At 39.0% G+C, this 144,179-nt stretch overlaps 2 protein-coding genes, 1 non-coding gene and 2 pseudogenes across 5 annotated transcripts in view; 2 read left to right on the top strand and 3 right to left on the bottom strand.

Moving 5' to 3' along the window:
* LOC112625771 (TIR domain-containing adapter molecule 2) overlaps positions 1-3,369 on the top strand; it is a 36,343-nt gene extending 32,974 nt beyond the window's left edge. For both annotated transcript variants that reach the window (XM_025387072.1, XM_025387071.1), the window contains exon 2: positions 709-3,369. In XM_025387072.1, the coding sequence (XP_025242857.1) occupies positions 768-1,475 (708 nt within the window). In that variant the 5' untranslated portion in view covers positions 709-767 and the 3' untranslated portion in view covers positions 1,476-3,369. The remainder of the gene's footprint in view (positions 1-708) is intronic.
* Positions 3,370-25,686: 22,317 nt separating this feature from the next.
* LOC112627334 lies at positions 25,687-25,793 on the bottom strand. The gene has a single exon (XR_003120159.1). It is a non-coding gene; the product is annotated as a U6 spliceosomal RNA (small nuclear RNA).
* Positions 25,794-38,109: 12,316 nt separating this feature from the next.
* FEM1C (fem-1 homolog C) lies at positions 38,110-62,396 on the top strand. 2 transcript variants are annotated; one of them, XM_025389169.1, is made up of 3 exons: positions 38,110-38,513; positions 39,362-40,095; positions 57,649-62,396. In XM_025389169.1, exons 2-3 carry the CDS (start codon positions 39,552-39,554, stop codon positions 58,956-58,958), a joined length of 1,854 nt encoding a protein of 617 aa, XP_025244954.1. In that variant the 5' UTR covers positions 38,110-38,513; positions 39,362-39,551; the 3' UTR covers positions 58,959-62,396. The 2 variants fall into 2 exon arrangements, with proteins under 2 accessions (XP_025244954.1, XP_025244955.1); XM_025389170.1 differs by having other exon boundaries at positions 38,159-38,509.
* Positions 62,397-68,107: 5,711 nt separating this feature from the next.
* LOC112626572 lies at positions 68,108-69,624 on the bottom strand (annotated as a pseudogene).
* A 22,120-nt stretch (positions 69,625-91,744) lies between these two features.
* LOC112626894 lies at positions 91,745-92,026 on the bottom strand (annotated as a pseudogene).
* Between the last annotated feature and the right edge of the window lie 52,153 nt (positions 92,027-144,179).

Below are 144,179 nucleotides of genomic sequence, written 5' to 3'. Positions count from 1 at the left end.
TTCCCTAGGTGAATAAATATATTTTCTTCAGTAGCTACAGAATTTATTGGAAAAAGATATTTCTTACTTTTCACACACTCTTATTATAATTTATTCTCCATTAGGTTCACCATCACCATAATGCCTGACTCCTGACAAACAAAAAAAAGCTCTGAACCAGTGAATCCTGGACATCATTTCACTTGACATTTCGGATTTTCCATTTATGTTAAGTCAGTAGAGATGCTGCCAGTCATTGTTAGGATATTTGTGTTCTATTTTGTTGGTGCTTGATACGAAATATATTTATGCTTAATATTTGAATATTCAGTTTATTTAGATTTTCCTGTTTCTAGTCTGCATGGTAATTTGATAATGGAGAAATTAGATTTAAACTGCATAAAAAGATAGAGTGGTACCTCTCACGAAAATACCAGCGTAATTTATTTCAATCTGGAGGTTTGTAGTGCTAATGTAACGCCATTTACATTTTCCAAATATCTCCTATTAAATTGGACCCTTTATTTAACATACCCTTCAGCTGCCTCTGAGAGCCCTTGTGAAGCTTACAAAAGGCTAGTAGTTTAGCTTCCCAATTATCTGTTTGTCATTTATGTAGTTGGATCTGTCTATTATAATCTTTTTGAGCTTTTCAGGTTGAATGAAACTTTCCATTTTAAATGTTTTGATTAAATTTATAATATTCTTCTGTTTTGTTACTTCTTTTAGATTGAAAAGAAATGCTGAGAAATACATAAAGTTTTCCTCTTCTGCCTTGGATATTTATAATGGGTATCGGGAAGTCTAAAATAGATTCTTGCCCTCTTTCTCTCTCTTGGGGTAAAAGGCACAGTGTGGATACAAGTCCAGGATATCATGAGTCAGATTCCAAGAAGTCTGAAGACCTATCCTTGCGTAATGTTGCTGAGCACAGCAATATAACAGAGGGGTCAACAAGAAAGCAGGAGGGAGCTCAAAGCGTGGAAGAGATGCTTGAAGAAGAAGCTGAAGAAGAGGTGTTCCTCAAATTTGTGATATTGCATGCAGAAGATGACACGGATGAAGCCCTCAGAGTCCAGAATCTGCTACAAGATGACTTTGGTATCAAACCCGGAATAATCTTTGCTGAGATGCCATGTGGCAGACAGCATTTACAGAATTTAGATGATGCCGTAAATGGGTCTGCATGGACAATCTTATTACTGACTGAAAACTTTTTAAGAGATACCTGGTGTAATTTCCAGTTCTATACGTCCCTAATGAACTCTGTTAACAGGCAGCATAAATACAACTCTGTTATACCCATGCGGCCCCTGAACAACCCCCTTCCCCGAGAGAGGACTCCCTTTGCCCTCCAAACCATCAATGCCTTAGAGGAAGAAAGTCGTGGCTTTCCTACACAAGTAGAAAGAATTTTTCAGGAGTCTGTGTATAAGACACAACAAACTATATGGAAAGAGACAAGAAATATGGTACAAAGACAATTTATTGCCTGAGACGAAACATATAACATGTGGCTGGCTCCTGTTTTGTAAACCAAATGATTAATCTTCACTTGAGAAAGCAGTTTCTAGGAAATGTTTAAATAGAAGAGAGTCTTAGTCTTAAAGAAACCTATGGAGCACAAGAAAGATAAATTTCTGCAGGACAATCTATAAAATTTTGATGTTTCAGTAAACTTGACATTGTCAGTTTCAAGGACTTTTCTTTCACAATTTTCCTAGTTCATGGATATGAAAAAGGAATTCTCAATCCATATTCCTCGTACTGAACCTTGAACAAGAACTTGTATGACAGACATTTTTTAAAATGTGACAACACTTTTATTCTCTGAATTTTGATCTCAAAGGACACAGAAAAAAAATGGCCCCAGGAGATTTCATCACATTTCCTCCTGAGACGCATCTCAAGGATGTTGCAATAAGCTTTCGGGTACTGTCACCTAGAAATATGAATTGCCAGAATAGAACATTTAGCATATTGAGTGTTGATGCATATAAAATCAGAAATAGATGTGAGAATGGTGGAACTTTCTAAAAGAACCCAGTCAAATGTATTTTCTGCTGAAATCTGCATATTCAGAGGCATTTCCCACCACCGATTCACAGCCCATTTGATAGTGTGGCAGTCAGGGACTTCATGGAGTGGTGTTCAGACATCCCCTGGGGCTTAAAGCTCTTCATATTAGTCATCATCTGTAACTACGGCTTTATTTGCAGAGCTTCTAAAAGGCGTATAACTGTGTGAGTGGCCAGATACTCACTTTTAAAATCAATAACCTCTCTTATGGAAGCTTTAAAGAAGTTTCCCTCACACACAATCCTTTTCTCAGGAAGTATTTCTCATTTAGGTCTTCAAAGTAGCCTGACTGTGTGCATGTGTGTGTGTAATGGGTTATTTGTAAAGACTTTGGATAGAAGGAGATGTATTTTATTACCTCCTGTTCTAGAGCCCCATGCTTCTAACAAGCCAGAGAGGCCCCAAACAGGATTGTTTCTTTTCACCACAGCCCTTCTGCCCATCTGAGACTGAGGGAGTATCGTCCACTTGCGATCAGGGATGGGGTGGAGAATGAGTCATGTCATGTAATGAGAAAAGCACTCTTCAGGATCATGAGACCTGGTTCTAGTCCAATCTCTGCCACTGAGGATGAATGTAACTGTGGGCAAACTATTTACCCTCCTTTATATGTGAAATGAAAGGGTTGAATTGATGGATCTCTAAAGGCCTTTGTCCTCTATGAGGATGTGAAAAACTAGGAACCACAAAAGGGAACAAGCAAAAAAGTTCGGATTTGATAAAGTGATATATAATAGTTGCAGAAGGCTTTATATATGCTTAAAATGAAAATATCTTTTTTGTATATTGACAGCATAATTGATTTTTAGTGCTGTCATTACACTTTTAAAGTCACAGAAAAAAATATACGTGCTTACTCAGGTTTTCTTAAAAATAAATGTTTATAGAGATCCTTGAGTAAAGACATTTTGCTTAATTTCTTTCTTCTTATCCCCACTTGTATATCCCCTACCAGTACTGGGATCTGCGCACATCTTTCTGCAGTTACCTCTTCATAGCCAGGAACCAAAGCGTTCTATGGGGAGCATGCAAGTAAGTCAAGCCTCCTATTCTATTAGCACTTACTAGAGGAGGAGATTGTTTTCATTGCATGGCAACATTTTCTTAGCCTTAGTGTTCTGATAGTAGCTGACTACTCACTTCTCTTTTTCAGTTTTCATAATAAGTATTCATTTTTTTGCCATAATGCTTCCTGTAAAGCCAATTTTATATACTAATAAAACATGAACTGCCCACTCTTCATGTCTGCCAAACTTGGGGCAATTGATGCTAAATGGTATTTTTAAAATAAATGTTTTTATTTACTCTTGACTAAACTTGTTTATTTTCAACTCCAATGAAGATTGTGGAAGAGTGTTTTGAAATGAAGCATCGATTTGTACTTCATAGAGCACCAGACACAATGTCTCACCCAATTTGGAGTTCCATATTTTTTTATGATGAAGAAAAATGTTAAGTGCTGAATTATTATATATGTTGAAATTATCAATTGTAACAAAATAGCTAAACTGAGGATGAAAACAGGTAAAGGTGTGGGCTTAGTCATGTGTTTGTGTGTTGTGTACATATGTGCATGTGCACACACACATATCTAAGTGCATACACATATCAGGAAATCTGGGAAATTTTGCACCATGCTGAAGAGCTTTCATTTTGAGTACTCTTTGGGCCTTATTGCCCACCCTGGAGCTTTACAGAGAAGAACCCGAGTTGAGTCTTATGTATCAGTTAGGAAAACCCCATGCCACATGGCCTAAACCGTAAGAAAAACCTCTTGTTAACAAGAGGTTCACCAAGGTACAGGGGCTCAAAGATGTCATTAAAAACCCAGTCATATACTGAAATATTACTGAGTTCTAAAAAGGAATGAAATTCTGATACATGTTATAACATGGGTGAACCTTGAAAACATTATGCTAAGTAAAATAAGCCAGATACAAAAGGACAAATATTATATGATTCCACTTATATGAGGTAGATTCACAGAGACAGAAAGAATAGAGGTTACTAGGGGCTGGGAGGAGGGAGGAATAGGGAGCAGTTGTTTAATGGGTACAAGAGTTTCTGTTGGGGGTGGTGATGGGTAATGGTGATGATACACAACATTGCGAAACGTACTTAATACCACTGAATTGTACACTTAAATATGGCTAAAATGATAGATTTTATGTTTATATATATATATATATATATATATATTTATTTTATTTTTTTTTTTGAGACAGAGTCTTGCTCTGTCGCCCAGGCTGGAGTGCAGTGGCCGGATCTCAGCTCACTGCAAGCTCCGCCTCCCGGGTTCACGCTATTCTCCTGCCTCAGCCTCCCGAGTAGCTGGGACTACAGGCGCCCGCCACCTCGCCCGGCTAGGTTTTTTTTTTTTGTATTTTTTAGTAGAGACTGGGTTTCACCGGATTAGCCAGCATGGTCTCGATCTCCTGACTTCGTGATCCGCCCGCCTCGGCCTCCCAAAGTGCTGGGATTACAGGCTTGAGCCACCGCGCCCGGCCGTTATATATATTTTACCATGTACAAATTGAGTATCCCTTATCCAAAATGCTTAAGACCAGAAGTGTTTTGGATTTTGGATTTTCTGATTAGAGATGCTCAACTTGTAATTAAAAAAAAAGAAAAGGTGAAAAAACAATCCCAGGTTCTTTCCATCTTTTTGCTCTGCCATTCTCAGTGTTTCAGTTGAGCTCCCTTCCAAGGTGTAGCCTGACTGCTCCAGCGTCCGACACCGTATACAGACACTACAGGGTCCAGCCTAATAAGATGATAGGAGTGGTCCAACCATGTGGAAAAAAAATTCACTGCATTATTGAAAATTGTTGATACCCAATAATAATAAAGAGCCATCTGACTCCCAGCTGGTTCCATTATTTCAAAATTCTCCCTACCTCTACCCTAAGTGGATACCTCCTAGCCTCCCTGCCTCCCAACATCTTCCAACACCAATTCTGAGTCAGACTACCTGGATTTGAATTCCACCTCTTTCCTCTATAAATGATGTTCTTAAGCAAGACATCTAACTTTTTTGAGTCTTAATGTCCTCATCTAAAAAATAAAGATCATAAATACCTCCCTGAAAGGTTATTTTGAGGATTTAATGAGCTAGTGCCTCACATATAGCTACCATATCTATGCTACTAGAACTATTTTTTATCGCCTACACACATTCAATCTGCAGCACGGGTTGGCGGGGAGGAGACATATGCATTTTTACATACCCACAATCCTATCCTTGGAAACCTCGCAACTTTTAGGGAACAGATTTTAGACAAAGACAAAGGAAGATACCAGGCCTTGTTCCCATGTGCAGTACAGCCCCTAGTTGGCCACTGAAAAGCAGAGGAGCCCCCTTGATCAGCAAGAGATGTGTGAACTGTTAATGATGAGAATGAGTGCAGAGGAAGCTGAGGGCATGAAGGATGCAAGAGCACAGTGCCATGATTCTAACAAGTAAATAAAGTTGGGCCATAAACTAGAAAAGTAGGAAAATGGAGTCTAGGAGTGCTAGCTTTGAAGCCAGTTAGAAGGAAGAATGGCTCAGACCTGGATGCCTTCAGTGGAGTTTTGTGGCTCCTTACACTCAAAAATGCTGGATCAGCTTTGTATTCATTTAATTTTGGAGGGCAGGGGGTGTAATCCATTTAATGTAGCTCTTTTCTGGGGCTTAGCAACTCCCAGATAATTTTGCCTTATTTGGGAATAGGCTGTATGAGTTTAGTTACACTGTTCCCCTTGGGTTCAGTGGAGAAGGGAGTAAGAGTATCACTAGTCTGCTCTGCTCCTTTCTTTCTTAAGTTCCGCCTTGAATTCAACAGGCTGTTTGCTGGGGTTAACCCTTTCCAGCACAAGTCAGTGATATTTTCCACTTCAGTCCCTCATGCTTCAATTTTGCAGATCCTAATGCATTGGTTGGCAAAACCACCTCACAGCATAGAAGATAACATCACTAGTCACAGAAATAACTTCCCTGGGCCCTCTCATTTGCAACAGCTCATTCCTAAGGCTCAATCCCAGTTCCTGATGATGAATGTTGTTCCAGCCTGAAAAGCTTAATCACTTCCTCTCCAGGAACAAATACATAGACTAGATTTCACTGAGTTATCTGTCTGCCCAGCAAAGGACCCTACAAGAAAGAGATCAAAGTGGTTTTCACAGTCTTGTTGCAAAGGAAATCTGAGTTGAGGCCCAAGTGTCCAAAGGGTGTAGAGTGGCTCAATATTAGTATCTAATTCAGGAGAATCATTTCAGTGCAGGCAAAGGATCTTGGGTCCTTTATCTGTACATTTTGCAGGTAGCAAACCTCAGTGCAGGCAAAGAAACCACATGTCATGCTGTGGAGTCAGGCTATTCCCAACTGTAGAGAAAGTCCATTGATACGTGAGTGTGCTGGGGCTGGTCCCAGGGCTAGTGAGAAGCTGTTGCCATGCTTACATTGCTGGTAAGGTGGGATTTTGTGTGTTTGCCCTGAGCAATCTGCGCTGCCTCTGTGACTTTCCTCCTCTTCTCAGTCTTACACCGCCTGGTCTTAGGTCACCTGCTGAGCTGTCACAGAAAGCGACTGTACCCTCCATACCTGTGGATGGTCTGAAGACCAAGGAGGAAATTTCAGAAAGCTGTCAGGCACTTGATGAAATGAAATCACAGCATCTGGAAGCTGATGTGCTTAAGCCAATGACTAGGAAGAATGAACAAGAGAACTGGTGGTGGTGTCCATGGACCTGATGTTTCTTATGAGATTCCAAGTAGAAAAATTTATTAGATTTTGAACACTTAACAGCTGGATAAGGACAACTTTCATATATATGTATATATGTGTCATATGTGGCAATCCTCTTGTCAATTAACATATTAAGTTTGGATTGAGGTAAGTAGTACTTGAAAGTGCCATTAATTAATAACTCAGAGCATGAAAATTATTTGATTACAAGCTCAATGAGGCCGGGTGCAGTGGCTCATGCCTGTAATCCCAGCCCTTTGGGAGGCCGAGGTGGGTGAATCACGAGGTCAGTAGTTCAAGACCAGCCTGGCCAAGATGGTGAAACCCCATCTCTACTAAAAATACAAAAATTAGGCGCGGTGGCAGGTGCTTGTAATCCCAGCTACTCAGGAGGCTAAGGCAGGAGAATTGCTTGAACCCGGGTGGCAGAGGTTGCAGTGAGCCGAGATCAGGCCACTGCATTGTACTCCAGCATGGGCAATACAGTGAGACTCTGTCTCACAAAAAAAAAAAAAAAAAAGCTCAATGAATTACCTTGTGGAAAAAAAGAATGACAGTTGCTCTCTCTTCTCCTTTGCCAATGAACCTCCTCTCACAACTGTTTACTCCAACATCTATACTCCTTCACAGCTCCCTTCCTTTCTGGCGTGAGCAAGAACTGTTCTGGGGAAATCACTTCTTTAGTTGGTTTAACCCACTTCTATTTCTCTTCAGATAGAGTGAATTCTGAGTCATTTTACTCTGAGGTGAATAATTAGAAATGCTTTTATTAGCAAATAACAGGAACCTGCCTTTAAGCAGTTTCCAAATCTAATTAGAAATGTTCCTTCCAGCTACCTACTCAAACTACAGGTTTAAAACAAGAACATTGTTTTTCTCTATTATTTGTGGGGACCTCTACAAACTAGCTCCTTCCAGAGGTTTTTCATGTATATACTGGACAGGACACATAACAAGCTTCACAGATTTCTGTATGTTTTATGTCTATTTATAAATAACGCTATCACATTAAAATGTTCTAAAATTAGATTGTAATGCTGGTTGCACAACTCTGCACATATACTAAAAACTATTGAGTTGTATACTTGAAATGGGTAAATTTTACGGTATGTAACATATATCTCAATAAAGAACCTAAAAAAATACTCTAAAGCAAAGGTGGCAACAAAATGCTACAGTGATTTGGAAACACGATTTAGCAATGACTAGTAATGTTGAATATGGGCATATCTTATAAATCTAGGAATTCTACCTCTGGATTTGTATCCCAAAGAAACTCCCTCACCCATACCCAAAGGAGCATGAGTGAGAAGGATGCCTATGCAGCATTCTTTGTAATAGGTGAATAACGGGAAACAATCTAAATGTCCATCAGTAGAAGGACGCAGCAATACGTTATGGCAAGTTCATGACATCAATACTATAGGGCATTGAAAATAACTAAGAAAGCTGCATGTAAGAATATGAGTAAATTTCTAAGATGTAATGCTGGGGAGAAGTGAATTATAGAATAATATGGACAATTTGATAACATTTGTATAAAGTTTTAAAATATACAAGACAGCTCCATATCTTTAATGGATACTTACTTTGGTGATGGTATATTATTTTCCATGCTCTCTTATATGTTTGAAAAAGTTCATAATTATTTTTTAAATTAGCATACACTTGTAGTCATGCTAAGTGCTGTAGGCATTTCCTGCACATGCAATGATTTGAGGAATTAAAAAAAGATGAAGACTGTCAATGGGTAGAGAAATATATGCTTGTAATAATATGTTTCATTTTTTATCATCTACTGTATTTGGCACTTAACTTACATTATCTCCAGTGTTCCCAAGATTCCTACAAGGTTAGTCGTACAGTGTCCAATATTGGGCCAAGAAACAGATGCTGGAAATGTAATACACCCAAGATACAGGCTGGTAGATGATGGAGTCATTGAAATATCCAGTGGCCTGGCTCCAAAGCCTGGTGGGTCTTAGGCTTCATAATGGTGCTTCTCAATGTACCTGTCTGCTTTTCTCATGGTGGAGAAATTAGGAGAGGTCAGTAGTACAAAGAGAAAACCATAGCCATTTCTAAGTGAGAAAGAAGCAACATGGTGAGGTTGCCATAATTCTAGTCTTCTTTGCCTAGTATGCACAACTCATGACAGAGAGTCTCAGGAACTATGTGTCCTAATTCCACTGTGCTGCTGTGGAACTAACTTTTCTAATCTTCACTTTCCTCCAGAAGATTCAAAGTATTGCGGTAGCTGATTTCTAACATTTTTCTAGCTCTATGATTTTTTTTCTGAGCTCTAAGAACTAAGGTCTCTGCCAGTTCTAAAATGCTTCCCTCCTTTTGTTGTACTTTCTTCACTTCAGCTTTTGAACAAGCATCACTAAGCACTATTCTTTCACAAACTCCATGACCTTTGGAAATGGAAATGATGCTCTCTTAGTACACCCTGTCTATGTCTAGGGTGAGAGGAGGATGTCAGTGTCATTTAGCTCTGAACAAGAAGTCCACTATGTTTAGCATGATAATTTAGAGGGTCGCCAAGTACTCTTGTTTTGTTTTGCGTTATGTACTTTATTTGCTCATACTAGATGATGCATATGTTAAATGAAACACTGCTCTGATTTAGAGGGAGGAAGAAAAGTAGGGGACATAATAAGTGGGACTAGTGTTTATTTCAGGAAAAATGTGTTGCTTAGCTCCTGGATGCATAAAATCATGTGCATCTTTTCTGTGTTTCAGAACAAAGATGTTGTTCAGCAATATAGGAAACATTAACAAAAGGAAATGAATGCAGACATTTACATACACTGTGATTTGTGAGTTTCAGAGTGGAATAGATCTAGCAAAAATTATGTTTCATGCTTAGATTTTATGTAAAACTACTGTGATATTGAATGCTATATGTTTTGATGAGAGTACAGCCTGTGCAGCACCATTGTATGGGTTGAATTTTAGTTGTACCATTTATTTGTTGGGTAACTTTGGTCAAATTTAGTTAATCTTTCTATGCTTTCGATTTGTAAAGTGGAAATCATAGAAATGACTACCTCAGAGTTGTTCTGGAAAGTAAGTGAGTTAATAGAGATAAAGTACTTAGGACAGAAGGAGTAAGGCATTCTTAGAAGTTGCTTTCATCTTGACCTTGCCTATTATTCAAGGCTGACTGCTAAGAGACTAGTTAAGCAATTAGATCCAGATCTTGATAGTTGCCCTATTTTTCCCCTTCAAGACCATATGTGTTACTTTCCTCTAATACATTTGCCTAAAGCCAAAGAACAATCCATCTACCCCTTAAGAATACATTTATTGCTTTTAACTTAAAAAATACATAAAGAAAAGATCTCTGTAAGGATGAGCTCCATCTTATAGTGGGCTTCATCTAATTGCCTCCTTCTCGTCGCAGTGGCTGATGCAGTCAGGCATCCAGTCACTGGTACACAGCTGAGAGAAAACTCAGGGCTGGTGTTCTAAAGGGGATGACATAAGGATCTGTAATCACTGACCCAGCGACTCCAATACTTTCTTTGTTTCCCTGAGTTTTATGTTTGCCCAGAACTGGAAGGCTCCCAGCCATTCATTCACTGGTCAGTTCTATGTGTGTGCTGTAGTAGCTACTCTGTTGCTAGCAACAAGAAGAGGGAGGTGAGGACAGCTCTAGGCCTGATTTTCACTGCCAAGGAAATTCTGGCAGTGGTTAGTGCCCTGCTACATGGTTGGCATGGAAAGTAGAGAATTCAGACTACCTAACAACTGAGGACTTAGGGGAACAATAGGTCCTGGTTATTTTATTAACCTTTTGTTGAGATATTTCTTTTATTCTTCTTTGGACTGCCCCATTAGGACCCAAGCTATTTCTTGTGGTTGTAAGGGTCTATTCAACTTAAAACATTTAATTTAATTCTATTTAATTTTTAAAAATAGTTAATATATTCAAATGCCTCAAAATTCAAAGAGTACAATGCAGCAACCCTGTTTCCATTCTCAAAACCATTTACTATTACCAGCTCCTTTTGAGTTCTGCCAAGATGCCTTATGCATATACAATCAATAACATGTACATATATACAAATCTACCCATCCCCATCTATCTCAGAGGTCATCCCATACCAATGCATGAAGAGCTTCCTCATTTCGTTCTTCTTATTGACTGCCTGGTACTCAGTTGTTTCAATGTATCATAACTTATTTTAACCAGTATCCATTGATGGATGGCTCTTTATATTGTTTCCAGTCTTTTGATACTACAGTGCCTCTGTAACAAGTAACCTTGTATGTGTGAAATTTTGCACATGTGTAAATGAATATATCAGTAAGATAAAAGCCTAGAAGTAAATATGCTGGGTTAAGAGCATGTGTATATGAAATTTTTATAGATACTCCACAAAAGTTGCATCAGTTTACATTCCCAGCAGCATTATATGAAAGTGCCTGTTTTCCCAGAGCCTTAGAAGAGTGTGTCACCAAACTTTGCCAATCTAAAGGTAAAAAACAGTGTCTCACCAGGGTTTTAAACAGCATTTTTTAAGATGCAAAGTTGAACATCTTTTCATATGTTCAAGAGCCACTGGTATTCCCTTTTCTGTGAAATATCTGTATATACCCTTTGCCTAAGTTTCTTTTTATTGGTCTTTATATAACTATTATATGAATAGGTGCTCCTAAGAATAGGATCTCTTTATATGTTGGATAAATTAGCCCTTGTCTATGATTTGCAGATATTTTTTATAGTGCAGGTTTAAATGTTGCTTATGTTAGTTTTTTTCCCCATGGAGATATTTTTTATTTGTAAGTAGCAGAATTTATCAGTTTTTCTTGTATCTGAGTTTTTCCCTAAGCTTTATAAAATGCTTTAGTATCTGAGAAAGCTTATTTACCCTTATTGTTCTTCAGTTTCAAAATTTTCTACTTCTATGCTTGCTTACTATTGCATATGAATGTGAAATATTAATTTTAATATATTAATATAAATATGCTTATATCATGATAAAAATCCTTTTATTAGGGCTGCATTCCATTTATAGCTTAGCTTAAAGAGATTTTATATCTTTATGTTGCTGTGTCTTTCTATCTAGGGACCTCTTATGCCAAAGGGCAACACAGATGTGCCATCTCTGGGTGCTTTTAACAAAAATGCCAAGCTTTTGTATATGTTATGTGTGCCAAGTGTTTAAAGCAGGCCTTGCACTAGTGCACCAATAGTTTTTACTTTATGACTTCAGCAAAACATTTTGACACTGTATTGTGGCTACGTCTCTAAAGTTAATAGTAAACATTTTTAATTTAAAAATATTAAGAACCTTAAAAATATATATTTGAATAATTCCCTTCCAAAGCCAGAAAATTAGAGATATGAAGAAAGCATTGTATACACGTGCTTATATTATTTTTAACATAATAACAAAAATTAGAAATGATGTAAATGCCCACAGGTGAAGATTTGGTTAAATTACAGTAATCTTTATCTTGAAATGCCTTTCAGTGATTCAAAAGTTTTTTTATAAATATTTATTGACAAAAAAATTCCAACTATAATGTTAAGTAAAAGTACAAGAGACCAAAAATATATTTAATATGACTTGACTTCATTTTAAAAAGTTGAATGTGTATATTACATATGCTTTGAAAAAAGACAAGAGGGTAGTAAACTAAAATGTTAATATTAGCCATTTGCAAGGGTTGGATTGTGGGCAATTATTTTTTTTCCTTCTGTTTTGTTGTACTTTCCAACCTTTCTACAAGAAACAGTATTATTTTATATCTAAATAATGAAATTCTAAAAAGTTAGCTGCATAACAAGGTTGTGTTTGAATGACAGGCATAAGAGGTATATTGGTAGTTTAAAAATACAGTATTTTCCCAAATCAGAGCAACCTACAAATGCTGGATGTTTTCTTCACTTTATTTATGATACAGCTACTCTTCCTAAAGAAACTCTTATTGAAATTATAGATTCATTAATGAATGACTGATATGTAAATATATAACTTTAAAAATAGTGACTTGTAGAATTTTTTTAAAGAAGCACGATAGTAAAATTAAGTGTGCATAGTTGGAAAGAAATTATTGGACAGTTTTATTATTTGCCAGTAGCATGACTATACACTTGTTGTAAAACAAAGTAACAGAAAAGAGAAATCATCCATTGTACTTTTACCGTCAAAGAAATATTTAACCACCTATAAATTAGCAAAAAGAAAAGTTAATTCTATGATTGTGATATGGATGATGAGCAGATGAGGACATCAATATGTCTGCCCTGTTTTAACTGCCACTGAACTATCTGTTTCAGCGAGAGCAGCATCTGCTTCCCACAGTGCACGTATTTGCTCTCAGGGTGAGTATTATGAGCCAGCTGCTATTAATCCTGTGCTGAGGAGTTATGTTTCCTACCCTCAGACACAAGGAAACTTGAGAAATTGAAATCAAATTTAAGAAATGCACATTTCCTTTAAGTTTGGTTTTATTTGAAAGTTTTCTAGAAGACATTTTCCTCTTATTCCAAGAAGTATTTTATTGCTGAATTTTAAAATGTTATTCCCGAATTTTTAAACTATTTCGGTTTTTAATACACATGGATTTTTCTGGAGACTTGGACAATGAACTACTTTGAACTGAAAATTCAAGTTGACACCTTACTTTAAAAAAAAATTTTTTTTTTTAAATATATAGCTGTTGGCCAGGTGCGGTGGCTCATGCCTGTAATCCCAGCACTTTGGGAGGCCGAGGCAGGAGGATCATATGAGGTCGGGAGTTCGAGACCAGCCTGAGCAACATGGAGTAACCTTGTCTCTACTGAAAATAAAAATTAGCTGGGCGTGCTGGTGTATGCCTATAATCCCAGCTACTCAGGAGGCTGAGGCAGGAGAATTGCTTGAACCCAGGAGGCGGAGATTGCGGTGAGCCAAGATCGTGCCATTGCCCTCCAGCCTGGGTGACAAGAGGGAAACTCTGTCTAAAAAAAAAAAAAAAAGAAAATACATAGCTGTTTAAATACTAAGTCTGTCATTATAGACCTTCCTGTGTAATATATTTGTAATCAAATGTTTTTCTGGAATGTGATGATTTCTCTAATATTGAGAATAGAATGTATAGCTCCCAGTTGTTGCACTATATTGCTATTCCTACCCTCACCTACAGCTTCATGCAAAATATTTTATTGAGCACATACTATGCATCATTCATTGTATAAGAGGCTGAAGATATAAAAATAAATAAGACATCGTTCCTGCCTTCAAGGAGCTGTATGAGTGAAAAAATCCAAGTAAGAGTATGGCCATAGTAACAAAGTAAATTCCATATACCGCGTGTTATGAAAGATGGGAAAAAACAACTGGACTCTGAACGATGACCTAGAAATTTCATCCAGTGGAGTGGGGTAATAATGTTGCTCCTGCTGATTGATGATGATGACAGCAGTAATATCAGGGCCAGGACTTTATATCTACATATACATTATGAATTTAATCATCACCATATTCCAATGAAACAGATAATACAATAATTTATTTTTACAAATAAAAAATCAGGGTCATCAATGAAAAGAGGCATAGTCGAGATATAAACCTGGGTCCATCTGACTTGGAGTCTAAGTCCTTAAAGAGTTTGGGCATTGGAATTCTACAGAGCTAAATTTGGATTCTAATACCACAAGTTCTAGCTGAGTAATTGTTGGTAAATTACATAACCTCTCTAAGCTTCAGTTTTCTCTTTTGTAAAATGAGGACAATGGTAGCACCTATGCATGATGCTGTTGGCTTCCTACTTAAGAGTTACCCCTCCTGCCCTCCTTACTCCTTGCCAATGGAGCTCACCTCCAATTACTGTGGCTGAAAATTCCAGATTCTCATGATCCCAGTTGCTCTTGCAGTTAGGGCCTGAATACAACATTTCATAGTCCTGGTCAATGGGGTCTGAAGGGAGAAATCATCAGGAGAAACATTTGCTCTCTAATAAAAAAAGGTGCTAGAAATCTACTTTCATTACATATGGTCATGTGAAACCTGACACTACTCTAGCCAACTTGCAATCTAAAATGAGATGTCACAAACACACTGAGGATAAGCTGCAGAAAAATGTAAGTAAAGGAAACCTTTTTGACATCACTGAGCCAGTAATATCATGGAATTATGTGATACAGCAAATTTTCTTCAGTATTTAAACCACTTTTAATTGAACGTTCTGTTACTCATAGGTAAATAAAATGTACTGAGTTTTAGATGAGCTAAATTACGTAAAGCACTAAGTATAATACTGGCATATAGTAACTGCTTAATAATAGAGGCTATTGTAATATTCTTGGTCAAAGTCTTCTAAGCATGGTGTTTATTTTGTAGCTTTTGATCATTACTAGTAAGGCATTCTTGTATTGCAATAAAGAATACCTGAGACTGGGTAATTTGTAAAGAAAAGAGGTTTAATTTGCTAATAGTTTTGTAGGTTGTACAAGCATGGCTCCAGCATCTGCTCAGCTTCTGGGGAAGCCTCAGGGAGCTTTTACTCATGGCAGAAGGTAAAGCAGGAGCAGGAGCAGTCAGGAAGGTGTCACTTACTTACCTAGATCTCGTGAATATTTACTAATAATTGCAAGGATAGCACCAAGCTAAAAGGGATCTGCCCCCATGACCCAAATACCTCCCATTTGGCTCCACCTTCGACATTAGGGATTACAATTCAGCATGAGATTTGGCAGGAACATATATTCAAACTATATCATTCCACCCCTGGCCCCCAAAATAACATGTCCTTCTCACATTGCAAAATATAATCATGCCTTCCCAGTCGTCCCCCAAAGACTTAACTCATTCCAGCATTAACTCAAAAGTCCAAAGCCAAAATCTCATCTGAGACAAGGCAAGTTCCTTCTACCTATGAGCCTGTAAAATCAAAACCAAGTTATTTATTTCCAAGATAGAATGAGAGTACAGGCATTGAGTAAACATCCCCATTCCAAAAGGGAGAAATAGGCCAAAAGAAAGGGGCTTCAGTTTCCATGAAGTCTGAAACCCAGCAAGGCCGTCATTAAATCTTAAAGCTCCAAAATAATCTCCTTTGATATCATGTCCCACATACAAGGCACACTGGTGGAAGAAATGGGCTCCCAATGCCTTAGGCAGCCCTGCCCCCGTGGCTTTTCAGGATTCAGACCCCACAGCCGGTCTCACAGGTTGTTGAGTGCCTACTTTTCTAGGTGCAGGGTGCAAGCTGCCAGTGTCTCTATCATTCTGGGATCTAGGGAATAGTGGCTCCCTTCCCATGGCTCCACTAGGCAGTGCACCAGTGAGGACTTTGTATGGGGGCTCCAACCCCACCTTTCACCTCTGCACTGTCCTATTAGAGGTTCTCCATGAGGGCTTTGCCCCACAGCAGGCTTCTGCCTAGACACCCAGGCTTTTCCATACATCCTCTGAAATCTAGGGAGAGGCTGCCAAGCCTTCACTCTTGCATTCTGTGTACACACAGGCTTAACACATGGAAGCTGCCAAGGCTTATATCGGGCACCCTCTGAAGCAGCAGCATGAACTATATCTGGAGTCCTTTGAACCAAGGCTGGACCCAGAGTGGCAAGGATGTGGGAAGCAGTGTTCCAAGGCTGTACAGTATACCAGGGCCCTGGCCCTGGCCCTGGCCCTCGTCCAGGAAACTATTCAGTCCTTCTAGACCTCAGGGCCTGAGATGGGAGGAGCTGCCTCTGCAATCTCTGAAGTGCCTTCAAGGCCTTTTCACCATTATCTCAGTTATTAGCATTTGGCTCCTTTTTAATCATGCAAATCTCTCTAACAAGTGGTTGCTCCATAGTGTGTTTGAATTCCTCTCCTGAAAAAGCTTTTTCTTTCTCTGCCACATGACTAGGCTGCAAATTTTCCAGACTTTTATACTCTGCTTTTCCTTTAAATATAACTTTCAACTTAAAGTTATTTCTTTCCTTCTGCATGTGAGCATATGTTGTTAGAAGCAGCCATGAACATCTTAAATACTTTGCTTCTTAGAAATTTCTTCTGCCAGATACCCTAGGTTATTGCTCTCAAGTTCAAACTTCCACAGATCCCTAGGACATGGACACAATATAGCCAAGTTCTTTGCTAAGATGTAAGAGTAACCTTTGCTCCAGTTCCCAATAAGTTCCTCATTTCTATCTGAGACCTCATTAGCCTAGATTTCACTGTCCATATCACTATCACCATTTTCGTCACAACCATTTAACCAGTCTCTAAGAAGTTCCAAACTTCCTTATCTTCCTGTCTTCTTCTAAGCCCTCCAAACTCTTCCAACCTCTGCCTGTTACCCAGAAAAGTCGCTTCCACATTTTCAGGTATTTTTATAGTAATGCCCCTCTTCTGGTACCAACTTCCTATGTTATGCCGTTCTTGCATTGCTATAAAGAAATACCTGAGACTGAGTAATTTATAAAGAAAAGAGATTTAACTGGCTCATGGTTCTGCAGGCTGTACAAGCATGGTGCCAGCATCTGCTTGGCTTCTAAGGAGGCATCAGGGCATCAGGGAGCTTTTTGTTTGTTTGTTTGTTTTTGTTTTTGTTTTTGAGATGGAGTCTCACTTTGTCGCCAGGCTGGAGTGCAGTGGTGTGATCTCAGCTCACTGCAACCTCTGCCTCCTGGGTTCAAGTGATTCTCCTGCCTTAGCTTCCTAAGTAGCTGGGACTACAGGCACACACCACCATGCCTGGCTAATTTTTGTATTTTTAGCAGATACAGGGTTCCACCATGTTGGTCAGGCTGGTCTCAAACTCCTGACCTCATGATCCGCCTGCCTTGGCCTCGCAAAGTGCTGTGATTACAGGCATGAGCTACTGTGCCTGGCCAGGGAGCTTTTACTCATGGCAGACGATGAAGCAGGAGTAGACACATCACATGATGAAAGCAATAGCTAGGGGCTGGGGGAAGGTGCCACACACTTAAAAAAGCAGACCTTACAAGTACTCACTCACTATTGCAAGGATAGCACCAAGCCATGAGGGATTTGCCCCCGTGACTCACACACCTCCCATTAGGTCCCACCTCCAACACTGGGGATTACAGTTCAACATGAGATTTCACAGGGACAAATACTCAAACTATACCAATCACCATTTCTAAATTTACCAAATCTAAGCATATAAGTAATATATAAATCAAATAGTTGATGCTGTTTGACTTCTCAAGAGATTAAACATAATGCCAAGTAATAGCTAGGTGAGTTAGCACAGAACATTGGACTACTAGATGAGCTGCTGGATCAATCATTAATTAGCTTTGCAGATCCACTCAAGTTATTCAAGTTTTATAACGTATATTAAAGGATTATAGGCATCTACATGAAATAAACTTTCATTAAAAAAAAATTAAAATAGCTTACAATTCACCACTGAAAGCACATCTGTAACTGAACAAGGTGGGTTTATTACCTGTTGCAGAGAGGGAGAACATACACCATGGGAGACCATGGAGCACCTCAGTAAAAGAGTATGAGAAGGAACCCATTATAGGGTTGGACTTTGGCAGGGTAATTTGGGGAATGGTCAGAAGTGGTGAGGGTTTGTTCTAGATTAGAGTGTAAGAAAGCAGGGTCAATAGTATGTTGGGTATATCAATAAATCTTATTTATAGGGAGAGGAGGTTAGAATGATCATAAAGTTGCAATTGGCTAATAAGTAGTAGTCAATTATTCTGGCCAAGAGAGGAGACAGTTTATATTTTGTGGGTTGCATGCTGACTTTGTATTTTTTTCTGTGCATAGACAAAATTATGAAGAGTCCTTATTTTGTCTTGTTTTATCAGGGTCTTAGAGTAATCTTGTCTGCAGTTAGTATTCTATGTGATGGTTTATGCCTAATAGGAGAATAATATGGCCTAGTGTAAGGTGAGATTCTGAATGTCAAAGACTGTAATTTTTGTTTTCCTTTCATTGAAAAGTACAACAATATAAAATGCACATCTTCTTTTCTATATGTATTACCTTAGTTCGAAATTCAGATTTAAAGTCAATAAGGTGATGGTACTTTAATATAAAGGAAATAAAATTTTTTTGTTCCTATTAATGGTCCTCAATGGGGAAGTTCTATAGTTCTCTTTGGATGATTCAAGGAAGTTAGACTGAGAATACCACAAAAGAGCAGAAACATGTTTCCTCAAAAGGTATAGTCTTAGACTGGTTATATTCTTCATCGTGGTACAAATAAAAGATAATTTCTACCTATGTTTTAGTCATTCTACAATTAACTTTTGGCAATCAAATCCCAGTTATATTTACTTTTTTAAAAAGTCATTTTTTTGCAATATGACTGTTCATGAAGAAAAAAATGTAAATTAAATGAAAACAATATTTTGACTGTCCTGGGTTTCTCTTAGTATCTATTCATATTTATATATTTTTAAAAGATTTTAAAAGATCCTGGTAATAGCATCTTAATGTACAGATAATAAGTCATAAATGAACTTCAGTTGTGTTTCAGTTCTAGAAATATTTGAATGCCATGTGGCCAGTTGAAAACTGATAATAAACCATGTAGACATAAGTGTAGGGATAAAAAGAGCTGCAATAAGTTTCTGGATTACTAGCTGAAAAATAAAACTACATAGGAAAAAGTCAAGGAGACACAATAAAAGTATTTTAGTAAATGACATTTCTGAAAAAGAAATTAAGATAATACTTAGATTATAAAGGGAACCACTGACCCAAGACAGGCACAAAACTCTCTCTGCTTTATGATATACCCAGGATGAAAAGCAAGATGAGCAACATTTGGAGGCTGTTGCTCCCCTCCACATGTCCTGATAAACAGGCTCTCGTGTGAAAACAGAAGGAGCTGTATCTAGACTAATTTACTTGTTTCTGTGGATCTCAAGATGCTTATCAGTAGAAGATAAAGGTGAAAATGCTTGCTGTGGTTCTCAAACTTTATTGCATATCAAAATGACCCAGAGAATGTGCTAAGACACAACTTGCTGAGCCCCACCCCTAAGGGTTTCTGATTCCTTAAGTCTCAGTTAGGCTAGAGAATTTACATTTCCTAGTTCATAGGTAATGCTGATATGGCTGATACAGGGACCACACTTTAGAAAACATTACTCTATTGGAAAAGGAATTATTTAAAGCACCACCTGTTGAACTCCTTGGAAAAGGAATTATTTAAAATACTACCTGTCGAACTCCCTGCAAGGTGGGTTATATGTTCCTCCTTTCAGCACTAATCTTTCAATATGCTGAGATCAGTTTGAGATGGCCTGCTAATAGGATTTGACTGTGTCTCCACCCAAATCTCATCTTGAACTGTAGCTACCATAACATCCCATGTGTTGTGGGAGGGACCCAGTTAGAGATAATTGAATCATGGGGGTGGTTTCCCCCATATTATTCTCATGCTAGTGAATAAATCTCAAGAGATCTGATGATTTTATAACAGGAAATACCTTTCACTTGGTTCTCCTTCTCTCTTGTCTGCCTCCATGTAAGATGTGCCTTTTGTCTTCTGCCATGATTGTGAGACCTCCCCAGCCACATGGAACTGTGAGTCCATTAAACTTCATTTTCTTTATAAATTACCCAGTCTTGGCTATATCTTTATCAGCAGCATGAAAACAGACTAATACACCTGGCTTCAAGTCCCTTCTTGTTGCTGGTGCCCTAAGTCTGTTTCCTGGACCTCTTATCTAGAGCCTGAGTCCTGGATGCTAGTCTTCTTAGGCTGCATCTTTTCTTGGGCTTATCTACAGCCTGCCTGCCCTACCCACATGACTCGCAGTGCCTGCCAACCCATCTTCTATCTGCACCAACCGTTCTTGTCCTGTCTTGTTCTGTTATCATCTAAGTTCCTCATGAAATTTATTGCCTATAAAACTCTAATTTGTTTCAGTTGCATTGCTGTGATTAATATAATGAAGTAGAATCTCTGTTGAGGGTTCAAGGAAAATATCAGTGTTTGATTTGATTGAGTTTTAAAGCTGAGATATGTGAATTGTTAGTGGTTGATTCATCATAACTAATAAGATAATGAGCAACTGATGAATAGTAACTGAGTTCCACTTATATGGGACATACTCACATTGAAATAGTCCACAAATATTTATGAATTGTATTTGTTTTCTCTTGCTTTATAATAAATTATTAGAAACTTAGTGGCTTAAAATGATAGCCATTTATTAGCTCACAGTTCTGTCAACATCTGGCATAGCAGAACTGGGCTCCCTGCTCAGAGTCTCGAAGTCAAAGTGTTAGTGGGTTACATTCTCCACTGTTGGCTCAACTAAGGAGCAATCAGTCTGCTTCAAAGCTCATTCAAGTTGTTGGCAGAATTCACTTTCTTGTGATTGTAGGACTGAGGTCCCTGTTTCCTTGCCATCCACCTGGAGGCCATTGCTTCTCATAGGCACTCTTGCAACATGACAGTAACAAAAGACTCTGAGTCCAGTAGGAGAATTTCCCTTGAGTTTAAATCCCTCTAACTTTATTTATCCCTCTGCTGCCATGGGCCAGGGAAAACTCTTTGTTTTTTAAAGGCTCATCCAATTAAAGTTTGTGAGCCTTTAACAATCCTAGTTGGATTATTCCCCTTTTGATATATAACATAACATACTCATTGGGCTGATATTTCATACTTACAGGATCCTGTCACACTCAAAAACAAGACAATTGTACAAGACTGAGAGTCACTGGGGCAGAATTCTAGCTGCTACTGTCTACCCCATGCCCCCAATGATCCACATCTGTCACACATGCAAAACACATGCCCCTCAAAGGTTCTTAAGGGTCTTTTCTCTATATACCATCAGTTCAAAGTCCAAAAATCTCATCTAAACATGATCAGCTCAAAAGTCCAAAATATCATTATCTAAACCAGGTGTTGATGAAGCTCCTGGGTATAATTAATTCTGGGCACAATTCTTCATTATTCATGGACCTGTGAAACTAAAGAGACAAGTTACGTGTCCTACACTGTCAACACACAATAGTTGGACAGGCATAAGATGACAGTTATAGACATTTGAGTTAAAAAAAGAAGGTACAAATAACGTATCAGTCCAAAGAAGTTTTGGCATCTAGCTGTACCAACTCCATTGGATTTTAAAGCTTTGGAATAATTATCCCTGACTGTTTGCTTCATTCTCTAGGCTTTTGGCTTTCCCCACCCAGGCCCTTGGTTCTGCCTTCTGGATGAGGGTCACTGGGGTCATTCTTAGAATTTTGCCTACCATAGCAATGATTCTATTTTTTGTGTAGCCCACGTTTCATATATTTATGGCAGATACATAGGAACACATGATATAGTGACAAGTATGATATAACTCAAATGTTTATAAAGCTAATGAAATGACTTGCAACTTTTAAGCATGACAGTATTAACCACCATATGCCAGATTATGAATAAGTCCCTTGGTTATTCTCTAGCAGTGATCTCATAAGTGATGACTTCTAAAACTATGGCATCTCCATTGGTAATGGTGATCTCATAGATGATTATCTCAATAATTAAGCATGAGGAAATCAAATAATTGAGAAAAAAGTTCACAATAAACTTTTTTAAACAAAGTCTATTGGCATTTTTTTCAAGCTAAGTTTTCTCTAAGAATAGTTAAGTGTCATAAGTGTCATCAATAAGAAAAAGCCACCAGATATCACTTTGGTAGTCAATTTCTTAATATAAAATGGATCTTAATATGAAAGAGATCCCTAAGACTTAATCTAGGTAAAATGTCCAGCACATGGAAGACTCTTTGGGGGAATTTTGGGAGTGGCATTTAAATCATGCACCCTTGGATACAACTGCTATGTAAAGCTATCTTGGACAAAGTCATAAGAAGGCTGACATGACGAAAGAGAGAGAGAAAAGACTGCAGTTAACAACAATTTATTGCATATATCAAAATAGCTAGAAGAAAAGAACTATAATGTTCTCAATACAAATAAATGATAAGTGTTTGTGGCGATGAATATCCCAATTACCCTGATTTAACCATTACACATTTTATAGATATATCAAAATATCATGTGTACCCCAAATTATGTACAACTATTTATATATCAATTAAAAGAGAGAGAGAGAAAATCTTTAATGAATTATGGCAGACGGGGGGCAAAGGTAAAAACCACTTAGTACTTAAAGCCTAGGACATAATTATGTGTCTGATTTTGATTCAGAGGGAATCTTTGATTTCTGAATGGAGGGGTTAATATTGTGGGAACAGTCAGCCAACCATAAGGTTAGCAATAGGATAAAAAATGGACTAGTGAACAGAAGTGAGAAGAAGATGATAGAAGAAGTTACAGTGATAATGTGGACATTTTGTTCTTTGTATATTATAACAATGGCCCTGGCATGCTGTCAGCACAGAATGTTCTCTGAAGCATTATACGAGTAGTACTCATGGATTTGTGCTAACATAGTCATCATTTCTTGTCCAGTCTCTCCTGTGAACAAGGGCAAGGATCATCGTGGGTTGTTGTTACAATTACTACAGTGCATAGGGTTATGTGAAAATTCAGTTTGCGGTGGAGAATCACACAAATTGAGGCAGCACAAATAGAATAAGTACTCCAGATTCTGACCTTATTAGATAATCTAATGGATACCATTTATCAAGTGCCTCCTGTGTGTAAAACACTGTGTTATTTGTTTTACAAATGTTATCTCAGTTCACACACAAAAAAATCCTTTGGCAGTGGAACTTTTGGCCCTATTTGAAAGTTGAGGAAACTGGGGCTCTGAGAGAGGTAATTATTTGCCCAAGGACACACAATTAGGAAGTGGTGGTTGCCCCTGTAGCACTCTGCATACTTTTTTCATTGTTTACCCAGTAAATAGAAATTGCCTATTTATGTGTCTGTTGTCCACACCAGACTGTGAGGTCATGAGGGATGGGACTCTGTCTTATTCTGAACCTGCTGCAGGCCATACTTGTGTGTTGAACTGAATTATCTGCTTCTAAAGCCTGTGCTCTTATCACGTGGCATGATGTGTTAACTACATAAACTCAGTGACCTTAAGAACATGATAGAAACATGGCAAGGGCACAGTTAGAGTGTGGAGGCAAGAAAAATACAGCGTTAACATTGAAAGGTCCCGAAATGACCTATGTCCTTCTCTTCAGAAGAATTCATTCTCAAAATTCTTTGTTCATGCAAATACTTCCTGATGATTAAAAAAACAAAACAAAACAAAAAAACAGTCTCCATGAACAGTACATAGAAACTGTTGTAAATCTTCCTTTAACTTCCTCTCACCGCTTCCCCAACCCCCATCTCCCAGAGCACACGGAATAACAAAAGAAATGTGACAGTTATTGCTAGGTTCCTACATTCCTGGCATTACTACTCCCTGGCCCTGAGAGAGGAAAGGACCCACAGAACTCACAGATTCACAGATAGTGAATGAGAACAAACTAGTACCCAACTTAGTCCTCAGGGTTAGGGTAAGTATGAGGGGCATTTAAGTGGAGGCCTAGTGGCAGCGTGGCAAGGTAGGCCTCGGCCAGGAAAAGAGTGTGTGTGGGGCCTGAAGCCAAGGAACCAGCAAGAGTCTGACATGCAGGCAGAAAGCAATACCAATAAGGCAGCAAGGAGCTATTGGGGAGGAGAGAGGTATAAATCAACGATGTGGGGCAGTTGCAGACCAGAGCCTGGAGGGCTTTGGAAACCACATGAATATTTGTAAATTTTTCCCTAAGAGCAGGGAGAAGTTGCTGAATCTAAAGGAGCCTCGTGATATATGGGCCTTTCTCTCTGGGTAGCTGGGGGCAAGAACAGTTGTAGGAAGGCCTGTTAGGAGGCTAATGCCTAGCCTGGAAGGGTTGATGGGACAGTCTGAAAAACCCCACAGTTTGGCACCACCATTCCTACATTCACCAAGTTATTTCTCTGCCAAGTGAAAAACACTTTGCATTCATCACTAGTCTGGATACTCCATCATTTCATTACAGAGTTCTGTGGACTGCATGGTCTGGTTCCTACCTGCCTCTAGCTTGGGGGCACCACATCTCCCTCTTATTTGCAATACTCCACACATGTTGGCTTTCTTTTTGCTTTCACTGAGTGCACTGAGTTTTTTTCTCACTTCAAGACACGTCCTTATTAAACAGTGTTTACTTCTACCTGGACTCCTCCTCCCTGCTCTACTCACTTCCTAGTCAACTGCTCCTCCTCTAGCTTTCACATCAAGTGACTTTCTCAAAGCAGCCCATGTTGACCCCTTAGAATAGGTCAGGGCTTCTATTGCACACCCTCAAAAGCATCTGTGTTTCTTCTTCGTAGTGCTGATCTCACTTTGTATATATTATGTTTGTTTACTGTTTGTCAGAAATCTTTTGATAGCAATGAATGAAATCCAGCTCAAATTGGCCTAAACAAAAAACAAAAAGTGTTGGAAGAGGGACGTGTTTGCTCATCCCCGAAAGGCTAGGACAGGATTAGCATGTTGCCTAACTCCAGGGAGCACCATTCAGTGATTCTGGAGGCAAGCACCACAGCAGCACTAGCCAGGGAATATTTGACCTCTGACATGGCGGGGATCTAGGGGCTCAGACCATGCCATGGTTCCATCTCTCCTTCGATTATATTGATTTTGGCATGGACATCCTCGTGGAGCCTATCATAGCGGGCAGGGTTCAGAGGATGGGATTTCCCAGATAAAGTGTTTACTCAAAGAAGCTTGAAACAGCAAAACAAAAGGGGTAAGTGCAAACCATAATCAACATGAGCCATCCACAAATGATCCAGTGGAATCTGGTCACATGTCAGATCTGAAGGGCAAATAAGTCTACAAATGGGCAATGAATCTAGGAATTAGGATTCCAGGAGTCAGGAATGGGAGAAGAAAGTAGGTTGGAAGCAAGTTAGAGGAAACTTCTCAGGATAGAAAACAAGACCAAGGTGGAGGGGCCCATTCTTTTTTTTTTTTTTTTTTTTTTTAAAAATATGGAACGCTTCACGAATTTGCGTGTCATCCTTGCGCAGGGGCCATGCTAATCTTCTCTGTATCGTTCCAATTTTAGTATATGTGCTGCCGAAGCGAGCACGAGGGGCCCATTCTTGGTGGTGTTTCCCCAGTGATGGGGATGTCATCCTGCAAGCTATAAGCTGCAGGCCAGGTCCCAAATAGGTGGGAGTCCTTCGAGGAGACAACTATACATAGCAACTCAGCCCCAGGACCTAGGGACTAAGAGGGCACGGAGGATGGCAAATTGGAGACAGAAGACCCATTACTGAGAAAATATATTGGGGAGGCAATGTAGCACCTACGTTCTGGCCCAGACTGTCTAAAGTCAGACAGATTCCACCCTGCCACTTACTAGCCATGTGAATTTGTTTCAGTTACTCAACTTCTCTAACCCTCGGTTTCTCTATCTGTATAGAAGTACTTACAATATCTGTTATAAAAAATAATGTGGCAATACTAAAGCTTTTTTGCACAGCCTCTTTCACACAGAAACACTAAATAAATGCTCACTGCTATTATTAGCAGCAAACTATAATACTAACTAGCAACAAAGGAAACTGAGAAACAATTTGGAAATCCATAGTCAGCACGAACGTTGCCATTGCTAGCTCTGAATTTCCATGTCCCTTTCTTCTTTAGGTCTTTGCACAAGGTATTCCACATTCAGATCTCAGCTCATACATTCCTTCCTCAAGGTTGGAAGTCCTGCTGTTCTAGAGGTGCTGGCCTGATGAGTGCACTAAAGACATTTGAATCTGTTTCCCTGTATCTAGTTTGGCCTTGAAACTAGGGGAAAGGCTGAATCTTCCTATTCAAAGTCCAGCTTGTACCTGACACAGAGATGGACTGAGTCTCCACATCCACCCATTCATTTTCACTATGCACTATTTCACTGGGGACAACCTGTGTGCCACACACTCTGCTGAATTATGGTGACTCAGAATTGAGCATCCAAATATGGTCCCTGCCCTCCTGGGCCTTCCAGTTGTATAAAGGAAATAGATAACTGCATCACACGGATCCTGAAAGAGGAAGTAAAGGGCACAATGGCAGCTATGGGGAGTGGAGGAAGTAGGCAGGGCAATATGTGGCATCCAGTTATAACAAGGGAGATACAGAGGCTGGGAAATTGGCAGGGCCCACCCCCACCTTGAGTCCACATGTAGACTTTTTTCTTTGAAACGGGACAACAGAAACCTTGCATGTATATCCTAACAGTTTTCCTCTACAAACAAAGTTTAAAAATACATATTTCTTAGAGTAGCTAGAAATGGAAAATAAGGTATAGGACCTGGAAAAAATGAGTTCTTAAAAATAATGTCAATATTGGTGGTTGTTTAGCATCATTATCATCACTGTCAGTGTCCTGCTGATGATAAGTACAAGGTTGAGTGTGAGATTGATATCAGCCTGTGGAAGATGTAAAAAGCACAGTTTTCACCATTTTGCCTCCCAAGACATAAATAGAGATGAACAGGTTGTCGACAGAGCAAAGGATCAACTGGGAAGACTGTAGCTCTCAGCCTAATATTCTCACGTGATTCTCACATAATTTTTCACCGAAGCAAGGCCTTTGACTTCTCCCCTAAATCCTTCAAACCTTATAAACTACTCCAAGAACAACAATAACAATGATAACAAAACCAAAACTGACTTAAGAGCCAACAATAGTTTAGGTGAATCACTTCCATTAATCTAGTTCTCCAGAAAAGGTTTCTGGAAATTACATTCCTCTTTCTCCTCTCCCTAGCCACGGAACAAGGGTACTGCTCAAAACATTTTCTTTACCAACACAACGGATATTTTCTTTTCTTTTCTTTTCTTCCTCTTTTTTTTTTTTTTCTTTTGAGACAGGGTCTGGCTGTTTCACACAGGCTGGAGTGCAGTGGTGTGATCACGGGCCACTGCAGCCTGCACCTTCTAGGCCTAGACTCCCACCTCAGCCCCTCAAGTTGCTGGGACTACAGGTGCACACCACCACGCCCAGCTTATTTTGTAATTTTTGTAGAGATAGGGTCTTGTCATGTTGTCCAAGCTGGTCTTGAACTCCTGAGCTCAAGCAATCTGCCCACCTTGGGCTCTCATTCAGGGCATAGCAACTTTATGTTTCCCCAGGAACCATGAGTAGGGCCTGTATGTGATTGTAACTGAGGGGCCCAAGCCGGTGATTTGATCAAAACAAACAACTGTAGGCATTATTGTTTATTCTGAGGTTGGATAAAGCAGAGCCCTAATAGGCAGGACTCTTCTGGGCAGGGAAAATAAGGGATTCTAGCCCCAGAACCTACTGAATAGATGCACTGAATTAGAATTAAGGAGCGTTCTGTTTTTTTGTTTTTTTGCTTTGTTTTTTTTTGTTTTGTTTTGTTTTTGTTTTTAAGGTGGAGGTGGAACATGAGCAAATTACTTCTTTTACTCAGTGATCCAGAAGGCAGACCATGAGATCCAGGTAAGAGATCCAGGTAAGGGCCCCAGTGAGATTCTGGGGTCCCTTTGCCTGAGGAGCGAGGGACTTAGCTGGACAGTTTTCCACGTCATGTCCAGCTTGTTCTCAGGACAACCAGATGCTGACTTTGACGTGGTCCCCTCCAGGTTAGCAGAAGCTGGGCCCGGCCTTGCCCCATGTGCCCAGGTTTGGGTTCCACCTGAGGAAAGTTTTATGGCCATAGCATCAAGTTCAAATTATTTCACATGACTTCCTAAGATTCTCCCTGATTTGCCTCCTTCAAAACTCTTCATTTTTCACTGATCCCCTGTTGTGGGTTATTTTAAAGCCATGTGAGATTTCTTTCAGTTCTTCAGCAGCCAAGCCTTCTCTTCTTATCCAGAATGAATGCTTCTGAGCATTTCTCTCTGCCTGCAACTTTCACCTGTGAAAACACCTACCTATTCTTCAGGCATTTGCTCAGTCATTACTGCCTCTAGAAAGCCTTCCTCTCCACCACGCTCTAGCCCAGAGGATGTTCTTTGGATTTTCTAGGAGGGCATAGGTGACACAATCTTGCTCCAGCATGCTATATTTTCAGGCTCACTCAGCACTGGGCATTGCTACACAGTCAGGAATAAATATGTGTTGAAATAATAAGTGACTGACTTAGATGAAAGAAATATGCCTGCCCTCCACAAATGGCTAATCAGAGGGTTACTTTCAATAAGGACTTGGAAGGTAAGGGCTGTTTTATGTATCCTTGGACTGGGTGCCTCTGATTAAGGAATTGAAGCTTGTCTGAAGCACATGGGAAAACACTTACTTATTAGTTAAAATAAATAACAGTAAACTAACTTAGCCAAAATAAAATAAATCATGGGGCCGGGCGCGGTGGCTCAAGCCTGTAATCCCAGCACTTTGGGAGGCCGAGGCGGGCGGATCACAAGGTCAGGAGATCGAGACCACGGTGAAACCCCGTCTCTACTAAAAATACAAAAAATTAGCCGGGCGCGGTTGTGGGCGCCTGTAGTCCCAGCTACTTGGGAGGCTGAGGCAGGAGAATGGCGTGAACCCGGGAGGCGGAGCTTGCAGTGAGCCGAGATCACGCCACTGCACTCCAGCCTGGGCGACAGAGCGAGACTCTGTCTCAAAAAAAAAAAAATAAAATAAATCATGGAAAACTGATTGACTGTACTGAGCTTAAAGAGGATAAATGTAAAGCAGCACTCAGTGTCAAGGACACATCTGCCAGCCTGCTTCTGAGGATCTGATCTATGCTTCTCACGGGGAGAACCTTAGGTAGCACAGACCTACCATTAATGAAAGTCTTCAGATGGGTCCTCAGGCATGCTCCACAATAGCACTGAACTCACAGAACATACACCAAGGGGCTTACACCCTCTGACTAGCACTTGTAACTCAAGATCTGATTGTACGTATAGCCACATGTGGCAGGAAGAGAGGCCAAGACTTGGCATGAGACCTACCCACTACAATGGGACAGGCTTTGAAGAACTAATCTAGGTGCAGAGAATAATGCCAGTGGAAGAGCCAAACGGGAGTTATTATTAAGAAATACGGTAGCCCCAGTTATAATTCAGGCAACAACTGGCCAGGGGGTTTCCAATCATAAGTATTGGAAGTTTGAAGATGGGTTCATGGCTGGCTCCAACAAGAAAGAGTCAAGGTGAAGGTCCCTACCATCAGGACTGAGTTCAGGGCTGGGGTATGGACCAGACATACTGGAACTGCCAATTGGTAGCAGGAGAAAGAAGCCAAAAATAGGTGGGAATGGGGCTGGGGAAAGTGACCTTGCTGAGGCACTGGCCTCTTCAGAGAATGGCAGCAGTGGAACACCCTGTGCCTGTGTAGGAAGGACCTAAAGATGGAGTGGGAGGCACAGAGTCAGTGGACACAGTCACTAGATGCCCAGAAAGTCAGGGGGATGGGAAATGAGGTGGAACTGATCCTCACAGAATTCCACACTAGAACACAGTAAATTCCACTGGGACGATGAATGGCATGAGGTTCCTAGACCAGAGAGCACCTGGGGAGTGTTGAAGCAGCTCTGGAGTTTGGGGTAATCACCTTGGCAGAGAGAGAATCATCCATGGTGATTTGTTCCTATTCAAATAGGGGGAAGAGGGCCTTCAAGCTAAGCATCTGAAGAGGTGGCTGGGAGCTCCTGTGTGGGGATGGTGTTGGTGTGTCTGTGAGAAGGCAGCTTTGATATAGTTGGGAACTGGTGCCAGGATGTGAAGACACCTAGAGAGTGAGGCTGTAAAATCAAAGTTTGTTTTATGAGTTCTGAAAGATGAAAGCAACAGAAGATCATTCGAGTGTCTAGTCCTTGCCAACAGGGGCATTGCAATGGAGTCTGAGGCATTCTTCAGGCCTGGGATAGGAGGTGGGAGTGCCCTTGACCTAGGTATGGGAGACTATAGGGAGTCCTTGTTCTGTGTGGAGACCTAGATAGACCACTGGGTTAGAAGAGCTCTGACTCCTCCCTCTCTAATAAAGCATGGATCCAGTGACTTTGGGTGGGGTCACATGTGTTGAAAACTGAGAAGAACCTGGCCCCATCTGACATCAGTTTGGGTGGTGATGGAGAACTCAGGACCAGAGTTCCTCACCTAGGGTGTGGCTAGAGAGCTAGAGTTAGGGCACCTGACAACTTTAGGAAATAAGATAACAAAGGAAATAAATGGATACTTTTATAATGACATAAGATTTCTAGCTTGTGATAATGTGATAAGTGAAATGATAACCCCATACTATAGAGGGAGACTGGGCCAAGAGAAAATTAACAGAATTTGGTGACTGAGTTGCTGCCTCCTTATCTTGCTTCATTCAGAGAAGTAAAGATGAGACCAAATTACACAAAGGGAACCTGGAAATCTTCCTGCTAAAAGAATTCTTGCCTGCATATTTCTACAATTTTAAAATTAATTTGGGTTCACAAGTTTCCTTTTTAAAATGCTAGTACCCCAAGAAGTATTCTTGCTTTAAGTAAATAACCTTAAGTGGGGTCTCACTCCTCCTAAAACCTTCAAGAGAGAAGCTGCATGAAGAAAATAAGAAAGCTGGTTGAGCTGCAGAAATAGGAAATGGTGTGTTAATATTAGGATACACTTTGAGCGAGGGGAGTAGGGATTTTTGTGCATTCAGAGGGTAGCTTAGGGCACCACTCTCTGCCTGGCATGGGGGAAGTGGGAAGAAAGAAGGGAACATCTCACGTGTTCTCTCAGCTCCAGCATTCTGGATAGGGCCTCCCTCAACCCCCTCCTGCTGACTTTTGGCTAGGCCTCCTCCTACTAATCCTTTAAAATTCCATTTAACCTTCACCTCCTTCCCAGATTTGCTCAAGCAGAGTTAGCAGCTCTGTTCTTTGGGCTCTCACTGTTGTTTACACATACATTTTGTTTTCATCTGTTTATAGCTACATCTCTCCTACAGACCATCAATTCCTCAAAAGTAGAGATTATATCATATTCATCCAGCATCTAACATAGTACATAATAGGATTCCATAACTTTGTTTTGTTTGTTTGTTTATTTATTTATTTATTTATTTATTTTAGATGGGGTCTGGCTCTGTCACTCAGGTTGGAGTGCAGTGGCACAATTTCAGCTCACTGCAACCTCCGCTTCCCAGACTCAAGCCATCCCTCTCACCTCACCCTCCTGAGTAGCTGGGACTACAGGTGTGCACCACCATGCCTGGCTAATTTTTGTATTTCTCGTAGAAATGGAGTTTTGCTATGTTGCCCAGACTGGTCTTGAACTCCTAAGCTCAAGCAATCTGCCAGCCTAGACCTCCCAAAGTGCTGGGATTCCAGGATTCAATAATTTTTGAGGTGGTGAATGAATTTATGACAATTAAAATATCTCACCTTGGCTAAGCAAATTATCAGTGTTAATAAAGTGGACTTATATGAGAAAGACATTTCTAAATAGCATAAGGAGCATATACCTTGCTATGCTATTTTTGTGTAACTTTTAAATTCATTAAAATAGATTCTTTCCATACTTTTCTAAATAGAACTATTGCCCAGTAAGTTACCAAAAACTAGAGATTTAAAAAAAATTCATCCTGGCCGTTTCCCAAATTAGAACAAGTTAACAAAGTATACCAAAATCATGCAAGTAGACTGTTTCACTGAGGTTTCTGGTTTAAATATAGACTGGCAGGAATTAAGTGTTTGACAATCCCCAGAAGCAATACTATAGAAGAAATATTCTACTAATTCAAGGATATCGCACAGACTAAAAAATCACGAGGGTAGCCAGGTAAATTTGGGAAACTTGGCAGTACCGTTTTATACATACAAAGCTAGCAAGAATTTTCAAAAAATATAATATCAAGTTTGGGTTCAATGTTTGGTGAAGTCAATAGTGCCACGCTGGTGGTGACAGACTGGTCTTTCTTCTAGGAAGTAGTATAACAATGTGTATGAAAAGCCAAAAAGACATTCTGTAATTCACCTCCTGGAAATTTATCCCAAGGCAGTATGTGAGAAGAAGAAAACAACTTAAAGGCCTGAAAATATTCATTGTTCTATAATTAGGGTGTCCCCTTTTTGCTGATCCAATTCCTCCTCCCCATCACCCTTTCAGGTAAGGAGTAATGTTTCCTCTGGGCTTACATTATAAAGTCTTGGGCCTATGCAAATACTCTGGATGCAAGTAACATCTTGCTCCCTGTTGGGGTAGCCTGAGTATTCACCTTGGTTCCTGGAAGCGGTTCCCCTTTTTGTCTGTCATCTCTGGATACTTACGTGAATGGGTAATTCAGAGGCTATCTCTGGTCCCTTTCCCCTTTTCCAGTCTTTGGCTCCCTCCTACAGACCCCTTAATAATTAATCTTCTTGTTATGCCCCAATAGCATTCTGTGGCTTTCAGGAAGACAATAATTGCTGATTTAACCAGAGATCAAAGTCTTAATAACCAAACTAATCCCAAGCAAGCCAACCAAACCAAACAAAAAAGTTGTCCTTCTCATTGATGGAAGGTAGAAAAGATGTGGGCATTTAGAAACATAATATAAAGTCTATATAAAAGGACATTTAGTTGATTTTTCTATTTAAGAAAAAAATTTTTAAAGATTGGAAGAACAAATGTTCTTTAGAAATGGAAATGATCTCCAATAGAGGGTTGTGAATAAGTCTCCAAACATTTCAATTAAATCTTCAAACATTTTTACTCATGCACATGAGATGCTATCTACCCTCCTACGTATTTTTCAATTGTCACTTAAAAATTTTCATCATAAGTTTAAGTATTTGCAAAGGATGCAATTTTCCACATAATGTAAAAATTTACATTTTCAAATAAAACAGTCATGCTTTTAAATGAATCCAATGAAATCTAAATATCATGGCAGTTATGCTTACCATCAACCATTTAAAAAATATATGAACAAATTATTCTTTACCTATAGGATATTTTACTTTTACATAATTTATTTTGTGTTCGCATTTATAATTCCATTCCACATCCCATCCCTCAGGAATATATCCTAATTAATGTACTTTTATGTTTGAAATGTTTTTTGTTTTTGTTTTTGAGACAGTATCTCTCTCTGTTACCCAGGCAGGAGTGCAATGGTGTGATCACAGCTCACTGAAGCCTCAACCTCCCAGGCTCAAGTGATCCTCCCACCTCAGCCTCTGGAGTAGCTGGGACTGCAAGCATGTACTTCCATGCTTGGCTAATTTTTAAGTTTTTTGTAGAGACAGGGTCTCACTCTGTTGCCCAGCCTGGTCTTGAACTTCTGGGCTCAAGAAATCCTCCTGCCTGGGCCTCCCAAAATGCTGGGATTACAGGCGTGAGCCACTATGCCTAGCTGAATGTGTTTTATGAATCCCTCTATTATATTCTCTGCAATTAAAATACATATAAAGGCCAGGCACAGTGGCTTACGCCTGTTAACCCAGCATTTTGGGAGACCAAGGTGGGCGGATCACTTGACGTCGGGCGTTCAAGACCAGCCTTGCCAACATGGCGAAACCCCGTCTCTACTAAAAAATACAAAAATTAACTGGGCATGGTGGCAGGCACCTGTAATCCCAGCTACTCAGGAGGCTGAGGCAGGGAGAATTGCTTGAATCCGGGAGGCAGAGGTTGTAGTGAGCTGTGATCATGCCATTGCACTCCAGCCTGGGTGACAACAGGGAAAACTCCACCTCAAAAAAAAAAAAAACTATATATATACATACACACACACACACACAAAAATATATACATATATACACATATATATACATATATAAAGAAAATACATATAAGTTGAAATTTTAAGTTTCTTATGACTAAAGACTGTAAGTGCTCATTTTCTTCTAGATTGAGGCATCATTGTATTTATTAGTAATTCTCAAGTGTTCAAAACAATACAAATTTTTTGATTGTTAAATGTGATGTTTTACAATTAAGTGCACGCATTTATTGTTAAATACTGCTTCTTACTAGAATGAGACAGAGTTCAGATTCAATGTTTCTCAATTTTTCATTTTTATAAATTCTGAGAAAATGTTTTCACATTAATAAGTAGATGGAGACTGGGTGTAGTGGCACACACGTGTAGTCCCAGCACTTTGGGAGTGGGAGGCAGGTGGATTGCTTGAGTTCAGGAGTTCGACACCTGCCTGGGCAACATGGTGAAATGCTGTCTTTACAAAAAAAAGATAAAGATTGCCAGGTGTGGTAGCACATGCCTATTGTCCCAGCTACTTGGGAGGCTGAGGCTGAGATGGGAGGATCACTTGAGCCCAGGAGGTTGAGGCTACAGCGAGTTGAGATTGTGCCACTGTACTCCAGCCTGGGCAACAGATAGAGACCCTGTCTAAAAAAAAAAAACAAAAAACAAAACGTAGTTGGGTCTATAAGGAGTTTTGTCATTATATCAATGTCACTTAATTCTTTGAACTCCTTCTAATTGATATCAGTGATCTTTAGGTAATACTTAGTTCAAAGCAATTATTTGGAAATCATCTGACTTGCAAAAGAATTTGTTACCCAGTCATTAAAAGTATACACTTTCTAATATAGCCCAGTGTTTTAAATATATAAAGAATTGGCAAAGATTGCTGAAGCTTTTACAACCCAGAGCAATGCCTGTACAATTCTCAAATGTCTTTCCTTTTACAAATTGGGAAATATACAGCTATTGTGAAAGAGTTGGGAAATGAGACACCTTGACAACATTCTTTTACCAGCAGATCAACTTTAGCAAAGAACATAGGTGTAAATCGAAGATTCAGAAACTGGTAGCCTTTTTTTTTTTTTTTTTTTTTTTAATTGTCAGAGTTTCTTTCTGTGGCCCAGGCTGCAGTGCAGTGGTGTGATCATGGCTCACTACAGCCTTGATCTCTCCAGCTCATCTCAGGTGATCCTGCCACCTCAGCCTCTTGCATGCCATGCCCCACTAATTTCATGTGTGTGTGTGTGCGTGCCCGTGCACGTGTGTGTGGAGTTGGGATTTCACCATGTTGTCCAGGCTGGTCTCTAACTCTTGGGTTCAAGCAATCTGCCTGTCTCAGCCTCCCAAAGTTCTGGGATTACAGGAGTGAGCCACAGCAGAAACTGGTAGCCTTTAAACTAAGTGTCCATCAATCCCTTAACAATCCCATGGGGGATACAGAGCTCAGTTTGAAGATGGCTGATGTGAATGTTTACATCTTATTGAATTAGATGAGAGAGACAGGTCAGCTCAGATTAGGACTTGGTTGGGACACTGTACACTGGTATCTGTACCCTGGGGGAGAGTATAGAACTGTGACATATGGGCCGGGTGCGGTGGCTCAAGCCTGTAATCCCAGCACTTTGGGAGGCCGAGATGGGCGGATCACGAGGTCAGGAGATCGAGACCATCCTGGCTAACACGGTGAAACCCCGTCTCTACTAAGAAATACAAAAAAATAGCCGGGTGAGGTGGCGGGCGCCTGTAGTCCCAGCTACTCGGGAGGCTGAGGCAGGAGAATGGCGTGAACCCGGGAGGCGGAGCTTGCAGTGAGCTGAGATCCGGCCACTGCACTCCAGCCTGGGCTACAGAGCGAGACTCCGTCTCAAAAAAAAAAAAAAAAAAAAAAAAGAAAGAACTGTGACATATGCTGGGGATAAAACAGCCAGTCCTCTTGGTTGGTTAATTTTTATGGATGGTCGATCTTATCCTTTATACTCTGTTCTTTTATATTTTCTTCTCAGTGGCAATTACCTTAACTTTGGTTTTGGGAATCTGATGTTGAGTGTAGTCTGATATTGACTACCTAAGGGAAACACTATGCTAGACTTAAAAATTAAGACTGTAAAAACATAAGAAATGTTTAGAGTATAGAAAGGAAAAGCAAAACATATAGTTGTATGAAAATTATTTCAATTATGCAAAACTACATAAACTTCTGAACACTACAATATACAAAAATAAAGTTGTGATTTTTTAATAAATGTTTTTCATTATGACTTCTAACATAATGTTATTGATTACATATGCTGAGGGTCAGACTGCCTACTGTAATATTCTATTTCTCCTAGTGGTACTAAAGAATTATGCGAGCTTAATTAAGTTCCCTCAAACAAAGTGATTGAAGGTCCACTTCACTCTTGAAGGTCCATTTTCAAAAATTCTGTTTTCTCATCAGGATTCATTATGGGCGTTATTCCCCAAACACATTTAAACTTTTTAATCCTAGTTTAATGCAACCTAGGACTTAGCATCACAAATTCCAGAGATTTATCAACTACTGTATGAAGAAGTAATTCTTTTCATTCATATATATAACCTTTTTAGCTTTATTTCCCGGTTTTATTATTCAGAGCTCAAGAACTTGATCTCATTGACTTTACATTGCTCTTAAGGTTTACCATTTCTCATGGCCTTTATATTTTTTAGAGGCTACTTTAAAAAGAGAGTCACGTTTGGCAGCCTCCAAAACTAATCTCATTTCTGAAACTTTGGTTTCCTCTGTGTGTGTTCCGAGGTGTAATTACGAGCTTGGTAATTTCCAGGGCCCACTGTAGGGGTCCGCGTGTTTCCTAAACAAAGGAATGAACACACAAGACAACACAAGACAAGACAAACATGGCGGCCGCCTCGAATGGCACGCTCGGCTTTATTTTATACAGTTGTTTGTAATGTTACCAAGTCACAAGACACATTGTTGTTTTCCTGACCTTTCCCTGACTTCGTTTGCAAGAGCAGGACTTATGGGGAACACCCTGCTTCCTTTGCAAGAGCAGGACTTATGGGGAATGCCCTGCTTCCTTTGCAAGAGCAGGACTTATGGGGAACGCCCTGCTTCCTTTGCAAGAGCAGGACTTATCGGTCAGGAACACCCTGTTTGGGAGCAGGTAGTCCTCTACAGCCCACCAAAATAAGGACAGAAGACTAGTCGAAGAGCCTTCATGTGTGTGAGGGTAATACTGGTCCCCGCCCAAATCTGAATTTTAGCTCCCATGATTCCCATGTGTTGTGGGAAGGACCTGGTGGGAGATAATTGAGTCAAGAAGGCTGTTTCCCCCATGCCGCTCTGGTGGTAGTGAGTCTCATGAGAGCTGATTGTCTTGTAAGAGGTTTCCCTTTTTGCTTGGCTCTGATTTTCTCTCTTGCCTGCTGCCATGTAAGACGTGCTTTTCCCCTTCTGGCTTGATTGTGAGGCCTCCCCAGCCGCACAGAACTCTGAGTCCATTAAAGCTTTTTTTCTTTATAAATTACCCAATCTCGGGTATGTCTTTACCAGCAGCGTGAAAACGGACTAATACACTTCCCTTCTGGGGGCTCTGAGATGGGATCGAAAGATTCCCTAAGGGAGCACCCCGAAAATCCGAGTGGAGAGGAGCCAGCGAGATCTCAGAACTCCAGCGGCCTCAGGCCGCTTTGATGGGCGCAGATCCGCCCCCTCGCAGCGCCCCGCCCCCCGGCACGTTGCACGCAGGCACGTCCTTCCAGCAGCTCACGGCCCCGCCCCCGCCCCGTCGCCCCGCCCCGGCCGCGACGACCCGCCCCGCCCCTAGGCGGTTGCTGGCAGCGGCCGCCGCCCTCCCCCGGCCCAATGGCGTGGCTGCACAGTCAGTGATGTGAAGCTCTGCTCAGGCTTGTCCGGCCCCCGGCTCGCAGCCCATTACACCATCCGTCGCAGCAGTAGCTGCAGCCGCTGCAGCCCGAGCTGACTGAGAGGGCGGGAGGCAGCTCGGGTGGCGGGGCGGGGCGAACAGCGCGGCCGGATTCATTCCTGTGGGGCGCGGGGCATGGAGGAGCTGTGCGGCCGCAGGCGGAGCAGGGCGGCCCGGGCGGCGGCGGGGACAACGGTTTCCCTTTGAAGGGGACGGCCAGAGCCCGAGTGACCAGCGGCGGCGGGGAGGACTAGTCTCCGGGCAGGTAGTGGCGGCGGCGGCGGCCTGCCAGGGCTCGGGCCGGGGCCTGAGATGCCCGCGGAAGGCCTGGGCGGGAAGGAGGGCGCCGGGGGAGCCGAAGGCGGGCAGCGGGCTGGAGGCCACAGGCTTGGCCCATCGGGAGGGGGTTGTGGTCAACGGAGGAGATTGGGGAGGGGGCTGCCGTTGTCTAGAATAGGGAGAGGAGAAGGTTGTGTTGGGGCGACTGTGGTTTGAGGAACCTGCGGATCATCCCTTGGCGGGGGGTGGGGGGTGATCAAAACGGGGCGGGCGAAGTTAATGACTAAAAGGCAGGCGGATTTCCTGAGAGCCGTGAGTAGTTTTAAAGGAAAGAGAATCTTTCGGGGCAGAGTTTTGGCGTTAGCCGAGGTTTGGTGTATCCGACCTTTTTGTTCCTTCTCGAAACCCGGCCTCAGTGAGGCCTTCCAGCCTGGCGCCCTTGGCCAGCTCGCCTGCAGTTGCAAGAAAGAGAAACATTTCTGAACCCGAGTCTCCTGCCTCTTTCGGTTGTACGCTCCCTGGGCGTGTGCAAAGCAAAACTAGAACAAAGCTTGGCTGGTTAGAGCTGGAGGCGAAAAAACGGGCTGCCTGTAGTGTTTAAATTTTCCGCACATAGAGGAGGCTGCCTGCGACCAGAACATTTGGGTCTCGGTGTGCCCTTCTGTATTTTTCTTTACCACCTTTTCTTTGGGGGTGGGAGGTGGGGTGTGGTACGGAGTAGTGCCTGAAGTATAGGTTTTATTCCTTTCTTCCTACAGAAATGGAAATTAAGAAGTGTTTTGCCTTCTTCTATAGAAAATTAAATGCTGCTACTTTTTTTTTTTCTTTCTCTAGTTTGGTGCCCTGGTTGTCAGATGTTGGAAAGCAGTAGGACGGAACATACTGTGTGTGGTTGTGTATCCGTTCTGGGGTGCAGCAATTAACATTGAACTTTGGTTCCTGTGCCTCTTGCCTGTGTCGATAGAGTTAAACTGGAGCTCTACTTCGAAAGATAAATAAAGCACAGCCTCTCAACTGGACATAAATGGATCTAAAGACAGCAGTATTTAACGCAGCTCGGGATGGCAAACTCCGGCTTCTCACCAAATTGTTGGCAAGCAAATCCAAAGAGGAGGTTTCCTCCTTGATCTCTGAAAAAACAAATGGGGCCACACCACTCTTGATGGCCGCCAGGTATGGGCACCTTGACATGGTAGAATTCCTCCTAGAGCAGTGCAGTGCCTCCATAGAAGTTGGAGGCTCCGTCAATTTTGATGGCGAAACCATTGAGGGGGCTCCCCCTTTATGGGCCGCTTCTGCAGCAGGACATCTGAAGGTGGTCCAGTCCTTGTTAAATCATGGAGCATCTGTCAACAACACGACTTTAACCAATTCAACTCCTCTTCGAGCTGCGTGTTTTGATGGCCATTTGGAAATAGTGAAGTACCTCGTAGAACACAAAGCTGATTTGGAAGTGTCAAACCGACATGGGCATACGTGCTTGATGATTTCATGTTACAAAGGACATAAAGAGATTGCTCAGTATTTACTTGAAAAGGGGGCAGATGTTAATAGAAAAAGTGTTAAAGGTGAGTTCAGCTTCTTTGTTTTTCTCAGCGTCTACCACTTATTTTCAGGAAGTTTGATACATAATTATAAGCACTGGTGTTGAGTAAACCCACATTGACAGACCTGTTTTGATTAGGTAAGTCTTCCAGTATGACTTTGTTGAGTGTTTCTCTGATGTTTGGTAATACATTGAAAAAATGTGATCAAAGACTTCTGTTACTCTGTTAAGCAGTATTTTCTCTCTTATTTGGAGTAATTTAAAATTCTTGGGAAATGGGTTTCCCCGAAGTTACAGATCATGTTAGTAGTAGCCGTTCTGAGCCTTTAGGCTTATACTTAATCTACTTGGGAATATGGTTAAGTGTAATACGTTTTTCCTAGCTTTTTGTTGTCTTGTTTTTTTGTTTTTTAGAACAACCTTGGAGTAGAAACTACTGTAGTTATTGAGTCATGGTCTTGTTTGTTCTAGGTAGTCATTTCACTTCTGACAGAGAAGGCTAGGCCAAACTGACCTGGAAGGATTAATATCAGTGGAAAGGAGAAAATCTGTTCCCTTATTCTATATTTGTTTGTAGTCAATAGATAATCCTTTTATAAGAACATGCATTAAATATAGCAAGACAGAAAACACATTTTTAAAACTGCTTCAATACTGAGTGTGAAAAACAAGGACTAGATTAAACAGATGTGGATTTGTTGGCTAGCAACAGTGTAAACACCTTTGTCCAGAAGAAGGGCTCCGGTTTATGACTGTATAATTTTTGTTGATTGTAATAAACTAAAAGCAGGGAAAAGTACTTCAGAATTTTTCTTAACCCTTAAAAGCAACTGTCTTGATAGCATAATTTTGATACATGAAAACCTTAACTTTCCTTACACCAATCTATTTATACGACAGCAAAATAATTCACTACCTAATTTTTAAAAGCTATTAAAATTTAAAAGTAGCATATAGACATGTTAAAAAAATCAGACAGTGTAAATTGGTTTACATTGTTGGTTTACATTTGAATAAAAAGTCTTATTCCTGATTTCTAGATGTCTAAGGCGCTGACAACCACTATTTACAGTTTTTTATGTGTCCTTTTAGAGCTGGTCTATGCAAATACAAGCATACTTGTCTACGTACAATCATACTTGTTTGTGTAGCCTTCCGTCTAGTGGTTGATTACATACTTTTCTATCTTTATTTATTTTTCTAACCTTGGATGTCATTCAACTCGAACACACATACCTACCTCATTCTGTTTCATGGCTATACAGTATTTCATTGTATGAATGTACATAATTTATCTAGTCTATTGGTTGATATTTAGGTAACATCCAGTACTTTACTAATATAAACAGTGCTGCTGTGAACATTCTTGAACAAAAATGTGTCTTAGGTTCTTTTCACACTTGTGTGAGAATAAACTGTAGTATAAATACCTGTGTTTAGAATTGCTAAATCAAATGTAAATGTATGTACATTTGCAATTGTGATAGTGTCTGCCTTTCAGAAAGGTTAAACCACACAATTACGGGGCACTGTATAGTTACTGAGCATATTTACTGTAGATAGTGTGATCTTTTATAAAAATGATACAAGATCATTGTGATTTTTCTGAATTTTTTTCCCAGAGGAAGTGTAAAAATCCCACAAAATCCCAGTACTCAGGGATAATACTTCCAAAGATACTTCTGAATTTTGTGTACCGATGTATGTATGCAGTTTTATATGCTGTTCTATAACCTGTTTTTAGCTTAATAAATGTTTAACATTACCAATTATAGCTCTTTAATTTCAATAGCTGCACACTCTTCTACTAATGGAGTTTTATGTTGCTTCCAGTTTTTCAGTATGATAAAAAATGTTTCTGTAAACATTCTTTCTAATAAGTGTTTTCATTTGTTCCTGATTATCTTTAGAGATGGCTTGGTAGATCAAATGACAGCATGGGTTTTTTTTTTTTTTTCTCCAAACAATTATTCTTTTGAAGAATGCTTGTTTTAAGACAACAAATTACTGCTGAACTAACCACATTTGAAATCATGGCTGCTTGTTTAGGTTTGTTGAATTTTTTGTTTCTTTGTTTTGGGCTTTTTATTCATCAACTTGATGTAGAGATTATTGATAAACTCATATTTAAATCAAATTGGGATATGTTTTAAACTCCTATGCTGTTGGAGAGATGAGAACTGGTATTACTTCCCTTATATTTTTCAAAGCTTTATATACTTATGGAGATATAGTATATGAGATAACTAATATAAATAGCTCATATTTTTTCAGCATTTTCTCCTGAGAAGCTGCGAACAGTATTTAACTTGATTACCTTTGAGCTCTTTCAAAAGAATGTTCCTTTTATCACCACTGTCATCTTTTAGCCTTATATGTGAGGATATGTATGTTCTCTCTTTTGACCAAACTAATTCTAAGTCATTTTTTCCCCCAGTGTTAATATCTAATATGTATGTCTTTTAAAAAACTACATATAACATGAGAAAACAATTTCATCCCAAAAATTGTTTTCTAGTAACCTCAACTTTTTACACATACACATGCATATAGATATTGTCACTTTATGTGCAGAATTTTTACCTTTTCATGGTATCTTTTAATTTACATAGTGATTCTTCATGAATGTTGGGGGCAGATTAAAGTACATGTGCATCCTCCTCCACTCTGATCCTGAAGCTTCACTACTCATTCTCTCATTGGTTCTGGATTTTTTCCTATGGGTTAATGGTAACAAAAACAGGAACCAATTGGAACTAAGGCAGGGACACTGGAGAAGGATGTGATATAGTGGCAAGAGAGGATTTTCCCCCACTTTTTTAGCCCCATTCAAAAAGTAGAAAAGATTAATAAAACTAGAGTTAAAATAGAATAATTCCTTAGGACACTTTGTGTGTCATTCACTGGAAATGGTTCTGAGGAAAGAAAATGTCAATACATTGTGCTTGGTCTGCTTAAAGATAAAACGCATGTGACTTCTACATTCCATTACTTTTAAACAGGCGTTGATATTTGAATATATTATTTAACCTCTTTTCATTACTTTTTAACAGGCTGTTGGCATTTTGAACATGTTTTAACCTAAGGTGGAATTCACTAATTGAGAGAGCAGTAGTTGAGTCCCTCAGTGTGCCAGGCTGTTAGACTTAGGATATACAAAGAGGAATAAGACAAGATATCCAGTCCTTGATTCCCTGCTCTTGAGGAGCTCATGGTTTGATTGGAGAGACAGGTTCATAAGCAGATACTTAAACCACAGTATGGTAAGTGCAACAGTAGTGCTTTCTTCTATTAGATATTTGGAAATACCTTATCCCCAGCAACTTATAACCTGAGGGGACAATGGGTTTCTTTTCCCATGGCATTCCAAAAGGGGAGAAAATCTTTGATATATTTAGGAATACCTCTTCAGTTTAACAGTCATAGCAATTGAGTTTTGAGACAGGAGTTGTTCCTATAAGAATCTAGACTAAATCTGAAGTGATTAGGTGAGTCCTCGGAGCTATCACAGTGATCTCAGCGCTTCATGGTTATAGTCATCTTTGGCTGCTTTTGGTTCTTTTGTTTGTTTGTGTTTTGGGGTTGTTTTTGTTTTTGTTTGGACTTAGAACTTTGCAGATCCAAAGTGAAGTCCTCTTCAGTGCCACTTTAAACCCTAATTCTAACAGAAATTGAGCAGCTAAAAGTTCTTGATTCACTACTACAGACCAATAGAAAACTGTAGGCTCAGATTTGGAGACTGGCTCCGGAAGACACTCTGTCCTCATTCATCAGTCAGTTTAGATACCCAAAATAATTAAGTAAATTGGTAATAAGGTAATTAACATGAACTTTCTGTAGGCAAGGCATTCTGTGGGACATTTTGGAGGTGATGACAAGACACGAAGTGTCACATTTTTAACTTCTGAAGGAATAGTATAAGCAATCCATGCTGTAGGATTTTAGAGCGAGTGTACTGACTAGGAATGCTTCATGGAGAAAGTAGTAGTTAAACAGGGCCTTGAATTTTGGGGTTTAGATCTACAGACAGTTTGCAGTTTAGATCTGCAGAAAGTTTGTTGGGATGTAGATCGGTAGAAGGGTTTTGGCAGTTTTGCAGGTTTAGAAAATGGCATAAGGAAAGGCACATTGAATAATATGCTTGGAGGGTCTAGGAATTGGAAAGTAGGCATATTTGAACTAAAAGGCACTAAGGGCTGGATTTTAAAGGACATTTAATCGAGGTACAGGCGTTGGATTTTATTTTTCATGCCAGTGAAAGTTTTTCAGGAGAGGACTAACTGGAGTGGTTTGTTTGCTTGCTTGTTTTTAGAGAAAACTTATCTAACTACATTCTACTACAACATTGTGACGTCTAACTGCATTCTACTACCTAGTCTTTGAGGCTAAAGACCTGGTGTTTTTATCCCATGCAATAGGAAGAGTATCTGGCCCTAAATGAGCTTGTTGAATGGAAATGTTGGATTTAAGAGAGGAAAGATTATAAGCTCCTTGATGGCAAGCACTATGTTTTATAGGCCTTTCTGTAGGGAAATAAATACATGCATGAAGACTTGAAGTAACAAAGGAAGACAGTAGTTGGACAAAAATGAGTAGCACAGGTAGAATATAGGGGTTCAGAAAAGGGAGAAATCCATGTAGGCATGTGGCAAGGATAGCTAGCATTAAAAGGGTTTGAGAGAGCTAGTTCAGACAGATTATTTGCCTTTTCATTATGGAAATTTTCTAACTTACACAGAAGACATTGAACCACTATGTATTCATCATCTTACTTCAACGATTATCCATTTGCTAAAGTTAAAAAAAAAAGTTTCTACTTTCCTTTTGTTTTCTATAGTAATTTAAAGCAAATCCAAGGCTTTATGTTATTTCTCTCTCATAGAATAGGCATTTAGAGTATAGATGTATTTTAGTCAAGGAAATGCTAAAGAAAAATCTTATTTAATTCCCCACTGTAAATGCACAAGAATCTCAAATGAGAAAATCTCCCTTGTAAACTAAAAGCTGTTGGTATTCAGATGACTAAGATAATGATTGCTGTCATTTTAGGTTATTTTAGTACACTTTAGTACTATATGAGTGTTGGAAGCGTAAGTTCTCTTTTCCTTCTTGACTTTGAAAACTCTTCTCAGCTGTTGGTTACCTCAGCACACCTACTTACAGAGAAAAATAAAAGGGGGAAGGGAGGGACTTAAAATTATACTCCATAATATATCTATATTTATTTTGATTAAGCAATAATGTTTAAATAACTTATTAGTTGAATTCATGAACATTTTAATCCCAAATTATGAAGTTACTCCTGCAAGTTGTTCCATGTTCATTCTTTTACCTCTTGTATCCCCTGGCACACTTTTCTGTGTCCTTGGGAAGAATTGGTATCCTAGTTGGATAAACTAAGCTGTAGATGGTGTGCAAATTGTGTTCAATAGGGAAATATCCATGTGGTCCTTTGTCCCTGGAGATTGGATTTTGAACTGTGAATCCTCACAGAATTGAACAGTTTGGTGAGAATGAGTAGATCCTGAGCACTACTGCTGTTGATATTGTTGGTGGTAGTAACATGAACTTAAGATAGAAGTTATGTTTCACTTCCTGGCCTTCGGATACAATGTGGTTCCTTCACTGGTTCATTTTTTATCAGATTTTCATTGATTGATTGATAAAATATGTTTGTTTTAAATAAAATTCAGGAAACCCTGGGCATCACATAGATTTATGCTGTTGAGGCATCAGGAATATATGTGATGGACGACAGAAATGGAAGAGATAGGGAGAGACCCAGATGAAAAAGTCACATGGATGCAAATCTGATCAAAACATGTCTTCCTTCTTTTTTCCCTCCATTTGGGAAGAGCTGTGATTGAATAGGGAGTCTGTGAACTAGAGGACAGGGAATTATAGTGTTGAAGTTTTCTGTCATTAGATGAGTTTTGTACACATAATTAGTTGTTTTTAGTCCTCATCCCTTAGCTCCAGTGCTCTTAGCCTTGAAAATTCTACTTAACATCAAGACTCTTTTCAAATGCAATTCCTCATCTCCCTCAGGTTATAAGAATGCATCTTACCTCTTTGGATGCAGATATTTTTTAGCATTTAACTTTGTCGTAAGCTCAAGGACCTTTATTGTGAAATTTCTGTTTGTTCTTTGCTCAGTGCCTTATACAAAGAATTAGTGAAAGAAGGGCACATAGTAGCCTTGGCACAATTTATCTTCTTTTTTTTAATTTCCTTTTTTTTTTTTTGAACTTCTGTTCTTGAGTATCTCTCATGATAGACTACACATGGGGAAGAGAAACTTCTAAGCAGAGAATCCTTCTAGTGCTCCTTTGATACCCTAAGTTGTTTTTTTCCTTCTATCCCTTATCTCCTCCATCAACACACACCTATTAGTTATTTGGGGAATAAAATACTTGGAATCAGCATTATTGTGCAATTGAACCACACACCCTGTCCTCATCTTACAAGTGGACCACCTCTGTACTCAGCCCAACCCCAACTACAAAGTTGAGGAAGGAATGGGTTGGTGCCAAGCATAGTAGGCTGAAGAAAGAAAGATGAGGATTTTTTATGTCTTTCCAAATAAATCTATTATAAGACCCTCTAATTGTGGCTTCTATCAGTCAAAACTTATACTTTCACCAAAAATACAATATTTTTATTTTAATTGGATTTTTAAAACAGCTTTATTGAGATAAAATTCACAAAATCACTTAAAGTGTATACAATTCAGTGACTTTTTAGTATGTTCAAGGGGTTATACAACCATGACAACTATCAGCTTTTCATCACCCCTGAAAAAATATCATATCTATTAACAGTCACTCCCTCCTATCCCACCTCATTCCCTTGAAACTGCACAAGTCTTAGGCAACTGGTAATCTCCTTTCTGTCTCTGTAAGTTTGCCTATTCTGGACATTTAATTTAAATGGAATCACATAATATGTAGTCTTTTGTGAGTTGTCTTGTTTGCTTAGTGTAATGTTTTCAAGATTCATCCATTTTGTAGCATGTATCAGTGCTTTTCTTTTTATTGCAGAATAACATTCCATTGAAATAAATATATCACTTTTATTCAGCAGTTGGTGGGCATTTGTGTTGTTTATACTTTTTAGCCATTCATGGAGAAGTTCTTCTGTGGATATATGTTTTCATTTCTCTCAGGCATATACCTAGGAGTGGCATTGTTGGGTTGTATGGTAACTCTTTTTTTTTAACAGGAACCGTTAAATTGTTTTCCAAAGCAGTGGTACCAGTTTACATTCCTGTCAGCAATGTAAGAAGAGTTCCAGTTTCTCCAAACCCTCTGCAACACTTGTTCTTACTCTTCTTTTTTAATATAGCCATTTTAGGAAGTGTGAAGTGATATCTCATTGTGATTTTGATTTATATTTCTCCAATGGCTAATGACGTTGAGCATTTTTTCATGTACTTAATTCATGTGGTTATTGGCTCTCTCTCTATTTTGTTTGGAGGAGTTTCTTCATTAACCTTTGCATGTTGTATAATTGGCTTATCTTTGTATTACTGAACTGTAAGAGTTGTTTATATATTCTTATGTATGTCTTTTATCAGATATATCATTTGCAAATATTTTCTCCCATTCTGTGTGTGTTTTTTTTAATGTTTTTGATGGTGGTGTTTAGACCAATTTGGATTTTTATTTTACAAACTGATTTTTAAATAAATTTTTGTGTCACTTATATGATGTCTTTTTTTTTTTTTTTTTTTTGAGACGGAGTTTCGCTCTGTCACCCAGGCTGGAGTGCAGTGGCCGGATCTCAGCTCACTGCAAGCTCCGCCTCCCGGGTTCACGCCATTCTCCTGCCTCAGCCTCCCGAGTAGCTGGGACTACAGGCGCCCGCCGCCACGCCCGGCTAAGTTTTTGTATTTTTAGTAGAGACGGGGTTTCACCGTGTTAGCCAGGATGGTCTCGATCTCCTGACCTCGTGATCCGCCCGTCTCGGCCTCCCAAAGTGCTGGGATTACAGGCTTGAGCCACCGCGCCCGGCCTGATGTCTTGCTTAAACAAGAAAATTGTTAGGAATAGACTGCAGGATTTACTGGTGCTGTGCCTTTTACTATGAGGGAACTTTTCCATGGATGAAACTTTGTATTCTAATTGTAAAACACACCCATTCCTGCTTTGTCATATGGTTAAATTTAGAATAAAGAGGAATGATACAATTTTATTTCTGTATGGTGTAAAACAGGGCTGTGACTTAGCCCTCCATTTAAATTTATGTTCATATGACTTGATATTGCTATTAGATATATTAGCTATGTGGCAGGTATCCATTTAGCAAACAAGAAAATAAGATTCTTTCTCTATTTTCTTGCTACTCTAGGACCAGCAGCATAGGTATCACTTGGATCCAGCCCAGATGATCTGAATCAAAATCTGCATTTTATTATGATTCTCTGGTGATTTTATACATGAAAGTTTGAGAAGCACAGCTTTATTTGACTTATTCTAAACACACACACAAAGCTTGAAATACATGAGGAATTTACAAACAGCAGAATCTACCAAGTTGTGATTGCTAGAAAAAGCAATTTAAGTTAAAGACATTTTGTGTTTGTTAAATATGTTGCAGTCCTTAGGAGGACATTTTTGTTTTTTAAAAAAGAGCAGTAAATTCTGTCTACTCCATGAGGGTGGTTTAGCAACTGACTTCATCCTGGTGAATCTTGGTAATTTTATCCAAATTGAGATATTTATATGTTATGTTGAAGCTCTTTTATGATTTAGGTGGTTGGTTGGTAACAATCACTGGCCCTTGTCAAACTCAAAACATTTGGTTTGGACCCAGATAATTCTTAGACCTCTAACTAGTTCTTTCTCAAAATACAGCTATGTTTTTGGGTTACCTAATTTGAAAAAAATATTGATTCTATTCCTAGGCACCTAAGCTTCACAGTTGAACATGAATTTTTAATGTCTTACTCACCTCCTATTAAAAGATTACAGGTGTCTTTAAAATTAACAGCAGTGAAGATTGGCACTTCAGATGCTTCTTGAGGAATACTACCATCCTTTAATGCATGAGCACTTACCATAGTTTCCTGACCTTAATATTCATCCCAGAAGCATCCCAGTGAAAATGGCACTTTTCATTCTTCCAGATTTTCTTAGCATTGTTTTTGTGTTAAATTATGAATTTGAAAATTAATATATTTGTATCATACTATTTTAGCTTTCTAGAGAAATGCTTTAACAGAATTAATACTTAATGTTGTGCCATTAACCTGATTTCTAAGAAATGCCTATTTAACAAACGTGTCTTTTGAGAAATCATGAAATTTTTTTTTTTTTATGAATTCAGTGCCAGAATATTTTTTTTCTCCAAATGAACTTTTTCTTAGGCATTGAGAATTGTTTAATATAATGTGTTTTTCTTTTTCTGTTCTTTTTTTTTTTTTCTTTAGCCAAAGGTAAATTCATTAAATTTCATTGGTGCATATCCTTAATTTCATCTCAGATGCCTGGTAATATTTACTTTTGAACTTTGTGTTGTTTTAGTTTTCATTGTCTTTCTCATTCTGAGAATTCAAAAAGAAGACAAGATGTGGAGATGGAAAATCTTTGGGAAGTACGATCACTGTATTATGGGAATGTTTTTCAAGGGCCTATGTAATCCAGGGAAAATTCTTGAGCTGAATCTATAGTACTTGGCATGTATTGTTATGCACCAACACTTTAAATCAATTATGTTACCTAGCAAAAAAGAAAATATGATTTTAATGATCTTTGGCATGTTAGCACGTACTAGTTACAAGACCCTGGTAACTCACTTTTTAAATTTGGCTTGTTATACTTTTTCACAAAAAATTACATTTAATAATTATAGCATATCTAATACTTGAAACAACTGACATAGCAAAATATTTACAGTCAGTTTTACAAACAACTGGTTATTTTGTATAGTGCTTATACATAGAAAGCCAGATTAATCTCAGAAACTGAAACATAGATATGTCATGAAAGAAAATAAAGTTTATAAACAGATATGAGAAAATATTCTGTTTACCAAGGAGTAGAGGTAATATAAATTAAAAAGTTAATTTCAGTTGTAGAAAGAATACTATAAAGTGGAACTTTAAACAGTTGTTATAATCCCGTTGGTAGTGAATTGAAAATGTGTATTAAGCCATCACACATTTTTGATTCTATTTTAGCTAAGCATTAATTTTTTTTGTCATTTGTTTATTGACTTATTTACATGCAATAAAATTCATACTTTTTTGTGTACAATACTGTAATTTTTGACAAACATATACTACTCATTTATTAAAGGTAAGAACAAAAATGTCCTTCATGCTACTTTGCATTAAACCCCTCTCCCAGCCCCTAGCCCTTGCCAATCACTGCTTTGTTATCTGTCCTTATAGTTTTTTAGGCATTAATTTTAATAGTAAAAATTCTGAAGCAGTGCAGATGTCCATCAACAGGGAAATGTTGATGTAAAGTATGACATGTTCCCTTGCTTGAACTTTCACCATAAAACCATTAAGAAGGATTATGTAGAATCTGTGTAGTTACAGAAACTATGCAGATGATGTAATAACACATGATGGAATGCCCAAGATGTAGGTGAAAAGCAGGAAACAGTTATATATATACTGATTATAACTTTGTCAAAACATACTATATAAAAAGATTTGGAGAAATGACACAAAAGTTATAATTGATTTAAGATCATGCTTTTTTTTTTCTTTTGCCTCTGTTTTCTAAGCTGTAAGTAATGCTCTAGGCTATAATTAAAAAACTTACCTTTAGGGCCTTCCAGGGCAGAACAGTGTAGTGATTATACACTTAACCTGTTAGAGTAATTAAAAAGATCTCCTTCTAGGATATAACTTTTTGAACTTATTTTGTCTGCAAAAGCTAAGATTGAATTACTTTTTATGATATCAAATATTAAAAATTTAGAATCTACCTTATCTTTAACAGTGTGCTAATTGCTTCTGGGATATAAAAGAAATATAATACAAGATCCGTGTACTTTAAGAATAGACTGTTTAGGTAAGGACTTATTTGTGAAGCAGTAGCATTATACTATTATAAGGTATTATAATAGTAGCTATGTGAATAATTATTAGGATGACTCGTATATTTATTCACCAGGTATTTTCACAATGATAAAATCGATATGATACAACCAAGAAAACTTCTTTAAGCAGTTGAAATTTCTAGTGAAATTTGAAGTACAAGAAGTTAAAATGGTAAAGAAGGAAGTGCATTATAGAAAAATCAAGAACAGAGGCATAGAGGTAGAAGTGAACAGGGCTGTTTGTTCCCGGTGCTGGGAGAAGTACTTAGGATCGAATAATGTGAAGCATAAGCAGAATTTCTGCCTTGTGTGTGGGAGATGCAGACAGTGTCTTCTGGGGTTAGAGCAGGTTTGGCAAACTATGACCCAGGGTTGAAATCCAGCCCACCCCATTTCAGTACTGCCTGAAAGCTAAGAAAGGTTTTTACTTTTTTGTAATGGTTGAGAAAGACATCAAATGAAAAATATTTTATGACACATGAAAATTACATGAAAATCAAATTTTGGAGTACATAAGTAAAAGTTTTGTTGGAAAAGAGACATGTCCATTAATTTAACATACTACCATAGCATATTTCACGGTACTTGGCAGAGTTTAGTGGTTATAACAGAGACCTTATGGCCTGGAAACCTAAAATGCTATCTGGCCTTTTACTGGAAAAGTTTGCCAGTCTCTTAGTTAGATGCACAGTGAATCATTCATTCCGGAGATAATGAGAAATGAAGTTAAATAGATAAGGTAGGGAAATATTTGTTAGTCTTTTAAAATACATATCCCTGAATATCCAATATTAAACTTTACATAATGTTTTCTGAAACTATAGATTTCTTCCTCATTGCTCTCTCCACATAGATAGTGCTTTTGAGAATCAATGATGTAGAATTTTGAAGGCCATCTCAAAGATTGTCTGCTTTTCCTTAGAGGAAGTGTGAAAGCTTTCTGAGTTGGAAAGTGATGTGACTGGTTGAAGTTCTATTATGAGGTTTGGTTTTATATTAGATATAATTTATTCACTGAGGTTTAATATGACTGGCATTTAAAATATGACCTTAGAAATGAGTAGTACACTGAATTGGCAGTTGGGAGACAGGAGTTTATATTTTCCCACTAAATTCTCTTTTCTATTTGCATGTAGAATGAGTTTATCATCTCTACCTTGGAAAGTTATTAATATAAGATTAAAAGGGGGCGACAGTTAAATAAAATGTAGGAATATAAAAAAATGCTATATTTGCATACTTGTCCCTTTTTTCATTAATTTTTTTTTACTGTTTGCTTTTACTTTCTCTAATTTACTGTTTTTTCTTGTAACTTCTTTATATAGAAACAGCTATTTTTTAAGCCTTTTTATCTAATTTGTTATTTAGTGTTTTTATTTCCATCCAGTTAAAAATATTTTCTGATTTTCATTGGGCTTGCTTCTTTGACCAACGAATTATTTAGAAGAGTATTAATAATTCAAATAGGTTTTTCTAGTTATCTTTTTGTTTTGGATATCTAACTTCATTCGTAAGTGGACTTAGAACATACTCAATGACTTCAGTCCCTTGACAGTTGTCGAGACTTGCCTTATGGCTGAGAATATGGTCAGTATTTGGATATGCTCCCTGTATCCCTCGGGGCAAAATTGTTTTCTATGGTTATTGATTGCCATGTTCTTTTATTTATGCCAGTTAAATGAAGTTTGTAATGTTCAAATCTTTATGCTTGCTGGTTTTGGTCTTCTAAGCTGAGAAAGATATGATTAGATGTACTAATGTTTGCAGATTTGTTTGCTTTCCTAGTAGTTCTGTCGATTTTTACTTTATGTAACTTAATTCTATGTTATTAGGTGGAAAGTTTAGAATTGTATCTGTATATTTTGAATTTTTTAACATAAAATATTTCCTTTTGTTGCTAATTATGTATTTTGCATTAAAGTCTACTTTCATATTTTAATATCAGACAGCTTCTTAATATTTAGTTTTTGCAAAGGGTATTTTTTTCCCAACCTTTCATTTCTGAAGATCATTTTCTACCCATATATTTAAGGTGTGTCTTGTGGGCAGTGTGTCTTGAGTTTTCTTTGTATCTTCAGTCTGACAGTTTTTGTCTTTTAAGTTTTTGTCTTTTCTTTGTATCCTCAGTCTGACACTTTCTTTTAAATGTTTAAATTAAACATTTAGTTTACTTACATTTAATGTAATTACTGATATTTTTGGATTTTCATCTCCTGGGTACTTTTCTGATTTTTATTTGCCCTGCCTGTTTTGTATTCCTTGGTCTTTTTTGCCACCTTTTGGATTATTATTTCAATTTTTTCTCTTTGTTAGAGAAAATGTAGTTATGTGCATGCCCTGTATTATTTTAGTAGTTATTCTAGGTAGCATTACTTTGACTTATCAAAGGCTAACATAAATTTCTAATTTTATATCTTTACAATAAAAAGATCTTAGAACACGGTAACACCACTCTCCTTACTGTCATGGTATTGCTGTCAAATGTTTCATTTCTATGTATGTATTTCAAGCCCTACAATATATTATTATTTTTAAAATCAATATTTATTTAGATATACTCACAAATTTACCCTTTTTGTTGATGTTTTTGCCTATATCTCCAGGCTTCCATGTGGCTCATCTTCCTTCTGCCTAAAGAACACCATATAGTATTTAGATCTGCTGGTAATAAATATCTTAATTTTTTCCGTTTCATTTCTTTCTCTCCTGAAAGGGTTCTTTATTTGACATTTATTCTTGATACAGGTATAGAATTCTAAGTTGGCAGTTACTTTTCTTTCGTGCTTTTAAATACCATTTCATGTCTCCTAGCTTCTGTTGTTCCTGATGAAAACTTTGCTATAAGATTGTTGCTCTTTTATAGGTAATTTCCATTCATTCTCTTGTTTTAAGATTTTTCTCTTTGTCCTTAGTTTTCAGCAGTTTTGCTGCGTTGTATGCCAATGTGTTTTTCTTTTTATTTATCCTTCTTGGAGTTTGCAAAACCTACTGAATTTGCAGTTTAAGCTTTCATCAGCTTCTGAAAATTCTTGGGCTTTATCTTTTCTTAAATATTGCTTTGGGACCCATTTTCTTCCTCTTGAATTCTGGTTTTGAGTATGTTAACAATCTTCTGACATTGTTCCCTCTTTCTCTTACAGTCTCCATCTTTTCTGTTCTTTTACCACTCCCTGCTTCTTTCTGTATATTTTCATCTGACTTATCTTCCAGTTACTAATTTTCTGTTCAGCTGTGTGTAAATCCACTTTTAAAGCCACCCACTGAGTTTTTCAGTTCTAGAATGTCTACTTGAATTTTCAGTTTCCAGTTTTCTGTTGAATTCCCAATTTTAAAAAATCTCCTTGAATATGCTAAGCATAGCTATTATTTAAAAATCTGTATTGATAAACTGCACTATCTGGGTCTCCTGGTGGGCTTTTCTGTCAGCTCTTTATTTCTGTTGTTTTTTATGCTATGGTTCCTTATTTTCTTTTCATTATTTTTGATTCGATACCAAGCATTACATATGAAAAATATAAATAATTTGAACCCTACTATGATAATATCTTCCTCTAAATAGTACTTATATTTGCTTCTGGCTTTTAATTATGTATACTAGCAATCCTGGATTATTTTAATTCAATAATGAGATGATCTTAAATTAGATTTAAGTTTTTGTGATAGCTAGTCTATTTGCAGTTAACTTTAACTCCCTAGGGTTAAAGTTGGAGCTTTAACGCAAAGTGTGGGGAATTTTCTAAGTTCCTTTCTTAGCAGGCTGTAGGCTCCATTTTTCCCCTCTATCCCTGCAAGGCTGTCAGAAGTCCTGCTCGGTTAGTTACTCAGCTAGCTCTTCCAGAGTTGGTGGAGGCCATTGTGGGAAAGCTGCCTCAAGTTCTGGACTTGACCTCTCTAGTTTTTTCTTCTTCTGCATATTGTACCCTTGTTATGTCTTATCCTGTCAAGCAGATTTTTAAAAATACATTTTTCAGCTTTTTTAGTTGTTAGTGGGAGGATGATCACGTTACAGGTGTCTCTGCCATTACTAGATGTGAAAGTCTTCCTTATTGTTTTTTTAAAGCTACTTTTTTTCTCCTGGTATGTGGGTGTATTCAGAATAAATATATTGTATTTTTTCAATAAATATAGAAATATAGTTCATTAAATTGGCTTTTGTTACCTCTTTTTTTTTTTTTTTTTTTCCAGAGGCGAAGTCTCGCTTTGTCACCAGGCTGGAGTGCAGAGGCGCGATTTCCGCTTACTGCAACCTCCACCTCCCAGGTTCAAGCGATTCTCCTGCCTCAGCCTCCCAAGTAGCTGGGACTACAGGCACGTGCCACCACGCCCAGCTAATTTTCATGTTTTTAGTAGAGACAGGGTTTCACCATGTTGGCCAGGATGGTTTTGATCTCTTGACCTCGTAATCTGCCTACCTCGGCCTCCCAAAGTGCTGGGATTACAGGCATGAGCTACTGCGGTTGGCCAGCTTTTGCTACATTTTATTCTTGATTTTGTGCTACTCTGAATAGAGAAAAGTGCCATCTAAGCCATTTCTTTATATTCAGATTTCTCTTATATTGCCTATTTCTTAGAAAAACATGGGGAATAGTAGGGGTCCTCAATACAAAAGAGTGTTTAAAATATACTTGGTATAGTAGTCATGTTTAATTGAAATTATTTTAAACAAATGAACATCGATAGTCAGAAGGTCTGGGCTCTTTCAGTGCTTGGTTAGCTTACTCATTGTTAAAACATTTTATCAAAAACATTGTAGACCATTGAAACCTTGGGTCAGAATAATTATATAGTCCTTGTAGATATCATAGAAGACTAAACAGGATAAACTTGTGGAAGGACTCAATTTTTCATATAATAACTTGTTTTTTTCTAACTTTAGTTACAAAGCAGATTTATTTGAAGTATTCAGGTTTAAAATACTTTCTGGTACACATGCTGTGTTGGGCATTCCCAAAGCTACCCCCGTATTTGGAGGTAACTCACCATACAACTGTACTTATAGGTAAGATTTATTACTGTAACGTCATAAGGACATGCAACTGAATTATGAGGGGTAAAGGTGCAGGTGAGGTGTAGAGAAATCTTTAGGTGTTTTTATGCTTTGTTCCTCTCGTGAAGGGTCACACAGAGCATATTCTTCCCCAGTAATGTAAATACATATGTGTCTGTTTCTACCAAGGGAAACCCAGTGCTAAAGGTTTTTATTGGGGGCTGGTCATGTAGGTACCCTTTGCCTAGCTCATACCCCAAATTTTAGACTCCCAGAAAGAAACCAGACATTCAGCATAAACTGCATTGTTCATACAAACAGTTTAGGTACGGTGAGACACCCTTATCATTTAGGGAAAGTTTTAGATCAGTAGAGAGAACTGTTTACCAGCCAGGTTCCCAGCTACCAGCCAGAAGTCCAACTTTGCAAGAAGGTCTTTCTAAGGATAGCAGTCTCAGCCTGCCATGCTACCTCTTTTCTACAGACATGCCTAAAATCACTGACTGTTTAAATTTTATGTAAACATTGTATGTAAATAGCAGAGATCGGCATGATAATTCCTATTATGACGATTAGTAAAATGTTTATCATTAAACTTAGCTGAAATACCTGGTGTTTCTGATCTCTTAATATGTTTCATACAGGCTTTTACTAATGTGCCAGTGCCGGTTGTCAGTTTTAATCTGTGTGTGGGAAGAAAAGGACAGTGTTAGAACATTTAGTACAGCTAGAAAGAATGTTTAAAAAGTTAAATTATAATAGGAAATAATCCATTATGAAAGGACACTTCAGATATCTCCTTTTAATGTTCATATTGAACCACCCACATATTTTTTAGATTCCGTGGATTTGTTTTTCTTATGAGAGCTTTTTGGGGAAAGTCCTTTGTTACCAAGAATTTTGTCTAAGATAGTTGAAATTAACTTGGCAATCAGAAATAAATATTGAAAAAATAATTTCTGAGTCAAAATGAAGAATCTTAGATATATTAAAGACCAGTCTGGCCGGGCATAGTGGCTCATACCTGCAATCCCAGCACTTTGGGAGACTGAGGCAGGAGCATTGCTGGAGTCCAGGAGTTTAAAACCAGCCTGGGCAACATAGCAAGACCTGGTCTCTAAAGATAAAAAAAGACCAATTCCTTGTTTATAAATGTGGAAACTGACTTGGAAGTTAAGGACTTGTCAGTAAAATGGTGAATAGCTGGTTATTTGTATTCTATCCATTTTTAGGTCATAAAATATGCACTTTAAACCATTAATGAAAAATACCAAGAGACCATGGATTAGTCTGAATTTCTTCTGGTGACCTTGGATGTCTTTTTATGACTAATTTGGTCATGTCATTTATTCAACAAGTTTAGTATCAGACACTAGTTTTAGGTATTGGGGGAAATTTTTTTTCTTGTCTGTAAACCAAATATGTCCTACTTAGGAGCTTAAAGCTGCCTGCTTTTTAGGTTCTAAAGTGCATATACATATTACATTTTATTTTGGTGCCTCAATGTATGTTATTTCTTTTTTTCTCTCTAAGGTAATACTGCATTGCATGATTGTGCAGAATCTGGAAGTTTGGACATCATGAAGATGCTTCTTATGTATTGTGCCAAGATGGAAAAGGATGGTTATGGAATGACTCCCCTTCTCTCGGCAAGTGTGACTGGTCACACAAATATTGTGGATTTTCTGACACACCATGCACAGACCAGCAAGACAGAACGTATTAATGCACTAGAGCTTCTGGGAGCTACATTTGTAGACAAAAAAAGAGATCTGCTTGGGGCTTTGAAATACTGGAAAAAGGCAATGAACATGAGGTACAGTGATAGAACGAATATTATTAGTAAACCAGTGCCACAGACACTAATAATGGCTTATGATTATGCCAAGGAGGTGAACAGTGCGGAAGAGCTAGAAGGTCTTATTGCTGATCCTGATGAGATGAGAATGCAGGCACTATTAATCAGAGAACGTATTCTTGGTCCTTCTCATCCTGATACCTCTTACTATATTAGATATAGAGGCGCTGTCTATGCAGACTCTGGAAATTTCAAACGATGCATCAACCTATGGAAGTATGCTTTGGATATGCAGCAGAGCAATTTGGATCCTTTAAGCCCAATGACCGCCAGCAGCTTATTATCTTTTGCAGAACTATTCTCCTTTATGCTACAGGATAGGGCTAAAGGCCTGCTGGGTACTACTGTTACATTTGATGATCTTATGGGCATACTTTGCAAAAGCGTCCTTGAAATAGAGCGAGCTATCAAACAAACTCAGTGTCCAGCTGACCCATTACAGTTAAATAAGGCCCTTTCTATTATTTTGCACTTAATTTGCTTGTTAGAGAAAGTTCCTTGTACTCTAGAACAGGACCATTTCAAAAAGCAGACTATATACAGGTTTCTTAAGCTGCATCCAAGGGGAAAGAATAACTTCAGCCCTCTTCATCTGGCTGTGGACAAGAATACTACATGTGTAGGGCGGTACCCTGTTTGTAAATTTCCATCTCTACAAGTTACTGCGATACTGATAGAATGTGGTGCTGATGTGAACGTCAGAGACTCGGATGACAACAGTCCCCTACATATCGCTGCTCTTAACAATCATCCAGACATCATGAATCTCCTTATTAAATCAGGTGCACATTTTGATGCCACAAACTTGCACAAACAAACTGCTAGTGACTTGCTGGATGAGAAGGAAATAGCTAAAAATTTGATCCAGCCTATAAATCATACCACATTGCAGTGTCTTGCTGCTCGTGTCATAGTGAATCATAGAATATATTATAAAGGGCATATCCCAGAAAAGCTAGAGACCTTTGTTTCCCTTCATAGATGATAACTTGACTGTATTTTAGCACTGTTAAAGCACGAATTGGTAACAGTTGTTTCATAAATGAGCACTGTTGTGATAACACCAGCATTCATTTAGCTTGATTGATATCATCGTGCGCTCATTGGCTAAAGCATTATAAGCATCAAATTTACAACATTGGTTTCCCAGTATTTAATATAAATATACCATATAATATATTGTTTGTGAATTATTGAGAAATGTAACATTCAAATTTCTAAAATTGTCTGCCAAAGGCTTATTCATTCTGGTTTTGTTTGCTGTTGGGTGTTTGCGGCAGAGTTAACCATTTTTCCATGGTGTCTTTATACTTTACTGGTTTGTGAATTTTATACAATTGAAAGTCTTTTTTCCTTGCTGCTTTCTTCTCTCTCAAGTTTCCCCCGTTTCTACTTTATTTTTTGTTCTAACCATTTCTACTACAGTTTTCTCCTTATGGACCCATGCTAGGTTGTACAAACTTTAAGGACTTGTTACCATTTGCAGTTACCATAAGTGCTTTATCTTCTCTATGCACAGGCTTCAACTTGACTGTTGTATGTTAGCATATTTTCTATGCAGCAGTTGGTCAACTTCAACTCAAAACACTGTTTTCTTATGTTTGTTACAAAGTTAATTTTTTGAAAGTACTCTGTAGCATGACAATTTTTAGACCTGCAGGTTAGCTATTTTAGCTCAAGCTTTTTTGTTTGTTTTTTTCTTCATTTTCTTCACATCTGAGGTTTCTTTCTCTAATCCACTGAAATTATTGTGTGCTAAATTTGGGAAACAGATCTATTCTAACTCATTAACCCAGTTGAAATTTAGGTCTGTCATCTTAATATATCATGCAGTAAAAGGAAGAATCTTTTTAAAGTGACCCACCTTTCATGCTGCTCCAGCATTGTCCTGCTTGTGCTGATGGTGTGATTAGGTGTAGAGAATTTGCTTAAATTTAACTTCAAAGTTTATCACACAGCTTAATGAGTCACATTGAAATATTCAGTAATTGAACTGCAAATCACTTTTAGTTACAAAAAGAGCTAAAGCATGTCAGTGGCATGATGCTTGCCAAGCCAGATCTAGGCATCTAGGATAATTAAGGTATTTTAGTACGCAATTTACTGCCATAATATCAAAGGTCAGTAACAGTGTTCTTTCTTTCTTCAAGCTTACGTATACCTTTAAAGATAACTTGCATGAATTACTTTGATTACTTTGGTCTCAATTATTTGTCACCCTAGTTAAACATGAAAGGTTGCAGTGCTTCCTGTTCCCTTACTGGAAGTTAGCTTTTTCTTTTCTCTTCCTTTCTTCCTTCCTTTCTCTCTCTCTCTCTCCCTCTCTCACTCCTTTCTCTTTCTCTCTCTCTCTCTCTCTTTCTTTCTCTCTCTCTTTCTCTTACAGATTTGCTAATGCCACAGAAAGGGCTCTTTTAACTTAAGATAAGTGAAAAGTACGAAAAAAGATTCAGGTAATTATCATTCAGCACTTTATTGTAATTCAGAATAAAATTTATGATGGCATATTTGCCCTGCATATGTCTTAATGAAGTTGTTCTGAATAAAAAGCTTCTTATTGATTTGAGAAAAACTCAGTTTACCTGTGAGTTTAATGAGCTGGATCACTCACTTGGATTTTTGTGTTGACATTTTATTCTGAGGGTTGATGTTACACTATTTAAGGCGTCATCAATGCAAACAGTCACATTAGGTTTGTCGTCATCTTTAGTTAGTAAAAACCTTGTAATGAAGAGTAGTAAATAAGAGAACGTTAGACTTTTTGGTTAAATAATTGAGGTTTAATATTTAAAAGATATTCTTACTCATTTGCTTGGTTGTAAATTTGATTTCACCATTAAGAAAAGGTAAATTGGATATAAATGAATGCTCTCAAACCTTTTGATGAAGAGGTTTTACTATCTCTTATTGTGGGAAAATTTGATGAAATATTTGAACTGTCACATGTATTAAGAATACTTTGTGATTTAGACCAATATTCTAGAAATATCAAATGTCAGTATTTTGAAATCATCTGCCTCTAACTTTGTGGTATAAGAATTATATATCAATAAGCTATTATTTTTATAAAGGAAAACTTTGCCATTATAGTAAATTACATTAGTTGATCTCGATAATTTGAGGATAAAAGATGACAATTGGATTTTTAATTGATTTAGTATTTCCTCCTACTCTTTGGGGGCTGGGTGGGAGGGCTTATATGCTCTTAGAGTGAGGCACATCTCACTGTTTTGCAGCTGAATTTGAATTTTGCAACTTCTGTGTAAAGTAAGGATTTCTTTAAATAGCATTTTTGCACCACTAAAAATAGATAACTTAGAACTCAGTCTTGATAACTGAAATGACTTATTTCACTTAGAATACGTTTCTCCCTTCTCTGCCATCTCCACAAATGCCATTGGGAGGTTTTGAAAAACCAGTTCGTTTAATAGCTCAAAATTGTCCCTGATTTTATTTTCTTTTAGGGGAAATTGTTTCATAAATGTGACACTGATAAAGCCTTTGTCAGAAAGTATTCTCAAAATTATGAGATGGATTATAATAAAATACTTAAATTTGTGTTATTTTTTGAACCACAGATGAGTACATTTAATAATGAACCAATTACACTCATGTGAGTCTAACTAAACTGTACACTGTAGCATGGTGTTATTGACTGGAGTTAATGTGTAAAGTTATTAACATTTCTATGAAAATACCCTTTTGGGGCCTCCTGAATTTTAGATGTTCCACTGTTTTGATCATTCCTGTAAAAGAAATGGTCATTTTACTCAGATGCCAGTCTACTTTATAAAGACAGGTGGATTATAGACTTAAAAAAGTCATTTTTCTTATTCATAAATCTGACAGGCATAAACTCAAATCAAAGCTAATTTGGTGCCCGTTATGAATTTGAAGTTCAGTGATAGCTCACTTGTAAAGTGACTACCTGAATGTGTATAGAGACCCCGGTCTACTATGATTTGGGAAAATTGTTTAGGTTATATGGGAAAAGTAGCTCTTTAAAAATCATATTGCCCAACAGAAACCTTAGGCTGAATTTACAGGTATGATAATTTTTGTAATTAATTTTCTTAGAATTGTGCAGGCTGGATGAGATAATAACATACTCTTTTACACTGTAACAGCAGCATTATTGCCTAGAACTTTAACCATTTTAGGGTTAGATACTAAGGAAACAAACTAATTGGTCATCATCATTTTCTTTTTCTCTTTTTCTTTTCTTGTGTGTGTGTGTGTGTTTTTTTTTTTTGCCCTTCTGTATCACTAAACAACTAGTTTCCCTCCCTTTTGTCAGTTCCCATTGTGTGTTTTTTCAAAAGAAGTACTGTATTCGGATGCCAGCTAATAAATTGTCACACAATGGAAAATCATATGCCACAACATTCATTGTAAGGTTTAATAAAATTAAATTTGCACCAAATTTAAGTGTATTCTTATTAACTCTTAATACTTGATTGGTATTATTTTAATGCAAATGATAGTAGACCCCTGTTTCAGAAAAACCTAATTGATAATTTGTGGCCAGTTAAAACTTAAAAGATAGCATTTATTGTTAATATTTCTATGTAAGTATGATTTATGTACAGTTTATTCTAAATTTTTTTTCTAGTAGAGATCACAGAAACTAAAGATACGGGGAGACTTCTGTTGTCAACTGCGTAAGAGAGGGGATGCCTTTAATTCTTGTTTTTTAATTGGTTTGCTATGATCAGAAGTATATCATAAACATATTCTTATGAAGGCAAGTTTTATACATTTGTTTTCCATCACTTTTCGGTTGTAAAATCTAAGTAGTCCTTGTCTTTTTTTATGTTTAACTTACCTAATACAAAGAGCTCTAGTTGAGTCAGAAAATGAATTGGCTGTAATTTCTAAACTCTAAGCATAAATTGAAATCTCCAGTTTTATAGGTTTTTCACTTTTGAATTGTTAATATCCCTTATTCATGACAAGTATAGACTTTGTCTTCCTTTGACAGGACCCTTTTAAACGTAAGTCTTCTTTACCCTTGGTCTTGTGGTTCTATGGTTGTCTGCACTATCACCACCAATATTTAAGAGGACTCTTACCAAATTTATAAGTAAAAGAATATTGTATTTTTAAGGCTCTAAATAAGAAAAAGTCTTAGTATGTCCTCAAGATACTCTATTTCTTTAAGATACTTAGTCTTTTTATCTCTGTACTAGTGGATAGAACCGTCTTTGTTGAGAAGTTTGGGGCTGTGGGAGTTAAGTGAAGTTATTGATTCCTGGGTTCCATGTTACTTTATTGCATGTTTTTTTGTAAAGCTCTTTTAAATAAGATTTTATCTCATAAAATTACAGCTTTATATAATTATGTCAATTTAATTGCTTTTTCTAATATGTCTACGTCTGATTTCAAAAGTGAAATAACACAGTTCCCTACCTTTAAAAAATTGAAAATCCTAGGATTGGTATCTATTTCTAGTATATTTTCATCCTTATAATTGTAGATTATACAACTATAAAAGATACTTGTAGTAGTACATAGTTGTTCTAAAAACTAATATCTTAGGTAAGTTTTCCTTTTTTCTTTTTCCCATGTTGAGTCTTAAGTTTTTTCAAGACAAAAATTCTTAAAGTAGTAGTAGCTAAAATTTGGTAAATTATGAAAATGGAATTAGGTCATGAATGAATTTAAATAAGTGTGATCGGTATTATATATTGGAAAGTTGAGTGAAAATTAGGCATATTCCTCATGCTCTTTCAGAGTAATCTTTCACGCACACAAAAAATAAGCCTGCATTGTATGCCATTAGGCAACAATATCTTTTTGCTTATCTCTTCAGTAGCTGATGGTAGAATAGCTTCTAATCATCTAAATATAAATTTTTACAGAAATGGTGGAAGCTTTAGTTATACAGAATTTGTAAAATGTATTTAAACCTTTCCGATGATCATCTTAAGAATAAACTAGTGTTTTGTAGTATTTTGCATCACTTCATGCCTAGGATAATGTACTGAGATGTGTCCTTTAAGTGATTTTGTCATTGTGAGAGCATCATAGAATGTGCTTAAACCTAGATGGTCTAGACAACTACACTACACTCCTAGGCTGTATTGTATAGCCCATTGCTCTTACTCTACCAACCTGTATAGTAAGTTACTGAATATTTTGGGCAATTGGAACACAATGGTAAGTATTTGTATATCTAAACATAGAAAAAGTACAGTAAAAATATTGTTTAAAAGATTTAAAAAAAACAAAAAAAAAACCATGGGGGACTTATCATGACTAGAGCTTGCAGGACTAGAAGTTGCTCTGGGTCAGCTGGTGAGGAAGCGATGAGTTAATGTGAAGGCCTAGAATGTTATGCATTATTGTAGACTTTATAAACATTGGACTACACAGCTATATTAGATTTATAATAAATTCTTTGATAATAAATTAGCTGATTATAACTTTTTTACTTTATGAACTTTACCTTTTTAACTTTTTTTGTAATATCAGTTAAAACACTTTGTACAGCTGTACGAAAATGTACTTTTTCTATTTTTAATTTTTTTTCCTTGTTGAACTTTGTCAAAGACAGATACAAACACACACACTAGCCTCGGCCCACACAAGGTCAGGATCATCAATATCAACTGTCTTCCATTTCCACGTCTTGTCCCACTGGAAGGTCTTAGGGACAATAACATAAGGAGCTGTCATTTCCTAGTTTAACAATGCTTTCTTCTGGAATACTTCCTGAAGGACCTGCCTGAGGAAGTTTTTGCAGTTAACTTTTTTTAAAAAATAAATAGTAACATACTCTAAAATAATCATAAAAAGTATAGTGTAATAAATACTAGGTGATAGGAATTTTTCAGCTCCGTTATAATCTTAGAGGACCACTACTGTATGAGCAGTCTATTGTTGACTGAAACACATGGCTGTATTTAGTTCTCTTCCTATATCACTGACTTTGAACATGTTGATATATTTGAATTATGAAAATTATTTTTTTATTTTACAGATAAAATATACAAATTAGAGTTGTAGAATGTTTGGATTTCTTTAAATACTCTAAAACTTTAAAAAACCTTGTAGTAATTTTAGACACAGAAAAGTTGCAAAGTTAATACAGAGAGTTCCTACATGCACCATTCAGTCTCCCCTAATGTTAATACTTTAAGAATGGAACATTTGTCAGAACTAAGATGTCAACATTGGTACAACACTATTAACTAAATTACAGACTTTATTTGGATTTCACCAGTTTTTCTACTAATGCCCTTTTTCTGGTTTTGGACCCAATCTAAGACACTACATTGTATTTAATCATTATGCCTTCTTACTCCAACAGTTTTATCAGTCTTTCCTTGTTTTTACAGATCTTGACATTTTTAAAGAGTACGGGTTAGATATTTGGTAGAACATCCCTTAATTTGGGTTTGTCTGATATTTTCTCATGACTATACTGGGATTATAGTTTTCCACAGAAGATGTACATGATATAAACATGACATCACTGCTAAGTTTAACCTCGATCACTTGGTTAAAATGGTATGTGCTAGGTTTCTCCATTATAAAGTTACTGTTTTCTCATTTCATATTCTATTCTGTGGAAGTCACTAAGTCCAACAGTGCTCACAGGGAGAGGAGTTAAGCTCCATTTTCTTGGGAGGGGTATCTACATACATAATTTGGAATTCTAATGTAAGGGAGATCAATTTAGTCACTCATTTTTCAGTGTAGACTTGTAGATACGTATTTTATAATTTTGGCCGTACTATCCAGTACTGTAATTATTTGTTTTGTTGCTCAGATTGTTCCAGCTTTGGCCTTTGGGAGCCATATCTTTTTGACATGGTCCCATTTTTTTTCTTTTTAGTTTTTACTTTTTGGTACTACCAGGCTCTCTTCAATGGCAGGATTCTATAATTCATCTTTATATACGACTCACTGGATAGTGCTTGATGGTCAATAAATTTGTTGAATGTATAAATTTACACAATAAATTCCCCAAAAACTTATTTCCCTTAGGTCATAAAGACTCTTTCTCCCATAGTCTGACTTATGTTTAATGAGAATTGGAGTGCGTCTTGAATTAAAATTGCTTCTATATTGATTATCCACTTAAAAAAAACAACATAGTTCACACCGTTTAGGGCTAGCTGGCTATTGCATCTTTTAATCAAGATGGGGGTTAGGGGAAAAGTCCATTTAGTCCATTGACTAAATTTTTCTTCATCTTTTTGACATCATTATTGTGCTCAAAATTTGTACTTTGCATCTTATTTTGAAACTCATAATTTTTCTTAGGTAAAATTGTAAGAGCTACCATTTGGATGGGCGTGTGTGTATGTTTGCAAATGACTTTTTAAAAGAAATTCTGAACTCATTAAAACCGACCCATGTTGTATATTCAGAATTCGTGCACAGCATGATTGAAAATCAGTCATAGTCTACAGGTTTGGTAACAAGAGTTGTTCTATGTAGTCAGGAATTTCAAAGAATTTTTTGGTAATTAAAACAAAATTGGCAGAAGAATAAAGATGAATGGGGGATGAAAAATAAATCTTACAGCTTTAACCTTTTACTAATATTTTAAGCCATCTAAAAGTACTTCAAAAATAAAAAATTTTAAAGCTGATCCAGAAAAATTAACCATTGACTACCACCCAAAAAGGAGAAATTTGGCTTGAAAGAGACTTTTCTCCTTTTTCTATTCTGTAACCTCTGTAGGCTGAGCTTAATGTCACAGGTGAAAATGATTTGAGGATGCAAATCAAATGAAAATGTACTTCTGTCTTGCTAAGCTAAGGCACTGAAGAAGGTAATAAAGAGAATGAAACACACGTCTGAATATTTAGAGAAACAATGGTATGTGTGGGTCTTGTTTTAATCTGAATTTGTCTCTTAACAATTGCATTTTAACTTGTTTGCATGTAAAATCATTTCTAATTTATTTGGACTTTGGTTTATGATTCACCATGCTTTTATTTCTTCTTTCCTACCTTCCTACCTTGCTTTCTCCTTGAGAAATCTCAAGGAGATTTCTATTTCTCTCTGTTGGTTTAGAATGTATACATTCTACTTTTTAGAAAAACCTTTTTAGTAGCTACTTTTACATTTTTAACATGAACACTGGGTTGACTTGTGTTCCTCAAAAAATACGTCCACCCAGAACCTTAGAATACAACCTTATTTGGGGTAAGGGTCTTTGCAGATATAATTAAGGTAAGGATCTCAAGATTAGGTCATCCTGGATTAGAGTGGGCTCTAAATCCAATGATGAGGTTCCTTGTAAGAGGCAGAAAAAGAGAAGGCACATGAAGGCAATCTCACAAAGGGGCACGCCACGTGAAGACAGAGGCAAAGATTGGAGTCCTAGCTACAAGTGAAGGAACGCCGAGGATTGCCGGCAGTCACCAGAAGCCACGGGAGACATGCAACGGATTCTTCCTCAGAGCCGCCAGAAGGAATGTATCCTGTTAACATGTTGGTTTTGGACTTCTGGCCTCCACAACTGTGAGAGAATACATTTATTGTTTTACTTAAACCACCAAGTTTGTGATAATTGGTTGTGACAGCCCTAGGAAACTAATACAATATGCATACCAGCTTAACAGAACACAGACCTTGGGATGGTTTAAATCTATCATCTTGCCCTAATTTTTCACGTTGTTATAGGTCACAGATGTTTGCTTCACCTTGGTTTTCATCCTCCTCCCATTCTCATTTTGTTGTTACTATTTTAGTTTGTGATCAATCATACTTATTTACCAGTTTTATTGATAGCAGTATTCATTACTTGCAACCCATTCCTTCCTTTTGGGAAGCGTTTTCTTCTTCCTAAACTACTTCCTTTAATATTCTTCTTTTGAGGGCAGGAGAAAGTGGATACTGTGTATGTTAAGCTATGTTTATCTCATTCAGACAGCTTTTCCCTCAGAATTTTTGTTATTGTTTAAGGAGATTCCTTTAATATAATGAATACAAAAGCTTGTTGAGATAGTACGCCTACAATTACACAGCTTTGAAAAAGTTAAACAATGGTTACCGAATGGCTATTTTTATTATAGTATCTACAGTGTCTGAAAACGTATATTATAACTGTAGATGCCTCACAAGACATCCATTTAATCATAGTAGTGGATCTTCTACATAGAATTCTCAATGTCTTTATTCTTCAGATTCTCCAGGCTTATGAATATCGTCAATCTTCAAAATCATTCTAACCATTTGTGTTGCAAAAGATGTTTGTTGCTTTTTGCCAGTCAAGATCTCTGTGACATGCTGTTGCTTCATATCATTTGTCCCCTTGTGCAAACAGTGCCAAGAGCAGGGTTCATCTCCATCACTTGTCTGGCTCGGACTTTTGTCATAGTCTGGATGGGATTCATGCCACTGTTTTCAGAAAGGGCCGTGGGGTGACCGCAGAACGTCGGCAAATGCTCTCATGGTATACTATTCTAAGGTGGGGCATTTATCCGCCTGTTGGCTAACTGCCAGAGCACAGGCTATCTCAGCAAACCCTCCTCCATATGCCACACGATTATTGTGGATGAGGTTTGTGATGACACATAAAGCATCGTGAAGGGATCGTTTCACCTCCTCATTGATCATCTTATTTCCTCCTCTAATTAAAATGGTTACAGCTCTGGAGTTCTTACAATGCTCGATAACCAGCATTTTATCCTTAGTTGTCCCAAATGAGATCTCCTGTACAGGACCGGTAAACCCAGGATCTCGGGCATGAGCTCTGAGAAACTGGGACAATCTGCCCTCTTGTTGAGATGGCAATCAGTTCAATTTCAGGTCCCCCTACCCAGCGAACCACAGGGAAGTTGTTCTGAAGAAATAAGTGATTTGCTTCATCATCAAAGCCCAACTGACAAATTGCTAAGTTAGCACCAGTCTCTTTAATTTGTTGAATCATCTCTTCAAATGTCTCCTTTTCATATTTCTGAAGAGCTTTATAATCCATGGAGGTCACATCCAGCTTATGCTTTGTTTTTGGCTTGGGTGGTTCAAATGGACGTGTGAGAATTGCAATCTCAGCATCTTCCATCTTCCACTTTTCTCGGCATCTGTGGGTGACTGGAAATCCTTATCCATGATCACGGCCTAAATCAGTTTTGTGTCCTCCAGCCTCCTGCCCACTTTGCCTTCTACGTTGACGAGCTCAAAGTCAACATCTCTCTGCTCCATATCTGCTACAGTGAGGACAGTATTCATAGCAATCTCAGCCATTTGTTGGTACCAACTTTGACCACTTTGAAGCCCAGCATGGTTTTTGTAGTCTGAATCAGGGGTTCAGTGTCCTTTATGTCAACAAGGACACTATGATTGATCTTGTCCAGGTTCAATAGCAACACTGGTAGCCTCATAAGCATCAGCTATTCTGATTGGGTGAATGTCTCAGTCTAGCAACTGCTTGACTTCTTCTAACAGGACACCAACCAGGACTACCACTCCTGTGGTTCCAAGTCCAATTTCATCATCCTGAGACTTGGACAGTTCCGCCATCAGCTTAGCATTCTGATGATTGACATCCATCATGCTTAAGATGGGGCCCCATCATTAGTTACAGTCACATCACCATCCTTATCCACCATCATCTTATCAAGCCCATTTGGTCTAGGTGCTGTCCTCATCGTATTTGCTACAGCCTTTGTTGCCATTATATGAGACTTAAGGGCCTCAGTCCCATAAGACAGGACTTGTAGTCCTGATCCTTGATGATTAGGAAAGGGTGCCCATTGATGCCATGGTGTAGCCCCAGGAGCTACTTTTCCCTCAGAATTTTGAAGATACTAATCTATTGTCTTTTGCCCTCTAATGCTATTGAGTTCAGTCATTCTTTGCTCCATTGTGAGTAATCTTTTTTTTTTTCTCATTTTCTTTTAGATATTCTCTGTCTTTGGCATTTTTTAGTTTATGACGAAACTTGTTGTGGATTTATTTATTTATTCTGCTTGTGACCGCAGTATGATTCTTTAATCTGAGGACTCATGTCTTTCTTTTTAGTTCTGGAAAATTATTACTCATTATATCTTTCTATGGACTCTCACTCTCTTTATTCTTTCTTTCTGAAACTTCTATTAGGCGTATTGTTAGACTTTTCCAATCCATTCTTTGTGTCTTAACTTTTCACATATCTTCTATCTTTCTGTACTTGGTTCTAATTTTCTTAAATCTTCTATTCACGAACGATATGACTTCCTATCTTATCTGCTAACATTTATTACTTGTTTTATTTCTATGCTTGTATTTTTATTTTTAGAAGTTCTATTTCTTCTTTACAAGTTTACCCATTTTTTTGTTTGTTTTCAGTTTCTACATATCATTTAAAACTTCCCTACTTTCTGGTCTCCTTATGCTATCTCAAGTTCTTAGAGTGTTGATCCTCCTGTTGTAGTACTGCTCACTGCTTGATGGATACTTGTCTCATGTATATTGTCACTGTATTTTTGTAGGTATGCTCAGCTGTTAGCATTTCTCCAAGGGAAAATATGCAATCCCAGGACTTTGGGAGAATTCCATCACAGTAATCAGGGCCCCAGCAATTCCAGAATCAGCTTCTTATATTAAATTTCCATCTTGGGCATTTTATATGAAGATGATGGAGTTAATTTGGATTCAGTGTACCAAGTGCAGGGTTAAAGTTTCGGTTTTTCATGGGAGCATTTGGTTTTGAATCCAACCCAGAGTAATGGGCAGACAATGGAAGTTTCTTACTTCCATTGGACTTGAAAACTAGTTTTTTTGGCCCTCTTTACTCAAGGAATAGTCTTTTCAGAGTTCCTTAAATTATGTGAAATTCGGTTTCACATAAGTTTCAGCTTCTGTTTAACTGAGACTCAAGGAATGCCTTCTGTAGGTGCTAAACCCTCAGTTCCTAGCCATTAGATGATCTCACCCCCATTAAAGTTGGTATTTTCTCATACACTTACTATTCTGACTTTGAATAACCCTCTTCATTTTTGAAATTTATGGATTTTCCTTTCAAGCTTAGCCATTTACTTAAACAATTTTTTTGTGCATGTATCTAGCTTTTCCACGTGTTTGGAATGGGATAATATTCTGTACTAAGCTAGTCCGCCACTGTCATTTCACACTATGCGGGATCATAAGTACCAAGTATTAAGGGAGTTGCTGTTTTATAAATCAGAGTTGATTTAAGATCATTCTTATATTGACATTCTCCCTAAAGTTTAATTACACTTTGTTAATAGATCAGAAAAGTATAGAATTGTAATTGTGCTGAGAATCATATGTGACCTTGGGTATGCCCATGGAATTCAGTTCTGAATGTGAACAGTGTCATTCCTCTGCCACAACAGAAAACAAAGTTGCTTAGAGCAACCTGTAATGAGGCCAAGACTTGGAACTGAGAACCTTTTGAGCCATTGAGCCTGTCTTCATTTTGTAGTCACAGACTGTAGTCCTAACTCAAATAAACTTTCCTGCAAGGTCCAGGATACAAGGAGGTTAAGAGTTTGTATAGTGCATTTCCTTTAATTTACTAGAAAAATTCACCCGTGTGTTATTTTAGTGTATAAAGTACAACTTTTATTTATATTCTTATTTACTTGTATATGAATCATTTAATGTTTAATGGCCCTTTAAAATAATGTCATATGCCTCTAGCAATGGACTACTACCTCAAGGTAGCTAAAGGAAGAAATGTGTATTTAATACATTCTTTCATCACAAGCACTCTTTTAAATATCTTTTGTGTTTTTATCCTTAAGACACTTCATTTAATACATACATATATGTAAATATATAGAGAAATACCTGTATATCTACTTACTCGTATATTTCTATATATATGGAAAGAGAGATCTCTCCCAAGACACTACTTAATATAAAGCTAAATGATAATGCACTTTGTTGGATTGTGCCAACAGCATAACAGATAGTGCATTTGCTGGAGTGCTTATGTTGAAGTTAAGGAGTGGCTTATTAAATTATAATGGCAAGATGTTTTTAGTCATAGAACATGCAAGCCATCAAGTGTCAGGTGTCTAAGAAAAAATTAGATTTATCAGACGACAACACACGTGAAATAATTGTGACCAAATTTGTTTTGCTTGCTAGTCACCTAGTTATCCACAGGACATGACAAAATTGCAGACACAGAGAAGATGGGATAAATCACCCTAATTATCAAACAGATGAAAAATAATTTGGCTCTGGTGATGAGAATCTTATCTGAAATAACTCATAGCTCATTGAAACTTTTTTACTACATTGAATTCATTCAACATACCTTATTTGCAACCAACAATTACAGTGTAAAAGGATTAAGTGTTATTTCTGGATCTTTGCAACATATAATTACAGTGTAAAGGATTAAGTATTAATTTTGGATATATTCAAATTTCCTTGGGAAACTACTGAATATTACCTTTTCTAGAAATGTAAAGTTACATGTGATTTTATTCATTCAATTAGATTCAACAAACTAGATCAAAGATAATGATGAGCAGAGCACAAAATAAAGGCAAAAAGGAAACAAATAAATATTGGAGAGTAAAGATTAATATATTACTTACATGGGTCTCTATTTACTAGCTGTGTGACCTTGACCTAGTTAATTGACTATTCTAAGCCTCAGTTGCATGATTAATGAGAATTAATACTTTCCCCACAAGGCTTTTATGAGGAGCAAATAAAGCATTTAAAAGACTAAGTAGAGTACCTGGCACATAATTTCTAAATAAATGTAATAGTATTATTATTTGATGGAAAAGTAAATCATTAATATATCATAAATACTAGACTTATTTGGGTTTTAACCTTTAAACAAACTTTATGTCTATGATAAGCTTATTTTATACTTGATTAAAAACGTAGGCTGGATGCAGTGGCTCGTGCCTGTAATCCGAACAATTTGGGAGACCAAGGCAGGAGGATCCCTTGAGCCAAGAGGTTCAAGACCAGCCTGGGTAACATAGCAAGACTCTATCTCTACAAAAAAATTTAAAAATTAGCTGGGTATGGTGTCGCACGCCTGTAGTCCCACCTACACAGGAGGCTGATGTGGGAGGATTGCCTGAGCCTGGGAGGTTGGGGCTATAGGGAGCTGTGATCATGCCACTGCACTCCAGCTTGGATAACAGAGTGAGACCCCATCTCACACACACATACACACACACACACACACACACAAAAATTTATTTTTTGAAATGTGGAATACAAAACTGAAGAGTGCAGCTGATAGTCAAAATGAGTACGTTGTTCTCAAAAGATGAATTTGAGAGGTAGTAGGAGGAAAGAGCTTAGAATTAGAAATGCTTCATTCTTAACTTTGAATCGTGACCTAATACATTAAAATTCTGTAACATCATTAAAAATAAGCCCTGAAATAGCAGGCCCTAGAATAAGAAATTTGCTAAACTTTTCAAAAGCTGTACTTTGAAGGGTCTCAATTGTATTGTCTTTCAAACATGGAGAACTGATTTCTAATTCTGCATATAAGGGGAAATTGGCCACATTTTCAGTATTACGAGCAGACTCCTAATGCTCAAAGGAATTATGTTCTGTCTTTTATTGCCTGTGGGAGGAGTGTTGCTAAGAAACAGAATTCCTGATACATTCTGAGGAAAGCAGCTTGTCATTTTAGTGATGCACTGAGAATAAAATGCAGTGAAGGCAATGTATTTTCAAGATCTGAGGCTGTTTCTAGCCAAAGAAGACTGCATCTCCGGCTGATTAGATGTAATACATTTGGTTATGTGAAGCTCAGAAAACAAACCTTTAAAGCCTGTATATTGATGCTCTAGAAGCCTATATGGCCTGCCAAATCATTATTTTGTTTTTGACGGATGAAAAGCAAAGAGCTACAGAGTTTGCAGGATGGAAGGAAATGAATATGCCTTGAGCACTTCCATATAAGCATCAGGCTGAGCTCCCTTGCAGCCACATCTCATGGACTCTCCATGATAACTTGTGAATAAGTTGCATTATCTCCATTTTACAGATGAGGGAATATGTTCCCCTGAAACGTGACCAAAGTCACAAGGTTACTAAGTGTCAGAACTCATAACATCAACCCTGTGCTCTCTGACTCCAAGTGCAGAGTTCTTGCCACTACACTTATCATGTGTCTGTTTCCATTTTCAGAGACGAAGTAGGGTCAGAGTTAGACCACAACTGCAGAGGAGATTGGGCAAATTCTTTAATGTCAACACACAGGTTAGGCTTTGAAGAAGGCCTAGATTTCTGGTTTCATTTGTCTGCCTCAGAACAGGCACTTCCTCATCATTTTTTGTTCTCTAAGATCCTACAACCTCAGGTGAATATGCATTCTTGACAAAGATCTGTAAGGTACACAGAGTAGGGAATTACTGACAGTCTTTCAGTAATAATATTGTCTGGTACAGTGTGGGTTATCTGAAATGCTACGCATCTCCAGGGTCTCTTCTCATTTTGTTTCTGTACCACCACGTTTTTAGACTTTCACCCTCACCTTTGTAGCACTCATATCAGTCTTCTCCATTATGGTAACTGGGTTCATAAATAGCTCATGGGAATAGACATTGTATTCAGAAGTAGAAAAATTCATTCAACAAGTATTAATTGAGAGTATACTATGTGATAGGTGACATTACAGGGCTGGAGAATCAGCAGCAATTAAGACAAAGTTCTTGTTCTCATGAAGCTTATCTTCCCATAAAAGAGAGACATGCAAAAAGAATGTCAGATTATGCTGCAGAAAATCCCAATGTAGAGAGATGAAGAGTGAGTGGGAATGGGACTGGGGTGGCAATATAGAGGTATCTGATTACAGAGGCCTCTCCAAGGATCTGCTGTTTGAACTGAGATCTGAGAAGTAGAAAGGAGCAAGCTGTGCAGCCTTCTGGAGATAAGAGTGTGGAAGGCAGAGAGAAGAGCAAGCATAAGGCTCTGAGATAGGCTCTCACTTGCTCATTCAAGGAATGGCAAGGACAGCACAAGTGTGGAAGAGGTTGACAGGTGCATTATATCAGGTCTTGTTGGCCATGTGGAGGAGCTAGAGTTTTATTCTGGGTGTGATGGAAAGCTGAGAGATGGTTCTGACCTGGAACTGACATATTCCATGTTATTAAAAGAAACTGGCTCCTGGAGAATCAGTTGTTGCAAGTAGAAGCTTAGAAACCTTCAAAGGGCTCTTGCTGTAGGCAAGAAGAAGGAGACTGGGACTAGGGTGTTAGCTGTGGAAATGGGAAGAAGTAGAAAATCATAGGCTAACACTTGGAGGTAGTTCCTAAAGGATTGCTGCTGGGTTAAATGAGGAGTGTGAGGGGAAGAAGAGGAATCGGGGCTCTAGCCAAATGCTTGGCAATTTGTCACTTTCTTAATAGTTATAAAACAAAACCTGTCCTGCTTACGATAATCCAGTCATTTTCCTTCTTCTTTGAACCACAGTAGTCAGCAGTCAATGGCAGTATATGTTTATACATGAGTCCTAATGGAATTTTTATAGTCAAATATTTACAATTTTTAAACATTAATTTAATTTTGTTACTGAAAGGAAGGAGCAAATATTCCTTTAGCTGTCAGAATTTTAAAAGTTAAAGAGAACCCAAAGACATAAATAAAGGAACTCTGCATATAATCGTTGGTTCACATGTGATATAGTTTCGATATTACATTACCAGCCCTTCCTTCCAAATCTCATGTTGAAATGTAATTCCCAAAATTGGAGGTGGGGCCTGGTGAGAGGTGTTTGGGTCATGGGGCAGATCCCTCATAAATATTTTGGTGCTGTCCTTGCGAAAGTGAGTTCTCATGAGATCTGGTTGTTTAAAGTGTGTTGCACTTCTCCTCACTCCCTCTTGTTCCTGCTTCTGCCATGTTATATGTCTGCTTCCCCTTCACCTTCTGCCATGATTGTAAGGTTCCTGAAGCCCTCGCCAGAAGCAGATACTGGAGCCATGAGGTATAACCTGCAGAACTGTGAGCCAATTGAACCTCTTTTTCTTTATAAATTACCCAGCTTCAGGTATTTTTTTTATAGCAATGCAAGGATGGCCTAATGCAACATGGAACATAAAAATAAAATCTACAATGAAAAAAATTTTTTTAAAATATTGGCCATTTAGAGATTCATAGGAAATATTAAGACAGTTTCACCATCTATGCTTGGAGTACATGTCCTCAAAATACTATTAATAGCTCAAAAGTGAAAAAAAGTAAGACTATTTAGCTTATGGGTCTTCAAGGAGTGCAGAAATTTAGATACACCTAAATATTAAAACAAAAAGAGAGAACACACATATATGGCATACACACTGTGAGAAATATATGCCAAAATAAATATATGGCATGCACTCTTTTTCATTGCTCTCTAAAATGAAAGGGAGACAGTATCTTCATTGGAACATAGGATATTCCTTCTGGTATAAATTTATGACAATCACCATGCAAAGAAGTCATCCTGGATTGCTAAGTCAATATTGCATTATATTACATTAACATAATGTATTATGGTAGACACTGTCATCAAATTAATACTTAAAAGTACATGACAGAGATGAAAACACTTTTATCAGTGAGTCACCTGGTGGTCTAGAGTAGACATTTATTCTCCTTCCCACCACCATCCTAGCATCATCTGTTCTTGTCTTCTTGAAACAGCCTCATGCTTTTGTTTGAGACTGATTCCTCCCCTGGTGGTTACAGCCTTAGACGGATTGTTCTGCTGACACTGATCAAGATGGGGCAATCAGATGCACTGTCTCCGGATTAGAATCTCGATGTAATACAAACATTAAAAAATGGCTGGCACTCATTCAATTCAACAATGGCATCTTGAAGAAATCCCTCCTGTTGGTTTCAACTACCTAGATTCCCAGAGCAGCCTGTTCCTGTGCCTGTTGAGGCCTGGTTCTTCAGCTTTCCCTCAGCAAGTATCTGCTACCATATGCTCTTAATAAATCCTATTATTTGCTAAGTTAGCTGGGTTAGTTTCTAATGCTTGCAACTGAAGAATCCTAACTGAAACACAGTTACATTTTATCTTTTTAGTAATAAATCCTTGCTTCAATAAAAACTGTTCCACTGTTTTGCAAAAGAACGCTTGAAGAAGACTTCTGTGCTCTTTAAATACCTAGTTATAGCTAAGACTTTAGAAGGCAATTGTGTTAAGAATCTGTGTATTTAAAAATGACTTTAGATGCCCCATCAGTTCTCATGACTTTCTCAGGGAGACACAGTGTGATATGAGTGTTCATTTAAACGTATGCTGCTATTCCTACAAGTTTTCTTTTTATATGGTTTAAAACAACTATGTGTCCTATACGGTTTTTGAAGGTTCATTTTCAGTTTATGTTGCCTTTTTTGTCTTTGGAAGTGTTCAAAATTTATTTAAATTTGCCAAAATGCCACTTTCTTACTTGTGATTTTCTGTCAAGAAAAACAGTAGAAGGCATACACAGGGGGATCAGCCAAGCAGAGATGTGAGCCTGGGCAGGGCCTGGCCTAGTGAATTCACGTGTGGAATGCTAGGCCAGCCCTGCCCAGGCTCACATCTCTGGATGGCTGATCCATGTAGACATGGATGAACTCATTTTGGAAGATGAAAGAAGAAAAGGGTGTTCAACTTCTCTTTTCTCTAGTATTTTATAAACACCTTTAACATGTGTGATTCTGCACAATAAGCCTGTTGCTTTCATGTTGCATCCTTGGTTGAAATGAAGAAACTACAATCTAAACAAGATATTCACAGAGATGCAGAAGGAGAATAAAGCCAGTGAAGAGAAAAGCAACCTAAGTTGTAAATGACATGAATGGCAGGAGAAGTAGGAAGATAATTAACTTATGCAACCAAGTTCATGCAGAAAGGGTATTGGGCTAAGGGTGGGGCAGTGCTTACTTTTATTTATCATAGGCAAGGTACCAGTAGAGTGTGAGCAATGTTCTATATTAAAGAAATAAGGTGTTGGATGTCATCACTGATGCTACATTTTCTTCCAGCATTGAGTTATGGTTGGAGGAGGTCTCTGAGAGATACACTAGTCACTTTACTTGCTTTTCAGCCAATCACTTCAAGCAATATTTTTTATTACCCTAAATTGTTAGATCCCTGTTTCCCAGGCTTCATCTTTCCACAAAAGTTTTTCCATTACCAGCCCTTCTCTCCATTCCTTACTCCAAAGGAGACATAAATACCTGATTGTGGACCTTGTTGACTTAGACCTGTCAGGTATCTCTCCGGCCAGCCTGCTCTAAGACAGGTGCATTCTCCATTCACTCCTGCCTCCCATGCAGTAAGCATACCTGGGTCAGGCCCAAAACCTACCTTCTGCAGGCACTTCAGGATATCTCTGTCTCTGTCTTTGCTATCTGGGCTAAACAGTTACAAGGCAGCAATTTACTTTGTAGCAGAATAGGTGAGCTTTGCATGGTCTGGAGTCTCAGCCTCTTCTGCAGATGGATCTTGGTCAGTGCTATGAAGAAATCAAACCAGTGTAAGGGGGTGTAGGTAGGGAAGAAAAGAGGATAGGCAGTGTATTCATGGGGAGCCCCTCTGAGGAGGTGTCATTTAAGCTGAGACATGAATGCTATAAAGGAGAAAGCCATTGTGAAGATTTGAGGACATACTGCTTCAGGCAGAGGATAGAGCAAATGTGAAGGTCTTGAGGTGAGAACTAGCCTGAATTTTCTAGGCTTGGATTTCCAGGAATAGCAGAAAGGCCAGGGTGGGAGAGTGGCACGATATAAGATCAGAGAGAGAGGTAAAGGCATGAGTAGAGATTGGAAAATTGAGAGATTTAACAAAGGAGACTGAGAAAGCAGTTGTATTGTGTTGGTTCTCCAAAGAAAGAGATCAAATTAGATAGATAGATAGGTAAATAGATATAGATCTCATATGTGAGATATATACACAATTACATAAATATATATATAATTTATGATAAGGAATTGGCTCACAGGATTGCGGAGGCTGGGAAGTCTAAACCTGCAGTGCAGGTCAGCAGGCTTAAGACCCAGGAGAGTCAGTGGTACAGATGAAGTTCAAGGGCAGGTCTACTGGAAAATTCTCTCCTACTCAGGGGCAAGTTGGTCTTTTTGTTCTATTCAGGCCTTCAACTGACTGAATGAGGCCCACCCATATTATGTAAGGCAATTTTCTTTACTCTAGCAATTCAAATGTCACTCTCATGTTAAAATCTACCAATTTAAATGTTTCTCTCTTCCCCAAACACCCCAACTTAGAACAGAAACACCCACAATAATGTCTGACCAAATATGTGGGCACTCCATGGCCCAGCCAAGTTGACAAATAAAATTAACCATCATAGCAATACAGTGAAGTAGGAAAGTTGGCTTCTTGATATGATCTTAACACTTTCTCATATGCATGTGAGCTGAACAAAGGCGCAAAAAAAAAAAAAACAAACCACATTTAAGCCCACATTTTAACTAGAAGCATAGCCCCCTGTAAGGGACCTTAAGGCTAGCTGGGCCAACTTTCCATTCAATGAAGATTTTTCAGTCTCTGTTTAAACACTTCCAGTGCTGGGGAGGTAACTATATTATAAGACAAAAAGTTCTGTTAATGTGAGTCTCTATTAAACAGTTAATTATATTGAGGAAAAAATCTTGCTCATGAAGCCTGATTATCCCTCAGCTTCTCTAGCACGTAGTAAGGGAATAGTCCATTAACATTAACATCTGAATGTGTTAACTCGGAAGCACCACTCCTGCAGAGGACTCTGCCAGTTCTGGAGCATTGCAGAGTTTGGGGACAGCTCTCTCAGTCCTGGACTACAAAGATATTTTTCCACAGGGCACAAGCATGCCCCCACGTAGTTGGGTCAGGATGGATTCAAATATTGTTTATCTGAAACCACTTGTCTCTGACATGCAAGTCTTGCTGCCAACTCTGCCAGGCTGCCTCAGAGTGGTGAATTCACTCTTAGAGGCCTCTCTGATCCCATAAGCTGGCTTCTGTCAAAGTCCTAAAGGCTGTCAGCCTTGTCTGTGTATGTCTGGACCCAACTGTGGACACATGTTTTTTCCAGCCTACATTTAGATCAGTAGACATAAATAGATATGAGGAGAAAGGGGTGTGGTCCAACTCCAAATACATTTGTAAATAGTAGCTCCATTCTGGTTAAAATGCTTTAGTTGGAGTGACCACACATTGGTCCCAGTTTTGTCCCCTGGTGACACATCTCCTTTTTACCCTGTAGTCAGAATACAACTTTCTCCTAATACTAACTCTATTTTTATGAAAATATGATTAAATTGCAACCTAGACATTGATGAACAAGACTATTTCTTTGTAAATGAATCCCCTGAGTATAAACCCACCTGAGAGTCTACCACCAGACCAGTGTTTTCAATGTTGGTGGAGAAGTAGGTTTCAGAACACTGTGTAGATGCTGCTCTTTAAAAATCTCTGATTGGAAATTGGCCACAAGAGAATATTCAAGTTAGTCCAAAGAAAGAGGATTACAGAATAGAAAGTCCAGAAATAAATCCATGCATCTACAGCCAAGAAAATCTACTGATTTTCAACAAAGATGCCAAGAACACGCAATGGAGAAAGGACAGTCTCTTCAATAAATGATGCTCAGAAAATTGGATGTCCACATGCAGAAGAATGAATCTGGACTCCTGTCTTTCACCATATAGAAAATTCAACTCAAAATGGATTAAAGACAAATGTAAGACCCAACACTATAAAACTCCTTGAATAAAACACATGGGAAATGCTTCATGACACTAGACTGGGCAATGACTTTTTTTGGATAAGACCTCAAAAGCAAAAGCAACAGCAAAAAATTAGACAAATGGCAATATATCAAACTGAAAAGTTTCTGCACAGCAAAGGAAACAATCAGCAGAGTGAAAAGAACATACAGAATAGAAGAAGATATCTGCGAACTATACATCTGACAAGGGGTCAATAGTCAGGATATATAAGGAACTCAGTAGCAACAAACCCACCCGCCAAAGTCTCAAATAATCCAATTAAAAATGTGCAAAAGACCTGAATAGACATTTCTCAAAAGAAGGCATGCAAATGGCCAATATGCATATGAAAAAAATGCTCAGCATCACTAATCATCAGGGAAATGCAAATCAAAACCACAATGAGATACCACTTCACTATAGTTAGAATGGCTATTATCAAAAAGACAAAAGATACAAGTGTTGGCAAGGATATGAAGAAAAGTAAACCCTCACACACAGTTGGTGGGAATGTAAACTAGTATAGCCACTATGGGAAACAGTATGGAGGTCCCTCAAAAAATTAAAAATAGAATTACTGTATGATCCAGCAACCCCACTGCTGGGTATATATCCAAAGGAAATAAAATCAGTATGTCAAAGAAATTCCCCATTCTCATGTATATTGCAGCACAATTCACAATAGCCAAGATATGGAATCAACCTAAATGTCCAAAAACAGATGAATAGATAAAGAAAATGTAGTACTTGCACACAACAGAATACTATTTAGCCATTGAAAAAAATGAAATCCTGTCATTTGTGACAACATGGGTAAACCTGGAGGACATAATGTTACATGAAATAAGTCAGACACAGAAATATAAATGCTGCATGTTCTTACTCATATTTTGGATCTTAAAAAGTTGATCTCATATAAATAGTGAATAGAATAGGGGTTACCAGATGCTGAGAAGGGAAGGGTTGGACAGAGGTTGCCCAGTAGGTACAAAGTTAAAATTAGAATAAGTTAGGCATCCTGTTGCACAGTAGGGTGATTATAGTAAACACTAAGGTATATATTAAATACTTAGAAGAAAAGATTTTGAATGTTCCCATCACATAAAAATGATAAATGTTTGAGGTGATGGATGTGTTACATGATGACTTGATCATTACATAATGTATACACATTTTGAGACATCACTTTGTACCTCATAAATACATACAATTATTATGTGTTAATTAAAACAAAAAAGAAGATTAATACAGGGCCTGGCCCAACCTCTTTAAAGTTTTGCTTTCTACTTTAAGAAGTGAAACACTTAATAAATAGCATTCTGGAGGGGACTGGCTCTAATGTTCAGAACATGGTGGGCCAATCTTGAATATTTTTAGCTTTCTATTGTGGATTAAATATGTCCCCACAAAATCCATATATTGAAATCAAATCCCCAATGTGGTGGTATTTGGAGGTGGGACCTTTGAGAGATGAGTGGGTCATGAGGTGGGGCCCTCATGAATGGGATTAGTGCCCTTATAAAAGAGACCCTAGAGAGCTCCCTCACCCCTTCTGCCATGTGAGGACACAGTGAGAAGACACATCCAAAAACAAGGAAGTGGGCCCTCACCAGATATCAGATATACTGGCACCTTGATCTTGGACTTCCCAGCCTCCAGAACTCTGAGAAATACATTTCTTTTGTTTAAGCCCCCTGGTATATGATGTTTTTGTTATGGCAGCCCTAATGGACTAAGACACCTGCTGTTTGCACAGACTAGGACATAACATCTTTTGTCCTGATCTGTTTCATTAGAAAATTCAGTAGCTATAACTTTTAAAATTGTATTTTTAATCCTGAGGAGGACTGGTTACACAAATATGCACAAATGGTATTTTTGGCCATTGGGCTCTAGTAAGAAATTGAGGACACCACTGAACAGAGATTCTCAGCAGACATGAACCACTCTGTGTACAAGTCTTTGTTTTTCCCTTCTGTAGTGCAATGTTCTTTCATCTCTTTCCCAAGCCCCTCATCCCCTCACAGAATCATAAACTTCGTACCTCCAAGAATTACATGTGCATACCAGCATTCACATTTTCCCCTCAAAAATGAAGTTTCTAGTATTTATAAGAATACTTACGCTTTTGTAGTATTTGTGATGATATTATTTGTTACCAAATTTTGCTCATTTCATTGTAAACTGCTTGAGAAAGGGATAATATCACAAATAACTTTTAGGCTTATATGTTTTAGATAACATCGTGTGCTTAAAGAACTACAATTATTTGGTGAAGGGATAAAAATAATAAATGCATTATATTTGTACATTAACATATTGTTTGAAAATAAATTGCTTTCTTTTAAAAAGGGATCATATACTTAGTATAAACAGTTTTTTGTTTAATATTTGACAAAAAGGAATGTCATTGTAATTTCACTATTCACATATAACTACTACTAAAATTTTGGCGTGTTTAGTCTCCGATTACTGAAAAATCGCATTAAACAACTTTTGTTGTAAATGGAATGTTTCTTGTATAATTGTGTTGTTTCTAGCTCTTATCTCACTGCAGTTATATGTTAATAGATACAAAGAATCTAATGTTATTTCCTATATTTATTTTATTTAAAGAGAATCCTCTCTGGATTCAGGGACGAGTGGCTTCATTGACATTACTGTTCGAATTTGAAAGGTGCCTGCAGAAGCTAAGGTTCATCACTTAGGAGAAGCAACCCCAGCCCTACCCTATTGAACTTCAGGGTTTGAGGATGTGCCTGTAAGTGAAAAAAACAAAACAAAAAAACCCACTAAAGCAATTATTTCAATGATTGAGAAGTTTTTGTTTGTGTGTTTCTTACCTTTTGCTTTAGTGATCAGGCAAGGTTGTTTTGAGATCTGAGTTATCTGGAAGCTCTTCACATTTCTACTGTTGTGGCTTTCACTAATGGGCTAAAAATGTTCCTGTTGTGTTGAATCACTAGACAACCTTTCCAAATGCTACTCTTTCCTACCAAAAATGTAGTTTAGCTATCGTTGGGCTGAAACTCCCCTCCCCTGAAGGTGAAGGGTTCTAGGCCTCAGGATTCTCCTGGAGATGCTGTAAACTGTTTTGCTTAGCACCCATTCCAGCCATCTTTTAGCTTGGCTTCCAGTTCAAAGAGGATAGAGAGCTAAGCATTCATTTTTCCACCTCCCTTGAAGTGATGGTTCTGCATGAGACCTTGCTTCAGCTAAGGTGATGGTTCTGTGTGAGACTCAGAGGTGGAATATAGTAAGGCATTGGCTGGGCATAGGAGTGGGTTGGCAAACAGTTCTTTTGACAGGCATGGTGCTAGAGCCATCTGTTCTTTGGGGGCAGCTGAGGCAGCATTTCTGGCATCAGCCCTTATCAATGTAGATGCAGTGCCACAGACAGCAGGAGTGTGTGTTCTGCCAAAACAGTCACGTGGTGTGGGGTGGCTTTCTCCTAGGGCTCAGTTCTCTGGTCCTCCCAGATTCTATAAGCTTCTTAGATCTTTTCATTAACCCCTCTGTTTACCCTAGACAGAAAGGAATCACTTGACTGCAAATAAGAACCGGACTGCAGAATAAGATGTATGGACTAGAGCCATGGGAGTTGGCAGAAGTTTGAATTTGTTGGATAGTAAAATTTCAACAAAATATTTTGGAACTTTGTTAAAGTTGCCAATGTTTTGTTTTTCCAAGAAAGGATTTTAACAATACATAATTTATTATCACTATAACTTAGCTAAAGAAATGTTTCGAAGACTAAAAAGTGGAAAGAACATACACTCAGAAAAAAATTTTCAAGTTGAAATAATCTCACTTGATGAAAAATATCTCACAGTAAATCCTTATGTCTTCTTTTTATTGTCCTTGATAAAACTCATTCATAGAAAATTATTGGGAAACCATTGGTTTAGGAGGGGTCAGCAAGCTTCACCCCACCACTGACTATTTTTGTAATAAAGTTTCGTTGGGATACAGTCTTGCTTATTCATGTACATAATGTCTATGGCTGCAGTAATGCTGCAGTGACAGACATGAGTAGCCAAGGCAGTGACCATATGGCCCACAAAGCTGAAAATATTTACTATCTGGTTCTTTAACAAAATAAGTTTGCCAACTCTGAATGATCTAAGGGATTCCTTCTATCTAGAGGATTCTAAAAATCCTTGAGTGATACCTTTAAGGGTTCACTTAATAGATCCACTGTTTGCACTCCCAAAGTCATTAGGGAATTCATTCCTTCAGCAAACATTTATTGAATCCCTATTATGTGCCAGGCTCTCTTCTGGGGACTGGGGATACAGGAATGAATTGGAAAAGCAAGTTTCCTAAGTTCATACAATGCATGTTCCAGTGAGAGGAGACAGACAGTAACAAGTAAATGAATAAATAAATGATATTATCTTGTGTAGTAATGAATGTTTCCATGAAAAACCAATAGATGCTTTACTGAAGACTGATCCAAGGGGAGGGTGACTGTGTCCTCATTTAAGAGAGGTGCTAAGGGATAATTTTCAGCTCTCCATTTCTCTTTCTGTGGAATGGGTTTGGCCACAAAAGAGTCTAGTTACAGATCATGTGTAAATACTTACGCCAGGGCCAATTCATGATAGTGCAGTGAGGGGTGGGGGACAAGAAAAGGAGCATAAATACGTAACCCAGAGAACATAGTCACAGGTTACAAAAATTTTAAGTCCTCAATCTGGGAAAAATAGGTCAAATAACAGAGCTACACAACTAAATTCTAGCTGTATGTTTTAGACTTTTTTCTACAGCAGGACACAAAAATAAGTTGAAGAAAAAAAATAGCTTACCTCACATAGAACATTGTGATATAGTTTTGAAGAGTTGGGAGCAACACATGCTTTTGTGTGTTTTCTATTGCTTTATATCTTTTTATAAAGCTGCACTGTAGGAGGTGGCGACATGCTCTCATTAGGATGGAAAACTCTTAAAGAGAAAATTAATGGTGATACTGAATTGGCAGACAGAAGTATTATAGTAACCCTCTTCTCAGGAGAGGAATCTTATTTATTTTTCTATTTTTCATTGTTTAAATATAAGATATGCTTTCCTTTAGTTTATTTTAGCAAATTCATGATACAAAATAAACCAGCATAATTAGACTCATTTATCCCAATCTAAATCTCTGGCCAGCAAAGTTTTCAAAGCCAAAACCAAATGAAACCAAAAATACCCTCAGTCTGAACTTTAATACCAATATATTTCTTTTCAGGAAGAAGAACATTTTCTTTTCTTTATTATTATTATTAATTTTATTTATTTATTTTTTTGACACGGAGCCTCTCTCTGTGGCCCGGGCTGGAGTGCAGTGGCCGGATCTCAGCTCACTGCAAGCTCCGCCTCCCGGGTTCACGCCATTCTCCTGCCTCAGCCTCCCGAGTAGCGGGGACTACAGGCGCCCGCCACCTCGCCCGGCTAGTTTTTTGTATTTTTTAGTACAGACGGGGTTTCACGGTGTTAGCCAGGATGGTCTCGATCTCCTGACCTCGTGATCCGCCCGTCTCGGCCTCCCAAAGTGCTGGGATTACAGGCTTGAGCCACCGCGCCCGGCCCTATCATTATTATTATTATTATTATTATTATTATTATTATGCCTATAGTTTCTTAAGATCAAATACCTCAAATCATGACCAATGCTAAAATATGGATAGTATTGACTGGAGCCCTACTGCAGCATTTGGGACTGATGTTAACAAATGGATTAGAGATGTCTGATCTTTTGCTTGTTTTGAAACAATAAGCTCCATATTGTAAAAGTGGCAGAGTTCTTACGGTCGCTGGTTGAGCATAGCGAATTCCTGATCCGTGGGAGCATGTTTATATTGCAGTGATTCTAATTTACCCATAAATAAATTATTCTTCTCTGAGGCCCATAATAAAGATAGTTTTAATTGCATGCCAACTGTTAGACCCTAAAATTAGATAGCTTTGGTCCTCCTTTGCCAATGGGAGGAGGTGTTTTAGAATATCTGAGTTGAGATTTGCCGTGGCTCCAGAGGCACTTTGGGAGAGAGAAGAAGCAGAGATATTTTTGATGACTGTCTAAACAGATTTCAGTTGTAGAAATGTTATTTCTGGGTCAGACAGAAGCCACGTTCATATGTTTTCCAACAAGCTGAAGGGTCGTGCCTGGCCCTGCTTTTTATCGTTTCTCTTCTTTTGAATCCCCTGAGTCCATTTTCACAGATGAAGCCGAAGAGGGTGAGTCAGAGACTGCCCTCCTGGCTTGTTCCAGTGTTCGCTCTTCCTTAATTAGCAGAAACAGTACCCACTTAGAAAAGATGTTTGTGCCCTGGTGACGAAGTGCCTTCAAATTGAGTCACTCTCTAAAGAAAAATGTAGGACAATCTTACAAATTAATTTTAGCACAAGGAAATACAGGCCATGTGTGAAATTAGGTTGACCCCAATAGAAGTGAGCTTACGAGCAAGCGGGAGATTTTGAGCTCCCCCAACCTCCATCAGCAATCCTTTCTCACCTCTGCTCAACATAGCAACTTACACACCCTCAAAGCTGAGCGGCTTTGGGCAAGGGTTTCCCGATTCCTCATTGGAAAAATAGGGACAATAACAGTACCTGCCTCATTGAGTTGTTGAAAGGATTAAATCAGACGATGTGTATAAGGTGCCTGCACACACGTATGTCAGAAAGAGTTTGCTGCCCCCTCCTCCCCTTTCCTTCTGGGAGGCATACTCTTCAGGAAGCAATCTCTAGTTCTGCTCTATGCTTGTTTCCCATTTTTCTCTGTACTCACATTCTTTTTCTGTGTAATGATGAGGGCTAATGCACCAGGGTAGATTTCTTTTGAGGGAAAAGGTACCTGTGTGCTAATACTGAACTCACAAAATACCCTAGTTCTTGCTTAACATGGCAATTGCTAGAAATCAGTTAGCAAGCCAGGGATCCTGGAGGTACCTCAAGATCAAGTGTGATGAAGGAAGTCAGGCGATTCCTGTCTGTTACCACTGTGGCATTCTGAAAGCTTGCTTTATTCCCTTAACATATTCTAGAGCTAAGCACCAAGTGTGCTTTAGTTCCTCAACTCGTGTTTTCAACAGATAAAAGCAAATATTTTAAAACAATTATTCAAACACTGTTGGAGGATTCCACTGTTTTTTCATACAGCAGGTATCATCTTTTTACCTTTTTACTAGTTAAAAATGTATTTATTTAGATACATTAAGAATGTCAATGAAATTCCTACAACTTTGGTTTTCAGTTACAAACTAGTATTTGGTCAGTGGCACAATTATTTGGATCTTTTGTTTCTTTCTCCTTTGGGAAAAATATGGATTTTCATTCCTCTTTCATAATGGTCCTTGTTCACCTTTGCCGTGCCTTCGAATTTCCTTTCTGTTTAGATCTGTTCTTCTACACTTACAAGCATGTTTCAGAAATTTCCAAAATGCTGACTAAAAGATTTGGTGCTTCTTCTTGTGCTTCTCCCAACAACTTTGCACCAAAAAGTTTATGACATTTTGACTCTGGGCTTCTTAGGATCTCCTTTGCCCACATTTTGTTATTTCTCCAAAGGTTAGAAAATAATGTTGCTGAATCTTGTGCTTCTATTACTTAAGAAATAAACAGGAAGCAAGAGAAACAAAGGAAACAAATTCCAGAAGCAAATTCCAGGCTTCAATTAAGTAGAGATTTCCCAGTGATTTCTTTAAAACTATCTCATCTGCCTAAGACTTTGCTTCTATGAGAGTGGGGTTAAAGGCTTGAGAGAGGGTTTAGGGATAGCTGTTAACTGCATTGTAGCTCACTTCCCTATTGGCTTAATTGCACAGTGTATTTCTCTATTTTTCCCTTTAAAAATTTTGAATAGATAATACCTGTACATGCTCCATTCTTTTGCGCATCTGTGGCGCAACATCATAAACTAGTGCACCTCGACTTTTGTTTGCTTCTACAACACTTCCTTCAGGAAAAACTGCACAGGGAAAATTGATGAAAAGTGTCCCTACATTCCCAGTCCCCAACCATCAGTCCCCGCCACCACGTCTATTAGTTTGCTCATATATCCCTTCCGAGATAGTTCAGACATATGCAAGTATGGATGTATACGTAATTCCTCCTTCCTTTTACACAGTCAGTACCATACCCATCACAATGTTCAGCAACTTGCTTTTTTCGTTTAATAATATGTTTTGCTCATTACAATATTATAAGTCAGCACACATAGCTTTCTATGTTTCTAAAGGATGGGTTTTTATCCCCTCCTCTTGTGTGTGCATCTGTGTGTAAAGCTTTCACTCAATGATTTTTGTGTGTGTGCAATTAATGCCTGGATGCCTCACTTTTAATAAATAGGAGAATAAACATAATATTTAAGATCCCTGACTGTTTAATGAGCGTTATGGATTTAATGTTTGTGTCCCTTCCACAAATTCCTACTATGATGTCTATACGATGTCTTAACCCCCAGTGTGGTAATTTTTGGAGATGGGATCTCTAAGGAAGTAATCAATGTTAAATGAGATCCTAAGGGTGGTGTCCTGATCCCATAGAATTAGTTTCCTTATAAGAAGATAAATCAGAGAACTCTCTCTCTCCCTTTCTGAAGTGATAGCCCTCATTAACAGAATCAGCTGGCACCTTGGTCTTAGACTTTCACCCTCCAGAACTGGGAGAAAATAAATGTCTCTCATTTAAACCATCCATTCTCTGGTATTTTGCAATGATAACCTGAGCAAACTAATACAGTGAGGATTCTGTGATGCTCCCAATTATTGTCTCCTGCTTCCCTCCGTGACTTGACTCTTGAACATGTGTCCAGGATGGTTATTTTCAGGAGAGGGCCATCGTGGAAGGGTCTGTTTCTGGTCCCATTCCAGCACAATTTGATCCTAGGACTGGGTTTTTCCTCTTCACCATATTCAAAGGATTCTTGGAGTCTCATGCCATTAGAGGAATTTTTGATCTAATAGTCTATGACACCTTTCTTAGTATAGTCATGTATTGCTTAACAGTAGGAATACATTCTGAGAAATGTGTAGTTAGGCAATTTCATTGTTGTGCAAACACCATAGAGTATACTTACACAATTCTAGATGGTACAGCTTACTACACACCTAGGCTATATGCTATAAGGCAGGTTACTATACTAAATACTATAGGCAATCAACGCAATTGTAAGTGTGTATCTAAATGTATCTAAGCATAGAAAAGGTACAGTCAAATATGGTATTATAACCTTATAGTACCACTATAATATATGTGGTCTGTCATTGACTGAAATGTTGTTACATGGTACATGACTGACTTCTTGCTTACTTACAACTTCCAAGCAAGTAGAGATCTTTGAGATGGGGGTGAGAAACATGAGAAAAAGTAGGAAGGTAGATCAATAACAATAATAAAACAAAATAAATGATTTTTTTTTGTCCTGTAATCTTATGGATGGGTATATCTCACCCCTACTCCAACACACACACACAAATTGACATTAACTAGAGATTTGTTTCTCAGGTGTATCTGGCAATGGTCATGTTTCCAGATCTAGCACAGAATAAACAGCTATTAAGAGTAACAGAAGGCCTGGTGAGGTGGCTCAAGCCTGTAATCCCAGCACTTTGGGAGGCTGAGCTGGGAGGATTATTTGAGCCCAGGAGTTTGAGACCAGCCTGAACTCTATTTAAGAAAAAAAAAAAAAAAAAGAGTAGTAGAGTCTTAAGGAACAGCTATAAATGTTTGATGCTTTAGCATTATCCAATGAATCATCCTGGTTTATAGCACCCTAATTTTCTTTTGTACTCTGTGTCATGGTCCTGGGAGGAAGCCCAAGGGCCTAGGTGAGGCCTCTTCCTCCCTGGAAAAGCCTGGGGGAGACAGGCGACTTGTGCTTGGCCATTGGATGATGCCACCTGGATGTGGCCTCTTGAGAGAGTGGTGTCCCATTGTTGCAATGCTAACAGTAGAGGTTCATGCCAGGAGTGTGGTTCCAGGCAGCCCCAATGAGTCTTGCTGTGACAGACCTTTGCTGTAAGCAGGATCTTCTTTAGACCTGAACAGGAGGGCTCCCCTGGGCTATAGAGGGCCCCACTGTGATCTCTTCTGGCTTCACCTCTGCTCCCCTAGAGTCCATATTCTCTAGACTATCCTTCTAGACTATACTCTGGGTACCCAGAATCCTGGGATTCCCTGCCCAAAGGGCCCAAAGCCTGTGAGAGCAGATCAGGCCACCACTGTTTGCAATCACAGGTCCTCAGAGTGGCAAGAGCATCTGTTTGGAGTGTGAGTACTGTGTAGAAAGAGCTTAGACAAGAGGGCTGAGGATTTTCACCAGTGTGCGTGAGGGCCCTTGTGGTGTGAAATGGGGCTGGGACTAGGATAAAAAAGTGGGTAGCTTGTGAGCTTAACCATGGGCTCTATTTGTACTCTTGTTCTGGGCCTCATGAATGTTAGGAGTGAGACTGGCTTTGGTCTTGATACCTTAGCCTGTGTTCCAAGCCTGACCTTTAGCCTGCTGAGGACTGTGAGCTCCTAAGAACCTTCTAATAAATGTTGTTGCTTAATATAGTCAGAGTTGCTTTCTGCTGTTCATCACCAAGAACACAGACTGAAACAGAAATGTTAAAGGGAATTCATTCCACCTTCCATCCCATAAAGACTTAATAAAGCACCCTGGTGAGCATTCTGTTTTCTGGGAGTTAAACACCCACATTAGAGGCCACAATCCCACCCTGTGACACACAACCAGACTCTGCTTCCTCCTCAGGCAGGATCAAGAAAGAATGAACAGATGGAATTGATAAATATCTAAGTACAGTTATAGCAAGTTGTCATCCAGGTTTCATTTGTTCTGGAAAAATGACATAATCTCAAACATTTAAGATATTAAATGTTGTTAAAGAAAATTCACCTTTTTATTTAGTGAATGCTTTTAGTGTTTTTTTTTTTTTTTTCCAGATACGTCCACTTGAAAGTCTTTGAAATCCATCAATCTCTTTTTAATAAAAGATCTTGATTTCAGATAAAATTAATATTTCTATAATTAGGATAAAGCAAACACACATTCTTATCTTGAGTTTATTATTTCAGGTGATTTCTACCAGAAATGACTTCCATGAGTATTAGAGTTCTGAGGGCCACTCAAATATTTGCCTACATGCTTATGGGAAGCTTGTGTAGCTTTTACTTGGTAGAAATTCCAGTTTTTCTGAGTTCTTAAATTCCTTCAGTTTTTACATTTTGTATTCTTTGTAAAAGACTGGATCATTATAGTAAGCAGTTAAGAGAGTCTTTCAATGCAGAATTTTCTTTCCAGTATTTTACCACCCTAAGGATTCCAGAGTTCTTGCAACACTTGGTAAAATCTTGAACTTGTTCAGAACACCTCTCTCTGGCCATTTTTCTCATTATGTGAGGCATCAAAACATCTTTTTCGACATGTCTTAGTTGCTGCTGGGGTTGAGCACCATCTTGGTGGGCAGAGAGGGTGACTGTGTTGCCACCTGGTTCAGATAAACCCATCAATCTTTCTGAAAGGCCTCTATTATTTTAGAAGTGTTTTATGTATAGTGCTTACTTATTGACAAGTCTTAACTCCCAAACTGGAATATGTCACCTCTTTCAGGCCAGGAACTCTTGTTAGAGTCATCTCTGTAGCACAGTGTTGTATACACAGGAGGACCCCAGCAAACAGTTGCTGAAATCATATTTTATTTAGCATTTATAGTAATCACTACTATATGCTTCTTTGGCATTTTACATATGCTAATTTAATACCAGTCTCTGTGGGCTTGAGGAGAGATTAAATTTAAAATAAATTTAAATGTATGTATATACACACCACTATCCTATAATAAAAGTTTAAGGCACATTTAAGAAATTGTAAGTAATGATGCATAAAGATTTGGGTAGAAGAGAAAGTAGAGATATTGGAGATTATGGTAAGTAGTGACATAGTATAGGAAAAAGTTCCAGGCAGGAAGCCAAAGAAAAGCGTAGGTGATAAGAAAGAATGAGACAAAAATTGGAATCGTAGGAGATAATAAGTATAAATAATGAGACATCATATGTTGAGTTTCAGTCTTCAAAATATTTTATTTGGAAACTCTCCTCTCTGGAGAGAAAAGTGGGCCAATCCTTTTATTGAAGGAGTACCTGATACTCGGAGGCCATGTGGCTCCTAAGAGAAAGAACAAGAATTGAAGCCAGATTTTTCACTGCTCCTCTTGGAGTGACAATTAGCAAAGTGAATAAAAGACAGAACAGAGTAACTGCATCTTTATACGAAAAGAGTAAACATGCTAACAATGGCTGCCCTTATTCACAGTTAACTTGTTCAATCTTCATAACTTAATGAGCTGTTACTCTCTTTTGCAGATGAGAAAACTGAGCACAAGGCAGTTCAATAACTTTCCCAAGATTCAGTAACTTTCCCAATATCTTTCCCTAAATGGTAGCAGTGGGATCTGATTTTGAATCCTGTTTGTCTCCACAACCACTGCTTGTCTCTTCATTCTGAACAAGCTTTCTCATCCTGGAGAAGAAAGTCTGTTGAAGCACTACATATAGACTTATATTTGTATTCAATAATTTCAGTGATTGCTGGTGTAACAACCAGTCTGATTCCTGTGCCTGTGCCTGTTGCTCGGCCAGAAGTACTAATGATAATTTCACTTATTTGTTAATCACATACTCTGTGTGGCTTAATTTTCTTTTCTTTCTTTCTTTTTTTTTTTTTTTGGAGAAGGAATCTCGCTCTGTCGCCCAGACTGGAGCGCAGTGGTGCGATCTTGGCTCACTGCAAGCTCCAACTCCTAGGTTCACGCCATTCTCCTGCCTCAGCCTCCTGAGTAGCTGGGACTACAGGCGCCCACCACCTCGTCCGGCTAATTTTTTTGTATTTTTAGTAGAGACGGGCTTTCACCATGTTAGCCAGGATAGTCTCGATCTCCTGACCTCGTAATCCGCCCACCTCGGCCTCCCATTGTGCTGGGATTACAGGCGTGAGCCACCGCGCCCGGTGTTAATTTTATTTTCAAGCATCCATTAGATGTTGGCCTTCGATAGCTGTGGAAACAAAGGCATAGAGGGTAAATAACTTGTTTACACAGTTAGATAATGGCAGAGCCAAGAGTTCAGTTTGTGACTCCAAATTTTGTGACTCCAAAGACTCTTCAGAGCTCTATTAAATGACTGTAGTGTCCTCTTCACCTCTGTCCCAGGTGTGGCTCTCTCTTCTCTCCCAGAACTCTGTCCTCTAAGGGCCCATAGTTTTCATTACCATTATTGAGGTGGTTGATGTCAGTTGCCTGCTCAACCACCACATCCACCTTCTTGCATGCTCACAGAGACATGATTTTGTTCATCTCTTAAGAGGTCAGTGATAGGTTTAGACATCAGCATGTATATGAAATTCTGGTTAATGAGATATAAGGGAAAGTCTGCTGGTGCATGGTGGTTTCCAGAAAAAATTTCCTCTGTCTTAAAAAGAAAAGAGTGGTTTCTTCCTTCCTCCACTGTAGGAGGTTGTTAGAAGATATCATATCTGGAGTAGTGGCAGTCATCTTGCACCCATGAGGGGACAGCCCAAATTGGAAACAGCCAACATGCTGAGAAACTCTGAGTGAAGACAGGAAAGAACTTAAGTCCTTGATGAAATCTTTGAACCAATGAATTTCCCATTCTGGAACATCTTGAACTCAGGACTTCTTGTCATGTGAATAATAACATATCCTTGCTGTTTAAGTCACTTCTGCCTGGGTTTTCTGTCACGTACATTTGCAACCATCCTAACTGATATAATTAATATATTCAGCATCACCATCATCATCATTAACATGTATTAGGTGCTTACAATAGCTACTGTGTTGAGCTTGTTATGTGCATCTTCCTATTTAATCCTCACTACAACCCTATGAGCTACGTGCTTTTATAATTTCTACTTTACAGATGAGGAAACTGCAGTTTAAAGAGGTTAATGTGACCAAGGACTCACAGCAGGGAAGTGGCAGAACAATGATCTGAAGAACAAGGCACTCTACTTCCTTCATCTTTATTAATACTGCAATAAACCACAAGTTTTATTATCCTTGTTTTGTTGATAAGGAACCTGCGGTTCCTCATTTACAAAAAAGAGATTAAGTTCTGCCCCAAACTAGTAAGTGAAAGATTCAAACTGAGATTTTTCTGATTCCAAGCCTGTGTTTTTCGCTGTATATTCAGGCTTCTCACTTGACCACCTTCCCAGACTCTGAAAGGATTTCTCATTTTCAGACTTTTCTTTAACTCTTTCTTCTCCATTCCTTACCTGTTCTATCCCGCAGTCTGCCAGCCCCTTGTTTTCTCCTGAATGACAATAGATATTTATCTCTACTTACTAGTGATCTAATTAAACTATTACATCTTCTAGGAACTGGGTTCCTTAACTTTGTCAATATGCACCTGTTGCCTGGCAGTATGGACACCTTGATGAGAGGATGGAGACCTCAGGCTTGTGGTGTACTAGACACTTGATGGGGTAAAGCATGTGCTTGGGGTGGATCGGGGGAAGGGGCTGGAGGGAATGCTTTCCTGTATGTGGCTCATGGGCTCTGCAACCCTGCTCTTTGGAACAATTAAAATGGAATACAGAAAACCCCCATATTTAGACCAAGGGAGAATCAAAATATTGGCGATGTTAAAACCTTAGAGACAAAAAGAGAAGGAGGACAGAAAGAAAGTTAATCACTACTTTCAGTAATGTCAATTTAGTCTGGAGACTCAAACCCCTTGCTACTCTTGCCCAGTTTGCCTCCTCATCTGCTATAGGCTGATCTCACAGGGAGGCTGTGGCTCTTCCTCTCCCACCATGGTTTTCCGCATTTGAGCCAGACTCCTTGGCTTTATTCATGCAGGTCTGGATTATTCTTGCTGCTCTCCCTCCCCATCTTTCAGCCCAAATCCTACCCATTCTTCAAGACTCAGTGCAAGTCCTACATTCTCTATGAAGCCTTTTTGAAACACATCTGCTTACATGAGTCTATATTTCCCTGAATTTAGGAGTTGTGATGATTCAACTCTGGAGTGTGGATGCTTCTGAAAGTTGTTTTCACCACCTTCTCTAAAACCCTTGAGCTTCTGAGCTATTGACATGATTGGTCCTTACAACTGCTAACCCTTCAGGAGTCCCAGCTATACCCGCAGCAGTCTTTCTAAGACCACCATACACCCATCTAGTGTTTTGCCTGACTTCCATCCTTTCTGTCTTCTTCTGGTAACATCACCTCAATTTTTCTTTGGAGGAGCTAGGGGAGGGCATGTGACCCAAGTTTTAGTCAATAAGCTCATTTATCTCCCAAGTCATCTGAGTTGTGCAGAGAGCATATCATTCAGACCAGTCCAACAGGAATCTCTATGAGATTTATATGGAGCTATTTAAAAGCAGAGAATGGGTAAGTCATGGTGGCTCATGCCTGTAATTCTAGCACTTTGGGAGGTCGAGGTGGGCAAATCACTTGAGGTCAGGAGTTTGAGACCAACCTGGCCAACATGGTGAAATTCTGTTTCTACAAAAAATACAACAATTAGCTGGATGTAGTGGCATGCACCTGCAGTCCCAGCTACTCAGGAGGCTGAGGTGGAGAATTGCTTGAACCCAGGAGGCAACGGTTGCAGTGAGCCAAGATCGCACCACTGTACTCCAGCCTGGGCGACAGAGCGAGACTCCATCTCAGAAAACAAACATACAGACAAAAAAAACTTAGGAATAAACTTAACCAAGCAAGTGAAAGATTTGTACATGGAAAACTCTAAGACTCTGATGAAAGAAATTGAAGAAGACACAAATGAATGGAAAGATATTCCATGTTCATGGTTAGAAAGAATTAATATTGTTAACATGTCTATACTACCCCCAAGCAATCTATGGATTCAATGCAATGCCTATCAAAATTTCAGTGGCATTTTATACAGAAATAGGGAAAACAATCCTAAAATTTATATGGAACCATGAAAGACCCTGAATGGCCAAAGCAATCTTGAGCAAAAGAGAAAGCCAGAGGCATCACACTACCTGATTTCAAAATATACTACAAAATTACAGTAATCAAAACAGCATGATCTAGCTATAAAACCAGACACAGAGAATAGAGAGCCCAGAAATAAATTAATGTATTACCATAATTGATCTTCAACAAGGTGTCAGTAATGCACAATGGTGAAAGGATAGTCTCTTTAGTAAAGGATGCTGGGAAAACTGGATATCTACATGTGTAAGAATAAAATATGACATTTATCTCACACTATATAAAAATTCAAAGTGGATTAAAGACTTAGATGTAAGACCTGAAATTGTTTTTTTTTTTTTTTTTTTTTGAGACGGAGTCTCGCTCTGTAGCCCAGGCTGGAGTGCAGTGGCCGGATCTCAGCTCACTGCAAGCTCCGCCTCCCGGGTTCACGCCATTCTCCTGCCTCAGCCTCCCGAGTAGCTGGGACTACAGGCGCCCGCCACTTCGCCCGGCTAGTTTTTTTTTTGTATTTCTTAGTAGAGACGGGGTTTCACCGTGTTAGCCAGGATGGTCTCGATCTCCTGACCTCGTGATCCGCCCGTCTCGGCCTCCCAAAGTGCTGGGATTACAGGCTTGAGCCACCGCGCCCGGCCAAGACCTGAAATTGTAAAACTATTAAAGAAAAGTATAGAGAAAAATCTTCTTGACACTGGTCTGGGCAATGATTTTTGGATGTGAACCCCAAAGCACAGGCAACAAAAGCAAAATGGACAACTGGGATTGCACCAAACTAAAAGGTTTCTGCATAGCACAGGAAACAATCAACAGAGTGAAGAGACAACCTAAAGAAAATGTTTGCAAATCACACATCTCATAAGAGGTTAGTATCCCAAATATATGAGGAACTCAAAAACTCAATAGAAAGAAAGTAGCCGAATTACAAAAATGGTCAAAGGGCCTAGACAGACATTTCTCCATAGAAGACATACAAATGGCCAGCAGGTAAATGAAAAAGGGCTCAACATAACTGGGCATCAGGGAAATGCAAATCAAATCACAATGAGATACTATCTTACTCCAGTTAGAATGGCAATTATTAAAAAGACAAAAGAAATGCTGATGGGAATGTAAGTTAGTATAGCCATTATGGAAAACAGCATGGCGATTCCTCAAACAATTAAAAATAGAACTGCCATATGATGCAGCAATCTCACTTTGGGGAATATATCCAAATACAATGAAATCAGTATATCAAAGAGATACTTGGACTCCTATGCTCATTGCAGCATTGTATTAGTCTGTTCTCACATTGCTAATAAAGACATACCCAAGACTGGGTAATTTATAAAGGAAAGAAGTTTAATTGACTCACAGTTCCACATGACTGGGGAGGCCTCACAATCGTGGCAGAAGGTGAATGAGGAGCAAAGTCACATCTTACATGGGGGCAGGCAAGAGAGCTTGTGCAGGAAACTCCCACTTGTAAAACTATCAGCTCTCAAGAGACTTATTCACTACTACAAGAACAGTACAGGGGAAACCGCCTCCATGATTCAATTATCTCCACCTGGCCCCACCCTTGATACATGTGGTTTATTACAACTCAAGGTGAGATTTGGGTGGGGACACAGCCAAACCATATCAAGCATTATTCATCATAGCTATGATATGAACTCAACTCAAGGATTCATTGAAAGATGAATGGATAAAGAAAATGAGATATGTTTATATGTAATGGAATAGTATTCAGCCTTAAAAAAGAAGGAAATTCTGCCATTCATAACAGCAGAAATGAACCTGGAGGACATTATGCTAAGTGAAATAAGCCAGACACAGAAAGACATGAGTCAGTTACATGTGGAATCTACGAAAGACAAACTCATAGAAACAGAGAGTAGAACAGTAGTTGCCAGGGACTGGGAGTGTGGGAGATGGGGAGATGTTGGTCCAAGGGTATATAGTTTCAGTTAGACCGGATCAGCAAGTTCTGGAGATCTATTGTACAGTATAGTGACTATGGTTAATAATAATACGCTATATACTTGAAAATTGCTAAAAGAGTAGATCTTAAATGTTCTCATCACAAAAATGATAAATATGTGAAATGACAGATATACTAAATAGCTTGATTTAATCATTCCACTATCTCTCTCTCAAAATATGTTGTACAATACAAATATATACAATATTTGTCAATTATACCTTAAAGCTGGAAGGAATTTTGTTTTAAAGGTGAGAAGCTCTCTTTCTTTAATCTAATTTGATGAAAGCCTGTTTTTTTTGAATTTCAAGAATTTTTGTCAATGTGCTGAGAATAAAGTGAACGGAGAGGAAATTCCACAAACAGCAAGAGAGACATTGATTAATTCCATCATTTGACCTGAATTATGTATCTAGCCAAACCCACCCTTGAAATTTTCATTTTCTTGAGACAATAAATTTCCTTTTGCTTAAGTCTGCTTGTGTTGGGATTTTTTCAATTGGAACTCAAAAAGTCTCAACAGATTTATCCACCCAACAAGTGAGGTTTCCTGATACTACATCATTAAACCTGTGCTATAAGCCCACAGCTACTAGAAAAAAAAAATCTTTGTTATCCAACAACAACAACAAATGCTATATTTCTTCCTGCCCTTCTTCCTATTCTCCCTTAGAGTATTAGGAAAGTGATCAGGGGACTAATGTATGTCCCTGAAAGCCTTGGTTTTGGTCTTGTCCTCAGAACAGCAATTCTGTGCTTAGAAGGAAATGAACATGGTTCTCTAAGACATCGTAAAACAGAATTCTGGATCCAGTGTGATGTTGATGCTGAAGAGCCTTTGTTCTTGGAGAAACCTGGTGCTAGATCTTTCCTGAAATTGCTCCAGTATCCTCAGACCCGTCTGAGCACTGAGGAGAGGGCACGAGTCATGTGCTGGAAGGCTGCTAGAGATACAGCACAAGAAGACATTTTCAGAGCAAGGACCCAGGCCATGAAGAATTTCCAATAATTTCATGGTTGTGCCATAGGTTTGTGAACAGATTTATACACTCCAGGCATGGGGAGTTTCAGGGCTCTCAGTAAAGCAAGAAGGCTAGAGAGATGAAGTGGGAAGGATATTTGCAGAGAATGAAGCAATTTTCAACCGGAAAATATAAAAATGTAGCAACTGCAGAAACCCAGAACTGATACTTCTCTACTGCTTACATTGTGTGAACACGTGTGTGTTTGTGTGTGTAGCAAAGTTAAAAATTGAGTAATCAGATTGTTTAGCAATCGTTCCTCATTAGGCCCCGAGCCTTGGTGGTGGTGCCTTGTTCATGGTTTGAGGAGCACTGGCTGGAGTGTTTGCCCTGAAGCCCCATGCCTCACCTTTTCTTCTGGGGATGGGAAGGAGGTGCAGTGGGCTGTATCCTTGAAACTTGGCCCAGTGACACAGAGCATGGGTCATTTTGCTTTGTGCAGATCACCAGACCTCAAATAGGAGGGGAAAGGCTCTGATGCTGACAGGTTTCTAAGTGAGGCTGGCTGGAGGCTGGTGTGGCATTGGCTGGGGAGGCTGGAGATCGGGATTATTGGCATTTTCTTGAACCACATGACACTGGAGAAATACTAGTCAACTACCAGCTGACTTGGTGCCTTTAGGCTCCACCTCACCCTTTCAGTTGCCTCAGTGGAATCGAAATATAGGTCTGTGCTGTATGTCTGTGTTTCCCAAGCCTCCCAAATTCCTTGAAATGTATTTGAGGCCACTTTTTTTTCTTTTCCTCTTGTTAACTCTTTTTTCTTAAAATCACACCAAGAATTCATGCTGAACCATAGAAACATGAGAAAATTCAGAAAAACAACATGAAAGAGTAAGTATAAGCCCGTTGTTAACATTTTGTTACATGTACAGTCACGTTAATCATTGTTAACATTTTGTTACATGTGCAGTCATGTGTTGATTAACAACAGAGATTTTGTCCTTGTGTGAACATCAGAGAGTGTACTTACGCAAACCTAGATGGTACAGCCTACTACACACCTAGGCTACATGGTATAGCCTCTTGCCCCTAGGCTGCAAACCTGTACAGCATGTGACTGCACTGAGTACAGTAGGTAATTGGAACACAATGGTGTTTGTCTAAACATATCTAAACATAGAAAGGATAGAGTAAAGGTATGGTATAAAATATTTTAGAAATAGGACACCTATATAGGGCACTTACCATGAATGGAGCTTGCAGAACTGGAAGTTATTCCGAGTGAGTTGGTGGGTGAGTGGAGTAAATGTGAAAGTTTAGGACATTACTGTATACTCCTGTAGACTCTATAAACACTGTACACTTGGGCTATACTAAATTTATCTTAAAATATTTTTATTCAGTAATAAATTAGCCTTAACTTTTAAATAAAGTTTTTAATTTTTTAAACTTTTTGACTCATTTGGTGATACAGCTTAAAACACAAACATACCATACCACTCTATAATGTTTTCTTTCTTTATATCCTTATTCTATAAGCCATTTTCTATTAAAAACTTTAAAAAATTTTCTAAACTTTTTTGTTTAAGACACACACACTAGCCTAGGCCTACAAGAGGTCAGGATCAACAAAATCACCATCTTCCTCTTCCACATCTTATCGCTCTGAAAAGTCTTCAGGGAGATACCATGCATGGAGCTGTAGTCTCCTATGATAACAATGCGTTCCTCGGGAATACCTTGTGAAAGATCTGTCTGGGGCTGTTTTACAGTTAACTTAAAATATATATATAAGTAGGAGTATAATCTAAAATAACAATTAAAAGTATGGGATAGTAAATACATAAACCAGTAACAGTTATGGATTATCATTATCAAGTATTGTGTACCATACATAATTGTATGTGCTGTGCTTTTTTGTATGACTGGCAGCACAGTAGGTTGACACCAGCATCACTAGAAGCACATGAGTAACATACTGTGCTATAATGTTAGGATGGTTATGATATCACTAGGTGAGAAATTTTTCTGCTGTATTATAATCTTACTGGACCACAGTCCAGTAAGATATATGGTTCATCACCGTCCATCATGTGGACTATTTTTTCTTTTTGTGTTTATTGCTTGGTAACCTCTTTTTAAAAATTGAGTATATTCTAGACATCTTTTCTTATCAATAAGTACTCTTCTATACAATCATTTTAAAGGTTGGCTGCATTGTGTCCTATTGTCTGGATATGTGTAATTTATTTTGCCAGTCCCTGTTGCTGGGCAAGAAAGTGGCTTCTGGTTTTCCTGTATTCAGTATAATAACCTCCTTATAGTTACATGTTTGTGTACATCTTTCAATATTTCTCATAGCTTTCTTGAATTGGAATTGAAATTTTGTGGCTTATTATGCTTGTTTTTAAGGTGTTGATGACTTTGTCAAATTGTTCTACAGGAGGTTGTGCCACTCATTTATGAGTGTCCATTACCTGAGTACCAGTTTTCATGAACTAATGATCATTCCACCCACTTTGGGGCTGGAGCACAACAAATCACACAGACTCACTTTCTTTTTTAAGCTATTTACTCCTTTGTAGTTTTGCTTCTCATTATCCTAGATACATTATGAATTTTCTGTGGAATGCAAGTATCTTGGTTCTTCCATACATTTAACCAATGTTTGTTCAGTGCCAACATGTGCTCAGGCTGGGGCTCAGACTAGACTCTACCCTCAAGGAGCTTGCAACCTAATGATATTAATTAGAACCAGAATTTCATGTAAGTAATAACCAATTCATGCACAGCAATTTTAATGTTACCTCTTGATATGTATTTAATGTATACAGTAATGCTGATATCAGTATTACTACCATCTATTTCACAGATAAAGACATTAAGACTGAAAGATGCTGGTTGAAAGCCTATGTAACTAACACATGGAAAAGTAGCAATTCTAAATCTCATCCTTCTTCCTTATACCCTCAAGATAGCAGGGGGAAAGAAAATATTCTATTAAGGACATATGGAAGGACTTCTTACCCAGACTTCTTTTTTTTTTTTTTTTTTTTTGAGACGGAGTCTCGCTCTGTCACCCAGGCTGGAGTGCAGTGGCCGGATCTCAGCTCACTGCAAGCTCCGCCTCCCGGGTTCACGCCGTTCTCCGGCCTCAGCCTCCCAAGTAGCTGGGACTACAGGTGCCCGCCACCTCGCCCGGCTAGTTTTTTGTATGTAATAGAGACGGGGTTTCACCGTGTTTGCCAGGATGGTCTCGATCTCCTGACCTCGTGATCCGCCCGTCTCGGCCTCCCAAAGTGCTGGGATTACAGGCTTGAGCCACCGCGCCAGGCTTACCCAGACTTCTTTGCCTCATTGTCTCTCATCTCTGAAAATCCCTCATGCATTCCTTTATAATCAACATCACTTTTTGAGAGAAACTTCTTTTTAAGAGGTAAATAGATATACAGTTCCAAGAAAAATAATAATGCCTATCAGTTTTCTCCCTATAGGAGGGTCTAGGGTGGAGGTGGGGCTGCATCAGTGGGAGGGAAAATGAGTGTACATAATGCCACTGAATTGTACACTTAAAATGGTTAAAATGGTCATTTTAATGTTATGTATATTTTATCACAATTTTTTAAATTACCAAAATAAAACCTTAAAAAATAAACATTATCATCTGTGGGGTAAAAAATAGGAAGGTAGATTTCAGGAGATGAGCTTCACCTATCCCATATTTAACATGCATGGACCTTCCTTCCACAAGACACTGGGACTATAATATGGAAACGATCGATATTCTAAGAGACGCTAATTTTTAGAGTTGTTTGGATTTTCAGGTTCAATATTTCATTTTCATTTCAGAAGTATAATTTTAAACATTATAATGTCATTACATATTCCCTACCTAGCAGCATATGTAAAATCCAGAGACGAGACAGTGGCCTCTGACTCTCCGGCATACGGCAGTATCAGTTCCCAGAATAACAAGACATTCTTGATTATGATTTAATCATAACTGGGAAAACCCAATATGTAGAGAGGTCATGTTAGAGTTTATAGCGAGAAAAATTTTTGTTTCTTTTAATGAACAAATGTGTTTCCTTTTATTAGATGATAGTTTTTATATTAATAGTTTTCCTTTTTTCACCTTGACTACCAGGAGCACAGAGCTAATTTGGGGGATGATTACAATGATTTGTCTATAGCTTAGGCTTTATAGTCAGTGTTTTCCTAGCTTTTCAATGCACGTATTGGTTCTTCCATTTTTGTTTTAATGAATCAATTGGATTTTTGACTTTTGTCATAAACGCCCTCATTTTTTTTGAATAGGCAAGGAACATAATATAAATAAATGGAAGGACAGATGAAAAACAACCACTTGACTGGCAGGCTGAAATAGAAGGGAATACTAAATTACTTTATCAGTCACCTATCCCAGTTTAGATTCCTGCCTGGCTACATTTTACTTGAGTTAGCTGCTTTTCTGCTGTCTGTATGCAAGGTATGTGTTCTCTCATCCGTGACCTGCTTGGGCCAGGCCAGCTGAAAGAAGCAGCTGGTCTTCACCTTCTGAAGCTAATATTGGTATACAGTGCTTAGAGAGTCTCTGCTGGAGGAGAAGTGCTGTGTAACATACCTGCTCTTCACATACTGTCAGAAGAAAAGTCAGTTGAGCCAGAGTGGGCAGGGTTACCAAGGTACTGCTGGTGGAGGGTCCAAGCCCAGGGCTTCAAGATAGTAGCAGAAGCAGGGGGAAGGCTGGCCCCGCCGAGCTAGCTCTGGAGGTTGAGCCTGAGTTGGTGCCGTCTTTGTCAGAGATGGCCTTCTAATGATGGTGGGTGTGCCTGTGTACCCCTGACCCCTGAGTGTAATGTAAAGCTTCTTTCTGCTTGTGTTCTAGCCCCTGAGTGTCTGCCTTATGTTTTAGGTTGGTTGTGGAAAGAGCTTTCTGTGTGAGATTTTAGAGTGTGATGCTTGAGGGGAGTAGGTGCTGGGATAATTGGCTAGCCACGTGTAGGAGAATGAAGTTGGATGCTCATCTCTCACCTTATACAAAAATCAGCTCAAGATGGATTAAGAACTTAAATCTAAGATCTGAAACTAAAATTTCTAGAGGATAACATTGGAAAAATCCTTCTAGACATTGGCTTAGGTAAAGATTTCATGACCAAAAACCCAAAAGCAAACACAATAAAAACAAGGATAAATAGCTGGGACCTAATTAAACTAAAGAGCTTTTGCACAGCAAAAGGAACAGTCAGCAGAGTAAACAGACAGCCCACAGAGTGGGAGAAAATCTTCACAATCTATCCATCTGACAAAGGACTAATATCCAGAATCTACAGTGAACTCAAATAAGTAAGAAAAAAAACAATCCCATCAAAAAGTGGGCTAAGGACATGAATAGACAATTCTCAAAAGAAGATATACAAATGGCCAACAAACATATGAAAAAATGCTCAACATTACTAATGATCAGGGAAATGCAAATCAAAACCACAATGTGATACCACCTTACTCCTGCGAGAATGGCCATAATAAAAAAATCAATAAATATTAGACGTTGGCATGGATGCAGTGATCAGGCAACACTTCTACACTGTTGGTGGGAATGTAAACTAGTACAGCCACTATGGAAAACAGTGTGGAGATTCCTTAAAGAACTAAAAGCAGAACTACCATTTGACCCAGAAATCGCACTACTGGGTATCTACCTAGAGGAAAAGAAGTCATTATTCGAAAAAGATACTTGTACACACATGTTTATTGAAGCACAATTCATAATTGCAAAGTCATGGAACCAATCCAAATGCCCATGAATCAACGACTGGATAAAGAACTCTGAGAGAGAGAGAGAGAGATACACACACACACATATCATATATATACATATATATCATATATACATATACATATATATCATATATATAAATTATATATATAATATGTATATACACGCACACACATATACACAATGGAATACTACTCAGCCATAAAAAGGAATGAATTAACAGCATTTGCAATGACCTGGATGAGATTGGAGACTACTGTTCTAAGTGAAGTAACTCAGGAATGGAAAACCAAACATTGTATGTTCTCACTGATAAGTGGGAGCTAAGCTATGAGGATGCAAAGGCGTAAGAATGATACAATGGACTTTATGGATTTGGGGGGAAGATTGAGAGGGGAGGTGAGCAATAAAAGATTACAAATATGTTGCGGTGTATACTGCTCGGGTGATGGGTTCACCAGGATCTCACAAATCATCACTAAAGAACTTACTCATGTAACCAAATACCACCTGTACCCCAATAACTTATGGAAAAATAAAAAAAAAATGATGTTTTATTTTAAAAAATATTCTCTGAAAATACTTAAAGGAAGAAAAACAAACCCCTTGAGCTGGGGCCTAAGTGAGAAGAGGGTGTGTCACCCAGGGTGAAAACAACTTCTATTCTTTGTAGTCCCTCATCTACCCCTCTTGTTTCTGCACCACCCTGGAGCCAAAATGATAAGATTTAGAAGCTCACCAGCACATGTTTTGATTTTATGTTTTAAAGTCTCCTCACAACCCTAGATAGTTTATATTGAGATTAAGGAAGGGAAGGAATCATATTCAAATGACTTCGCTTCTTCTCTCTTCTCTCATTTATTAGTCATTCTGGAAAATCAAATGTCAGGCCAAATATGATGAAAGTTCAAAGTCTGTTTCTATGATTAATTTTAATATGTCCTTCAGAAAAGGAGATTCCTTCCCTTCCCAAAAGTAGACAGCTTTGCTCCTTAGGCATTTCTTTTACAAATGAGGTTTTCTCTTTATTTTCAGTAACCACACAAAGATGGCAAAAATGTTGTGAGCGGGTCTAAATTTTAGCAAGTAAGAGGAAGTTTCTAAGGATTTATAAAAATGGAAGCAAAGCACAGAGCAATGAAACCAACACTGTAGTTCAAGTCCAGGGCACTGTTTAGCTCAATACTATTCTTTTAGAGGACCTATGGCCATATGTTATAATTCCTTGTTACTCAAAGTATAGTAGGCAAACCAGCGTATTTGACATTACTTGGGAACTTTTCAGAGAAGTCTTGAATGTCCTAAATTGACGTGAATTTGAAAGAGGTCACATCAACTGTTAGTTAATATTAACATACCCCAAATTGTATTTGCTTCATCAGTTTATTAGTTCCGATGAGTTCTCGTTACCAGTAATAGTTGAACCTTACCAGCTCAGTTTTCCCTGGCAGTGCCAAAGATAGGATTGTGTTCATCTTCAGAGTGCCCATAAGCTTTCCTTGGAATCCTCTGAATGTCACCCATGCTACCTTAGGAGCAGATCCTGCCCCTGCCCCCTTGCCTGTTGCTTACTGCCTACTGGGTGTTCCATGGGACTCCACTAGGTCATGGGCAGAAATAGGGAGGGTGCCACCTCCTCCAGTCTCTGTCGGCTGTTGTGCCCAGGCCCACATAGTCTTGTGTATATCCTAATTTAACTCCCAACCCCACTCTCTACAGATCTAAGCTATCTTAAAGGCTACAATTTTGACTGACATCTCATGTCCTCACTACTTCACATTTCCATCCCCAGGCATTCTGACACAAAACCCCTCCCACAGGCTTCTTCCTCCATGAAAATCACCTCCTACAGAATGATCAATGCCCGCAGGTCACCGTTAATAGCCATCCTTCATATACTGTACTCGCAACATTTGAATCCAGTTCAGGCTCAGCTGCAACCCCACCTCTGATAAGCGACAGTATAATGTAGCTGGTTTAAACTTCAGCCACCACCATTACCACCACATCAACAGCCAATGCATGCTGTTTTTTCACTACTAATAAAACCAAAACATTTGGAGAAGCATTTTCTTAGATTACTAGAGATACTCTTTGAGCTATCTGCTGAGATCACAAGGATATACAATTTAATTTGGGGAACTACATTTTAAGATGGGCATTGATAAAGTAGGGAGGGGCCCCACATAGGCAAGAAAGATGTTGAGGTGTCTGAAAATCATTTACATATAGTGAAAGGAAGTGGAGAGGGTAACTTGAGAATGGAGGCCAGAATAATGTCTTTAAATATTTAAACTGCTGTCATGTGGCCAGGTAGGGTCTCTTGTTCTGGATTATTCTGGGGTCCAGACTAAGATCAATGGGAGAAAACTACAGAGAGACAGATCCTGAAACCACAAATCGGCTAACAAGGAGTAAATGCCCTGGGAGGCAGAGTTCTCTGTCACTCATGTGTCTAAGCTAAGACGAGTATGTTTACTTTGGAGCACTTTAGGAGAAACTATTGAATCGGGGGGAAATAAACACAGCACTGTCTCTTTAAACATAAAAGCTGCAAGTAATCTTAAAGATTATCATCCAAGCTTAGGAGACAATGGCCCAGAGTGGGGATTTGATTTATCCCAGTTCACACTAATCACTGTCAGAGGGGACTAGAGCCTGCATTTCGAGTCCCTGTCTCATGATGCTTTTCTCTACATGCCATTCTTCCCTCTAAGATCCCATAGAAATTTCAGCCTCTCTAATGAATGCCACAGATGGGAAAAGAATAGGCACGGAGAGTCCAGGTGGCAGTGGCTAGGACAGACCTGGGTGGTGCCAATGATATGGAGACTAATTTTAGAGTCTACATTGGGATTATAGAACATGATGACTTTTCTATTCATTTTACTCAGCAAAAATGCATTTTTGGTTCTTTTCTTCCCACATACTGAGTTTTGAAGAATCTGCAATTTGCTTTCCAGTAATTTTTTCTTTTTTCTTTTTTTTTTTTTTTTGAGACGGAGTCTCGCTCTGTTGCCCAGGCTAGAGTGCAGTGGCCAGATCTCAGCTCACTGCAAGCTCCGCCTCCCGGGTTCACGCCATTCTCCTGCCTCAGCCTCCTGAGTAGCTGGGACTACAGGCGCCCGCCACCTCGCCTGGCTAGTTTTTTGCATTTTTTAGTAGAGACGGGGTTTCACCGTGTTAGCCAGGATGGTCTCGATCTCCTGACCTTGTGATCCGCCCGTCTCGGCCTCCCAAAGTGCTGGGATTACAGGCTTGAGCCACCGCGCCCGGCCCAGTAATTTTTTCTGATATCATTTTCATGTATGAGCAATATCAACGTCAACTCAATCAGAATTCACTTGTCCTGGTTCTTCTCAACTTTGTGTTTCCCATGGCTGCACCATGCTGAGTGTCCCTGGGTTCTGTCCTCTCTTTTGTCCTTCCTTTCCCTGTCCCTTTCCTATGTTGCTTCTAGTAAGGTATGAAAGGAGGAAGTCACTGGGAACCTGTAAAGGGGAAGGGAAGGACTGTGGAAGAAGGGAACCAAAACAGGAGATGGATGGCCCAAAGAAACTTTGCTGACTTCTTCTAATTTTTGCCTCAACTTTTTCTTATTTCAGTCATCTGTGCTAAGAAAAAGAGAAGCTATAAGCACATGTCCTTTCACATCCTACCTCACATGCCCCAGGAATGATGGCTAGAAGGCCCATGTAAGCAGAAGTAGCTTCCTCATGGCCTGTCATTCAAAATGGCTACCATCACAGTAATTCCTTTGGGGAAAAAACACCTCTAAAATGGAGTTGTTATTGAGAATTTCACTGATGCCTGAACATCTCTGAGGGAAGTAAGAGAGTGCTGCAAGGGGGTGGGGCATGACACTGGGCATCCTTGGGGATAGATGGTTAGAGACCTTCCTGGGAAGGGTTTGGAGTGTACCTCATGTATCTTTGGATCCCTGGGCTAAGGCACTAAGAATGCCTGAGACAAATCAGGTAAGTTACCTTGGAAGGCCAACACATGTATGCATTGACTCTTTGACTCCAAATCCTGTATTAAATCAGGGAATAAGGGAATGGCTCAGCATTTTCTTAGCAGTTATATGAGGCAGTAAGAACTTCAGCTGGACTTTACCCTAGTGGATTGTCATTTGAGCTTCTCTCTTTAGGCACGATCTATAAACCTCTTATAAGAACTGTGTTCTTATAGAGTTGTTCAATAAATATTAATTTCCTGTTGTAACTGTGCCACCAGTTTAGTGACTTTGGATAAATAATATCTCCAATCTTCAGATTCCTTTGACTATAATATGGGGGCTTGAACTAAATGGTATTCAAGGTTCCATGTAGGCTTAATTGCTTAAGATAATAAAAAAAAAATAAAAAATATATTTGGTCTTTGTCTTCAGTTTCTAAAACCCTTGGAATTTCCTGAGTAATAGGAGTGTATCTTGTTATTCATAATGAGCCCCTTTCAACTATACCTGAGTTTATGCTAATGATGTGACCTTTGATGGGCCCCTAGATAGCTTCAGGATGGGGCAGGAGGCCAGAAAGACCAAACAGGTAATTAGAAGTTTGCAGCTTTCAATGCTCCCAACTCTGGGAAGGAAGAGGCACTAGAGAGTGAATTCAATCACCAATGACCAGGGATAGAATCAATCATGCCTATGTTAAAAATAAAGGAAAACTCCATAAAGACCCCTGGCAGCAGGGATTCTGATTCTGTAGGCCTTGGGTGGGGCCATGGAATCTGTATTGAAAGAGCTCTTCCAGAGATTTAGATGAGCAATCATATCTGGGAGAAACTCTTCTGGAAAACCTACTTTCAACAGTTCAAGTTGATGCACGAACTAGTTTTGTTGAACTTGTTTTTGTTAAGTAGACTTTGCTGCCCAGCATCCCTTTTCCCTTTCCTCTGATAATAGCATGTTGATTTTCACAGGGGACACCACCTCTTTCTTCTTTTCAGTCTGAGGGGCTCTGGAGGAGCTGACCCCACCTCTGGTTACAGCAGTAGCTCGTAACCCGTGGTGGCCAGTTAATAGATTCTGTCCTTTTTGAAAAAGTGATTGTTTCAAGAATAGACACATAAAGCAACTTGGTTCAGTAAAACCAATCCTTGGATTTTTTCCAGATGTTGCAGAAGAAATTTTCTTTTTCTTTTAAGATTGCTAAGCTGGAGAGATGTAAACCATGGCCTGCTGATCTTGCCTCCATGAGGGTGGGGCTGCTTGAGAATGGAGCCGAGATAAGAGAAAATTTGAGGGGATGGGAGTACAGAGGGAGAGAAAGTCAGATCCCTGGTAACATCAAATAAAGCCCTAAATCAATCAATGCCATGACTAAAGCTAGATCATTACCAAAACTTTCTCTTATAGGCACCGATAAATTCCCTTTTCTCCTGTTTAGCCAGCTTAAGTTGGGTTTCTGTCACTTAAACCAAATATATCCTTCATAGCATTTTCAAATTGCCCTTCCACTCTAGCTCCAGATGGCCTGGGAGGAACATAAACAAAGCTCCTAAATCTCGTTGCCTGAAATTATTTGAGGTCAGGAGACTGAGTCTGAGTTTTAGTGCTACCATCATTCACTAATAATGATCAGAAACAAGCAATATCATCTCCTGTAAAGCATGCCCAGGATCATTGTGATAATGGGATGAAGCATATACCTTTACCACCTCGGCAGTATGAATGTGTTGAAATGTAAATGTGAGGCTGAAGAGAAAAGCAGTGATGACATTTGGTGTCTGCTCTGTGCCAGGCACAATGCCAAGCACTCTGCATATTTAATCTTGTTTCATCTTTACAATAGCCCTGTGAGGCAGGTTGTGGTGAGGGTTCACATTCACATATATAGCACCTAGTATATTTCCTGGTTTGGAGAAGTTGCTCAATAAATATTAATTTCCTGTTATAACTGTGCCACCAGTTTAGAGACCTTGGATAAATAAAATCTCCAATCTTCAGATTCCTTTGACTATAATGTGGGGGCTTGGACTAAATGGTATTTAAAGTTCCACGTAGGCTTAATTGTTTAAGACAAAATTTTTGAACATGGCACTTGGAAAAAGCGTTCCATGATCAGAAAGGCTGGGGACAGGCTGGGATCAAAGTTAAGCAAGGTCTTGACCAGGGTCATGTAGCAAATCTGTAGTCAACCCTGAGGTGACGGTGTTCTGTATCTTGATAGGGGTTTGGGTTACACAGGTGCATATGGTTGTCAAAATGAGGCACCTGTAGACTTAGTATTTGTGCATTTCATAGTATGTAAATTTTACATCAAATGAAGTATTTAGATGGAAACATATTGAAGCCTGTAATTTACTTCAAAATGCACCAAAATTAGGAAGAAGTAATGGATGCATAGAGGGATAGCTGGATGGACAGATGCAATAAAGCACAGATAGTAAAACCATAATGATAGAATATAGGTGGGGCTACGCCAGTGTTCACTGAAAAATGCCCTCAACTGTGCCGTATGATATTTTTCATAATAAAATGTTAGAAAAAAATAACCTATAGCCAAGCCTGGATTTTTGCCCAAGAGCTTCCATCAGTCCATGGCACCTGCTTCCCTCGGGGCCTCCATGAGAGGAACCATTGCCTAAGGGTATGAGTGCTCCTTCTCTGTAGGACCTCTAAGCTGAAACAGGCACACTCTCTTATGTGGCGATTCCCCTCCTGGGCAAACAAGGCTCGCCCTTTCTCATAAAAAGGGAAGCAAGGTTTCCTCTAGCTCATTCCCCTCATTTTAATGAGAGCCAAAGCTAAAGAGGCCACAGTGAACAGTTCTGAAATAACCCCTTTCTTCAGCTGTCATCGCCTCTACTCCCAGCTGCTCCCTTGGCTTCGGCAGCTCTTCTCCTCTAACAGTCATTTTAGCACCCTTGCCCCTCCCTTGGCCTCCCTCTCTCCTCTTGGCCTCATTTCTGGGCCCAGCAAGCCGTGGAAACATCTGAGATTCCTCTTTTGCCTTCCCTCTTTTAATCTTATCTGAGACAAGTCCAGGGGTTTAAGCAGACTTCCCTAATTATGGTTTTAGTCTGTTTAATAAATTAATCAAGGACATCAAATCTGCTCCTGCTCTGTCTTAAACTCTGACTTTAGTCCATTTTTGCATAATAATAACTCCTGTCATTTGCATTTGCTTCTCTTAATTCCAAGCCCCTTTCCTTCTCTATTCCTTGCTCTATATACATTTTCACAGGCTAGATTGGCAAGTATTATTTCTGTTTCACAGATGGAGACTCTGGGAGATGTTACAAATTAAGAGTTATTAAGTTCCTACTATGTGCATTCACTGTGCTGTCTGCTTCTAGGTACACAGTCCCACTTGAAATCCACAACCTCCTTGTGAGGTGTCTATTGTATTGGCACCACTTTTGCAAATGAGGAAACTGAGGCCTAGAGAGAATATTTTCTGAGGTACAACCACCAGATGGTAATTGCCATGAGAAGTGCAGTCCCACAGAATGTCAGAGCAGGAGGGATGTTGGTAGATTCCTAGACCAACTCCAATATTTTCCAGTTGAGGATATTAAGGCCTAGAGAGTTAAGTGAGCTATTTAGAAGCAAAGCTAGAATTAGAACTCAGGTCTAAATTTTCTGACTTGGCCCAATTTAGCAAATGAGAAACTCCACATAGCTCCAGACATATGGGGAAAGTTGGAGTGTTACACGCCCTCAGGGTATCTGGATGCCACTCTCTGCTGGCAGTGCAATTTTTAAATCTGGCATGAGCTGAGTTGGGTTGTCTTGAAAACTTAGCCACTCACAGCCTGTGAGGCCCTTGGGCAGCCCCGACATAACCGATGTTGCCTTGTGCAATACTCGTCTCCTGTGCCAGGAGACTTTGAAAGCAGGAGCAGCATCAACAGTTGCAGTATAAACATGGGAATGGGGAGTGAATGGAAAAACACGGTGCATAGACCCCAGACCAGCTGGGCATCAGGGTCTGTTCCTTTATAGCTCACACCTGCCACATCTTGATTCAGTTTGATTGGGCTTGAGGGTGAATGGGGAATATAAAGCTGGATTTTTTCATTGGCCTGGGATTTGTATCACTTTCATGCCAATAGCATAAACTTGCTTGTCTGATACACTTTGCATATGGCTGTTCACACCCGAGTGTTGCAGACAGAAAGAGTCTTACTTCTGAGCTGATACAGCTGATATTTTCTTTCCTTTCCCAACAGAGTTGAGAGTTAGGTCAGAGGTTTATTTGGTTTATTTATTTGTATATTTAGTTACTTGTATATTTTCTAAAATTGCTTAGTGCTCTAACACCATGGGGTTCCTATCATTGAGGGGGAACCATGCCTTATAAACTGTCCTGTAGACAAGAGGCTCATAAGTCTGAATGTTGTATAACAAGGGATTCTGCCAGGCTGGACTTTAAGGTTGTTTGGACTCCTAATCACTGAGGACTCACCTCTCACTAGATGTGTGACTAAAAAGGGAGAGCATTGTTCCTGCCATCATGCAACTTGCATTGTGCTAGTGATGCCCACATATGGTATTTTGTAAGATGGAATGAGCCAGACATTGGTAAATGCACTACTTCCAGACACTTGCTGTATGACCATCGTTGGGCCCCATAAGGCTGGATCAGTCCCTTGGTGTTGGGATGGGATTTCTCAGAAAAGAATGGAGATCATCACGACCAGTCTTCCTAGAGCAGATTATTTCTAGACAAAGTGACCATGTAGCTGAACATCAAATTGGAGCTATTTGGGGAGTGAGAGGGGGAACTATTAATAATTAATAATTACACTAAGACATCAAATGTAAACTGGAACGGATGGTCATCCTACTCTTACGGCACTAAGAGGTGAGATAAGAGAAAATACTGCCTCTCTGGGCTAGGAGGCAGAAGTCTGGAGCACTTCCCTGCCACAATGGGCCCTGGAAAAGAACAGGGACATAATGGACCCTGAGGGTAGGTCTGGGTTTTGGCACTTACTAGAAGCTACTCCCTGAATTGTACTTCTGATCCATTATCCATTATATATATTTATGAGACATAGTCTCACTCTGTTGCCCAGGCTGGAGTGCAGTGGCATGATCACAGCTCACTGCAGCCTCAAACTCCCGGGTTCAAGCAATTCTCATGCCTCAGCCTCCCAAGTAGCTGGGATTACAGGGCTGCCACAACTCCCAGCTAATTTTTGTATTTTTAGTGGAGACAAGGTTTTACCATGTTGGCCAGGCTAGTCTCGAACTCTTGGCCTCAAGCGATCCACCCGCCTCGGCCTCCCAAAGTGCTAGGATTACAGGCATGAGCCCCCATGCCTGGCCAATTGTGGTTCCTTAAATGTTACCACCCTGCCAAATGTCCAGGTGGCAACGTTTAAGGAACCGCACATAAAAATCAGAATTGTTTGTGATTGTGCTGGGCATAGAAGAGTCTGGGGAACTTACTTCCCAGGAGTGAGCAGGACAAGAGGCAGCAGATGACAGCAGCACCAAGACACTGGTGCAGACAAGGCAGAGCCCAGGGACCAAGTGAGAAGAGGCAGGGGAAGGGGCATGGCTAGTGGCCATGGCTGGCTTGCCAAGGACCCCAGCCATCTGTGAATGCAGCGCTGACTCTGAGAGCTTTACTCACCTTCCCAAGTCCACCTTCACTCTTTCCCACCTGAGTGACCTTAAGAGGGTATTTCCATTGCAATCACAAGCAAAAATGCTTTTGCTTTCTGTTGCTCTTCTGTTCCTTTGTGTGGTTTCTTACCTTTGGAGAGATAATGGATGTCATTGGGAAGAAGGCTGAGCTCAGGCTTCCCATGCCCTCGCACACACCTCCAGAATGGCATTTGAGTTCTGAATTGTAATTGCTGTTGGCTTATGTCTCTCCCACTCCCTCTGCTAACAGCAACTCGAGGTTGTCACATGCCCAGTGTCCAATGCAATGCCAGGCAAAAAAGTAAATCTAATTAAATGAAGGAGCAAGATGAAAATGACAGTGAGCTGGAATATACAAAGGTTAAGATACAGACTCCATCTTCCTCAAGGTCTCAAATATCCATGTGGACTTTCCAAGATAACATAAAAACTCTGTTCTCATTTTTCTATTGCTTTCAATTTGATTTTGTTAATCTGCTTTCTACCCTACAGAGGAAAAAAAAAAAAAAAAAGGGATCTTGGCATTTCAGCTTAAAAACAAAAGGCAAGCAGGATTTGTTCTTAATAAAATGCTTTCAGAAATATTTCTCAAGGCATTTTTTTTTCTTTGCAGGTCTTACATCTGATAATATACAGGAATGCTGTTTTTATCTTTTTTTTTTTTTTTCAGTTTTTCCACAGTACAGGAATCAATTTAAAAACTGTCATTATTGCCTTGGAGTTATTTGATATAATCTTAGAAAGAGTACTCACCTCTTTTAACTTGGCTTGCATGCAATTTTCCTTAGCAAATTTTCCAGAGTGAGCCCAAGGTGTTAGGAAAAATTATATAACATATCTAGTTATTTATTCTGCATATTATAATCGTTCAACAAATGTTACTTAAATAGAACATTTCCTATTTACGAAGGCTGAATAAGCTATTTTTTTTTTTTTTTAGAAAAAGATCACAGAAGCTTTAGCAGATAGAAATATATGCAGGATTTATGTGTGAACACAGTTTTTATAAATCCGAGGGTAAGTAATAGAGGGATAGATTTAAAGGTTAAGATTAAACCTTCACTTTGAACTCTTTTAACCTTTTTCTTTTTAACTGTTTTTATTTGAAAAATGTGAAAAAAGGAGAAAATGAAAGTAATAATCACTGACAACTTTCCTACATTTTTTAGTTATGATCTCTCCATCATCACCACCACCAAAATCTAGTTACTAACAATTTAGTGCATGTTTTAGACTATTGTTGTTCTCAATTGCTCCTTCCCCTGCACTTCTCTCACACATGCATACACACACACATACTCACACACAAACTCACATATATATTTTTACCTAAAAAATAGAATTGTGCTAATCATACTGTACTCCTATTTTCTTTTTTCACCTAAAAATAGCTTATAGATGTATTTCAAAGTCAGTACATACAGATATTATCTCATTCTCTTTTTAAAATTTTGGGTTTTGCATTTAGCTTTTGGATCTAACTGAAATTTCTTCCTTTGTATGGTGTGAGACAGGGATCTAACACTGATTTTTCAAAATGAATTGCCAGTCATCAAATAACTATCCCTAATGATTTAAAATACTGTTAAGAGGCTGCCGTTATCATGAAATGAATTTCCATATTAATTTGAATATTTATCCTGTTTCATGGAACTATTTATTTCTGTGACAATTATTGTTTAACTTACATAATTTATAATGTATTTTGATATCTACTTATATATTTCTGTGTAAAGTAATGAAAATTTTAATTTCCATTTTAATTGTTATATCTCATAGGAAAAGGGCCCCTTCATTGCTTCTATTTTCTGGTTTGTTTTGGTTTCATTTTTGTCATTTCAATTTTAACAAAGCAATGCATGTACATAATTTAAAAACCCAAACAAAACAAGAAGGCTCATAATTATATACAGCACTTGCCTCACTGACCCTTACCTCCTTCTTCTCAGAGATAGTCACTTTCATTTATTTTAGCTGATCTTTCTGGCACTTACCTCTGTAATTCTAAATAATATGATTATGCTACCAATTCTTGATTTACATCCTTTAGACCCATTTAGTGGCTTCTATTTTACCCAGTAAGTATTCCTGTCTCTTACATTCCACTCTCCCCCCTCTTCTGCTCAGCAGTGTGTATAATAAATTTTAGCTCAATTAATAGTGTTTACATTGAGATTGGGCAAACAATTTAAAATTGTGAAATCAATTCATAGGGTATAATTGCATTTCCTTTCTTGTCTGAAAGACATCTTTCATGGGATTTTTTAGGGTTATAAATTGCTTCTATTTTCACTGTAATTTTAAAAAGCTAATATCCAAAGTTTTCTAAATATTCCATCGGAGACACAATATACCTATCAGCTGATGTTTTTCCCCACACTCAGAGGCATCAAAGGGTTTATTAATTCTCTACCTGGAAACTTTCTTCCCATAACCCTTTGTCTTGCAATGCCAATCCCCTGTCTCCTCAATCCCATGTGTTATTTTTTCCTTAATTTATTTTCTCATTTTGTTGGAGCATATTTTCTAGTTGCTGTCAACATTTCTTTATTTTATGTTTTATTTTTTGCCCCTTTGAAATTGATTTTTATCTTTATGTCTTAGATATGTTACTTTTAAACAACCTATATTTGGAATTTGTTCATTAGTTTGTCTGTTTTTTATCCAGAAGGACAATCTTAGACTTGTAATTGCAGCAATTAGTCTATTTACACTTAATGTAATAACTGTACCTTTGTGTTTAAATCTACCATTTTATTTTGTACTTTCCATCATACCTGCTGTTCTATTTTTTCTCTCTTCTTTGCCTTCTTTTTGATTTTTCTAGTTTGAAGTTTCTTCCCCTTCATTAATTTGGAGGTTGTACACTTTGTTTCTATTTTCTTAGTGGTTATTCTAGAAATTACAATACACATCCTTGACTTACCAAATGTTAATTACTACCTTTACCCTCCTCCTAGACAACACAACATTTAAAAATTCATTACCACTTTCCCAAATTCAATGCTATTATTACAGTGTATTTAAATTCTCTATATATTTAAAACACTATAAAACATGTTATTATTTTACATAATATTCATTTAGATTTACCCACATATCTACCATTTTTCTTGCTTTCTTTTTTACCTTCAGTTTTACCTTCTACCAATGATCATTTTCCTTATGTCTGAACTACATGCTCTAGAATATATTTTAGTGCAGATCTACAGAAGACGAAGTCTCTTTTTACTTATCAAATAGAGTCATCATATTGCTTTAAATTTTGAGGTATATTTTTGATGAGTGTAGAATTCTAAGTAGGCAGTTATTTTCTATTACTGTATTGAAGACATTCCTTCGTGTTCATTTTTTTTTTTTTTTTAACTTTTAGATTCACGAGTACATGTGCAGGTTTGTTGCATGGGTATATTGCATGATGCTGAGGTTTGGGATATTAATGATCCCATCACTCACATAATGGGTGTAGTACCCAAAAGTTTTTCAACCCCGGTACTGCTCCCCCATCTAGTAGTCCCCAGTGTCTATTCTTGCCATTTTTATGTCCATGAGTTTCGCTCCCAGTTCTAAATGAGCACATGCAGTATTTGGTTTTCTGTTCTTGTGTTAAATCACTTAGGATAGTGGCCTCCTGTATCCATGTTGCTGCAAAGGACATGACTGCATTCTTTTCTATGGCTGTGTAGTATTCCATGGTATGCATATACTACATTTTCCTTATCCAATTCACTGTTGATAGGAACCTAGGTTGATTCTGTGACTTCATTTTTATGAATAGTGCTGCAATGAACATACAAGTGCAGGTATCTTTTTGGTAGAACAATTTTTTTTTTTAATAAAAGAAACAGGATTGCTGAGTTTAATGGTAATTCTGTTTTTAGTTCTTTGAGAGATCTCCAAACAGATTTCCAAAGGGGCTGAAGTAATTTACATTCCCACTAACAGTGTGTAGTGTTCCCTTATTTCTGCAGCCTTGCCAGCATCTGTTATTTTTTGGCTTTTTAGTAATAGCCATTCTGACTTGTGTGAGATAGTGCATCATTGTGCTTTTGATTTGCATTTCTCTGATTATTAGTGATGTCGAGCATATTTTCATATGTTCGTTGGCCACTTGTATGTCTTTTGAGTAGTGTCTGTTCATGTCCTTTGCCCACTTTTTAACAGGGTTGTTTTTGCTTGTTGATTTAATTTCTTATGGATTGTGGATATTAGATCTTTTTTCGTCCAATGCATAGTTTGTGAATATTTTCTCCCATTCTGTGGGTTTTCTTTTCACTCTGTTGGTAGTTTCTTTTGCTGTGCAGAGGCTGTTTGATTTAATTAGGCCCAATTTGTCAATCTTTGTTTTTGTTGCAATTACTTTTGAGGACTTAGTCATGAATTCCTCCCCAAGGCCAGTAGCCAGAATGGTATTTTCTAGGTTTTCTTTTAGGATTCTTACAGTTTGAGGTCTTACCTTTCAGTCTTTGTTTTTTGATACTGAGAAGTTAGTTGCCACTCTGTCACGACTTTGAAAGTGTTCTTTTTCTGTAGCTTATGATTTTCCCTTTCTCTTTGTTTTTCTTGCAAACCAAGGTATGCGTTTCTTTATATTTATCCTACTAGGGATTTATTGAACTCCAGAATTTTTTGAATGGATGTCATTCATCTATCTTAAAAAACTCTTGGTAATTTTTTTTTCGTTTACTGTCTGTACCCCATTACTCTCCTTGTGGTCTATTTGGAGACCTATGTCTCCAAGACATAACATACATATGTTAAATTTTTCATTCTGTGTTAAGTGTTGATAAACTATGGCTTTGAAGGCAGCCACTTGTTTTTGTAAATAAAGTTTTGAATATAGTTATGATTATTCAGTTGTTTGTTGTGTATGGCTTTTTTTGAACTATAGTGGCAGAATTGATCACAGAGTGTTACCACAGAGACAGTATGGCCTGCATGATGTGAAATATTGACTCTCTGGCCATGCAAACAAATATTTGGCAATCAGTACTCATCCTTTTGGTTTTTCTGTATACTTTCTTTTGATTTATATTCCAGTTCCCTAGTCTAATATTTGGCTGTATCGGTTCTACCTGTATATCTGTTAAACCTGTAGAATTCTTAACTATAGTTACGTATTTTTTAGTTCTAGAATTTCTACTCAGTTCTTTTTCAAATAAAAGTAACTTTTTAAAGTTCCCACTTCCCAATTGAAATGTTCAAGGTTTCCTTTTTATCTCTGAAGACAGAAAACATGATTCTGGTGGCTGTGCCCAATACTTTCACTATCTGAAATCTTTGTGGGCTTGTTTCTGTTGTCTTTTTTTTACTCCCTGGTTCTGACTCATACAGACCTTATGCTTGACATTGTATTTGAAATCTTATTCGTAGAAATAATTTGAGCATAGATTGAAAACATCTACCTCCACAGAAAATTTTAATTTGCTTCTGACACTCTAGGACTACCTTAATTGAAATTTCAGGCTTGAGATTCCCTGGATCATCCAAATGAGAATAGTGTTGCTTTCAATTTATTCTTTCTCTAACAGCAGTGATTCTCAAACTTGTTTGTACATTTGAGTCACCTGGGAAACTTTAAAATGGACTGATGTTTGTTTCCTACCATCAGAGATTGTGATTTGAATGGTATATGGTGTTACCTGGGCTTTGGAGTTTTTAACAGTTCTCCAGTGATTCTAATGTGCCGACAAGTTAGGAAGCTCTGCCCTAAGAGTAAAGCCCTTCAGGACCTTAATTTAATGTGTGGGTATTTATCAGACTTTCCACTTGGCAGGTCCTTTTATCTATTTTGTCCAGTGAGGCTGCCAAATACCACAGCTCCATATTGCAGCTGTTTCTTCCTAATCAGGGCCAGTGCATCTGTGAGTACTTGCTTTTTCCTTCTCATATTCTCCCAAGTTTTTGGCATGGTAATCCTTCACTAGCTTATTTGCTTTTTAAGGATTTTAAGAAAAAAATATGTACGTGTATATTCATCCTCTACATTACTCAATATGCATATACAGCTGTTTTAGTCAACCTCATCAGGAGGGTTAGCCTAGGCTGCCATTAAAAGGACTCAAAGTCCTCCAGTTGCTTTTAAAAACAAGAAATATGGATAGTGTTTTTGCGTTCCTACTCTTCTGAAAATGTCTTTATTTTATCAACTCTCTGGAGTCATAGTCTGGCTGAGATTCAAAGTCTAGGTTGAAACTTAATTTTCCTTCAGATATTTGAAGGCACTATCTTATGGATCTCTCCTAACATTTATTGTAGCTGTTGTATAATCCTATTCCTTCCTCATGCCTATTTTCTTGTAAGTGACTTTTCCCCTTTCTTTGGGGACACAATTATCTCACATAATGTTTCTCACATAAATTGGGGGCAACACATAATCTCACAATTATGTAGTTTGGTATAGGGTGGGCCTTAATTTATTTTTCTGTTCATAAAAGCAATGTGTTCAATCTGGAGATTTTTGTTTTTACTCCTGGGAAATTTTTATTGTCACTTTACTTTTATACCTCTATTTTTTCTCTCTCTCTATTTGTTTATTTATTTAATTTTTTTTTTTTTTGAGACAAGGTCTCACTCTGTTACCCAGTCTCTGTTACCCAAAAATCATTTTGGTTGAATGTTGGCTTTCTTAGATTCATCCTCTATACCACTCAGCTTTTCTTTCCTAATTTTTTTTTGTGGAATTTCTTTTTGTGCTATCTGTTGAAAGATCTCTTCAAATTTATTCCTCAACTCTTCTATTGGATGTTTTATTTTTATTACATTTTCATTTACAGAAGAAATTTTTATTTCTTGTTCTTTGACTCACCCTTTTACATTACCTCATCACCTCTATTTCTGGTTATAAGGATACAATGTCTTCACGTATATCTTTTTTTTTTTTTTTTTTTGAGACGGAGTCGGCTCACTGCAAGCTCCGCCTCCCGGGTTCAAGCCATTCTCCTGCCTCAGCTTCCCGAGTAGCCGGGACTACAGGCGCCCACTGTCACGCCCGGCTAATTTGCATTTTTTGTGTGTGTGTGTATTTTTTTTTTTTAGTAGAGACGGTGTTTCACTGTGTTAGCCAGGATGGTCTCGATCTCCTGACCTCGTGATCCACCTGCCTCGACCTCCCAAAGTGCTGGGATTACAGGCGTGAGCCACTGTGCCCAGTCTATCTTCACTTATTTCACTAAGGGTTATAGCTTTGAAAACCTTATATCCTCTTATATTATTTGTTTTCTCCAGATTTCTTTTTTAAAATTTTTTTCTTGCATTGGTCTTTCTCTTTCATGCTAGAGGCTTTCCTCAGCCATCTAGGGGAGGCTTGACACTCTGTTCACATTAAGAGTGAGGCTTTAAAAGATTGTTCAGAGGGCCCTGTGTGTGTGGGTAGAACTTATTGACCTGTGAGTTCCATTTATGGGTGATTGAACATAGAGTTCATAAATGCAAATCAGTCAATCAATAAAGCTGGAAACTTTTTCTTTAGGATAATTTGTCAAAAGATAATCTTCTGATAACCATCATTCTGCTCTCTACTTCCAAGACATCAACTTTTTTTAGTTTCACATATAAGTGAGAATATGCAATATTTGTCTTTCTTTGTCAAGCTTATTTCACTTAACATAACATCCCCCAGTTCCATCCACATTGCTGCAAAAGACAGGATTTCATTCTTTTATGACTGAAAATGTATTTATATACAATAGCATTCCATAGTATATATAGAACTCATTTGCTTTATCTATTTATTTGTTGAAGGACACAGGTTAATTCCTTATCTTGGCTATTGTGAATAGTACTGCAGTAAACATGGGGGTACAGATATTTCTTCAATATTCTGATTTCCTTTCTTTTGGATATATTCCCAATCGTGGGATTGCTGGATCATATGGTAGTTCTATTTTTAGTTTTTTGAGGAACCTTTATATTGTTTCCATAATAGTCGTACTAATTTACATTCTTATCAGCAGTGTATAAGCATTCCCCTTTCTTCACATCCTCACCAACATTTAGCTTTTGTCTTTTTGATAACAGCCATTCTAACTGGGTTGGGATCATATCTCATTGTGGTTTTGACTTGCGTTTCCCTAATGATTAGTGAAGTTGAGCATTTTTTCACATACCTGTTAGCCATTTGTACATCTTCTTTAGAGAAGTGAGACTGAGAAGAGTAGTAGGGAGGGAGAAATGAAGAGAAGTTGGTTAAGTTTGCAGACTTCCATGTCCCTCCCCTCTGTTGCCCCTATCTGTGTAGCCCCAAATCAAAGCCTTTCCCATTCAAATTACACACAAAAAAATAATTCTTTCATCACCAGCCTGGGAAACTAATGGCCTGACTGTGCAAGGTGAGAGAAGAACATGACTGCTTCACAAACAAACTTTCAACGTCTATTTTTAGCTCCTTACCTCAACCCAATCCTTCATTGTACCCGCTGTCTCCAAATCTTGAGCATCTCAGGTTTTCCATTGGGATGAATGAGCTAATTAATTTGTGGTAACTTGTCTTCAGGTGACTTAAATCCTTGCTTCCTCTGTCTTACTAAACCACTTACCTCACCTCCATCTGGTCCTATCTTTCAGACTTGTGTGGAATTCTCTTGTCTGCTTGTTTTCTTTATTCTCTTTGTCTTTTATGGGTTTCTACATTCTTTTTGACTCTAGTTAGTCATTTAAACTCCATGATTCATCAGTTCCTCATCCATACATGAAAATAATGCTGGCTTTGCCTATCTGACTCAGAGACTTTTTGTGTGTGGATATAGTTAGATAATATACATGAAAGTGATTGTGGGAAAGCCTAGAGGTCTTTATTATTATTTTCCCTATGATGTCTTTGTCCTCATTAATCTGATTTTCTAAATAAATGCTGAATTCAAATTATGCTTTCATTTCTTACCAGAATGAGCAGTGTCTGTTTCTTCTTGGTTGTAGTAATTGTATCCCTCTTCCTTTTCATCTGCTACGGTCTCTTTTCTGTTGAGGTTTTCAGGGTGTGCATGAGTCACCACTGCTCCAAATGACTGTATGATGTTCTCTGCCCTACCCTTGAAGCACTCATCACTGGCTGGGTGGATTCTCACTGAGCTCTCATGGGTGGTGACACCTACCATCTTTGAGCTTCCCAAGGAGTATCCCAGCTGCTAAACTGGAACTGATCAACAAGGGGAGGCTGACTCTCCATTGCTGCAGTTCTGATTTCTACCCAATGGGTGTTGTCTTGTGAAAGAGATTTCACTAACTAGGCAGGCCAAACCACTTATTTTAAATCAAGATAATGATTATTAGCACTTCAAGATTCTATGAATGTTACATGTATTAACTTACTTAATCTTCACAACATCCTGTAATATCCCATGTCATGGGGAACAAAACTGAGACCCAGGTTGATGAACAAACTTGCTCAGTTTCACAATGCTCGTCAGTAGCAGAGCTGGAATTTAATTCCAGATAGTCTCTCCCGAGTCTAGGCTCTAAACCACAATGTTATCCTGTCTCTTAAATCTGCTTTAACTAGCTGAGAGTCAAGAAAATCTCCCAGAATTTAAAGTGCATAGCAGGGTGCTGGCCTTCCTTGATTCTTTGATAATGTAAATAAAAGTCAACACTGGGGTTCTACCTCTAAGGTTCTGCCTTGTTTGTACCCAATACTCCAACCAATCGGACACTGATTTCTTAGGTGCTTGAGTAGTAAGCTGATGGCAGGTTGAACCATATGAAATTGTCAATATTTGGCCACTTTTGACCTATGTAAATGGCAATGTCATACGGTTCAATTCAATATTTGTTGAGCCCCTACCTACTTTGGTGCAAGATTTGGTTCCAGGCATTTTTCTTATGTTATCTCATTTAACCTTCACAACAATAGTTCCAAGTATTTTTATCTCAATTTTTCACATGAGAAAATAGGCTCAGACTAACTAGCTGGAGATCACTCAGCAATTATAGTGGCAGAGCCTGGGATCCTGTTCCAAGGTGGGTTCCTTTCCATGCATAGCTCTGCTGGCTGAGCCCCAGGAGCTGAGTGGAGCTGGAGATCCTACAGGCAAAAAGGAAGGTCACATTCAAGTGGCAGACTCAAGTTATATCAGTTTTGAAGTTAAGCATGAGTCAAAAGGAGGAAATCAAATGACCTGTGGTAAACAGATATGACTCAATCAGCAGCAAAAGTCAGCTTTGGGAAAGTGGATCAGACCTATTCCATTTTATTCAATGTTGTCACAACCGTGGGTGTACTTGCTACAGCTTTAAAGAAAATTTGTGGATTGAAGGGTGATTTGCCTAATTGGAGAATACTGTCATGGGAAGCCCAGCCAGGAGAACCCAGACGGGGGGGGGGGGGGGGGGGGGGGGGGGGAGTGGGGGGGAGGGGGGGCGGTGGCGGTGCATCTAAAACAGCTGGGGACTATTGGGACTAAAAATTGGAACAAATACAACTATGGAACTTAGTGAGTTTGAGGAAGAGATAGGATGGGAAGGTCTTTGGTGGTACAACCAGAAAAGAACGATAATTTGGGGCTCTCCAGAATCTCCAGTGCTAATTGAGCCTGATGGAGCTTGGCAACCCAGTTTAGCCACATGGAAGCATTTTGGAACAACGACAGGCTGTAAGTTGTAGATGCTGGGTTGGGAAGACAGGGGATGTTAAATGGGCACAAACACACTGAGATATGTTCCAGTTAAGTGGAATATTATTCAGGGATAGATGCAAAAATAGTTGAAGTGGTTCATAGACATTCATTTTAATTCTATGACTTTCCTCTGTGGGAAACTACTTTCATCTGGTTCTTTTCAATATGAATTGAGTCATGTTCTTTTTATTTGCCACAAGCATTTATTTGCCCTAAGTATTTTAAAGCATTTGACAATTGCTGCCTTATTTTCAAGAAATTGATTGAAATACCCTTGATGAGCTGCTCAGAATTTGAGATTAATTCTCAACCACTGGCACAAAACTATCAAAAGAAGTTAAGAGTGAACATGGTCATTGATCAACAGATTTTTGTTTTAACTCTTTTCTGGAAAACCTGCCAAATATTGGGGAGTATAAAGGCTTCCAGACTGCCTTCTCTGAGCTTATACTCTAATTGGGAGAAATATTACATATACATAGAGCAGAAGACATTGATTTACAAATGCCAAATGTGCAGAAAGTAAACAAAGTTATAGGAAGCAAAGGAAGCTGACATTGGCAGTGGGGATAATGAGGCCCATGATTCCTGGAGAGGGTAGATTTGAGCTGATCCTTAAAGAATGAGCATTCAGGGGCACTAGGAAAAGGGAGGAAGGCATTGCAGGCAATGAGAATGGCACAAGAAAGAAGTCCAGGGGTCAGAACCCCTACTTGCTCAGAACCCAAGAGGACCAGGTTGGACAGAGTGGAGAAATTGTTGTTGAAGTAGTATGAGTGCCCCCACTTCTCTCTACATGATTTCCTGGATGATCTCATTCAGTCTTTCTCATTTAAATAATGTCTGTATGCTGATGATTCCTGGATTTATAATTCCAGCACAGACTGCTCTTCTGTATTCATGATGGAACTCTTGATTTTTGCCCTCCCAGCTCATCCCTGTCTTCCCACTTCCCATGTCTTTCCCCTCTTGGTAAATGGCATCATGATTTACCCAGGTGATCAAGTCCAAGCCCTGGTAATTGTGCTTGACTTCTTTCACTTACTAGTTTATCTCTGATCCATCAACAAGTGACATCAGCTCTTCCACAAGAGTATCTCAAATATGTTCATGTTTTTCCAATTTCTACAACTACCACCCTGGTTCAAGGCACCAAGCTCTCCTGCCTGTCATTCTATCATAGCCCCTGATTTCAGTCCTTCCAAGCTTAGCTCCCTGAAGTACTTTCTGTAACCTGAAGTCAAAATATTCTTTTTGAAATGTCATCAGAACATATGTCAGTGGATCACTCTCCTGTTTAAAATGCTTTGATGGCTTCCCAGCGCTCATAGCATAAAATGCCAACTCCTTACCATGATCTACACGGCCCTGCTTTGTGGACACCTCCCATGCCTGCCCAGCATCCATGCAACTTCTTCTAATAGCTGATTCTCCATTTTTCTTTGGGGGAACTACCCCCTTCCTGATTCTTCCTCCAAGTGGTCTGTGTGGGCTGATTCCACCCCACTTCCTGTTTCAGCAGCCAGCAAGTAACTCCAGCATGGACATTTCCCCATGTCACAGTGGTTGTCTCAGAGACGAACACATCTCCTAAGTTGATCCAATAAAACGCAAACCTAGATCTTTTACTAGAACACTGGTGCTTCTGGTGAGGGCCTAAAGAATATTACAGTCATGGTGGAGCGAAGGGGATCCAGAATGTCACATGGTGAGAGACAGAGTGAGAGAGAAAGGAAGAGTGCTATGCTACTCTAAACAACCAGCTCTCACGTGAACTCACAGAGTAAGAACTCACTGCCACAAGGACAGCACTAAGCCATTCATGAGGCATCTGCCCCCATGACCCAAACACCTCCCACTAGGCCCCCCGCCTCCACTTCAGCAGTGGGGATCACATTTCAGCATGAGATTTAGAGAGAACCACATCCAAACCATATCACCTAGGAACCGCTGGCTGTAAAATTATTCATACTTGGAGTTAATAGGGAACCATCTGTGGGAGGAGGCTTCCTGAGCGTGAAACCAACTCAGAACAAAGGAGACTGGGAATGGAGAAAGACCAAGTTTTGTGGACTCTGTTTGAGCCCAGCACAATCCCTCTTCGCATGCAGTGCCTCTACTTTTCAGTTACATGAGTCAAAATGTTCTCTTTTTAGTTCTACTGTATCCCTATGCCTATACCTATCTATGTCTATTTATCTTTTGAAGAGATGGGAAGATATCTTTCCCAGGAGCCTCCCTGGGAGTCTGCCCATGTGTCTCATTGGCCAGCATTGGTTCCCATGTCCCTCCCAAACCAATTCCCAGAGGCTTAGGCCAATCCCTGAAGTGCATGGATCCTTAGGGAGTGTAAGCAAAATTTGAGCTCTGTTAGAAAGCAGGTGGCGGGTGACTCATTGCTGGTTATAATTTAACAGGGTCTGCTACTTAAGGTTATCTTCTTTTCTTGGAGTTTTCCAGGTGCTGTAAATGTGATACAGGCCTGAGACCATGAATGAGGGAAGCAGTTGGTTGTATTTCTAAACAGGATTGGTGGCTTCCAAACTGACCTCTGGTGGTCTGCATGATTTTGGCGGAATCACCTCTGCTTTCTTCGTCTTCGTTTCAATCTCTGTATTAGGAATTCAGAGGTTTAGCCACAATGTGTACACAGCACAGACGATCTCAGAAAACAGATTTTAAAAAGGACCTTCCCTTCTGTGTTATTGCCTTATAGAAAGTCATAACACATTTTTGAAGCCACATGGTTTTATTTTGCTGAAGCTTTATTTATTTGTTTGTTTGTTTGTTTATTTTTAATTTACCCATTCCTGCCCTGTTCCCAGCGCCACCTCTTTTCCCTGTTCTGGTTATTTATAATTTAAAGAAAATATGCTCTGCCTCTCGAGCACCGTCTTTTGGAAACCACTGACACAGAAAAGGAGAATCAAAATCAGCCTCTCCGTAGGCTGCCTCTGAAGGATTTCGCGCAGCTGTAATTGAATTAGTGCCTTCTCTGAATGGTCTGGGGCCAGGATCAATAAAGCTCCACAAAAATTCAGAGTTGAGGGGAACTGCGGGGAAACTACAGGAAGAATTCCAGGGAGGGCAAATCCTTGGGGGCTGCAGAGCCCAGAGCAATGCAGCCAGCGTGTGTCAGATGTTATGAAATTACGTATGCTTGTAATGTCATTTAATAGCCATCAAAAATAACTGCAACGTCCTGGGGCACCCACCACCACCAAACCTAGGGCTCAGGGTAGCCACCCCAGTTTCCCTCCCAGAAGAACAGGCCTGATTTAGAAGGGGTCCCCTGGAGGGTGGGGCTGAAGGTGAGGAGTTAGGTGAACAGATGAGGCAACTTGGCCCCCGAAGACACCCAGACCTTTGTTCCTAAGAAGCGAATCCTCCTTTTTTGCCGTCTCCTGTTGATCCTCTGTGACTCGGCTCAGGCTCTGCCTTCTTCTTAGAGCCTTCCCTGACACCTGCCCACAGTTCTGGTAGTTCTGTGCTCCCACAGCACTCTGCCCTTTGCCAAAGCAGCTCTTCCACAGGCTGAAATTGCAGGACCATTTGTTTTTCTTCCCCACTAACCTGGTTTCTTGAGGAGTGACCAATCACTTCATCAAACGCTAGCTGGGTAGCCTCAGACAGATTCATTAACTTTTCTGAACCTGTTTCCTCATCTGTAAAATGGGGGTAATGACAAACCTTTCTTCAAATTGTTGTTGTGAGAATTAAATAAGATAGTGTGTAGCCCAGAAGCTGGGGTATAGTACTCTGTAAATATTGTTTTGGGGTTATTACATCATCATTATTATTATCTTTATCTGTGAGTCCTCATCAGTGAGTCAGGGTACATGTCGCATGATCAATATATGTTGTTGAGGGAAAATGAATGTGGGATTGCATGAGCAGAGAAAGAACATATAAACAGTTAGGTAATGATAATGATCATTATTATAGCAGGCCAACAATGCAGGGAGACATGACAAGGTGGCAAGGGTGTGTAATTGACTCTCTAGAGGGAGGGGCCTGCAAGAGTTCATTGATTGCAAAAGAATGAAATATCCCTGTGAGATGAAGCAGTCAGGTGAGACTTCACCAGGGCCAGTAGGGCCTGAGATGTCTTTAACGATGGATGGGACCCGAATACACAGAGAGGAAAGGGGAGGAATTTCAGAGCGAGGTCTCCTGTACTCAGGCCTGACATCTTGGAAAATGTGAGCACTGGGGATGTCCCCTTCAGGAGCTGATATTTAATTTGACTTTAGGATCTGCGGCTTAACCCTAAAGGGCCCAGCCCAATCCTAGAGTCTGTTTTATTCTTGTTGGAGAGTGGGAGGCGGTGGCAGTACCAAGCCCACATATCTGCAGAAACATTTTCTTTGTAAACCAGCTCTCTATGACAACCATTGCATGTGTTTTGGGGTAGGGGCCAGCTGACTCAGGGATTAATCAAACCCTTTTATGCCTATTCTCATCTACTTTCAAAGGGTCTTTACACAGAACACTCCTAAATGAGCAGTGAATGAATATTCATAGATATATTTTCCTTACCCCCGATCAAGAAGGACACCACTCTCAGAGCCATTTTGCTGTTTCTTGGTAGAATGGACTGACTTTGGCCTTTGTGCTTATTGCAGAGAAGAGGGAAGTGAGTCAGCCCGTAACACTAAAGAAACAGAATGTCCTTCTCCCATCTGTGATCAACTTGTCAAAGGCCAAGACATGTGGAGGAGTCAGAGGATTTCCAATCAGAGCACTTGTCTGCAATGGGTAGAACAGGCTGGCACGTGCATTCACCACAGATTACCCTCCATGAACCGACGTGACTCAGTTTCTCATGACGTACGTTTCATTCATTTGCCTTGCCAGATCCATGGTTCTCGGCATTCTGATTGGACACTGCCTTTCAGTAATAATAACTCCTACATTTAAAGAGTGGTTTCCACTCTACATTTAAAGAGTGGTTTCTATCCACATTATCTGATTCAACCTTCAATGATCCCGAAAGAAAGGAAGGGCAAGAATCTTTTAACCCATTGCACAAGTGAGGCATCTGAACCTGAGAGGTGAGTTTAGTCACAGAAAGGCAGACGTGAACTTAGAACACACAAATCCCAACTCCCAGGCCAGGGCTCTGCTGCACAGCCCCTTTGCCCACCTGCCGTAACCAGGATTTGAAGTATTGACACTGCAAGTATCATATGCTCAAAAATTCAAATAATGTTAAGTCCTTCATCAAAGGAGTAAGGCAGTTGTTTAACTTCTGCTCAGAAAGAGGTCTCCCAAAGGGCGCTTTCTAAGGTCCACAGGAACTCAAGTAGATTTGGCTTCTCTGAAACTCATTCCAGTGTTCTTCTGAGTGCCACGTAGTACAGCACGAACCATCGCCTGTCTTTCACCTCTCTTTCACATGGTGTCTTGAGGGCTGCCCTGGCACAAGAAACTGTTTCCCTCCAACATTTCCCTTGACAAACAGGCACTTTCCTACAATACTTGTGAGGGTTCAAATGGGCCAGGTCTATGGAGGACAGTTGTGTTATATCCCTTAAAATTACAAATGCATTGACACTTGCATTCCCAACGATCTCACTTCTGTGGATTTACCTACATACATACCTGTATGTATATAATAAGATGTACGTACAAGGTTTTCAGCTGCAGCTCTGTTTTGTAATAATAAAAATTAAAATCAATCTAAGGGATCATCTGTAGGAAACCAGTTAAATAAATTGTGGTAGAACCACATAAACACTATCCAGCTACAAAAATGAGTGAGGAAGTTTTCAGTAAATTAATAAAAATTACCAGGATATATTATTAAGTGGAAAAGGAAAATGTAAAACAGTGTATATAGTTTGCTACATTTCGTGTAAGGGATAGGAAAGAGTACATATTTGTCTGTGTTTGTATAAAGGAACACTGGAATGATATTCAAGGAACTCATAAAATGGTTTCTTCTGAGAAGTAGAGAATGGGATAGATGAGGTAGTGGTGAGGAAGAGGGGCCTAGACTTTTTAATGGACACTTCTGACATCATTTTGAGTTTTGAATCATGTTAATGAATTATCTGTTCAGGTTATTAAATTAAATCCAATTCACTTGCCCCTACCAGCCAGCCAAGGTGTACTGACCTCTTGCCATTGAATTTATACCTTGGAGGTTTCCTAGATACATGTGTATTTGAATGAAATCTATATTCTTAAGTCTTGGGCCATAGCTCAGGCATCTCATGAAGTCACTGGAAGATACTATCACCTAAAAAGACCCAGTCAGGTGAGAATGTGTCACCTCAAGTGGAGATGTGGAAAAAGTGAGGAGGTGTCCTGAGTCTGGGCAGGGTGGAGTGATTGCTTGGAGGATTGAAAGGCTTTCCAAAGTTGTTTGAACGACTTTGGGATTTTGTGGAAATTAAGGCCACTGCTTTTGGAGCTCAGGTGAATTACCAGGTTATCTTCCTGCTGTGCTCTAGGCCTCGACCCAGTCCTGTGGCACTGAGATATGCCAATCTAAGAATCAGTAGATATTCTAATGCTAGCTCAGCTGCAGGTACGGACCTCACCTGGAATGAGGCCTGGCTTGACTTGGCTTCTACGAGTAAGGTCTCAGCACCAATTGCTCCACCCCATTATCTGGGATATGGGAGACCTGAAACTACCCCCAAGGACAAAGAGGTTTCCCACTCAGCAGCAACCATGTGCCTGGACTGCTCTGGCTCTACTCAGAGGAGATTAAGCAGTTTAATTGCACCAACTCCCTTCTCTCCCAACAGCCTCTGCCCATCCCAAATATGCCCTTCTTTCCTCGTTATTGGTATAGTCATTGCAAGAAAACTTGCATGCTCTATTTTACTAGACAACATAAAAATGAGCCCTGCCTCTACCAGCAGAGCTGGCAGGAAACTGTGGTCATCGTCACTGATTCTCCTTCTCCACCTCCTCTTCACTGCAGGGTGGGGACAGGTGTTGGAGTAACTTTGTCATTTTTACAATTTCCCTAGAGCAGTGAAAATAAGATCTAAAGGAGCAGATTTTTCCTGCCAAGCAAAGATACACTTGCATTTCACAACTCAGAACACCTCCAAGCTGGCTGCATTTGTGAGGAATTTTGAACCATGCCTCAGCACACCCTAAGCTCCCCTGAGCTTTCAGTAAGGGCTCAGGAACTCAGTGAGGTGCACAGGAAACTGTGGACTCTTCCTACAGGCATAATAGAAGCTTACAGAGAGTAGGGCTTTGCTGAGAAAAGTGGCTCAACTTGGCCAATTTGCTTCACTCTGTTCATTTGCCTCCACCATGAGTAACAGAAAGGGAAATTTTAACTGGTTTCTTTGGTTTTTTCTCTTCACTCAGATGAAAGAAGTATTTGTTTTGTTTCATTTCACTTGTAGGAAAATGGTCTCAATAGGTCAAAAGAAAACAAGATAACTGAATAGAGCTCTGAGTTGAAAGTCTAGGCCCAGATTCAGGCCCTGCCCACTGATGGTCTATGGTTGATTTCATCAGTCCATGAGCCTTGATACCCTACCTGTGGAATGGGTGTAACGGATCTCTTTTGTATGTCTTGAAGGATGTTATGAGAAGAAATGAGCTGGATTTTCACAACTGTTTTCCTTTCCTAAGAACTACTAAGAGCACCTGTGGAGAAATACCTGTAATCCATGTCTTTAAGGAGCTAGCTCACTGTTTACAACAGAAAAGAGACAGAGTGCATATATACTGACAAAAAAATACTGAGATAAGCATACACTAACCAAGTTGTGTGGTAGGACAGTGAGTACCTGTATCAAGGAGCCCAGGAGGGGAGCCATGGGAGTGAGTGGTGCCTGGAAAGTGGTGCAGGCAGGACTCAGAGCCAAGTGTCAAAGGTCTGGGGATCACATTCACCTGCAGGGCAGACAAGAGCATGTGAAGTGGCCAATGCTAGCCAGTGAGCTGATAAGGGCTATAGTGAAGGTTTTCAGGGTAAAGAAAAAAAGATCAGACTTTGTGAGATGAACAAAACCTCTTGCAGGCAGACCCCAGCCCTTGCCTGCAATTTGTGACCTCTGGGCTAATAGGTCTGTACAGACACAGAGGGGTGGGGAAAGGGAAATAGCAGGGGTCACGACTTTCGGGGCTCCCAGTAGATATGCAGGATTCAGTACCCTTGTAGGGAGAGGGTCTGAGTGCTAAGCGACCCCCACTCAGGTTAGCACTGAGCTAATCTGGCCCTGAAGAGAGGGGCCCCTGCTGAGAAGCACTCTCAGTCCCGCTGAGGCCTGGAACTCTCTATGCTCATGTTATTTTTTAATATTGTCGTTACTGTCACCAGATACTGCACGGAGGAGCAGAGCCTTTGTCTGGGTCTGTGGGAGCCCACCCACACCCCGTTACCAGAACTGCTCACCTTGCCTGCCACAGCCCTCAGACTGGCCAACCTGAATCTGTGCCCAGAGCTCTCCCTCCCACCCACCAGAACAATGGGAGTGGCTGGGTGTGGGCTGCTGTTGTACACATGGGAGGCTGGGACACTTGATGAATTAAATCATTGATCTTCAGCTTCTCCAACACCTGCTCAGCTGCACAGCTAGAGCGTCTCATCATCACACGCACACATACCTATGAAGCTGCATTTGGTAAATTTCTAGTCACAAATCAGTCAAGAAGACAGTTTTAACAAGGAAGGTCCCTGCTTGTTTAGAGTTGTGACACCTCTCAAGGTGATGGCCTCCTGCCCCTTAGTAGTATTACAAACAATCTAGGAAACACACTCTTGACACATCTAATAGTGTTTCTCAAAAGTTCGAGAAAGATAGCATAGTCACATCAGAACCAATGTGCAATTATAATGTTTTTTTTTTTTTTTTTTTTAATTTTCTCTCAGAAAAGATCGACTGTGGGGAATGAATAAGCTTACAATAAAACCTGAGGAATTTAATGCCACATTAATTGAACACACATTTTGACTTGAAGCATTGCCTCATTTCACATCTCATCCTAGCTCGGCCCCACCCAGTAATTACATTTCATATTCATCATTAGCATTTCTGCTACGATAAAGGGTATCAAGGGGAGTTCAGTTGATTCACAGACTGTATGATTTTGCTCAGTTCTGAAGGCTGAGTCTATAGTAAATGGTATAGCCGCATAGAAAGTGTGCAGATTCCATTAATCATCTGGAAACTTCCCAGAAGTTTCTGTATATCTGCTTTATAAACAAAATTCAGAGGCCTTCTGGAACGTTCACATTTTATTTAAAAACTCTTTCAGAACTGGTAGCACTGAATTCTTGCTTAACTTGGGAAATTCCCTCTATTCTCCATGGCCCTGGACCTCTGGGCCATGTAAAAGTTGCTGATGTTTGTTCTGGGGAGACACTCCAGCTTGAGATGGGCTGACAATAGTTGCTCTTAAAGCTTAGGCTGTAATTTGTTCTTTAAGGAGGTTGAGAATGAAAGCTTGTTTTTGTTTAGGGTCTTGGCTTACTTTCACTTTAAACAGAGGGGAAGAAAGGCAGGAGGAAGTGGAATGAGGTCATGGGCAGTAATTGGTCTAAGAAATGGCGCCACAGGACCCCTGCAAAATGGGCCTTCATTTATCAGCCTGGGAAATAGAGATCAGTGAGAAATCTGAAATATTTTTTAGCATGGTGTGGTAGGAAGAACCTGATTGGTGGGTGGGGTACAATCAGGGATTCCAAACTCTGTGTCTACAGGGACCAAGCTGGTAACTTAAACAGGGGGAGAAAAACTTGGGCTACCTGGAGAATCTTGGCTGTGTCCCAAAAAGGCACATACATCAGCTCCAGCCAATTGCTATCCAGGGTCATTCAGGGGGTCTAGTGTTGCTAACTGTAATTGTTTTTCAAGAGAAGCTGGAAATCCAGATTTTTGTATGCAATCTTCCAACCTAATAAAGATTGAGAAATTAATTTAAATATTTAAAACCTTAGGAGGATCATTAAAATATATTTGCAATCAGTATATGGCCCCAGGGCCACCAGTTTGCTATCTCTAGTTGGGACATCTCCTGGCTCAAGGCAGATTTGTTCTCTTCAGATATTTTTTAAGTCTATGAGTCCCTTAACTAGCAGAGGATTATTGAAATCTCTGTCCCACACTATCCTGAACTTTGAATGAGGGTGGGAATGGAAGAATATAGGGCAAAATTATTACCGTAAGATTATATTCAGAAGAGGAGGCAAGATGAACACATATTATTACTTTCTACAAGGGCTTTATAGTTGTGGATGTAGCTTATTTGTCCTCTCAGTTTGTAAACTCTTCATCACTTCAGGGGCTTCTAAGACAAATTAAGGTAATAATGAAAAATTAGAGGTGTACAAATTGCAACAAAGTAATGTGGTAAAATGCCAAAATGGCAGAGAAAAATCTGTGGATTCCAGGGTAACTTTCTGAAAGGGGGATGCTGAGGAAAGCACCTGAGTAAAGGTGTGGAGAATGAGAAACCAATGTGATTGGAAGCATCCAAGAGGCTCATTTGCCAGGGGGGCAAGAACAGTGAGGTCGCTATTACAAGAAAGAAGATGAGAATGAAGAGCCTTTACCAGATTGATGACAGTGAGAACATGAAAGAAGAGGACCAATGAGACGCTGAAACACTGGACTGGTAGAATGAATAGTGCTTGGAAACAGGGTCAGTGTTGGGGCTAAGGCAATACAGTGATCAGAAAATTCCCCTAGAGTTTAAGCCTGAGTTCTTGGAAAATACATATATATACATATACAAACACAATTTAGCAAGGAGATGGACAATGTGAAGGGGGCCAGCCCCTCCACACCTGTAGGTATTTCTTAGCAGGTGGGACGAGAGACTGAGAAAAGAAATAAGACACAAAGACAAAGTATAGAGAAAGAAAAGTGGGCCCAGGGGACCAGCGCTCAGGGTACGGAGGTTCTGCACCGGCACCAGTCTCTGAGTTCCCTCAGTATTTATTAATTACTATCTTCACTATCTCAGCAAGAGAAATGTGGCAGGAGAGCAGGGTGATAGTGGGGAGAAGGTCAGCAAGAAGACACGTGAGCAAATGAATCTGTGTCACAAATAAGTTCAAGGGAAGGTACTATACCTGGATGTGCACGTAGGCCAGATTTATGCTTTTCTCCACCCAAACATCTCAGTGGAGTAAAGAGTAACAGAGCAGCATTGCTGCCAACACGTCTCGCCCCCCACCACAGGGCAATTTTTCTCCTATCTCAGAATTGAACAAATGTACAATCGGGTTTTATACCAAGCCATTCAGTTCCCAGGGGCAGGCAGGAGACAGTGGCCTTCCTCTATCTCAACTGCAAGAGGCCTTCCTCTTTTAGTAATCCTCCTCAGCACATACCCTTAACGAGTGTCAGGCCGGGGGACAGTCAGGTCTTTCAAATCCCACAAGGCCATATTTCAGACTATCACCTGGGGAGGAACTTTGGACAATACCCAGCTTTCCAGGGCAGAGGTCCCTGGGGCTTTCCACAGTGCGTTGTGCCCCTGGTTTATCAAGACTGGAGAATGGCAATGACTTTTACCAAGCATACTGCCTGTAAACATTTTGTTAACAAGGCACATCTTGCACAACCCTAGATCCCTTAAACCTTGATTCCATACAACACATGTTTCTGTGAGCTAAAGGTTGGGGCAAAGTTACAGATTAACAGCATCTCAGGGCAAAGCAATTGTTCAGGGTACAGGTCAAAATGGAGTGTCTTATGTCTTCCCTTTCTACATAGACACAGTAACAGTCTGATCTGTCTTTTCCCTATACAATGAATTTTTGGCATACTGAGATATAGGTACTAGGGTGGCAGTCATATGAAAAGGTCCTGAATATTTAAAAAGTACCTATTAGTCTGGAGCTTTTGAGAAACTTTGAAATTAGAGATATACATTTTGGAATTTTAAAAAAATCAAGATGATGAATTTAGATGGTAGATAAAATTTTTCTTTTTTTTTTTTTAAATCATACTTTAAGTTCTAGGGTGCATGTGCACAATGTGCGGGTTTGTTACATATGTATATATGTGCCTTGTTGGTGTGCTGCACCCATTGACTCATCATTTATATTAGGTATATCTCCTAATGCTATCCCTCCCCCAGCCCCCCCACCCCACGACAGGCCCCGGTGTGTGATGTTCCCCATCCTGTGTTCAAGTGTTCTCATTGTTCAATTCCCACCTATGAGTGAGAACATGCAGTGTTTGGTTTTCTGTCCTTGTGATAGTTTGCTCAGAATGATGGTTTCAGCTTCTTCCATGTCCCTACAAAGGACATGAACTCATCCTTTTTTATGGCTGCATAGTATTCCATGGTGTATATGTGCCACATTTTCTTAATCCAGTCTCTCATTGATAGATATTTGCGTTGGTTCCAAGTCTTTGCTATTGTGAATAGTGCTGCAATAAATATACGTGTGCATGTGTCTCTATAGCAGCATGATTTATATTCCTTTGGGTATATACCCAGTAATGGGATGGCTGGGTCAAATGGTATTTCTAGTTCTAGATCCTTGAGGAATCACCATACTGTCTTCCACAATGGTTGAACCAGTTTACCATCCCACCAACAGTGTAAAAGTGTTCCTATTTCTTCACATCCTCTCCAGCATCTGTTGTTTCCTGACTTTTTAATGATCACCATTCTAAGTGGTGTGAGATAGTATCTCATTGTGGTTTTGATTTGCATTTATCTGATGACCAGTGATGATGAGTATTTTTTAATGTGTCTGTTGGTTGCATAACTGTCTTCTTTTGAGAAGTGTCTGTTCATATCCTGTGCCTACTTTTTGATGGGATTGTTTGATTTTTTCTTGTAAATTTGTTTAAGTTCTTTGTAGATTCTGGATATTAGCCCTTTGTCAGATGGGTAGACTGTAAAAATTTTCTCCCATTGTATAGGTTGCCTGTTCACTGTGATGGTAGTTTCTTTCGCTGTGCAGAAGCTCTTTAGTTTATTTAGATCCCATTTGTCAATTTTGGCTTTTGTTGCCATTGCTTTCGGTGGTTTAGATATGAAGTCCTTGCCCATGCCTATGTCCTGAGTGGTATTGCCCAGGTTTTCTTCTAAGGGTTTTATGGTTTTAGGTCTAACATTTAAGTCTTTAATACATCTTGAATTAACTTTTGTATAAGGTGTAAGGAAGGGATCCACTTTCAGTTTTCTACATATGGCTAGCTAGTTTTCCCAGTACCATTTATTAAATAGGGAATCCTTTTCCTATATCTTGTTTTTGTCAGGTCTGTCAAAGATCAGATGGTTGTAGATGTGTGGTGTTATTTCTGAGGGCTCTGTTCTGTTCCATTGGTCTATATCTCTGTTTTGGTACCAGTACCATGCTGTTTTGGTTACTGTAGCCTTGTAGTATAGTTTGAAGTCAAGTAGCATGATGCCTCCAGCTTTGTTCTTTTGGCTTAGGATTGTCTTGGCAATGCAGGCTCTTTTTTGGTTCTGTATGAACTTTAAAGTAGTTTTTCCAATTCTGTGAAGAAAGTCATTCGTAGCTTAATGGGGATGGCATTGAATCTATAAATTACCTTGGGCAGTATGGCCATTTTCATGATATTGATTTTTCCTATCCATGAGAATGGAATGTTCTTTCATTTGTTTGTGTCCTCTTTTATTTTGTTGAGCAGTGGTTTGTAGTTCTCCTTGAGGAGGTCCTTCACATCCTTGTAAGTTGGATTCCTAGGCATTTTATTCTCTTTGAAGCAATTGTTAATGGGAGTTCACTCATGATTTGGTTCTGTTTGTCTGTTATTGGTGTATAGGAATGCTTGTGATTTTTGCACATTGATTTTGTATCCTGAGACTTTAGTGAAGTTGCTTATCCGCTTAAGGAGATTTTGGGCTGAGACGATAGGGTTTTCTAAATATACAATCATGTCATCTGCAAACCGGGACAATTTGACTTCCTCTTTTCCTAATTGAATACCCTTTATTTCTTTCTCCTGCCTGATTGCCCTGGCCAGAACGTCCAACACTATGTTGAATAGGAGTGGTGAGAGAGGGCATCCCTGTCTTGTGCCAGTTTTCAAAGGGAATGCTTCCAGTTTTTGCCCATTCAGTATGGTATTGCCTGTGGGCTTGTCATAAATAGCTCTTATTATTTTGTGATATGTCCTATCAATACCTAGTTTATTGAGAGTTTTTAGCATGAAGGGCTGTTGAATTCTGTCAAAGGCCTTTTCTGCATCTATTGAGATAATCATGTGGTTTTTGTCTTTGGTTCTCTTTATATGATGGGTTACATTTATTGATTTGTGTATGTTGAACCAGTCTTGCATCCCAGGGATGAAGCCCACTTGATGGTGGTGGATAAGCTTTTTGATGTACTGCTGGATTCAGTTTGCCAGTATTTTATTGGGAATTTTGCATTGATATTCGTCAGAGATATTGGTCTGAAATTATCCGTTTTTGTTGCATCTCTGCCAGGCTTTGGTATCAGGATGGTGCTGGCCTCGTAAAATGAGTTAGTTATTCCAAACTATTGATTGGAATAGTTTCAGAAGGAATGGTACCAGCTCGTCTTTTGGGCTGAGACAATGAGGTTTTCTAAATGTATAATCATGTCATCTGCAAACAGGGACAATTTGACTTCCTCTTTTCCTAATTGAATACCCTTTATTTCTTTGTACCTCTTGTAGAATTTGGCTGTGAATCAGTCTTTTCCTACACTTTTCTTGGTTGGTAGGCTATTAATTATTGCCTCAATTTCAGAGCCTGTTATTGGTCTATTCAGGGATTCAACTTCTTCCTGGTTTAGTCTTGGGAGGGTGTACATGCCCAGGAATTTATCCATTTCTTCTAGATTTCCTAGTTTGTGTAGAGGTATTTTTATTATTCTCTGATGGTAGGTTGTTTTTCTGTGAGATTGGTGGTGATATCCCCTTTATCATTTTTTATTGCATCTATTTGATTCTTCTCTCTTTTCTTTCTCTCTTTCTCTTTCTCTTCTCTCTTTCGTATTAGTCTTGCTAGCAGTCTATCAATTTTGTTGATCTTTTCAAAAAACCACCTCCTGGATTCATTGATTTTTTGAAGAGTTTTTTGTGTCTCTATCTCCTTCAGTTCTGTTCTGATCTTAGTTATTTCTTGCCTTCTGCTAACTTTTGAATGTTTGCTCTTGAATCTCTAGTTTTTAATTGTGATGTTAGGGTGTCAGTATTAGATCTTTCATGCTTTCTTTTGTGGGCATTTAGTGCTATAAATTTCCCTCTACTCACTGCTATAAATGTGTCCCCAGAGATTCTGGTATGTTGTGTCTTTATTCTCAGTGGTTTCAAAGAACATCTTTATTTCTGCCTTCATTTCATCTGAAATCATGACATCATTCTGACTTCATAGTCATTCGGGAACAGGTTGTTCAGTTTCCATGTAGTTGAGTGGTTTTGAGTGAGTTTCTTAATCCTGAGTTCTAGTTTGATTTCACTGTGGTCTGAGAGACAATTTGTTACAATTTCTGTTCTTTTCCATTTGCTCAGGAGTGTTCTACTTCCAACTATGTGATCAATTTTGGAATAAGTGTGATGTGGTGCTGAGAAGAATGTATATTCTGTTGATTTGGGGTGGAGAGTTCTGTAGATGTCTGTTGCGTCTACTTGGTGCAGAGTTGAGTTCAATTCCTGGATATCCTTGTTAAGTTTCTGTCTCATTGATCTGTCTAATATTGACAGTGGGGTGTTAAAGTCTCCCATTATTATTGTATGGGAGTCTAAGTCTCTTTGTAGGTCTCTAAGGACTTGCTTTATGAATCTGCATGCTCCTGTATTGGGTCCATATATATTTAGGATAGTTAGCTCTTCCTGATGAATTGATCCCTTTACCATTATATAATGGTCTTCTTTGTCTCTTTTGAACTTTGTTTGTTTAAAGTCTGTTTTATTGGAGACTAGGACAGAGACTGACATCTCATATGGCCAGGTACCCCTCTAGACTAGGATTGCAACCCCTGATTTTTTTTTGTTTTCCATTTGCTTGTTAGATCTTCCTCCATCCCTTTATATTGAGCCTGTGTGTGTCTCTGCATGTGAGATGGGTCTCCTGAATACAGCAGACTGATGGGTCTTGACTCTTCATCCAGTTTTCCAGTCTGTGTCTTTTAATTGGAGCATTTAGACCATTTACATATAAGGTTAATATTGTTATGTGTGAATTTGATCCTGTCATTATGATGTTAGTTGGTTATTTTGTCCTTTAGTTGATGCAGTTTCTTCATAGTCTCGATGGTCTTTACAATTTGGCATGTTTTTGCAGTGACTGGTATTGGTTGTTCCTTTCCATGTTTAGTGCTTCCTTCAGGAGTTCTTGTAAGGCAGGCCTAGTGGTGACAAAATCTCTCAGCATTTACTTGTCTTTAAAGCACTTTATTTCTCCTTCACTTATGAAGCTTAGTTTGGCTGGATATGAAATTCTGGGTTGAAAATTCTTTTCTTTAAGAATGCTGAATATTGGCTTCTACTCTCTTCTGGCTTGTAGAGTTTCTGCTGAGAGATCTGCTATTAGTCTGATGGACTTCCGTTTCTGGGTAACCGGACCTTTCTCTCTGGTTGCCCTTAACATTTTTTCCATTCATTTCAACTTTGCTAAATCTGACAATTGTGTGTCTTGGAGTTGCTCTTCTCGAGGAGTATCTTTGTGGCGTTCTCTCTGTTTCCTGAATTTGTATGTTCGTCTGCCTTGCTAGGTTGGGGAAGTTCTCCTGTATGATATCCTGCAGAGTGTTTTCCAAATTGGTTCCTTTCTCCCCATCACTTTCAGGTATACCAATCTGACGTAGATTTGGTCTTTCACATAGTCCCATATTTCTTGGAGGCTTTGTTAGTTTCTTTTTATTCTTTTTTCTTTAAACTTCTCTTCTCACTTCATTTTAATCATTTGATCTTCAATCACTGATACCCTTTCTTCCACTTGATCAAATTGGCTACTGAAGATTGTGAATGTGTCATGTAATTCTCATGCCATGGTTTTCAGCTCCATCAGGTCATTTAAGGTCTTCTCTACACTGTTTATTCTAGTTAGCCATTCGTCTAATCTTTTTTCAAGGTTTTTGCCTTCCTTGCAATGGGTTCAAACATCCTCTTTTAGCTCTGAGAAGTTTGTTATTACTGATCATCTGAAGCCTTCTTCTCTCAACTCATCAAAGTCATTCTCCATCCAGCTTTGTTCCGTTGCTGGTGAGGAGCTGCATTCCTTTGGAGGAGAAGAGGTGCTCTGATTTTTAGAATTTTCAACTTTACTGCTCTGGTTTCTCTCTATCTTTCTGGTTTTATCTACCTTTGGTCTTTGATGATGGTGATGTACAGATGGAATTTTGGTGTGGATGTCCTTTCTGTTTGTTAGTTTTCCTTCTAACAGTCAGGACCCTCAGCTGCAGGTCTGTTGGAGTTTGCTGGAGTTCCACTCCAGACACCGTTTGCCTGAGTATCACCAGTGGAGGCTGTAAGACAGCAAATATTGCAGAATGGCAAATGGTGCTGCCTGATCCTTCCCTTTGAAGCTTTGTCTCACAGGGGCACCCAGCCATATGAGGTGTCAGTCAGCCCCTACTGGGAGGTGCCTCTCATTTAGACTACTCGGGGGTCAGGGACCCACTTGAGGAGGTAGTCTGTCCATTCTCAGATCTCATACTCTGTACTGGGAGGACCACCACTCTCTTCAAAGCTGTGAGACAGGGATGTTTAAGTCTGCAGAAGTTTCTGCTGCCTTTTGTTTAGCTATGCCCTGCCCCAAGAGGTGGAGTCTGCAGAGGCAGGCAGGCCTCCTTGAGCTGCAGTGGGCTCCAACTAGTTCGAGCTTCCCAGCTGCTTTGTTTACCTACTCAAGCCTCAACAATGGTAGACGCCCCTCCCCCAGCCTCACTGCCACCTTGCTGTTCAATCTCAGACTGCTGTGCTAGCAGTGAGTGAGGCTCTGTGGGCGTGGGACCCTCTGAGCCAGGCGCAGGATATAATCTCCTGGTGTGCCATTTGCTAAGACCATTGGAAAAGTGCAGTATTAGGGTGGGAGTATCCCGATTTTCCAGGTACCATCTGTCACGGTTTCCCTTGGCTAGGAAAGGGAATTCTCTGACCCCTTGTGCTTCCCAGGTGAGGCGATGCCCCACCCTGCTTTGGCTCACACTCCGTGGGCTACACCCACTGTCCAACAAGCCCCAGTGAGATGAACCCATACCTCAGTTGGAAATGCAGAAATCACCTGTCTTCTGCGTTGCTCACACTGGGAGCTATAGACTGGAGCTGTTCCTATTTTGCCATCTTGGAACCTCCGAGGGTTGATAAAATTTGTAAGAAGGTTGCGGGGGAGAAAAGAACCCAAATGAGGAGAAAACTTTAGGGAAATACCTGCACTTAAGACATCAGCTAAAGAGGAGTATCCTGAAAATATAGGATCAGAAAAAGAACCAAGAAGAAAGATTCAGTAACAACCCCAAATGCAGCTGAATGCCAAGGAGAGTGTGGCCCCAAGAGAATCTGATAACTCATCAGTAATCAAGAAATCTCCAGTGAGCAGCTTCAATTAGATGGGAGTATAGCACAGAAGTCTGGAGACGAAAACATTTAAGAGTAAATGGGAGACTGATGTGAACAACAGCGCAAACTAGAGTTGCCTGGCATCTGTCCCCCAACAAAAGGGGATGAAAACAAGTAAACGACTATATTTTGACTAAAGGGACTGAGGAACGATGCTGTAG

The sequence above is a fragment of the Theropithecus gelada genome, chromosome 6 (genome assembly GCF_003255815.1).
Source record: "Theropithecus gelada isolate Dixy chromosome 6, Tgel_1.0, whole genome shotgun sequence".
In the NCBI taxonomy this organism is placed as follows: domain Eukaryota; kingdom Metazoa; phylum Chordata; class Mammalia; order Primates; family Cercopithecidae; genus Theropithecus; species Theropithecus gelada.
This window is presented reverse-complemented; position numbering and strand designations above follow the sequence as displayed.

Bases quoted from the DNA above. Each gene is read 5' to 3' on its own strand.
- FEM1C (XM_025389169.1), top strand. From the start codon at position 39,552: ATGGATCTAAAGACAGCAGTATTTAACGCAGCTCGGGATGGCAAACTC. The intron at 40,096-57,648 runs GTGAGTTCAGCT...TTTCTCTCTAAG, and splicing joins TAATAGAAAAAGTGTTAAAG to GTAATACTGCATTGCATGAT.